The sequence below is a fragment of the Palaemon carinicauda genome, chromosome 16 (assembly GCF_036898095.1).
Source record: "Palaemon carinicauda isolate YSFRI2023 chromosome 16, ASM3689809v2, whole genome shotgun sequence".
In the NCBI taxonomy this organism is placed as follows: domain Eukaryota; kingdom Metazoa; phylum Arthropoda; class Malacostraca; order Decapoda; family Palaemonidae; genus Palaemon; species Palaemon carinicauda.
The window spans coordinates 5198225-5310724 of record NC_090740.1 but is presented as its reverse complement, the minus strand read 5'-3'; the positions used below and the strand labels follow the sequence as shown (position 1 = coordinate 5310724).

Here is a 112500-nt window from a genome sequence, read left to right as displayed (position 1 = left end):
TAAGGATATGGCAGTCTAAGGGGGTTAGTCACAGGTGGCACAGGATACGGCTCCTATGTTAGGTTAGGTAGTGTTCTCGAGTTTGTTTCCCTTCTAAAGTCTGGTTTTTCAGTCATAACTTTTGACATTTTACACCCTGTCTGTTCCAACGGTTCCGTAAAGTTAATCAAATATAAAAATAATCATCTAATCCTATTTATGGATTTCCAGGTGCAGAGAGTTTCATGGTAGAATTTAAACCGCCAGTTGAGGTAGAGATTCCAGACATTGATGACACCCAGCCTCAATTCAATCTTCCTCAATTTTCACAGCAGGTAAGTGGTATTTCACAGGCTCTTATTACTGAAGCTGGGAAATTATTTGAGCTTGATTATCCCAAGGATTGTCCTGTCCTACCGTGGCTAATGGCTAAGCGATACTTCAAAAAATTCTGTCTCCTTCAGTTCTTCTCATTTCTGTCCAAATACTCCTAACATGTTTCAATATCACTGTATTCTCTGTCTTCATCAGTTTGCAGAAAAAGTCCTCAGGGGAATTAATTACTTCTATTGCTACAAATTTGACTACAGTACTGCTTTATTTTACTGGATCATGTGACTTGAAGGAATTCATCATAACTTAGCATGAGACTTCTCAATCTCCATCAGTGAAGGCTTTACCTGCAGAGTATCTTGAATACCAAGACTGTCTCAAGGCACAATGATGTTTCCTCATATTCTGTGAATGATCTTTATTCTATCAAGTATAACCCATTTTTAACATTTTAACATGCTAATTTTTCCCTCTACCTTCAAATGTGGTTGACTAATAACAACACTGTTCTATTTACTTACTGGTCTTCCTCCTCTGCTTGCATTATTGATGTTTGAATATGTTTAATTATAATGAATTATATAGTCTAATTCTTGTTTTTCTATGTTATGACATTTTATGACTAGAGAGATTGCTGCGGTGATGAAAACATATATTCCTTCTTATAAAACTGTCTAAATGTATCATGACTGGCGTTCACTTTATCATTAAATTGTTAAAGACAAAAGTATTCTGCTTTTTTATGATATTTGCAATATCTTACACTGATTTGATTGCAGTTACTGTTACAATATAAAAATTTGAATAACCACAATTGATTTGTTAAGGAGACATATTGACCTGACTCTACATTCGTCTAATTATTTCAAAGAATTTAGGAATAGATAAGTTTTCTCGACTTTATTATACTTGATAATATCACTCTTTTCGACACTATTTTACTTTCATCCACATATTTTAGTATTCAACAGCTGTTATTATTAGATATGAGTTCATATCTTGATAGTTATTTATTTTCCTATGAAAATTTAGCTATACTAGTCGATATACAAAAGGTAGACTAATTTTCTGGTTAGGTTAGGTAGGTTTTTTTTCCATTACGGTCTCAGGGCTCAAAAGCAACTTCCATAAATTGATAATCCCAATTAGCGGTCAGATTTTCCACATTCTAGGGAGTATACATGTGTCAAAGCCCTTGTGGTGAAAGTGGTCTGTTTGTAAGTACTCATTGGGGGGAAATCTGTGATGGATCTTTATGTGATTGTCCTTTGACACCAACTTTTCTGAAATTTGAAGACTGCTCACTCCCATTAAGATTTAATATTTCAGCTGAATAGTTAGAAAGGAACACTTTATTGCTCTAACCTCTGCTGAAGTAAGGCCCTTAACATAACCATTCTTCTCCACTTATGTTTGGTAACAATTCTTCTTCTTCTTTGTCTACATCTTTTCCCACTTCTATGTGGGGTCGATGTTTCTGGTCAGCTTTCTCCATCTTCCTCTGTCCCACACCTCATCACCGGTTAATCCCTTTGGTAACAGTGATATCTTTAATTACTGACATGGCTTCCTCCTACTTAGGTATACTAATCTTCGCTAGTATCTCTTTTACATGTATTTATTCTTTCAATAGAACTTCATAAGGATATATTTATGGTCACTCTTCTCATTCCAATGGCTTTTGATTATGTCTGGAACATTATGCTAACTCATTTGTCTTGTTGCATCATCCTGGGGGGTGATGTGTAACTACTGAAATATGTTTATTTAATTTTGATGGTACTGGATCTCTTTCTACACTCCCTTTCTTTTACGAAATTTTCCTTCTTTAATCTTTTATTCCAGCTGTTCGAAGGTTGCCTATTTTTTCACACCCTTCCGATTTCTTGTTTTATCTTTATATTTATCATTATCATCTGATTGGAGTTATTTTTGAAACCTCTATTCTTCTTATTTCTTTAATTTCCGTTTCGCCAAAACTACTGATCTCTTCAGACATTAAATTTATTTTTCCTCTCTGGGCCCCGTGCGCACGACTGACTTGTTTTGTTTGGTCTTTACAGCTGTTGCAATAAGACGTGACTACAACACTACACCTCAGACCACAGGTGAGTGATCATAAGCGTGGGACAGGTATACGGGTATCCTATCTGGGTTTTTCCGGTGTTTTCCCTTCATTTCCCCGTGCGTTTTCCCCCCTCTCGACTAGGATTGGTTTGGTGATTTCCTTTTCCTTGTGCTCGATTTACGAAAAAAAGTCCATGCTATGTCCTCAAAAGCTGTATGCATGCGTGGCTAGTTGTACAGCTTCTTCTCTGTATCCTCCCGTAATCTACTGATTCGCCTTGTGGGTTTGGGTCAGCTTCGGCTCTTCCTAAAGCCTGTTCTATACTCACAAATGTTTCTAAGTGATGTCCTCGAAATACCTGGCGACTCATTAATAAAAAGCTACATGTCTATTGCTTCCTCACCAAAAGGCTGTTGCACATGTTTATGAGATCTGTCTTCGTTCTTCCAAATGCTGTTGTCATTTCTCGCTTAGGTTCTAACTCCTGTTTACATTTGTTCCTTCCTGAATTAGCACCCTTAGTTTTTTTTAAACAATGTACATTATTTAGAGTTGCTCACTAGGGTTTATATAAGTGTAAATATTTAAAAAAAACGAACTTATAGTATTAGTAGTTACATACAGTTGGCCCTCCATATTTGCGGCGTTAGGTAACAGAGACAGGCGCGAAGATCGAGGATCCGCGAATACTTATAACCTACCAACTCACTGACCATTACCTACCTGTGGTTGACTAACACACTAGGTAACCCACTTTACTGCACTACGTTTTTTTTTTTCATGTGCTTTCTATCATGGTATTTCAGTTCATACAACTTTTCAGATGTAATTGTACATTATCAACACAGCTTCAATATAAGGTGAGACGACTCATAACACGAATTTCATCGCCACACCACACTATGTATAAGTAACAACAAAATACTAGTGTGTATTTAACAACATTCACTGATACTGTACAGTAGAGTAAAAGGTCACTAATAATTGATGGTTGAAATGCACCCAAAATGGAAAGCAAAAGTGAAAAATGCTTTAATGAAGCACAATTATCTTTTTGAAATTTATGATCTATCCTTAATGCGATAATGTCTGCCCAAACTAGTCGCTCTGAGCTGACTAAATGGAATGCCCTGTTTTAAGGTTTCGTATACTGTATAATTCTGTAAATACGCTATTAGTAGTTTTTAATGAATGTGTGAATGTTTATTCTACCACAAGTGAAAAAAAGATTAAAAACGACTGTAAAACATCACCAATGTTTACGAAATTCTAACAGTAAAATCTATGACGTATTACAATACTTTAACTAACACACACTCACACACACACTCGTGTACGTAAATTAACAATACTTTAACTAACACACACACACACACACACTCGTGTACGTAAATTAACAATACTTTAACTAACACACACACACACAAACACACACTCGTATACGTAAATTAACAATAATTTAACTAACACACACACACACACTCGTGTACGTAAATTAACAATACTTTAACTAACACACACACACTCGTGTACGTAAATTAACAATACTTTAACTAACACACACACACACACTCGTGTACGTAAATTAACAATACTTTAACTAACACACACACACTCGTGTACGTAAATTAACAATACTTTAACTAACACACACACTCGTGTACGTAAATTAACAATACTTTAACTAACACACACACTCGTGTACGTAAATTAACAATACTTTAACTAACACACACACACACACACTCGTGTACGTAAATTAACAATACTTTAACTAACACACACACACACACTCGTGTACGTAAATTAACAATACTTTAACTAACACACACACACACTCGTGTACGTAAATTAACAATACTTTAACTAACACACACACACACACACACTCGTGTATGTAAATTAACAATACTTTAACTAACACACACACACACACACTCGTGTACGTAAATTAACAATAATTTAACTAACACACACACTCGTGTACGTAAATTAACAATACTTTAACTAACACACACACACACACTCGTGTACGTAAATTAACAATACTTTAACTATCACACACACACACACACTCGTGTACGTAAATTAACAATACTTTAACTAACACACACACACACACACACTCGTGTACGTAAATTAACAATACTTTAACTAACACACACACTCGTGTACGTAAATTAACAAAACTTTAACTAACACACACACACACACACTCGTGTACGTAAATTAACAATACTTTAACTAACACACACACTCGTGTACGTAAATTAACAATACTTTAACTAACACACACACTCGTGTACGTAAATTAACAATACTTTAACTAACACACACACACACTCGTGTACGTAAATTAACAATACTTTAACTAACACACACACTCGTGTACGTAAATTAACAATACTTTAACTAACACACACACTCGTGTACGTAAATTAACAATACTTTAACTAACACACACACACACTCGTGTACGTAAATTAACAATACTTTAACTAACACACACACTCGTGTACGTAAATTAACAATACTTTAACTAACACACACACACACTCGTGTACGTAAATTAACAATACTTTAACACACACACTCGTGTACGTAAATTAACACTCTCTTTTACATTTAATTGTAATCATATCCCTTTATTTTATTTCCCTTTTCATCGCTTTTATCTAATTATTTTCTCTTTATTTTTCCCTTTTATCAATGTTTGATTCCTTCCTTCATAATAGATTGATACAACCTTTTGGGTTTAAATACTTAAAGAGTGAAAAAAAATTACACATTCCAGATTGTTTAAGTTATAGGTGGAAGTAAAATATTACATGTAATAACATAGTCACCTGGCCTTAAAGCGGATATGGTAAATATAATTTTGCTTGTGTCATTAAAAAATTTTCTTTTAGATCTTATTTTTTAACGGACAAATTTCTTTTTTAAAAGAAATCTTTGTAAACAGCATAAGATAAGAACTGGAAATATAGCTCGCCATAATTTCCAGTCCCCTGCAATTTGTTGATTATATATCGGTGGTCAGAATTTAAAAAAAAAAAAAAAAAAAAAAAAAAAAAAAAACTTAGGTACCGACGGGAGAAAAATTAATTTCCTGTTTAATTTGGCACATCAAAGTAACTTATTAAAACATGAGTTAAATATTATTGAATGAATTTCATATCACGTGATGATAATTTGAAAACGATGTATTTAAAAAACGTGTACATTTTTTTTTATTAACAAATAAGGAAGTTACCATTATTGTAAATTCTATAAAAATTATAATTTCCTTGCGCTATTTTACTTAATTTAAATAACAATTCCTCTAATAGAAAGTTATTTAAACATACGATGATTAAATAAAAATAATTCAATTTCAAAATATTGTATACTTTTTTACACACACACACACACACACACACACACACACACACATATATATATATATATATATATATATATATATATATATATATATATATATATATATATATATATATATATGTATATATATATGTATATATATATATATATATATATATATATATATATGTATATATATATATATGTATATATATATATATATATATATATATATATATATATATATATATATATATATATATATATATATATACAGAGAGAGAGAGAGAGAGAGAGAGAGAGAGAGAGAGAGAGAGAGAGAGAGAGAGAGAGAGAGAGATAGAAAATATCTTTTCTTTTAACTATAATGCATGCTTTATATATCTCATCAGCATTATATATTACATATCAAATATTACTTAAACATAATGTATGAATTTCTTTTAATAGTTTTTATTACTATTCAAATTACAAAAAAAGGGTTTATTACTGAATAGTTTACATGTGTTAGCTATGAGGTTGGGCTGTTCTACCTTATGCAGTCAGTTTTAAAAGGTCGGCCCACAAGAATACTTATCGCGGACCCGCTAATAAGTGAATTTTTTTTATTTAATAGATTATAAGGTTTTCTGTATCGCTAATGACTGAATTCGCAAAGATATTATTTCAAGATGTAAAAATGGTAATTTCGCCATTTTGGATGTGTCGTTTGTGCGTGAGAGAGAGAGAGAGAGAGAGAGAGAGAGAGAGAGAGAGAGAGAGAGAGAGAGAGAGAGAGTTGTAAATATAAACTTCCTATAATATTCTAAATTATTATTAGCAAATCGGATTGTAAATATTCTCATTGTTTTTTTTTTTTTTTTTTTTTTTTTTTTTTTTTTTTTTTTTTTTTTTTTTTTTTTGTAATACAGAACTCGATTCCTTCCCAGCAGCTCAGTGTAGCTTCATTTTTTTTCTATTCCTGTTTTAGAAAGAAAGCTAAGTTCACTACTAAGGACTAAAGGACTTTTCTTTAAGAACCAAAGTCTAAGTTTTCATTTGATTTTTTTTTTCTTCGTCAAGTTAGGTTCACTGAAGTTGAAAGTATAATACTGACTTCTCTTTCGAATATGTTCTCCAGGGCAATGTATCCTCCTCCGACTTTGATAGAGGTTTTTGCTTAATTCAAAAGTAATCTGTCAATTCAAACTTTTACCGCCAAAGGACGTACTGGTACGTTTCACAAAACACATCCATTTACCCCCATGGACGTACCGGTACGTCCCTGAAAAAAAAAAACTGCTATTTATAATTTTTATTTTTTATTTTTTTGAAAATTTTTTGAGAAAATTCAAGCATTTTCCAAGAGAATGAGACCAACCCGACCTCTTTATGACAAAAATTAAGGCTGTTAGAGCCATTTGAAAAATATATACTGCAAAATGTGCTTGAATAAAAAATTACCCCTGGGGGTTAAGGGTTGGAAATTTCCAAATAGCCTGGGGGTAAAAGGGTTAAACTCTCTCTCTATAAAGTACCTAAGTACAAAAGTAAATGCATTATCATGTAAATCATTGACAAAAACAGGCGAGAAAGTGTGCTGCATAATTTCAAAAGATATATTTTCAAACCAGTTGAGACCGTCGGTATTTAAACGGCTTCAGTTAGGCCTACTGTTACTCCCCCTGGTGTGAAAGCAACTTGATTGATATGATGAAAATTCCAAAGCAACTGATTCGCACTATAGAATTTATCTTTCAAACGCTACACTGTTAAATAAAAACATGATTTTAATCGGAAATTCTCCTTAGAAAATATACTCTTCTCATCTGTATTTCAGTAAAATACAGGCGACCGTGATTTGTACTCTACTTGTTATTATCTTTTATGGGTTGGTGACCGTAATATCAATCCTTTACGTCAATACATCTGATTTTTTAAAACGTTAAATATCTGGCAACATTTATTCCAGGATTTTTGACGTTTTTTACCGCAAATTTTCAAGTGTAGTTTGAAGTCTTGCAGGGAAAGATTCTTAACTATATTTCTTGTTCATTGAATTTTACTAAAAATTGTAGCCATAAGCATTAGGATTTTAATGGCTTTAATGAAATTAAAAGCTACCCATTAAAACTTATCACCCAGAACCAGAGGTTATAATTATTATTATTATTATTATTAAATGCTAAGCTACAACCCTAGTTGGAAAAGCAGGATGCTATAAGCCCAGGGGCCCCAACAGGGAAAATAGCTCAGTGAAGAAAGGAAGCAAGGAAAAATAAAATATTTTAAGAATAGTAACATTTAAATAAACATTTCCTATATAAACAATAAAAACTTCAACAAAACAAGAGAAAGAGAAACTAGATACAACAGTGTGCCTGAGTGTACCCTCAAGCAAGAGAACTCTAACCCAAGACATTGGAAGGCCATGGTACAGAGGCTATAGCACTACCCAAGACTAGAGAACAATGGTTTGATTTTGGAGTTTCCTTCTCCTAGAAGAGCTGCTTACCATAGCTAAAGAGTCTCTTCTACCCTTACCAAGAGGAAAGTAGCCACTGAACAATTACATTGCCGTAGTTAACCCCTTGGGCGAAGAAGAATTGTTTAGTAATCTCAGTGTTGTCAGGTGTATGAGGACAGAGGAATATCTGTAAAGAATAGGCCAGACTATTCGGTGTCTGTGTAGGCAAAGGGAAAGAACCGTAACCAGAGAGAAGGATCCAATATGGTACTGTCTGGCCAGTCAAAGGACCCCCTAACTCTCGGGCGGTAGTATCTCAACGGGCGGCTGGTGCCCTGGCCAACCTACTACCTATAATGCCAAAACTATTCAAGATGGAAAGGTACGCAGAACTTAATGATCACTGTAACCAAAGTCTAGAGAGTGTAGGTTCTAGAGTCTATCTAGACCTTAGCTGTAACATTTTCCCTCCTTACAAAAGTAAACCCACTTTTTATTCCTCTCCTTTTTCTGACCAGACATGGGCTACTTAGAGACATTAGAGTTTCTCCCAAACCTCATGACAGCACATTTTTTTCTAACTAAGGTATATGAGTAACAGATGATCCTCCTAATTCCAAATACAATCAGTGAATGTCTAACGACATCGAAAAACTCTCTCAAACTTTCATTTGGGATTCGGGACTTCCATTTGGGATTGATGCTGCCTTAATCTATGCTTGAGAGGGTCTTACATTTCCACACTTCATTCTAAATTTAAGAATTACTAATTGTGATATCATCTTGTTAAACTTGAACTTCAAACAAAACAGACGTTTCACAAAAAAAAAAAAAAAATCAAAAAAAGTCAAGTACATTAACTAAAAATATTATGGGAAAATTAAGATTCAACGAGAGATTAATGAATTGTGACCACCTTTCGAGATTTTATGCCCCGTGCAGAACCTTTATTAATTTGTTGTCTAATCCATCATTATTCCTCCTTTTGCTTTAATCACATAACAAACTGACATCTTTCTGTATATTAAACTTCCTCGCAAATAAAGAGATAACAAAAATTTTCTATTTTGTTTCAGAAACATGACATTTCGACTTCCCATCACAACAGCAGGAATATTCAGAAGTCAGCCAGTGACCAGATACACCAGAGAACCAAGAGAGCAAGTGTACCGGATGCTGCAGAAGACATATCATTGGTACCCCAAAGGAGGGTCAAAAGAATTGATACAGAAGACACTCCAGTACAATTGAGGACATTCCAGGACAGTCAAGCTGCTTTTTCAGATGTTCCCTTTGATATCCAGCCATTTCCAGAGTTCCAATATCCAGTATTCCAGTATGAAAAAATCAAGCCATCTATAATCCCTAGCAGGGAGTATAATGTAGCTCCATATCCAGGTAGGGGAATCAGTAGAAAAGTTGAGGTTCGAACATCAGATGATGATTTCATTGTCCCAGAGAGCCAGAGGTTCTTTCCAAACTTCAATCCTCGGTTTACCCCAAGTCACCAAGGTCCTGCAAGCCAGTCTTTCTTCCCATCTACCCTTCCTACACCAAGAGGGCCTGGCCCCAGAAGTGCTAGGTTTAACGGCCATGGGCCTGGCTTCAGAGAAAGTTCGGGAGTCAGGGATAACGGAGGCTTCAGAGATTTCCATGAAACTTTCTATGGACCGGGAACGAGGGAAGCTGTCAACAGACCAGACTTTGTTTTTCCTAGCAGCAAAATACCAGTCCACCGTGAAAATGAAGCGTTGGATAATACCTTACTTGGTTCAGGGAATTTTGAAGTTCTGAAAGGAGGCACGTTTTTCGATGATGACGATCCACACATATATGATGGTTATGATCACGATCACCTCCTGCATGGGGATTTTTATGGCTCACATTCTCCATCTCACAGGCCCCATTCAAACAACCATGTCGATGACTTCTTTTCCAATTTCAGAGACTTTTCAGAGTTTGCAGCCAGAAGGTCTGATGAAGGAGAAACCATGGACGACCACTCATTTTATGGTTCAGAACAAATAAACCACGTTGTCAATATCACGCACCCTTATACACCTGTTGCTTTTGCTAATGAAACAAAAGAAAGTGAGGAATTTTTGGCTAAGGATAGTGCCGATGCAAAGGGAGAGTCAAATAAGCCAGAACCCTTGCATTTCAAAGCGACGCCTAAGATATCTGACAAGGAAAGCACTAAACACAAACACTTCAAGCCACACAGACAACCAAAGAACATTCAAGAAGTGATGGAGGACTTGGAAGTTTCAGAATCAAATGATAACATGGTATCGTCTTTAACTTCGGATGAAAAAGATCCTATGATAGCTATGTTCTAGTGCATAGGCCTGCTTTATAATTTTATCAACCTAGACCCACCTCATTTATATTTAAATATCACTTTAAGGAAGTTGTCGTCTTTTAAAAATAAGTGTACTAGTCTTATTAGTGTCTGTTATGAAAAAATTATTATTTATGCACTTATGTCATTCATGTATGAATAAACACACAAATACACATATAAATACAAAACACTCAACACATACACACACATAGGCTGTAGGGGCAAAGAAGGAAAGTATCTTGGTGGTTGAAGGTGCTAAGTATCGCCCCATTTCGTTAGATTCAGCCGTTAAAGCTACATTTAAACGTCAGATGTTAGTTTAAGCGTTTAGATTGAAAGCTATACCAGTTTATTTAAATTCGTATGTAGTCAAAAAGTCTACTGAAAGTTCTGCCTCAAGCCTTCATTTTGAGAGGTGCTGCTCGTGGTGTGATGGGATGCCAGACCTCGATTCGTCTTGTTTCACGTGGTCAGTTGCTGTGTTGTTGAAGTACGTGTTTTGAACAAGTATGAAAAGTTGTTACGTTTTAGTCTTAGTGTATTTTCAGAGGTTTACTCCTGAAATTATTGTTGGAACTTGTAATTTAGGTGATTCTTGTATCCCACTGTACTTTTTTGTTGATTTTGTTTGTTAAATTCTACCTTCTCAAGCTGGTCTTGAGAAGCTACCCTTCTCAATGAGAAAGAAGTCACCGAAATGTATCAAATTTTAATACATTTTCCATTTCTTGGACTGACTTTGAACTATTTGTGCCTTAGGACAATTGTGCATGTCAAATTTCTTCCTTCTATGTGGAGTTATTACTTTATTGCCAAAAGATATATTCTCACCTTTTAGCCTTTTGTTACCATAATCGTTCACTGCACTGTATAAATCTTTCTTGCAATAAAATGATTAAAATTCAATTTGTGTTTTATTTTGTATTAGCTTTTCACTTTGATGATGAACAGTATTTTCTGATTTATTAGCAAGTAGAGGCTTCTTTTTATGGTAAAAATTGCTATAAATAGCCAATATCATTGGAGTGTTGAGGCTAAACATTGTTTTTTATCATTATTACTGTTTTATTGTTATTGTTACAATCCTAACGGCAGATCTTTCTCGCTGTTATCCCTACATTAAAGGATCGGTTGTCTGATGCGACCTCTCCAGTGCCTTCTGACAGGGCAGCCTCCTCTACCAAACCTCTTCTCTCCATATCATCCTTCACCTGATCTCGCCATCTGATTCTCCCTCACAACCTTTTCCCCCCTAACAGGTTCCTCCCAAGTCCTCCTCAATTCCTACAGATTCAATAACCTAGATTTTGTGTTTTAATGTTGCTAGTGTTTTTAAAATATTTTATTTTAATTGTTCATCACTTCTTTTATCGTTTACTTATTTTCTTTCCTCACTGGGCTATTTTTCCCTGTTGAAGCCCTTGGGCTTATAGTATCTTGCTTTTCCAACTAGGTTTGTAGCATGGCTAGTAATAATAATAATAATAATATTAATAATAATAATAACATTCATGTGTTGTACCAGTCACCAGCGTCCTTCCTCCTAGCAAATAGGACAGGTGTTGGAGTGGCGGCTTAGTCTGTAGCACTCATTTGCTTTTAAGCAAACCTAACTGTCAATTGCACACATAGTCTTGAGCTATGATAAAAGAATTCAAATATTTCCTCAGGGTAGACAGCAAGCTCGCTATGTATGTAATGGTATCAATACAAAGAGAGTAGCATCATCTGCATTAACGAGAAGCACGTTTTCAAGGCCAAAACCATGATATAAAAATGGCAAAGAACAATGTCCTTAGGAACACATGAAATTATATTGCTATATGGTAACAATTGAGATGACTCATTTTGAAATTTAATGTTTTGTCTTTGTATTTCATAATTATTTTAGTAATTCTTATTCATTCAAAACTCCCACCTTTCACTGAAACTCTTGCCAATGGCCTATTACCTGATACTAAATTAATTTTACTCCGATGGAACACAGTTTTTTCTATTTTTAACCAAAGACCGGGAGAATACAGGTACCCTAATGATCAATGGGATTTAATACAGATATAAAGGAAATTACAAGATGAATTTAGTAGATCCATTATTTGTGTACTGTTATTTGAAGCCAAAGAAATACGGAATCCTGTAGAATGTTTTTAGTTAGAAAACTAGTTGGGTGCGTTAGCAATAGGTGGCGCTGATAAAGCACTGGGTTTGTTCTCTTTTATGTAGAGAGCTTTCCGGTCTTCCCTTCAGCATCCTTGCTACTGATTACAGTGTTGCCAGGTACGGGAATTCATCGCTAGATGTGGGAATTTTTGGTGTCTGATGGAGATATTCTGTACAAATTCCTATGAAGAAGAAACAAAAATGAGTAACCCTATATATTGTTGCTATTAGTTTCCTTGCACTTATAGGAAGTGTAGTGAGTAATTTCTGTTTTAGCAAATCTTACATAATCAGAAGAAAATATATGTTTGGAAATGGGGATTTTTGTGGTTTTGAAGGGGTGTTTTTATCACGTTTTGGGGAATTTTAGACTAACCCATCTGGCAACACTGACTGACAGAAGGAAATGTGACAACTCAGTCGCTTGTAAACATCAACTTGAAAGACACTTAATGGAGAACTGAAGATCCCTATATACATAGAAAAAAATCCTGAAGATCCGACATATTTAAGAAAGTCACTGTCGCTCTATTCAGCAAAATAATAAGGTATTATTGTACAGTATTACAGGGCAATGTAACCTAGGAAAAAAAACTACTTTCCACGAAGACAGCTTCTTGAAGGGACCTACCCTTTTGGGACTCCTAACTGTATGGTAAGTGACGGTGGTTCATTTTACTTTTTCTATTAGTTAAAATAATTGCAATTTTCAGATACGAAGGAACTTTTAATACTGTGTATGGTCCTTTAGCTCAAGTTTGGGTTAAATTTCCGGTATTATTGTAGTTTATTACGCGGTTATGTAACCTAAAAAAAAAAAAAACTTTTTCTATAGAAAAGGGTCCGTTAGGTCATATTCGGTTAAATCCCGTTGTTTGCTACAGGAAAACATACATTTTCTGTTCGAAATGATATCCTGTAGACTTGTAAAACTTTACCAAATTTCCACTACTGGTCGTCACAAGCTCTCGACACTAATCGAAATCGAAGTTACATAACTTGCGTTTTGTAGTTCTTGTTCTGGACCCCGAAGAGCCATTTGATGGATAATACAGTGCTTGAGTAAGCAAAGCCCTTCTGATTTCGTATGTCACAGCGATTGACGTTTGTTCAGTACATTAAGTAAGTTGCTCTCTGTAAGCGGGTCTTGTATAGCCTATACATTAGGCTAATGGGAATTGATTGTGGGCTGAGCTACTGTACATGTCCCCAGTGTTAGCTTATCTCTGGTTATCACCTAATTTTGTGGGTCAGCTTAACTTTCATTTGTTACTGTAAATCAGTATTATATGAACGTATTTAAAAGTGTCCAGGCGAGCGCCGTATATTTTACTATAATCATTGAAATAACCTAACCTTAATTGTCATAACCTAACCTAAAGTAGCTTCAGAGTATTTTGATAAGGTACAATTTTATGTCCATTGTATTTGTGTGTGGAAGGACGAATGTGTCATGTTATGGTTCAATTAAGGTTTTAGGTTTTCTTAACAGTTGGTAACCCTTAACTTACAGAAGTTATTGCTCTTGGCATATTTAATTTTGATGTTTTTTTACGGTATGTTGGCTCATGTTAGGTATAATTATTGTATCCTGGCTTTGGTGTAACCGTTTGCTGTAATGCCTAGTGTGTAGTTTGGTCTTTGCCTTTTTTAAATTTTTCATGTATTATATTCAAGCCAAGACTGTAAATGATTGTTGACAGTCCTTGTTAGAATAAGACAGTATAGTGAGGCATCTTATTAAGTAAATATGATTAGCCTTAAGCAATCATTAGTTGATAATTGTGAATATTTCTTGCATATCTTTTTATCTTGTCAGGCTTTAGTATTTAGAATTTATGGTAGTCAGTAATTGCATCTGTTATTCACTTTTTTGTACATTTCATGGGGTTATGGTTTCATAGTCTTCCCTTGAAGTTACAAGTTGTAATAACATTATTGCAAATGGCATTAAATACTTTACATTGAGCAAGTTGAAGGTTTTACAGGTCAAACTTGTCTTTGTAGATGTCTATTGAAAGAGAATTAGGTATTAGCAAGGCAACGTACGGATTTCAAATCTTGAGTCAGTTAATTAGATAAGCTTAGTGTTTGGAAGGATAACTTGACCATGGAACTATTTAAACATTAGCAGAATACAATTAAAGACTATTTGGACAAGATAGAGGCCATCATTGTTGAAGTACTGGAGGGTTTTTTAAACTCCATGACCTGGAAGTTGAGGACCCCATTAGGGTTAGAGAGACTAGTCAGGTTGAATATGTTGGTAGTGTTAATGACAAGTTAGCTGCATAGCCAAGCTAGTGAATGGTAAAAATAAGCCTTCGGACAATAATCAGTCTGCGGTCAAGTTGCTACAACTTGAGTGTAGTATTTTTAGTGGGCAGAGTGTCGATAAATTTTAATTTAAGAATTTTAGGCCTCAGTTCAATACTTCTATTGACACATGTTGTCAGTTAAGGGATTCTGGCAGGCCTAATTATTTACAGAGCTGTTTATCTACGTCAGTGGTTCTCAACGTGGGTCGCGACCCCAAATGGGGTCGCTACACCATTGCCCTGGGGTCCCCAATCGATTTTGAGCTGAATAGAAACATTATAAAAAACAAGGTGAAAAAAACATGTTAAGACAGTTAAATAAATTCTTGACAAGGGGAGTAACACAACAGCAACAGTTATTGGTATATTAGACCACTAAAATCTTAGAATATGCTGCATGTTTGCACAATAGGTACCATACCAAAGAATCTAATTTTCTGAATGTTGAAACAATTTGAATTCAATACTTTCTGATCTCATATCGTTCCTGCAAGGGCATTACATCAATGGTTAAATTGCTGAATGGGTTGGCTCATGTGTAGGTTAGACTCCAACAATCTTTCGCTCACTCGGTTCTTTGACCTTACGGACACCTAAAACTCATTATAATACTTATCTTGGAGTACCGAGAGTGGTTCTTAGGATCATACTGTCATGATTTGGGAGAAAATGTTCCCTTTATCAATCCATGTTTTCATCGTACTATGAAACAATGTAACAGCTTGATGAAACTACTGATGCAACAAACTTTTCACAACTTCTTGTGTATGTTCGGTATTGTAAAAATGAAAAAAAAAATAAAGATTTCTTGCTTTGTAAGCCTCTGCAAACTTCAACTACTGCTGCTGATATTTTTTTATTTATTTGATGATTTCTTCTAAGAAGGTTCGATCGAATGGGAGAAATTTTGCGGGGCACCTACGATGCTCAGCTGTAAGTCTGGCTTCATTTGTTAGTTAAATAAGTGACTCCAGAAGTAATTGGGACTCGCTGCATGGTTCATCGACAAGTATTAGCTACAAGACGTTACCAGAACCATTCAAAGAAGTGCTTAACCTAGTGATTAAAGCAGTAAATGTCGTTAAATCAAGGTCACTTGCAACACGGCTCTTAAAAGTTTTATGTGGAGATGAGTTCAACCATGAAGCACTACTGTTTCACACAGAGGTAAGGTGGCTTTTGAAAGGCGCTGAAAAGATTTCTTGATTTGAGAAGAGAGCTGAAAGTATTTCTCGCTTCTCAAAATGCAAGTGAATATGAATCGTTGTTTACGGATGAATTTACGTTGTGCAAATTGTCATACCTGGTCAACATTTCTGAGATATTTAATAGTATTACAGGGTAAGGAAAGCACGATTACATCTTTGTCTGAAAAGATATTGTCTTTTAAAATGAAATTGGAACTCTGGATCACCAAAATTAACCTAAAGGAATTATGCATGTGCTGTACCCATCACTTGCCCAATTTGTTGAAAAAGCGGCAAATGAAATCGATGACTTATATAGCTTGATACAAGAGCATTTGAAAAATCTTACTGTTCAAATAAGAAGTTACTTTCATGATGAATATTACAAATCTTCCTCCCTTACAATCAACCCTTTCAATGCCAGTGTATCTGAGGTCCCTGAAGCAGCAGAAGAAGAGTTCGACTTAAAAAAAACTATTTTGAAGCTAAATCCTGGTTTGGTGAACTGCAACTACAAATATTTTGGGCAAAAAGTTTCCAAAAATTCCCAGTAATATAAAAAATCGCAATAAGGAATTTATTACCGTTTCCAAAAACTTAGTTATGCAAAGCAGCCTTCTCCCAACTTTTCATCCTTAAAAACAAATGCCGAAATCAATTAAATGTGGAAGATGACAACGGACGCCAGGATAGAATTGCTAGCTAAAAAGCTGCAATACCAGCCGTCTCATTAACGTCGGTTCAGAAACACCGCTTTACATAACGTGGGAAATTTGTGTTCTAATAATTTTGAATTCTTTTACAATTAATTTTTGTAGCGGCTTTGGAGTTTCTTATGAATAAATTTGAAATTAATCATGAATTTACGGAATGTATAGTTACTTTACGAATAGGTAATGTATTATTCAATAATCGCAATATAGCAGTTTACTGTAAAAAAAAAAAAAAGAAAAAAAGAAAAAAAATGAATGTGTATATAAGATATTTTAAGGATTGGGGTCGCTTCTTGATTGCTTGTTCTTAAATGGGTCACCATGTTTAAAAGGTTGGGAACCACTGATCTACGTAGTTTGCTTAGGCTAATAGGCTACCTCTTCATTCCATTTTTGATGAGAAGTGTGATGTTGCCATAAAGGTGGTAAAGTAAGAGTTTCTTGATTTTGAATGATGTAGGACTTTAAAATTGCTGTTAAGTAATACACCAAAGTACGACCCTTCTTTTGTGAGAGTTAACAAGTTATGTTATTGGCTGTCATTCAGTGGTTCATGAGAGTAACAAGTTAAATTATTAAATGCCATTCACTGAAGTTGGATGATGTGGACCTACTTTAAAAAGGGCTCAGCAGGGTATATGCTTCATAGTCACATTATTTTCGCAGTTACCGCTTTCAATTTAAAGGAAACTTTTTCATAAAGTGGATAGTAATTATCCTTCAGTTGGAGATTAAGCCTTTATTAGTAGGTTGGCCAGGGTACCAGCTGCCCGTTGAGATACTACCACTAGAGAGTTGGGGGTCCTTTGACTGGCCAGACAGTACTATATTGGATCCTTCTCTCTGTTTACGGTTCTTTTCCTTTGCCTACACAGACACCGAATAATCTGGCCTATTCTTTACAGATTCTTCTCTGTCCTTTTACACCTGACAACACTGAGATTACCAAACAATTCTTCTTCACCCAAGGGGGTAACTAATGGCAATGAAATTGTTGAGTGGCTATTTTCCTCTTGGTAATGGTAGAAGAGACTCTTTAGCTATGGTAAGCAGCTCTTCTAGGAGAAGGACACTGCAAAATAAACCGTTGTTCTTTAGTCTTGGGTAGTGCCTCTGTACCTTGGTCTTCCACTGTCTTGGGTTAGATTTCTTTCTCTTGCTTGAGGATACACTCGGGCACAATGTTCTATCTAGTTTCTCTTCCTCTGTTTTTATTGTTTATATAGGAAATTTTTATTTCGATGTTACTATTAAAATATTTAATTTTTTCTGGTTTCCTTTCCTCACTGAGCTATTTTTCCTGTTGGGGCCCCTGGGCTTATAGCATCCTACTCTTTCAACTAGGGTTGTAGCTTAGCATTTAATAATAATAATAATAATAATAATAATGGAGTAGTTTCAATCTTCTGCAAGTTTAAGGGCAATGAAATCTGCTTTAACTTTGGAGAATTTTAGTAATTCTGTAGAATATAAGTGTAGCCTAGTAATCAGTTGTGTAATGTTTTTAGACATATGTCTTAACTGTACTTCATTCAAGACTTGTGGATCATGCAAGAAGGGGTGCAAGGAGTTAAGACTGTGTAGTTTTTACTCCAGTGCCAAACACACTTCAGAGAAATGTCCTGGTAAGCTCGATTAGATGAGTTTCCTTATTTTCACTTGAAGGGTTGACTTGTCCTGTTTATAATAATGTAATTTCTCTCAATATTTGTATCAATGTGCAAAATGCACAATCTTTTCAGCCATTGTTGTTGCCAATTTTGTCACTGACCTTTTATGGTAATAAGGTTTCTCCTACAGTGAGATATTGATTGATAGGAAGTCGTAGGAGTTATTTAGATGAAGAATTTGTACAGGATTTGAGGTGGAGTACTAGTCAATTTCTTTTAGCGATGCAGATTTGCACGGACTCGCAGCGGTGCCCTTTTAGCTCGGAAAAGTTTCCTGATCGTTGATTGGTTGGACGAGATAATTCTAACCAATCAACGATCAAGAAACTTTTCCGAGCTAAAAGGGCACCGCTGCGAGTCGGTGCAAATCTGCCTCGATAAAAGAAATGGACTATAGTTCTACTTTGATCTCCATTCATTTCTTGGTTCATCAGAGAGACCTTTTTAAGCAACTACATTGACTAAGGCAATCCCAGGTGGTAGGAAGTTACCATTTCTGTTATTGCTTCTGCAGACTTTAACTTAAGGTTTTTCATTTCGCAGTTGGATGTTGCTTGGAGTAATTTGCTTTCGTCTGGTAAATTTATAGCTGAACCTTATGTGGCAAAGAATAGCAGGGAAATTGAAATTCCAGGGTTGATAGGAGTGGAGGCAAGACAGGTTTTCCCTGAAATTTGGTTAGTATCGTTTAACCATGGCTTGGCATGGAAGGGCCCCTCTGGTATTGTACCCTTTGAAAAAAGCTATTCATTTCTTGTGTAGTAATTGGTTTGTTCCTGAATTGGATCCTGTATCAGCTAAATTTTAATTTTGCTGAAGCTATAGATTAGTTAGAGAATGATGTCCCTGATATTGATGTTGAACAAAGATTGGAAAAGATATTCAGTCTTGACTCTGTAAGCTGTATGTTAGAACCAGGGTAGCATTCACAAGTGGATCTGATGGTGGAAGATTTTAAGAAGGGAATCTTCAGAAATATTACATGAATTTTTCTTGGAATGAGGATTTGGTAGAGCAAGTGCCTTCCAATTATGAAGTTGCCTTATCTGTATTAATTAAGGTGGTTAGTACTTTGGAGAAGTCAGAAATTTTAGATTTTTAAATATTTAACTTAGCCGGTGAATATATAATAGCTGCTACTCGGCGGCTCGACAGAAAACACACTCAAAAACTCGCGAGCGATCGCTATGAAGGTTGCGGGTGTGACCACCAGCGCCAACTATCGGCCAGATACCACTCTTGCATGTAAACAAACCCTTCAATTCTTCTCTGTCGACCTTGACGACAAGACGTATCATTACTCGCTGTAGAACCTGGAGTTTTCTCAACATATTTGGTGAAGTACTTCATTTTGGTTTGAGCTTTCGCAGTACAGGTGTTTTATCTTCAACTTAAATCTTGAACTCGTTTTTGGATAGATTTAATTTTTGATGACTTTGGATTGTTTTTTGGACTTTCCTTGACTTTTAAATGGCCGACCCTTCCCTTAGTACGGAAGTGTGTTTAGGCTTTTAGCAATTATCTTATCACGTTATAAATTAATTATAGATTTTCCTCTATATATTTTATATCTCACCCGCCTTTATTAGGCCTCTTCGATTAGCTTTCCATTTATAATAAACATCAAGATAAATTTTAATGATTTGTTTATATGCAACCTTTCCTGAGAGTAGGCGGTCCTAACTTGGAAACCGAAGTTAAACAACGTTGAGCCCTTTCAATCGTAAATAACTTTTACAGAGCTAATGATTTAAAACTTATTAAATGAATATTTTTTAGTAGATATTTTATGAAAGATTTTCTTTGATTAGTCTTCGTACTGTTTCAAAGATGAACTAACGTTTAGTTTATTTATGCTACGCAGTTTGCGCTCTATCGTTACGATAGAGAGAGAGTATCACGGTTTCACTTTGCAGAAAGAGTAAATCGATTCTGACGTTTTGTTCATTCTTCTTTCAAAGCTTAAATGTTTTAAATTCTATTTTAAAGGAACTTTTTAATTGAAAAACCTTTCAGTTTTTTCCTTTGGTCAAATAACCTGTTTTTTGACGAAACGTAAGTGGGCTCTTCTCTTCGGTGCGAAATCAAGAGAGAGAGAGAGAGAGAGATAGAGACGGAGGGAGAGAGAGGAGAGAGAACGTTCCGATCTTTATCTCGTCCCAAGCGAGTAACGTTGTTCTCGAGTTACTCTCGTCCCTAGTCTCTGTACGGGGAGAAAAGATAAAACTTTTTTAGTTTTTTATTCTCGTCCCAAGGCACTGTACGGTGAGAGATTGAAAACGTAGTTTTGAATGAACTAGTGTTTAGTCTCTTCCCCAGCCACTGATCTTTTTATCTTAAAATATGTTTACTGTTTTTTTGCTGGTATTAATGTGCTTACATTATACGACTGATTTCGCAATTATAACCTTTTGATGAGGGTTGAATTGCGTGCTTCAGGTAGAAATCAGTTTTATTCATACCTAATGTGAATTGTTAAAAATTTCGATTTCAGTGAAATAAGTGCAAAACAGAAAATCGTAGTGATAAAGTGATATTGCGCAAAGTGTTATCAGTGTTTCGACCGAGGGTTCGTCTGTTCGTGCCTGTCGTTCGCCTAGTCCGGGACCTCTTGCAAGCTCCCAAGCCCAGGGGAGAAGTAATGTCGTACGACTTATGGGTTCGAGAGGCCTTGATCAGCGAACAGACGTTCCCTCTATGGTATCAGGCGTATCTTACCAAGATCACCCCTACCATAAGGCGAGAGAGACGATTTTCTCCTCGTCATCCGAAGGCTTTTCGCATAAGAAACCGTGGAACAAGGTTTCGAGGCCCTTTAAGCGAAAGTCAGTCCTTTCAGGACAGGTCCAGCGTCCTGGTTTTAACTATTAGGACAGCTCTGACCCTATGCAGTCATCGGAAGACTGCTCGCCGCCTAAACAAAAGCGTAACACAGACTCCGAGAGTCTTTTTGTAGGCAAGGTTTTGCAGTCACAGACGTTACCCTCGTCTCTTACCGCAACCATTCCCGTTGATCCTAAATGGGTTGTACGGCAAGACATGCAGAATAAGCTTGCCTCCCTTATGGAAGACTATTCTGCCGATAAGTCCATTGAGCCTAGCCGTTTATCTCATCGAGATCCTGGCCTTCGGCCACCCAAACGTTCCTTTGTGCGTCCTGTTGACGTTGGCGTAGCCAAGTCGCGTCAGTCAGGTTGTTTAGAACCACACTCGATGCGGTCTCGTGTGGATTTTCAGCTGCATTTGGACGTTAGGCCACTTGCTGATGCTCCTGTTGACGTTCAGGACGTTAGCCAACCATCGGAGTTGACTTGTTTTGACGCTGAGCGTCAACCTCCGCATTCTAGAGTTGTTTTGACTGCTCAGACTAGGCGGTCAAAGCAGTCTCGAGTGGACGCTGTGCGTCCTCACGCACCTGTTGTTGTTGACAGTTCACAGACTGTCAAGCAGTTACATGACGTTGCGTCCTGGTCCGCTACTAATGCACCAGTGCGTGTGGACTCTGCTTGTAAAGCATTGCCACCACGGTAGGTCTCTCCCTTGCTTGAGACTCGGCTATTGTCGGACAAGGTTCCTTCAGATGAGGAAGTTGCTGTTCCCCCTCCTACTGATATTCCCTTGAGGACTCTGTCAGACGGAGAGGAGCCTAAAGCTGCTTAGCCCTCTATGGACTTTAAATAAATCATACTGATTTTTAAGGATCTTTGTCCGGATCTTTTTGTAACTGCTGCTTCTCGTTTGCCTAAACGTCAGAGTTTACACTAGGCCTAGCTACTTCGAAGCCGTTGTTTTATAAGCTAGTGCTCTCTCGCTTTTCTAAGAGAGTTTTACGTTTGCTAGGCGACTGGTTTGTCACCAGGAGGAGTTTGGGGGAGAGAGCCTTTGCTTTCCCTACTTTTAAGCTGGCTTATAGAGCGAGAGTCTGATATGACACGAGAGAAGTTCTCGGCTTGGGCGTTCCTGCCTCTGCTCAGATAGACTTCTCAAACCTCATAGACTCTCCCTGGCGCCTGGCCATGAGACGCTCCAAGATTTTATGGTCGACTTCAGAGCTATTTTCGAGCGTTTGAAGTTTTGCTGTACAATTATGTCATGCATAAACAAGGCTTTCAGGGATGGCTCCTATGATCTGACAGCCACGTTCTCTGCAGGAACAAGTCCCTCAGGGATGGCTCCAATGATCTGGCAGCCATGTTCACTGCAGGAGTACGTAAGAGGCAAGTGCGCTCAATGTGTTCATTGTCAAGACAAACTTCACGATGAAGTCTACCAGGCTGTCTTGACAGCATTTATGGAAGGCGACTGGATGGTCTCTCTCGACATTCAGGAGGCATACTTCCACATTCCTATACACCCGGATTCCCAACCGTTTCTGAGGTTTGTTTACAGGAATGTGGGGTACCAGTTTCGAGCCCTGTGCTTTGGCCTCAGTCCTGCTCCTCTCGGGTTTACGAGGCTCATGAGGAATGTGGCAAAATCCCTCCATCTTTCGGGGATCCGAGCCTCCCTGTACTTGGACGACTGGCTTCTCAGAGCATCGTCCAGGTCTTCGCTGTCTGCAGGATCTACATTGGACGTTGAGTCTGGCCAGGGAGTTGGGACTTTTGGTCAACCTAAAAGTCCCAACTGATCCCATCCCAGATTATTCTATATTTGGGGATGGAGATTCGCAGTCCAGTTTTTTTTCGGGCTTTTCCGTCTGCCACCGAATAGAACAAGCCCTGCTCGAAGTCCAACTAATGCTGAAAAGAAAACGTTTGTTCAGTCAGGAGTTGGAACAGTCTCGTAGAGACTCTCTCATCCCTGGAGCAGTTTGTTTCACTAGGGAGACTACACCTTCTGCCTCTCCGGTTCCATCTAGCTTCTCACTGGAACTAGGACAAGACGTTAGAGACGGTATCATTCCCAGTCTCCGAACCAGTAAAGGCATGCCTGAAATGGTGGGACGGCAATATCAGTCTGAGAGAGGGACTATCCCTAGCAGTCAAGAACCCAAACCACGTGGTGTTCTCAGACGCGTCGGATTTGGGTTGGGGTGCGACCCTGGACGGTCGGGAATGCTCGGGTCTGTGGACCTCAAGTCAGAAGAGCATGCACATCAACGGCAAGGAGCTATTAGCAGTCCACTTGGCCTTGATGATATTCGAAAGCTTCTTCGAAACTAAGTGGTAGAGGTCAACTCAGACAACACCACAACTTTGGCGTACATCTCCAAGCAAGGAGGCACACACTCCTTCACGCTGCTCGAGATCGCAAGGGACCTTCTCTTATGGTCAAGAAATCGAGGCATCTCCCTGTTGACGAGATTCATCCAGGGGGACTTGAACGTCTTGGCAGACTGTCTCAGTCGGAGGGGTCAGGTGATACACACGGAATGGACCCTCCACAAGGACGTGGGCAAGAGTCTTTGGGCTACTTGGGGTCAACCCACCATAGACCTCTTTGCCTCCTCGTTGACCAAAAGGTTACCAATCTATTGCTCTCCAGTCCTAGATACAGAAGCAATCCACATAAACGCGTTTCTACTGGATTGGTCTCTTCTGGACTTATATGCATTCTCACCATTCAAGATAGTCAACAAGGTACTGCAGAAGTTCGCCTCTCACGAAAGGACAAGGTTGACGTTGGTTGCTACCCTCTGGCCCGCGAGAGTGGTTCACCGAGGTACTTCAATGGCTGGTAGACTTTCCAAGAAGTCTTCCTCTAAGGGTAGATCTGTTACGTCAGCCCCACGTAAAGAATGTCCATCAAAGCCTCCCCGCTCTTCATCTGACTTCCTTCAGACTATCGAAAGACTCTCAAGAACTCGAGGCTTTTCGAAGGAGGCAGCCAGTGCGATTGCAAGAGCGAGGAGAGCTTCTACCATTAGAGTATACCAGTCGAAGTGGGAAGTCCTTTGAGACTGGTGCAAGTCAGCATCTGTGTCCTCGTCCAGTACCTCTGTAGCTCAAATCGCAGATTTTCTTTTACATCTGAGAAAGGTTCGCTCCCTTTCAGCTCCCACGATTAAGGGCTACAGGAGCATGTTGGCTTCGGTCTTTCGACATAGAGGCTTAGATCTTTCCAACAATAAAGATCTCCAAGATCTCCTTAAGTCTTTCGAGACCTCTAAGGAACGTCGTTTGGCAACTCCTGGATGGAACTTAGACGTGGTCATAAGGTTCCTCATGTCAGACAGGTTTGAGCCATTACATTCAGCCTCCCTGAAGGATCTCACCCTCAAGACACTTTTCCTAGTGTGCTTGGCTTCGGCTAAAAGGGTCAGTGAACTTCATGCCTTCAGTAAGAACATCGGTTTTTTCTACAGAAAAAGCCACTTGTTCACTTCAACTTGGTTTCCTGGCCAAAAAATGAACTGCCTTCTCGTCCTTGGCCTAAATCTTTTGATATTCCTTGCTTATCAGAGATCGTAGGCAACGAACTGGAAAGAGTATTATGTCCTGTTAGAGCTCTTAAGTTCTATTTAGCTCGTACTAAGTCATTACGAGGTAAATCTGAGGCATTATGGTGCTCAGTTGAGAAACCATCATTGCTTATGTCAAAGAATGCTTTGTCATATTTTATCAGATTTTTTAATACGAGAAGCTCATTCTCACTTGAATGAGAAAGACCGATGGTTGCTTAAGGTTAAGACGCACGAAGTTAGAACTATAGCAATCTCCGTGGCCTTCAAGCAAAATAAATCTCTGCAAAGTATTATGGACGCGACTTTTTGGAGAAGCAAGTCAGTGTTCGCGTCATTTTACTTAAAAGATGTCCAGACTCTTTACAAGGACTGCTACACACTGGGTCCATTCGTTGCAGCGAGTGCAGTAGTGGGTGAGGGTTCTACCACTACATTACCCTAATTCCAATATCCTTTTTAATCTGTCTCTTGAAATGTTTTTTGGGATGTACGGAAGGCTAAGAAGCCTTTCGCATCCTTGTTGATTTGGCGGGTGGTCAAAGTCATTTCTTGAGAGCGCCCAGATTAGGGGTTTGATGAGGTCCTGTTAGTATGGGTTGCAACCCTTTATACTTCAGCTCCTGGGAGTCTTTCAGCATCCTAAGAGGATCGCTGGGCTTCGTGAGGAAGACAGACTTACAAGGCAGAGTAATCGTCTAAGTCAACTTCCTTACCAGGTACCTATATATTTTGGTTTTGTTATATTGATAACTGTCAAAAACTCTTAGCTTATACGCTGTAAACTTAATTAACTCTGGTCTCTACCCACCGCCTTGGGTGTGAATCAGCTATTATATATTCACCGGCTAAGTTAAATATTTAAAAATTATATTTTAATTATAAAATAAATTTTTGAATATACTTACCCGGTGAATATATAAATTAAAGGCCCTCCCTTCCTCCCCAATAGAGACGCAGCGGGACGAGAAGAATTGAAGGGTTTGTTTACATGCAAGAGTGGTATCTGGCCGATAGTTGGCGCTGGTGGTCACACCCGCAACCTTCATAGCGATCGCTCGCGAGTTTTTGAGTGTGTTTTCTGTCGAGCCGCTGAGTAGCAGCTATTATATATTCACGGGTAAGTATATTCAAAAATTTATTTTATAATTAAAATATCATATTTATCAAAAATTTTTCAAAACAGTTAGAACATGGGATTATTGAAAGGATAAAAGTCAAGCTTGAAGATTTTGACAAGTATATTGGGATTCCACACAGGCCAGTTATTAAGGTAGAGCCAAATAGGCCTACTACTACTACTAAAGTATGTGCTATGTTCAGTTATTCACTCAAGAGTGATAATTAGCCTTCTTCGAATAAGTTGATTTTGCAGGAATATATTTAATGGGTGACATTGTACAATTGTCCCTTTACCTAAGATTTAACAGTATTGTCATGTTTAGTGTTATCGAAGAGGCTTTTTAATGCTCGCAAAAGAGGAGGATAAGAATTTGTTTTCTTTTATGAAAGAAGGTGACGAGCTAGTTGCCTATAGATACAAGTCGATCCTTCTCAGATGTTATAAAAGTCCTTTCATTTTAAACTATGACAAAGTATCATGCAAGTAATTTTTTTAACATATGTGATCTCAACTGTTTGGGTCTAACTTTTATGTTGAAAATTTAATTGACGAGTAATTCAGTGGAATATCTCGATAATTATACAGAAGGTTGTTGTGTACTTGGAACTCTAATGACGTAGAGTTGCAATTTCTTATGCAGAAGATGGAATATTTGTTACTCATAATAATGACACTGAGAAAGTGTTAGGTTACAAGTACCTTGTTAAAGATGTTCTGAAATACTTATTATAAATTTAATGTCCATGCTTGTGCAAAAAGAAAAGTTTGTACCTACGCGGATACAAATCCTCGTCATTTAATTGAATAAGCTCTGGCGCACTATTGTACGACCAGATAGAATTCTTATAGGTATGGCAATATTGTATGGTTACGCCACGTACCACCATTGCTTTGGTGAGATACTAACGTATACGCTGCCACTTAGCTGTTGGTTGCCACGACAAACCGTCGTCCGTTATTGACCTCTGTGCTTTCTCAGAATGAGTATTAAACCTATGTTTGTGCAAATCTGTAATGGACTTGAAGGTCGTCCTTGTGGCACCTTCATGTGCATATAGAACTTCATTTGTCGAGACAAGGGGAGGAGGCGGTATTCTTGATGATTGACGCTATCTCAAGGAGTTCTCCATGCTAGAAATCTCTTTGTGATCCATGGTGTCCTAGCCTGGTTTTAAAAGGGGACATTAACCTTATGTTGAGAGTTCTGGGGTTCAGGGAAAAACCCTTAATTACTGTAATGCCCTCCCGTGACCTGGCCACAAGGCGGTTTGCCAGGTCTGGCGATATGAGGAATGAGGGTCATTATTTTAAGGAAATGAGATGCCTCTCCTGGTTCCACCGTCTACCTGTAAGGGAGCGACACTTGTTGCTTCTGCTGCTGCTTCGACCACTTGTTCTGGGGATTACTCAATGATAATCAATGCTGAAGGGTTTGGAAAACTGACTATAGATCTAGATCCTGGTGGGTCGATTTCCTGGTTTGGAAGTCTTGGGGTTTTTAACCCTCTTTTGTATGTCATTCCTTTCACTCCTGAAGCATGTGTAGGAAATATGGGGATACAATGGCTGTAATAACTATTACTATGAGCAGGAGAGACTGGTTCATAAGATAGAGATGGGAGAGAAAGCTTAGTCTCCCTCTCTGACCTCGCATACTGTAGTGATGTCTCGATTTTTGGCATGCTCCACAGAGATTCTGTTTTCTTGAGGAGAGTAATATGGTATGGAGTCTGTTCCTCTAGTCTTAATAAGGGATGGCTGCTCTCGAGGAAGTGGCAGATATGTTTGTGTTCCTTTTTCTCTCATACTGGTGTAGCAGTCTTACCTGTAAACCTAAGAAATCTTTAAGGATTTTGTCTAGATGTAGATCTAGCATTCTCATCTATTGCTGAACCTGTAAACGGTATGCATCAACCTAGACAATGGCGAGTTTTTCATACACACCCGACAGTGTTGTCGATATTCGTAAAATAGTGGAAGCATATCCTGCCTGTGGGAGCATATTGTTAGCGGCGTGTTCGGCTTATGCACCGACTATGAGGGGTGTGCTTGTGGAAGATCGTTCAGGTGCTGCGCATTTCTGTTTTGCACCACAGTCAGAAAGCGCCTTATCTGTACCCATTTTCAGAAGCAAACACGGTTTGTTTGTTTATTTGCGGATGCAGGGAGAGTTTCGCACTCACACCAGGTTGGTAGGATTAACCATGTTGTTAATTTTGAGATCTAGGAAAAAATGCTTTCCTTTTTAAGGGAAGATGACACTGGGTCCCTGTGTGGTATCCGGAAGAATCTATACTTTTCTCGGAGAGAAGTTAGCTGCTCCCTTCTTGGGAGAACTTACCTTTAGGGCCTTTTGGAGTTACGGGAAGGCCTGAGTTGCTACGAGACCTTACCAATGAATAGTACAGTTCTTCCAAACTCATGGTAGGTGTCCAAGAAGATGCATACTGCCTGTTTGCTGAATGATGTGATGCCTGTGTTGGCATACCTTGAGGAGACGATTGGTCTAATTTGGATAAACCTTCTGAACTATCAAGGAAAAATATCTTAGCACTCCTATAGCTGGAATAAATAATTGTTCCTCCGAGCTTGGCACACGTTGGTGGTGATTGGGACCTGTTAGGATTCACAAAAACGGGTGAAATTAAGTCCCTACAAAGAATTCTGTTCTAGCTGCTCAAGTGATGAAGGCTAAGGATCATATCGGTGTATTATCCGCTTCACTGAGAGCACAATGGGAGATAATACATTGTCAAATTCAGGCTGGAACAAATGGCCGTCATCATTTGTTATAGGAGCCTCTTGAAATTTGTTAAGTGAAGGATCAGACAGGGAGAATTAATGACTGTGAAGACAAGTTTTCTGCTTTTTTATCTCTTTGGAGGAAGACGCAGAAGGGAATCTACCTCGCCCAACTCATGAAAGTGTAGAAAGGATGACCTTCAGAGGTGGGGCAGGTCCTCTTACATATTTGTGAAGAACTCTATCACAATCGCTGAAAGAGAAGTCACAAAGCACAGCGTGGATAACGGTCGAGTAGCGTACGTCCGAATCTCATAACTAAAAGTAAAGCGAGGATTGAGCAGCAGGCTCCATCGTGCCTACCCAGTGTAAGTAGGAACAGGCAACTATACAATGTTGCCAAACCCACAGGACTTTAATTTTGATTGTAGCAAAACAGCAACAGAGTAAACCCTTATAAATGACGAGGGTTTGCATTTCTGTAGGAACAACCTTTCTTTTGTCCATGCAATAATTGAGAAAAAATTCCTCAAACTGTCATTAACTGCAGTACATGTATACACGTAAATAATTAAGAACTTATCTAAGTTTAATTAAGGCCCATGTATTTCAATCAATCACCTAAAAAATGCATGAAGATTAAAGAGACTTATCTAAATATTTGTAAAGTATTAAAGAGCTAGCACTCATAAGAAAAAAAGTGACAAAAATCGAAAATGAAAGTGGCCTAGGAAAGTAAGAATTTCTACTCAAAAGAAAGAAGAGGTCTAATCTCATGAAGTGATACTCTTACAATTGAATATTGAATTGGATATAAGGATTATGGTAATATAACCCTTCGTAGGGATCTAAGACCATTATGGTGTCATGTGCAACAGATGGAAAACCTGCCAACTAGTTACACTATGAAGTGAAATTAAGAGCAGCAGCAGCAAGGAAAGAAAAAGGAAATGGGAACCGGTGTAAAGTAGAACTTGCATACGTACGGGTAAAAATATACTGCGCCCTTCTCAACATAAATTTTTAATATAACAGTACTGTGTTGTACTACTGTTTAGTAAATAAAATGCATTACGCGAGTTCAGAAAATCAGTAATGTTAATATTTTGAGGAAACAAGAAAATAACAAATGAAATGTTTCCACAATGCATTATCATTCATTTTAGGCTCAAGAAAACATTGAAAATGTCTAAAGAGAAAAAGATGTAAATAAAACAACTTTTTTTCATTTTCAACTATATTTTCAAATATTTAAAATACAAAAGCTTAAAACCCACATTTCCTTGACAGTACATACATAATATTCATATTCACTGTATATATACAAATACACACCAATAAATAACCATAAATACAAAATAAAAATCCAACTTAAAATGGTCTCACTGCAGATCATTACTAACAACAAATCAATGAGGAGTGTGACAGGTGAACCGTATGAGAATGCTCATGATCAAAATAATTCAAAACTATGTACAGGACAAAAGGAAGGGGCTCTCCTTTTGGTAATAAAGCTTTGCATTATCCCCTCTCTACCATTAGGTCTTCTTTACCTTAGAAGTCAGATAGTTTTCTGAAAAGAAAGAAAAAGTTTTGGTTAAGCGTAATGTACAGCATAATTCTTTCAGTACGAAGTTGTTATGGTTAAGCGTCATGTACAGCATAATTCTTTTAATAGGAAGCTGCAACAGTAAAGATAGATGTCACAAGCCCAAATCTTTGTCACAGTCCCATTTCACTCTGGGTATTTAAGAGCCCACTTCAGAGTGGGACTCATGACCTATAGCTTGGAATTTTGATAATACCGATTATTACATTTTTGGCAATGTAAACATCTACACTTCATTTTACTTTTTTTTTTTATGAAAACGGTTTCTTTTATTGGTTAAAAGTAATTTTTGCATATTTGCGCATGTGCCCAGTCCAGTACATAACCCTTTTCTGACCTGGGTACTTATAATGAATTTGAAAAATTCTAGGGAAAGCTAATTATTTTAGTATCCCATGTACAGTAATAACACCTTTTTCTATGATTCTGTGAGGAATCGATTATCAGTTCTCATATGTCATGCCATATTCATAAATAAATGTTTGCTGCATGTATATTCTTAAATTATTTCTTTGTCTGGTCATTTATATATTTACCACTTAAGTTAGATTATGCTGAAAGATGCATAAAGTGCCAGAGACGATAACTAAATAGGTCAAAAGGGTAAATTTGCACATACAAGAATATAGTGTGTTAGCCAATCATGATGTGTGCTTAATTGGTACATGTACAGTATATATTTATTTGGGAAGTATTAATTTTGGATATGATCCCCCGTGGTGAGGAAAATTACTGCTGAAAGCCTTACTTGAAAGTCCATTGTAAAGTCTATTCAATTGATCTCAAAATAGTTTTTTAAGCCTGATTTCTCGAAATATGAAACTTACGGAGTAAAATTGCATCTACTTTTTTGTTATTACTGACCAATTTTTGTCATTCAAATATGGAAAAATTAGAGAATTTAAAAGCTTACAATCTAGAAAATTATTTTTAAAATATGAAAATCCTTCATACGAGTCACAATTCAAAGTATCTTCTACACATTGATAAAATACATATAAAAATTGAAATGCTATGAAAATTTCCTCTCAAAATTTTCTTTCCAAGGCTTTTTAAATAAAAAAAGTCAATAAACCATGAAGTAGATAGTTGGAAGTAACCAATGGAGCAGAGTCCCATTCCTTAATGCCCAAAGTAGGCTTCCAAGAAGGGCCTAACTTTTAATCTTTATATTGATTTATTCATCTTGTTTTGACAATTATTTAAAGTTAAGAAAAGGAATTTCCCAATAAAGGCTAATAAAATAAGTATCTGAACTACTAAAGATATATACAAACACAGTGCCATAACTGCTGTTCATTATTCCTTTACATTATTCATAGTAAAGGTTATGTAATTTATATAACGTACAAAATACCATTTTATACAATTACTTCTCAAACGTCAGTTCTGAAGGATAAAGCAATAACTTGAATTGAGATTGCTAAATTATTGTACCTATAGTTTATGATCATAATCTTAAACCATTCTAATGATGAAATGTCCTCATAGACCTGATAAGACACCTGCAAAATGCTCACTGGGGAAAGGAAAAATTACTGCTATGCTCCGTCAACTTGTTTGACACAAATCCTTGAATAGTGCCATCAAGAATGTGCCAAATGGGTAAGGAATGCCAGCCTGTAAGGTCTCAAGGGAGGTTGTTGCCAACCTTAAAAATAGTAACCACATCTTTTAAATTGGTCGCTGTGGATCTTGTTAATTCTTCCTACAACCATACTGGTTTTATTGGGTCTCTGATGGTAGTCGACCATTATTCTAAGTGGGTGACGGTGGTACCCGTAGGGAATAAGAACGCAGTTTTCCTAGTTATTCAGTTTGTCTCAGTCCGGATATTAACTGATAACGGTCCTGAATTAATTTCCTATAAATTTAGTTGTTGGAGCAGTAAACTATTACACAAGTGAAAAAACTGTATAAATCTTCTAGTAATAGCACAGTAAAACGAGCATATCGTACTATGGGTGAACTACCAAGGGTATTTCATGGACATCATGGAAATGGGACCAACAATTGTCTAAAAGAGTTCACAACCATTCCCACCACATTGAGATGGGTTGGACTCCAGCTGAGAATATACTAAAGGGTGCTCACGACATCGTCAGTATCACATTGCTTTCAGCAGCAACGAGAGACCTATGGGTTGAAGGTCATCCTGTTACAAACCATTCAAGGAGGGTTCTCTGGTTCTGAAGAAGGTGCACCTGTTGGGACACATGACAAGCAAGCTCATCCCTGGATTTGTGGTCACCTTTGAGCTTTGGAGACTAGCTGATGGTGAGCTGGTGAAGGTTCACCATATTCAGCTAAAGCCATGGTTGGAGGGAGCCTTTAGCCTATCTCAAGCGATAATTCATTTGGTACCCGAAGGGTCATGATCCTGTATCCAAGACTAAGGATAGTTTAGGAATTGTTGATACTAGTCCGACTTCATCTGATATCTCAGCTAGCTCTGATTTGGTGTGGTTGCCGCTATAGCATCACATCTTTTGTCTGAGGTCACAACAAATCCCAATGACAAACGATAAGTTCAGTCCTCCAAGAGATTTTACTCACCCTGAGTCCATCCTCAAGTCAGCCAGGACTTGTGAGAAAGAAAGCACTGGATGATTGATTATATCCACCAGAAGAACTTGACCTGATCCCTGTATTAGAGCTTAAAGTAGTTCAGGATCCTATTGTCCTCCAGCTGTGGGACAACAGTTCCACTGAAGTAGATGAAACTCCTATTTGACTCCAGAATTGGAAGTGTACACTTCTCTGATGAAAATTTCAGGATTTCCGCCACCTGACTTTACAGATTGTTGCCCAAGGATTATGGTTTCCTGCAGATTTAATTCCCCCCTGGACCAAGTTCAGAGGGGTAGTTAATGCCCTGCCTCTCATTTAACCTTTACTTATCAAGTGGATACCTCGCCTTCCTTCAAGCCAGAAAAAAAATATGGTTAGTGAATTGCCCATCATTGCTAAGCTTTCTTGGAGTTCTAACCCTTTGCAACATTCTGATGGAAGCCTGAAATACTGGTCAGTGTTTGAGGTTGAAATGGCACAGTTGGGTTTGCCAGATAATGACTTGACAGCGCTGTTTTGGCGTTCTCAAAAGAGCGGCCAACTGATTTATCAGGATTAGTACTGTCTTCAGAATCTTCACGTTCTGTGTCTGGTGGCATCAGAGAGCATCGATAACCAGCAAGTACCAGCTTCTTTGAAAATTTATTAAGATTGAAAGTACTGCATCTGTATCTCGGGGAGTTGCCATCTAGCCTTATTACCAGTACTGGAGGCATTTAGTAATGCTCGCTAGCAAATTGCTGAATTTCGGTGAATCTCAAGACAGAATCTTGAAACTGAAGATCTTTTAACTACCCCAATAGTTTAACCACCAAGGTTTCCCATGTTGGGATAGACAAAAGATTGAGGAGTTTGTGTATAGTTAAGCCCTAATATTAAATGAAGGAAATTGTTACTTGGTATTTTATTTATTTTTTTTTTTTTCTGGTTTTGGACTGTTACCTGTAAGTTTTAGGAGGGCAACGATGATATGTTTTCTATGTACAATTTTTTCTTTTGTAATTTGTCATCTAATGGATCCCTTTATTTTCTGTAATACATTACTGCATACCATAGCAGAATGATAGTTAAATATAAACTACAGGGTAGTTGAAATTAAAGTACTGTATATTTATTTCAGTTTGTGTTGGGATTTGTCAGATATTTGTCAATTTCTAGATATATTGATGAGTTCCTGAGGGAATGTAGTACTAGATTAACCTTAATTGTATTATAGAAATAATAAATTATTTGCATAGTATTTTATTACTTTAAAAGTACTTTGTTCCAACACAGAGACTTACCTCGAAACACTTTCTTAGGAGTTACCTGGAACCTCCTCTCAAACGACCAGAGTTTTGTGTAGTTTACCCTACTCCCATTTTCTGTAATGGTAAGCCTAGAGGTAGGACACATGCCCTGAGGGCAAACCCGAGGTATGCTATGAGCTTGGGTCGTGTTCTCCAGTAAGTTCTCTGGTCGCATCATGATATCATCTTATCTCAGTGCGACCCTTGTGTCCCCGACTCGTGTACCGTGTGGTTACCGCATGGCCCGTTGTGCTCTCCCTCGTGCTTAGTGCTTTTACCTTGTGCTTTGTGCTTTTACAGTATATTCCTTTGTGCTTTCCCTTGTGCTTGTTAGTCTTGTGCTCGTCGTGCAGGGGTAGAGGTGCAGTGGGTACGCTTCGGTACCAAGAATAAGAAGTCTTCCTAGAGGTTGCCCAAGAAGGCTAGCACCTCTTCGCCCTTGACGTCTCCAGGAGGAACGTCAGTTTCCCTACCACCTTCCCCTACCCAGAGTAGGGGACAAGGTAAGTCCGTTGCGGGGAAAAAGCCAGTGGCTCTTCCCCAGGAGTATGTTCTTCATGATAGTGGGGTAGCAGATTCTTTCCTGGCAAGTGGTGGGCCTGAAGGTGAGGTTAGTGGGTGTCTTAGAGACGGTGCCCTGGTGCTTGCGGGTCACGTTTCGTCTGTTTTCCCTTGAGTAAAAAATGTCCCTGTCTCTTCGCATGTTTTTCAGGTACCTCCGCAGCTGAAGGCACCCTAGAAAAGGAAGACTCACTCCGAGCTGAAGGCACCCTAGAAAAGGAAGACTCACCGTCGGCGGTTCCAGGAGAAGGCGCTCTTATTCCAGGTCCTGTTCCAGATCGCGACATGGAAGGAGGCCATCAAGGTCCCCGAGGAAGAAGCTCAGGAGGAGCAGATTTGGCGTACAGAGACAGTCCTCCTAGAAGGGCCTCTGCCAGCCACAGATTGACCCTCGGTCCTCGTCAGATAGGCGTAAGGCCGCGAAATAGACGACTCTTCCCGACCAGCGGAGGGAGTCGCCGTTTCGGCGGCCAGCCTCGTCGAGTCAGCTCATGCGAGCAATCGACAGGGACGGTTTCCTCCGTCGGGCAAGCCCACGGAAGCCACGTCCTCCCTCGAAGAAAGACAACGAAGGACGGAAGCTCTCGCCTCCACGGCAACCCCATCCTCAGTCCACAACCTAGTGCGGAGGCGCCCGTCTGTACAGCTTATCAACCCCGGACGGAGGACGTGGTCTGCGACAATGAGGGCGTGCCAACGGAGGACTCAGCTTATAGGACGGAGGCCCTCGCCGCCACGGCAATGCCTGTCCTAACGGAGGACTCCGCCTATAGGACAGAGGCCCTCGCCACCACGGCAATGCCCGTCCTAACGGAGGACTCCGCCTATAGGACTGAGGCCCTCGCCACCACGGCAATGCCCGTCCTAACGGAGGACTCCGCCTATAGGACGGAGGCCCTCGCCACCACAGCAATTCCCGTCCAGAGTAAGCTCAAAGACCTGACTACAGTCACGGGCTCTGTGGCGAGGCTCTCCAGGGGCAGCCTCGACGAGTCAGCCCGTGGAGGTTATAGTCGTGCACAGATCCCTCCGTGGAACACCTTCACGGAGGAGCCCGTCCCCTTGTTGAAGACTCGAAAAATGACGGAGGCACTCGTTTCTCCTGAAAGGCTTAACCGCGAGGCTCGTCAGAGCGGAGGTGCCCGTGTTGACACTACACGTGCACGGATCCCTTCGTCGAACTCCTCCATGGAGGAGCCCGTTCCATTATCAAAGGCTTGGAAAGTGACAGAGACACCCGTCTCTCCAGAAGGTCTTAGCCGCGGGTCCCGTCAGAGCGGAGGTGCCCGTGATGAATCTACACCCCATCGCCGGATGGAGGACGTAGATGCGGACGAGGATCTTAGAGCGCCGGAGGACCCTGCTTATAGGAGGGTGATCTCCTTATAAGGAGTCACAATAAATTGAGGAGCCACTATCTCAGGAAGAAGATGACTGGCGCTCTGGCCTTATGGAGGATTATGGAGGAGCCCGTCCAGAAGAAGTAATCTTTGGCTCTTCTAGAGGGGAGGGACGTAAAGTTGGGGCGCGCCCATATTGATAAGGTGGTCACCCGCAATAGGGACACCTCCAAAGGACACAGTTCGGCCAAACTGCTACAGGGCCTAAAATCACAAAGCAAGTATTATACTTTAGACTGACGACCACATGGGGCTAGCAAGCTAGAGGACGTCCTAGAAGTGTTAGGATAAGGTGCCCCGGAAGACAGGGCATCTGCTGGGCCAATTTTCTTTTCACAATCCGAGTCCATCATGATAGAGGAGATGTCCAAGGATCTCGTGAATGTCGCCTCACGGTTGGACTGGTGGGCTACTAATTTAGTAGGTACCCAGATCCCGACGAACTCTTTGGATATCTACGCGAGAAGCCCCAAAGGAATTGGTCGGATCGAGCTGCCGTGCCCTTAAGTTTCTCACGTTCCAGGCCTTGGCATTATCTGCGAACTGGGTCTTGAGGAGAAGAGACTTGGTCCTGAAGAACCTTTCCAAGAAGTTGCGGAGAAACTGGCTAAGAAGAAAGATACCATCTTGCCGAAGACTCAATCGGCGAGGAGACCGGTGTTTAGAGGGCCTGTATCCGAGGCGCCTGCTAGTTCTCAGTCTTCCCCAACTCAAGTGAGGAGAGTACCTTCGACATCACAGTGGGCTCAGTCAGCGAATCCCTCCCGAAGGGGAACCAATTCAGCCCCTTCCACCTATAGGAATTCCTTCTCTTCTGCCAGGAGAAGCCGTTCAGGACATTCCTCCCGTAGAAGGTAGTGTGGGAGGCCCCCCTCCCCTGCCCAAGCCTCAGGTAGGGGGATGCCTCAGACTATTTTGGCAAGCATGGAAACTCTACGGGGCAGAACCGTGGACGGTAACTGTTTTGAAAGAGGGCTACAGGCTTCCTTTTCTAGAAGTTCCACCTCCCTTGATTCCAGCAAGCCAGGCAGATTGGTTGGCCCCCAAAGACCCCTGAAGGGAGCAACCTTGGAGGAAGAAGTCTCCACAATGTTGGAGAAGGGAGCAATGGAGACTGTTCATCTTCCGGGTCCGGGGTTCTACAGTCGACTCTTCCTGGTAGAGAAACAACAGGAGGTTGGAGACCAGTGATTGACCTGTCAGACCTCAACAAATTCATTCGGAAAACGCATTTCAAGATGGACACCCCAAGAACAGTCATGGCATCCTTGAGGGAAGGAGATTTCATGATATCCATAGACCTCAAGGATGACTATTTCCAAATCCCAATTCATCCAGCAAGCATGAAGTATCTCCGGGTGAAATGGGGTGCCCATATTTTGCAGTTCAGAGCCCTATGCTTCGGCCTGTCCACAGCCCCCCAGGTATTCACGAGAATTTTTACGACGATCTCTGTTTGGGCTCAGGAACGGGGGATCCGTCTAATTCGGTACCTGGACGACTGGTTACTCCTTTCTTCCTCAAAGGAAGTCTTAAAGCAACAAGGCGCGGAGCTTCTTCATCTTTGCAAAACTCTGGGCATCACCATCAATCTGGACAAGTCTCATCTGTCCCCAACCAACAAGATGACGTACTTGGGGATACTGTAGTCCTGGATTCCTTACTAGTCAAGGCGTTTCCATCAGTAGACAGGCTGACCAATCTAGACCCAGTTCTCCGTCCCTTCCTGGCGGGTCAACCCAGAAGAGCAAAGGATTGGCAGAGGTTGATAGGACACCTAGTGTCCTTAGAGATGATGGTCCCCCCAAGGAAGACAGAAGCTCAGAAGCATCCAGTGGAACTTATAAGATCGGTGGGATCAGAGAAGTTCCCCAGACGTGATTGTTCCAGTTCTACTGGAGACCAAACAGTCCCTGGAATGGTGGCAAGATCGAGCGAACACTCTGAAAGGGATGCGACTGTCCTCCGGACCTCCAGAGCTTCTGCTCTTCACAGATGCATCAAAAGAAGGGTGGGGAACCCATCTTCTAGGAAAAGCAGCGAGAGGCAGTTGGATGGAAAAAAAAAAAGTCTCTCCACATCAATGTTCTGGAGATGAGGGCTGTTCAGGAAGACTCTCTACACTTCAGTCCATTTCTAAAGGGAAACTCAGTGGTGTTAATGTCGGACAATGCCACAGTAGTGGCGTACATAAAGAAGGAAGGAGGATTGAAGTCGAAGGAGTTGTGCGTTCTCGCCTTGCAAGTCCTGAAATGGGCAGAAGAGGAACAAGTCAGACTGTCGGCCAGATTCATTCCGGGAAAGAAAAACGTTCTAGCCGACGGCCCCAGCAGGGTAGGCCAAGTAGTAGGGACAGAATGGTCTCTTCACCCCGGGGTAGCAAGATTCATCATCCGAATGTGGGGTTCACCGGTAATGGATCTCTTCGCGACAAGGCTGAACGCGCAACTTCCTGTATTCTGTTCTCCTGTCCCAGACCCAAAGGCGGCCTTGGAGCACGCCTTTCAGCACAAGTGGGACAATCTGGACGTGTACGTCTTTCCTCCTTTCGCCCTGATCAGACAGGTTCTCAACAGAGTAAGGACAGCCAACAACCTAAAGATGACTTTGGTAGTGCCTTGGTGGCCGGAGAGAGAGTGGTTCGCAGACCTAAAAGGTCTGGCTATTCTCCCTCCGTGGCCTCTTCCAGACAGACCAGACCTTCTGAGGCGGCCACACTTTCTGAGGTTCCACGAGAATCCTCAATCCCTTTGTCTTCACGCCTGGAGGTTATCCAGAGCTTTCTGAAAAGACAAGGGTATTCGACCAAGACAGATGTTAGAATGTCACTTTACCTGAGACTGTCCTCTACAGCAGTCTACCAAGCAAAATGGGCAGCTTTTACTAAATTGTGTGCTTCAAAGAAAATAAAGCCTTTAGAAGCATCGGTACCCGACATCGCAGACTTTCTCGTTCACCTCAGAGATGAGTTGGGCATGTCGATTTCAGCAGTAGAGGGGTATGAGCCGCCCTTGGACAAATTTTCCTCTTGAAAGGAATAGATCTAGGTTCTTCTAGACACATCTCGATGCTCATCAAGAGCTTTGAGCAGTCCTATCCCCCCTCGTCTCCTAGGGTTCCGCAATGGGACCTGGCTAGAGTTCTAGATATGCTTAGTAAGCCTCCCTTCAAACTTTTGAAGGATATAATGGACAGGATTCTTACGATTAAGGCGGTCTTCTTGATAGCTTTGGCGTCAGTGAAGAGAGTAAGAGAAATTCATGGGTTGTCCTACGTGGTAGAACAATCAAGGGATTGGAGAGAGATCTCCTTTAAGTTGTCCCCTCGTTTGTTGCCAAAAACCCAAAACCCATCCGTTTGGGATCCTAGGTTCCAGGGTTTCTCTATTCCAGCAATTCCATAATCAGATAATCAAGGTGACTTTAATTTGCGTCTTGTCAGAGTTATAAGGAAATATCTAGGAGGACGGCGAATCTCCACCCAGGTATAAAGTATCTTTTTGTCTCCTCGGGTATGACGGAAAAAGAAAATTTCCAAAAACACCATTTCCTTTTGGCTCAGGCAGGTCATCATTCAAGCTTATTCTAGTGCAGGACTTTCAGTTCCAGGAAAACCAGGGCACATGTCGTTAGAGGCAGAAGTACCTCTCTAGCTTTTGAAAAGAACATGTCAGTAGCTCAGATTCTTAGAGCAGGCACTTGGTCTAACCAATTGACGTTCACTTCGCACTACCTCAAGGAATGTACGGGGAAGTCCTTAGATGGTTTTTCCATAGGTCTTAGACAGTAGTCCTGCACAGCCCCCGTATATCTATACTTCATCAAGCACATCATCAAGGAATTATGTAGGGTGAGTACTTTTTACACTAGTAATGAGCTCTTTGTGTAGTTTATCCTACTTTCCAGTTGTTTGGGTCTTTAGTCAGGGAGGCACTCCCACCTCCTAAAGTGTAAGTCTCCTAAGAAAGTGTTTCGAGGTAAGTCTCTGTGTTGGAGCAAATCACAAATTGTTAGTAATTTGTATTTTTCCTAACATACTTACCGAGAAACACTTTCGGGTTATGGCCCTCCCTTCCTTCCCCCGGGTGCCTCACTGATCTTTAGTATTGTTACTTTCATAGAACTTACTGGAGATCACGACCCAAGCTCATATGTGGCCTACCTCGGGTTTGCCCTCAGGGCACGTGTCCTACCGCTAGGCCTACCATTACAGAAAATGGGAGTAGGGTAAACTACACAAAACTCTGGTCGTTTGAGAGGAGGTTCCAGGTAACTCCTAAGAAAGTGTTTCTCGATAAGTATGTTAGGAAAAATACAAATTACTAAAATATAATTTGTGATTTTAATGATTTATAATTGCTCCACTCATCGACCATTTGTTTCATATTTGTTTTTTGTTTTTTCAGGTTTTTGTGAGAGCTGAAGTACTAGTCCATGAACTGAATTTTTTGGCAGCAGATCTCCTCGGTGAATATTGCTCAGACTACTAAACAATGCTGTATGGAATGTATTCTTGTTCTCTTTTGGTCTTGTTCCTCTGTCTTCATATTTCTTTGTGATACTGTATCTGCCTCTGTTGTTAACCAACCCGTGAAAAGTATTTGAACAGTTGTTTGCCTCCCCATTGTACATATAGTGTAATTGACTGAAATGACCACTGATCCATGTCATGACATCGGGAAAGACTTCTTGCATACTTTTATGTGACTTATTGTATTTGCATGAAAGTTATTGTACGGCTTTTGATTCCTTATTAGAAAAAAGTAGATCTAAGAAAACTTGTGCTCATTTAAGAAGGATATGCTGCATATAATTTTCTGCATATTGTGATAACATGTGCTTGGGGGTTGCTCTCTTAAAGTCTTAAAACAAATATAGTAGTAATAACTAGAGGATACAGCATCTGTTTGTCCACAAAGGCAGGACAGATGGGTAGAGGGATATTAGTTTTATTTTCTTTAAAAAATAAATGTTGTATATAGTTTCATTGTTTTTATAACCTCACCATGTTCATTTTTATTCTAATGAAAACCTGGAAAAATCTTACCTCGGATACAAGTTGCTTGGAGTCCCTTTGCCCAGAACCAAATAAAAGGGGTGGTGCCAATTTAGCTTATTGCTCCCTGGGGTCAGTTAGTTGAGATTCAAGTCATTAACCCAATATCAAGTCTGCGTGCCAAACTTGGCCGCAGCATGCAAAACACAACAATACATAAAATATTGTCGAGCGAGCTGAAAATTTCCTACCACATATGTATTAAGAGAAAATAGGTGTGAAGGTTCTTGGTCAGAAAAAAGTAAGCGTAGCTTCTGTCTTATAGTTAGCAGATACCATGCCTGTTCGGCCTATGTGGAGCTGCAACACAGCTAACCCTGATAATTCCTTATGGATATTAGAAGCCTTTATAATCAAACTTGGATGGAAAAGATTGAAATAGAACCCGATCTGTTGCGATCCAGGGTTAATGCATCTGTCGCCACTGTCTGATAATCCACAGTCGGAGCTACATATAGTGGATACTTATGCTTTTCTTCCATTGAAAACCAGAGAGATTTGAGATAATCACTCTGATCTCTTGGAAAGAGCTCTGATCCAAGATCCACTCTGTGTGCAGAGATGTCTGTCTGGACAGGAAGTCTGCTCCTACATCGAGAGAGCTCATAAGATGGAAGGGGAGAGAAATGGATCTCTCTCCTGAAAATTTCCATAATGGGAATAATAACTGCATAGAGAATTCTCTTGCAGAATTCTCCACTCCTGAGGCAACAAACTGCCTCATGGTTGGCTATGAAAACCTTAATATGAAAGTTCCTTCTTGAAATAAGTCGTCATAATGTAGAGAAGGCCTCCATCAGTTCAAACACATGAATGTGAAAATCTGTAAATTGGGGGAATTTATTTCTCAAACTCATAGGTCTCCTATGAATGACCTTCCCAGCCCAACTTGGCTGTGTCGCTTATAAAGGATCACCGATATCGGGTGAAGAACCAATGAGACCGACCTAGATAGGGCCTGTGGTGTGGTCCATGGCCTAAGAATTCTTTTGCCTCAACAAGAACACTTTGAAACTACTTAGTTGCTCTTTGCAACATTTGATTGATGTCCTTTAATCTGTTCTTCAAAATGGAACCAACTACTGATGAAGGAAATTGAAGGCCCAAGACTTCGTTATCATCTGGAGAAATAAATTGACCTAGTGTATAATTCTTTGCCGAGATGCTTTTGGCTGGCCTAGTGGCTTTCAACATTTTAGCCATAGGATTATTCCTTTTTAGAACGACAAAATAATAATCTTGATGTGCCAATAAAAAAAAAAAAAATAAAAAAAATCTTAAGTCTGCCCTAACTAGCCAGTTGTGTAAATAGTCAATGACCTGAATTCACACTAGGAAACAAATATTGAGGACAAAAGGCATCACTTTTTAGATGTTGAATGTCTCCTTAGCCAAAACCCTGGTAAAGGAAAGGTTGGAAGTGGGAAGCAATAGGAAATTTCTAGTAAGCGTGCACAGGTCCAAAGCTCTGTATTAATTGGAATATGTGATGGTGGTCATCTTGAATTCACTGTGTAGAGGATCCGTGCTCTTCTCTCTCGTCTTATCTTCAGTACACACACACACAAAATAGGCTTTCTTGGAATTTCTGGAGCTTGCATTTCATTTTTCATAACTCCTTTTATCAGCACTTTGTTTACAAATTACTAGAGTCCCAGCCATTCTCTTGTTATGACCGTAACTAGGGGCTACTGGAGCAGTCAGGACCTGGGCTGTTACACTGGATCGAAAGCCTCCATGTGGTAAGAAGCCAGTCGGGTGATGTCCACCAGCCTCGACTGAGGTGTCACAAGTAGCACTATCCGTACAACTCGGACTGGCCTTCCTGGATCTCAACTTCATAACAGTTTGCGCACTTATTCCTAACTCCAGGCTCAGCAAGCAGAGGGGTCGTGGTCTGAGCGAATGTGATGCCGACGCTCGCCTGGGAGCAGAAACCACATGACAGAAGGCACGCTCACCGGCTGCACGACTATGCCACGAGCGGGTATGGAGGAACCACCATAGACACCAAGGGAGCAGGTAATAGCTGTCCCGCACTCCTACACACAAGGGTCGGAGCGATGACACGGCCATGTGCACTAAGGCCTTGTAGGCCTACTAATGCCCAATATCAGGGTGAACACCTTGCTGACATGAGTCACTTTATGACCCTTCACAGTCCTTTTGAGGAAATCCTAGAGTCCCCAATACTGGGAGTTATTACCATGCCTTTCACCACCGTCGCTGCAATCACTTAAGACATTGGCACTGAGGGAACAAGGGGAAGAAGTGGACTTGGCTACAAGCTCTCTCAATGAAGTCATGAAGTCTACCTGAAAGACCTAAGGAAGCACGACACTTCCACAGGATAAACTTCTTGTCACTAGCCTGCAAGGTCACAGGAGAAGAATCCAGCTTCCGAAGGGGTACGGCTGACACTGCCCCCCCCCCCCCCCACCACCAAAACCTAAATAGCCTGTCGAAGCAGATCCGAGGGCTCCTTTAATCTTGACTCGTACTCATCGTGTAATAACTCTGTAGCGTTGCACGTGGGAAATACTGTAGTGGTAGTCACACGAACTGAGAAAACTGAAGTAACTAAAAAAACTTCACTGTCTGCTAGGTGGTTGCTAAGACAGACCCTGATGAAGGTTTAGCTCGCTTCTTCCCCCTTCTGGGCGTACACCTGCTATTGTACAGGTGACCAAGATTTGCTTTCGGCACATGGGTATAATTGCGAACAAATATGCCCCTTACAAGACGCACAGAGGGAGTGTACATTTACATGCGGTTTGTGAGTAGACTGGTTGCAACATCTATCCTTCCCCTAGTAAAAACGAACTTTCTGCTTCACTTCCATCTTCATAAGTCCACAACTGCATTCATTTTCTTCTGCAAGAGAAAAACTAAATTTTGGTAAAGCATTTGCAGTACAAGCGTACTCAACAGCAGCCGAATCAAATGTGAAGCTCCTGCTGGGAAAGGGGGGCGGGGACTCCTTGCCCTGCACCCTTCACAAACTGGGTAACCACTTGTTGTACAACTTTTAACTATTGTCTGTAGCTCGCGCTAAATCAATCTCGCTAATTAAAGGACAAAGACTTGTAAGTGCGTAGGAACAAATATGTTAATACTGTACTAATGTTTTATTTCATAGCTAATATGACACCATAACAACTACACAATGGATTTTAATGAAACTAGCAAAAACAAAGGTAGGGTGCATAAAAAGCAAAATCATAATTGGATAAACTTGAAAACAAAAGGAAATGAAGTAAAAACACACAATCAGACAGAAAGAGTAAACCATGCAGTAAAGGTCAAGAAGGAATTGACTTCCCAAACAGTAAACTAATAACAACTAAACGTCAAATATACCCTAACTGTAACTTTATTCATAAAATATGTACACAAGATACTTTTAACACCTTGCTATAACAAACTTCATCCGATGTTCTACTCAACATCCGTCCATCTGAGTACATGGACATCCACATTCATCAAAAAAGGGTTAGCCACCTAGTGAGCCCAAGTGCCACAAAGATGATAATACCAAGGGTTATTTACTGCATAATTTTAATTATCTAACTTTGGACTTTCACTGTTCAATGATTCTCTGGTCTTTTCCCACCTACCTGTCCAACTTCTTTATCCTTATTTTGCTCTAATATTTACTTCTATTTTCAGGAAAAAACAACTAATAAAATAACAACACAGATCTGTAAAACATTAACAAGATAACTACTTTTAAAAATACATTTATAAATTTTGCAAATCAAGCCCAAGGCAATAAATAACAAAACATAATCCATACATTATAGGGTAAAGTGTTTACAACAATAGTTATGTGCTTACGACCATTTCAACTTGCAATAAGGCTTTGGTGACCTTATCAAGACGTAGGTTATTATTACAATTACCAAAGCAGAATACTACCAGCCCTAGGCACCAATAGGGAAACCAATCCAGTACAGGCGAAAAAAAAAAACTGGCCATGAATATTTAAAATTTAAACAGAGAATGGCAGTAGTAATGGTTTTGAATATGAGGGTCAAAGATAAATATTAAGGAAAAGGCAATCTCTTGGTCCGTTCTAATAATTCTACTCGGCCATTGGAATAAAATAGCAATTAAAAAGAAACGAGTACTCAAGTACCAAAGTCCTGAAAGAAAAGGGTGATGTACCCCAAGTACCCTTATGCCTTGCCAAGGATGTGGCAGGACCCATTCCACACCAGAGATAGAATCCGGTATGTAACTGGGGTCTGACGAAGGCCGAGGAAGGCCAATGGTAACGGGAGGAGAATTCTTGGCATGGATCCCAGCAGAGACTAACAAAGTACCAAGTACTTTTCCCTCTGTGGATCAGTTACAATGTGAGGATCTTGGGGACCTTAACGAGGTCATTAGTCAGGGGGAAAATATAACCTGGTTGTTGAAGAGGTCTTGATTAAAATTATTTTCGCAATGAGATAATAAAATCACATGCATAAATTTTCACACGTATTAAAATTAACTCTTTAAGTGTGGAGTCTCTGAAAACATTACCCACTTGTAAGTACTGTAATAGTGGAAAGCTTCAGCAGTTGCAAGTCCTAATTCTTCAGAAACATAATAAAAAGTTTGGATTTATGGAATTAACATTACATAAATGTTCCAGTGCTGGGGCAGAAGCCATTCACTGCTGGGGTACAATCAGGGGAAAAGAGGCTGGATAGCAAGATGGAACTGGGTAAAGTAGAGCTAAAATAGTGGTCCGAAGAGATGCTACATCAACCATTTACTAATGCCAACATTGCAGTGTGCACTAACAAAACTAACCTCCTTCGGGATATAAGTGTGGGATATGGAAACCTTATTCTGTTGCAATTCAACTTCCTTTGTAGATCTAATTAGTTGGAAATCAAGGACCATCAGCTTACTGATCTCTTAGTATTATAGGTTTATATGTAAATGCAGTACTAAACACCTAGTACTAATTTCTCTTGTTCTCATGTTAGGAAGTTTTGCAACATCCACATCCATGTCTACAATATTCCAATGGTGTGTGAGCAATTTATGAGGAAGTCTTAATACATGCAATTCATATAACTAATCTTGAGTGTTAATAGCTAGTACACTTAGGTACAATACAAAAACCTTCAGGAAAATTCATCCAGCAAAATGCTAGATGGTTTCCTAACAACATTACATTACTACACAGCTACCTATACTAGGTGTTAATGAATCTTCAATGTCAAGAAATTTCCATTGAATATACAAAGGGCCAAAATTAAATTTTATACCTTTGTACTACAGAATAGTACAGTATATGCTATCTGAAAACTGAATATGGGATTTTGAAGAAGGAAAAATCTATTTCCGGGCGAGGGACCTGTGTCGCCCAGTGAAATGCTCCTTATAGCACCATTTCTAAGGTATTAATACTGTTAAATATAACAGAGAAAAAAGTTGCATGGAATGCCAGGAATATACCCAGCTCGCTCACCCTTATAGATTGTCGGTATAATAACTGGGGCGTGTTAAAACCACTATCAGAGGTCCCTTACCAATTAGTCTCCTCCTTCCTCAACATCCCCCGTTACTACAAGGTGCCGTTCTCTACGGCTACTGCCCCCTCCCCACCCCCCACCACTACCACTACCAAAAGCCATTAGGAGTTTCAATGGGAGGATTTGTTTTTCATAAAAAAATTTGACAATGTTCAACACATTTTTGAAAAAGGATATAATCATTTGTGCATTTGATGATATAAAGAGACTCTTATACATAACTTAAATCACTGCATTTAAACACTTCAACCTTAGTGAATTGACAGCCATATTGAACACAAGACAAACAGGCATATTAGACGACTCAACACAGTTTGTAAATCAACAGGTGTAAACACATACACCATCATCACAATACAAAATAAGCAACATTCATAAAATTTTCACATACTAAAACTCATTACAGAATTCTGAGGACTCTCAAAGGCCACAGCATAAACCAGAAATATCCACTGTAAAGTAAGTCCCCTTGATAAAAACATGAAGAATTCCAAGAGTGTGTTCTCAAGTCAAAGCATAATTAGCCAATGCATCCAGTTCATAATCCTCCCCCATTACTAAAACTCTTTATTGCTCGTAAACTAGCCTACATATGTGCCAATATTTTTTTCAGCTATCAATGTATAATACAAAAAACAATTTTAAAACTGTAAATCAATTTGTATTTAATTTTGCACTTTTTCAAATAACTTATAATCTATTGCTCATATCATGTTTCTGTCTTTCAAAGATCTTTAGGTGAAAGTTCTTATGAAGGGAACTTACTGTACTACATTGGCATCTAAAATTTCTGGCTATAAACTGCATGGTAGGCCAATTATTTGAAATTTCATGTTTATATTTTAAACTATCAGCCATTATTTGATATTTCAATAAATTTTGAAATCTTGAACATTATGATATTAATAGCAAAGTATATTTCCAAAGACTACCTATCATGTCATTTAATGATAAAAAAAAACCAAGCTGCAATTCTCTATCCGCAACTAAGGCACCACCTATCTGTAAAAACCTAACAAATTTCTCAACTACAATGATTTCTTGTGTTCATCATACTTTAAAATTGAAGATCAAATCCAATAAACTCTACACATCTGTACCAAAGTTTGCCAGGACAAAACAGTTATAAGCAGTAGAGTACAAAGTGCATTTCCAGTTTTCAAATCAAGGTGCAAAAAAACTTAATGGTGAAAATAGAACTTTCCAAACTTACAGTTATTTATCAAGTTTCAGATGGGCTGAGAGTTTGTGGAATAATATTCTGGCTCAACAATCTAATAACAAAAAAAAAGAAGAAGAAAAACTGACAGTTTAACACTAAAAACAAACTCAAGCTAAATAAAACTTTGAAACAACATAACACTCTATAATGCAATTTCTTTCTATTGTAGACTTTCAGAAGGGACTGAATTGACTTAAAACTTGACAAACACTGTAGTTAGTATGTAAATTTGGAATGCTTTTTCTTCTCATACCTGGCAAGGTGGAAAAGCATTGTCAACAATTAGTAGACCTTATTTCATTCAACATCAATGCTAAAAAAATTAAAAAATATAAATACTTACAATAGTAATATCAAAGGCAAATATGTATACCATAAAGACAGTAATTGAAAGTTATCTAATGCACCCAATTATGAACAACTGACACAAGCAATTTAGTGGTATCTTTTGCGATCTTTTCGTATCTATTACTGTGTTACATTTGGCAAGACAGATTCTGATGAAACTTAACAAGCCTGACTTGAATGTTTCCCTCAAAATGTTATAATTTTATATCTTTAGAGTGTTTTCTTTCAAAGAGTACAATTTTTTTTACCACAAAAGTGTCAGCTGATTAACAAATTCTGCTGATTAACAAACTCTTTCTTTAAGTGTATTGAATTAAGTTATCCTTTTCAGGTATAATCGCGGTTGTTTCCGTATCTTTTAATATTGAAAATCCTCCTGTCATTAAATCAGCTAATTTGAATTTATATATGGTCTTACAGTATTTAAAAGGTCCAGGTGATAAACCATTGGAAATTATGACATCAGCAAAATGTATTAGTGAATTACAGGCCCTATCCAAGTATTCTGGCTTTGCAACTGATAAGATACTCATAATTATTTGCTACGTTTCAGGGCCAAGAATATTCCCTTGTCAGGTCAGACAGTGAACAGAAATTCAGAAGTTAGGTTTCTACATTCTATTAAGGTCGTAAAGGTTTATCTAGACAAGGCACATTGTACAGTATTATGGTTGTAAGTGTTTATCTAGAATTAGGAAGAAAGTCCTAATTTAATTTGTGGGGTGGATAGGTTTCGTGGCTAAAGAACATGACAAGCCCGCTACTTTTCTTAATTTTAGTAGGAATCTGTCTTTGGAAAAAGTCTTAGCATTAGCTCAGTGGCATACTTATTAGTATTTGTCAAACATCACTTGAAGGTGGCCTGGTTTTCTTATAAACACTGATGGGTGTTAGGTCCGATAATAGTCGCAGGTGATAGTTTAAAATGTTAGCTAGTGTCACTGGTAGAATTATGCATTAAGAACTATTCTAATTAAAAGCTGTTTTGGCAAGAAACTTTTAGTCTTTCTACAGTGAGACATAAAAATTAAAAAAGCAAGCACACTATTAAAAAGTTATGAACTTTCTTCATACAAACTAATTGCTTTTAATTTTTCACAATTTCATGAAGAATTTAAACTCAAAATATTTAAGTCCCTATTCAAAAGAATAGAACGTAAAAACTGACAGACCGTTCATTTACATACAACTCACAAATCCCCAGCAACCAATTGCTTTATCCTTCATGCTGTCTGGCCACTTAGCTAAACGATGTCCGCGGGTAATCAGTGGAGAATTTTGTCTTCAATACCATGGTTTATAAATATATATAATTAATTTACTTCGTTTCTATTAAGCTGAAATTTAGTACTCTATACAAAAGCAATGTTGCAGCTTACCTGTACCGAACTTTAATATCACCCCCACAGTACTCATTGATGACAAGCTTAATGAGGAAGAGATGAAAAATAACAATGAGTGCAATGATGGTCAACCAGAACACCGTTGGCAAGCCACCCCACTTGTGGCCATGTTTGTGCATAGCTATGACATGATGCTCATGTGGAGGAGCTGCAAAGAAATAATTTAATATTAATGTTGGTAAACAAATGCTTGCCAAATGAAGACATAATTATAATTACTCCCATTAACCCTTTCAATGGTAATTTCAAGGAAACTTCTGATATGGCAAATTCTTTCAAGACCACACAAACCCTAGATGATTGATATTTATTGAAAAGCTCACATCAAGACCTTTCTATTGAATGCCAACTTTCTATAGTTTGGGCAATTATAAAAGAGAGTTTCCTTTTTCAAATTTTGACTAGATCACTAATGACAGTGAAAGGGTTAAGTAAAAAAAAATATATGGATTAGAATTTTATATATATTGAATTAAACCACCTAGAATAAACATGACACTAATACAAGTTATTTTAAGGGATTCTTTTGATGCTCAAATAGATAACCTAAATGACAAGAAAACCAATTTTTCCCAAGATAATAAGGCTAACAGTGTCCAAGACGATACATTAAACACGTATGGGGTTCGATCTCCTACTTCCACTAGGGACAGATTGAAAACATTTTTACCAAATTTAATAAAATTATCATACAAAGCTCAGTGTTCAGTACAGAGACAAAGTCAAGGAACTGGGTAATGCATATGCTGTCCAGACCATTCTATATCTTGGATTCAGAATGTATACGACATACCAGTAAGTCTGAATCTGCTATTAAATTACTTTTGACATTATTTATGGGACTATAATTTGTCCAATTTAATTAAACTAAATATTTACATTTAGTTCAGAAAAAGTCATTAACCTTTTTACCCCCAGGCTATTTGGAACTTTCCAACCCTTAACCCCCAGGGGTTATTTTTTTTCAAGCACATTTTGCAGTATATTTTTTTTAAATTGCTCTAACAGCCTTAATTTTCGTCATAGAGAGGTCAGGTTGGTCTCATTCTCTTGGAAAATGTCTGAAGTTTCTCAAAAAATTATCAAAAATATGCAAAAAAAAAAAATGTAAATAGCAGTTTTTTGCAAGGACGTACCATAGGGGTAAAGGGATGAGTTTTGTGAAACGTACCAGTACGTCCTCTGGGGGTAAAAGGGTTAAGGAACTGTCCGGAAAATGTATTTGCTGTTGTGACTCATTTGTCTATCTGGAATTCAGATTGCATCTGACCTGTGCTGGAATCTTTTCTTAGCCCTGACATCTTTTAAGATTCTATAACTTGTAAATTTGATAAAATTAAATATTGTATACATAGAAAAGCCCCTCATGTTTACAGAGTATGTAGACAACATCTTTTTTAATATTCTTTTTTTCACTTCTCCAGCTTCTTCTTATATATGTAATTGAAAACCCTATCCAGGAAATTCATTAAAGCACAACCAATATAATTAAGCATCATTCCCATGCTTATTAGCAAAGAATTCCCTCTGGAGTTGTAAAGGAGCTACTAAAAATAAAACCCGAATCCAAAATCCTTGTACAAAGTATACATTGACTAAAAATTTAACCAGAAATTAATAACAAACCCAAAAGATAATTCATATTAAAAGAGGATAAATATATAACTACAAAAAAATATGAAAAATGAATAGATACAATAAAAACTTACCTAAGGCAATTTCTTTTACATGAATTGTATGTTTAAGTTCTTCCATATGAACTTTATCAGACGTTATATATAATATTGCTGTTACTGGCTCTGTAAGCTTTACTGGAAAGGCTTGCTTTTCCTGTCTGAAAATAAAGAATTGAAGGAAAGAGATCAACCAACTTATCCATACCAATATCAACAAGTCAAATATTACTATTACAAAGTTGAAAGGGATACGGTGTTGAATTTTAGTGTACATTGCACTGTTATATGAAAATATAATAAAAAGCATGAGTCATACACATGTAGTGTTCAAAATCTCTAGATCCTCTTCTTTCCGACCATTATCCCCCAATTAAAAAGGTCGGTTGCCTGATGGGCTGTCTCCTATGCCTTCTATTATTATTATTATTATTATTAAATGCTAAGCTACAACCCTAGTTGGAAAAGCGGGATGCTATAAGCCCAGGGGCCCCAACAGGGAAAATAGCCCAGTGAGGAAAGGAAATAAGGAAATAAGGAAAATAGAACATTTTAGGAATAGTAACAATATTAAAATAAATATTTCCTATTTAAACTATAAAAACTTTAACAGAACAAGAGGAAGAGAAACTAGATAGAAAAGTGTGCCCAAGTGTACCCTCAAGCAAGAGAACTCTAACCCAAGGCAGTGTAAGACCATGGTACAGAGGCTATGGCACTACCCAAGAATAGAGAACAATGGTTTAATTTTGGAGTGTCCTTCTCCTAGAAGAGCTGCTTACCATAGCTAAAGAGTCTCTTCTACCCTTACCAAGAGGAAAGTAGCCACTGAACAATTACAGTGCAGTAGTTAACCCCTTGGGTGAAGAAGAATTGTCTAGCAATCACAGTGTTGTCAGGTGTATGAGGACAGAGGAGAATCTGTAAAGGATAGGCCAGACTATTCGGTGTCTGTGTAGGCAAAGGGAAAGAACCGTAACCAGAGAGAAGGGTCCTATGTAGTACTGTCTGGCCAGTCAAAGGACCCCATAACTCTCTAGCGGTAGTATCTCAAGGCATCGTCTTCCACCAAACTTCTCTCAAGATCATCCTTCACCTTATCTCGCCATTTAATTCTCTGCCTCACTCTCAATCTTCTCCCCCGTAACAGGTTCCTCCCGAGCCCTCTTCACTCCCTCCCCACAATCCATCCTCAACACGTGCCCAAACCATCTCACTGGTAACACACTTATCACCTCTGCAATCTTTTCTATGTCTGCCAATCTTCTTATTTCACTTTCCAATCTTTCAAGCAGTCATATTCCCATACACCACGTTAGTGTTCTCAAGCTAAATACTGTACTGCGTAACTAACTACATTTAATCCTTCTTACTCACTTGAGCTGAACAGGAGGATCAAGACATCCGGCATCGCACGCATAGTAGTTCCTGTCAGACCTATCTAGCGCTGTGTAGATGACTGCTTTGTAATCCTCCTCTTGTACCATTATGGAAATATTCAAGTGGGTTGCATTACCATAACTTATTCGTCTGCAAAATAAACGGAAAACATGATACACAAACTACAAACAGAGAATTTAAATATTATCATAGCACCCATAATAAACATAGGAAGTACAGTAAAAACAGTAAATTCATCTTTACAAAATCTACATTAAATAAAATTAACACAATAGATTGTGGGAAATACTGAGAAAAAGAAATAAGGAATAAGGATAATACCCAATAAGAAATGTTATAATGAGCAATAAAAAATGTGTGAATAACAGTAATGAAAAGCAAACAAAAACAAAGGTAAGAATGGAAGATAAAATATCACAGATAATGAAAGGCCTAGCTGGAAAAAAATTGACCTGTGAAGAAGTAAAACCTTACCAATAAGAACTTCAAAAAACAGGTCTGTAGATTTTGAAACACCCAACACATCCCAAGCTCGGGTAAAAGGGGAGGGTTGGCGGCAGGAAAGGCATCTGGCCATGAAAAATTAGCCAAAACAACTATGGTCACTGAGCAACCTTGATATCTATCATAAAAAAAAGTATACTTACCAAATAGTAATTCCATATTCTAAAACGACTTTTCACCGTGATATATTTTTTGAGTGCTATGACATGTGCATGCATAAACTACCCAAAGTGTCATAATCCTCCAGAGATAGGCAATCGTTCTTAGCTTTCACTATTATTATTACCTAAGCTACAACCTAGTTGGAAAAATAAGTAGGATGCTATAAGGGCAAGGGCTCCAACAGGAAAAATAGAACAGTGAGGAAAGGAAATAAGGAAATAAACTACAAGAGTAAGGAACACAACATAACATTTTAAAATCAGTGACGACATTAAAATAGATCTTTCAAAAATAATCTATTAAGAAAGACTTACGTGAGCCTATTCAACATAAAAACATTCGCTGCAAGTTTAAACTTTTCAAGTTCCACCGATTCAACTACCCGATTAGGAAGATCATTCCAAAACTTGGTCACAGCTGGAATAAAATTTCTAGAATACTATGTAGCATTGAGCCTCATGATGGAGGCTCAAAACCACCAAAAAAAAATCTAAAATTATATTTGGAACAAAAACAAGAAAAAGTACAATGCACAAACCTAAAATTATAATCTCTGTGGAGATCCTTTGGATGAGCATTGAGCTCAAGATGCTGGTTCTTAAAACGTAAACCACCTAAACTTAGAAGCATCGCTTGCATAATACCATCGGCCCCAGCTCTCACTAACTGATGGCAACCCTGATAAAACAGAATGAATATAAGTACAGTACTGTAAAGGAATTGCACCAAGGTTAACACCAAACATAAATTTGCTTAATGCAATATACTATAAATTTTAGTAGACAAATACATACATACATATACCATGGCACTTCCCCCAATTTTGGGGGGTAGCCAACATCAACAAAGAAACAAAAACAAAAAGGGGACCTCTACTCTCTACGTTCCTCCAGCCTAACAAGGGACAAATATATTTGAATAATATAGATAAAAAAAAGTGGTTTTAATGAAGGAAAACCTATTTTTGGGGAGGTGTTGTGTGGTATCCACGGTTTCCAAGGACTTCCCTGTAAAAAAAAAGTTGGAACCCTGGCCTCCCATTGAGCATGAAAGATGGCAAGCTGGGTGCAAGTTAGTGACCAGTAGTCATGATGGTTCACAGTGATGGCATGTCATTTATAAGTCTGAACTCCAGGGCCTCCTTTATATACAATAGGTCTGTGCTTTGCACATTGAATCACCGACCTTATAGAAGGGGAGACAATATTTTATTTGTATTTCATGCCGTACTGGATTCCCGGCTCTAGACTTTTACAGAAAGTCCTTGGAGATCAAACAGCATATTAACTCCTCCGTATATCAAGATACATTATGTACAAAATAGGACTCTCTCTCACTCTAGTTTTCCTGATATACCCATTTGCCATTTCCACTAATTCTGATCTATTTAGCAGTCTTTGGATTTTGAAGTGAATGTTTTTTCAAGGGCCTGTGAAGATTTGTATAACCAATTTCAAGAAGAAGCCCCTCACATCTATTGTGAAATGAGCCCATTAATGTAGTTCATGTGAAAATTATAAATGTTAAATACTATGAGGTGTTTACCCTAAAACATCCATTTATGTATGAAGACTTGTTTACTATTAAAACAAGATTTTATTTTTAAAAAATTAGTAATAAGGCTATAATCAAAATTAATATTAAGGGGATAATAAAGTGCGTCAGTGTCTATCTAGTACAATTCAAGATTCTGGTCCCTAGAGTCCATATTTTGACACAGCGAGTCAAAGCAAATCCCCTACAAACCCGCGGGGGCATATAAAAATCAGAATAGCGCCAACGTTATCCCTGCGTGTCGTAAGAGGCGACTAAAAGGGACGGGACGAGGGGGCTGGGAACCCGCTCTCCTGTATCTACATCCTGTGAGACATCGACAAAGCTGCTGCTGCCTCCGATGCCTTAGATGACCGCGAAGGTAGCAGCAGTGGGGGATTCAGCGTTATGAAGCTTCATCTGTGGTGGATAATATGGGAGGGTGGGCTGTGGCACCCTAGCAGTACCAGCTGAACTCGGTTAAGTCCCTTGTTAGGCTGGAGGAACGTAGAGAGTAGAGGTCCCCTTTTTGTTTTTGTTTCATTTGTTGATGTTGGCTACCCCCCAAAATTGGGGGAAGTGCCTTGGTATATGTATGTATGTATAACTGCAGCATCGGTTGCCATAGAGATATTGACATTGCATTCATTCTAAGAGCAGAACTACTTTTGGTCATGTGCATTCAGCCTTGCATTGAAAGTCTTGCTGAGTTTCTACGATGTCAAAATTTCTTTTCTTATTCTTTTCCTTCATCTTTCTTTGATAAAGATTTATCAAGTTCTAATTCTCACTTTATTAAAATTCTCTAATGACCTTTAATATATAATTCTACTTTTTCCCCAATAATACATACATACATATACCAAGACACTTCCCCCAATTTTGGGGGGTAGCCGACATCAACAAATGAAACAAAAACAAAAAAGGGGACCTCCCCTCTCTACGTTCCTCCCAGCCTAACAAGGGACTCAACCGAGTTCAGCTGGTACTGCTAGGGTGCCACAGCCCACCCTCCCACATTATCCACCACAGATGAAGCTTCATAATGCTGAATCCCCTACTGCTGCTACCTCCGCGGTCATCTAAGGCATCAGAGGAAGCAGCAATAATACTAACAAATGATTCATATCCAGCTTCTACTGCTGCTTTGAAAATATTCTTTAATTCATCAATCTCAGTGTAGGCCTTGAAGGCATTCAAAATACTGTACTACACATAGGATTTCAACTAGGTTTGACCATCTATGTCAATTCACACATTGTAGGCTTGAAGGAAATTGCTTCTGCAATGATGATTGACTCGTTGTTACTCTTCTTAGAATATTTTATTTTCCTTTTTTCCTTTCCTCACTGAGCTATTTTCCCTGTTGGGGCCCCTGGGCTTATAGTATACTGCTTTTCCAACTAGGGTTGTGGCTTAGTAAGTAATAATAAGTAATAATAATAATAATAATAACATTCTATGATATCTAGTGTGTGTCAGCATAATGGCTGTTTGGATCCAATCATATACATAGCAGGGGTAAACAGCTATAACACTAAACCTTACACTCATTTGACAGGTAAAAATAAAGATTCTACATATCCAAATTTCATGGATTTGAGATGGACAGGTACACTCTCCATGAATAAGACTTTGAAAGGATTACTTTTCTCTTTCAAGTAATTCTTAACTTTATGGAAGACAAAAAGGTGGAAACACTAAAAATTAAAATGTTAGTGACCATTAATTCCTTATTACATTGCCAAATAATGGCAGCATAATTTACTTTCTTGAGGATGAGTAGGTTAAACAAACTATTTAACTACCTTATATTTGTGTGACTGTTAGTTTGATTAGGCATCCTCCATTTCAAACGTATTTTGCCATAATTGAAAACTTATTCTGGAAGGTAAACTCTTTAATTTATCAAGAAACTAAGAAGCAGCTTAATTTGATGCAGAGGGTCCCATTGCTTTTATATCTCTAAACCATTCTCTCTTTTTATATGTTTGGCAATTAGTTTTGATGTGGGTAGAGCTCAATCTGATTTAACATGTGGCTGTCTATGGGAATATTCTATCGGTTCATTTCCCCCAGCCAGGATTTTCAATGCGTACTTATCTATTCCAAGAAATATTCCCCTACTGGAATGTTCAGTCATTTTGAACATTCTAGCAACTCCTTTAGCTCATATAAAACTTTAAGAATCTCCATTTCCTCAACTAGATCTGATTCTTAACCTTTTTACCCCCAGGCTATATGGAAATTTCCCACCCTTAACACCCAGGGGTTATTTTTTTTTTCAAGCACATTTTGCAGTATATATTTTTTAAATTGCTCTAACAGCCTTAATTTTTGTCATAGAGAGGTCAGGTTGGTCCCATTCTCTTGGAAAATGCCTGAAGTTTCTCAAAAAATTATCAAAAATATGCAAAAAAAAATTTAAATAGCAGTTTTTTGCAAGGACGTACCGGTACGTCCATGGGGGTAAAGGGATGAGTTTTGTGAAACGTACCAGTACGTCCTTTGGGGGTAAAAGGGTTAATGGTCTTTATTGGGTTTACTAAGTTTCCCAGCATTAGTAATTATAAACTTTGAGACTATTTCAAGCAACACTGTACAGAAATAAAAAAAGGATTACAATTCCAAATCATAGAAAGAGCAAAACACAAACAAGTGAGGGAGATAACCTAATCAGGAAAGCCGCAATAAAGGGAGTCGAGACGTGTGCTCACCATAGCAAGATCCAAACACAAAATTTTAACTCGCTATTAATTGATTGATTATCCTAATTTTTTTTTTGTTTATGTGAAATTTAAATAAAAGAAATTATCAATACAGTACTGTGCTACTGTATCTACTAATTTGTTACCATTAACCTACAAAAATAATTATATCAAAACATTTTCTCTGCTAATTTGTTACCATTAACCTGCAAAAATAATTATATCAAAACATTTTCTCTGCTAATTTGTTACCATTAACCTACAAAAATAATTATATCAAAACATTTTCTCTGCTAATTTGTTACCAATAACCTACAAAAATAATTATATCAAAACATTTTCTCTGCTAATTTGTTACCATTAACCTACAAAAATAATTATATCAAAACATTTTCTCTGCTAATTTGTTACCAATAACCTACAAAAATAATTATATCAAAACATTTTCACTGCTAATTTGTTACCAATAACCTACAAAAATAATTATATCAAAACATTTTCACTGCTAATTTGTTACCAATAACCTACAAAAATAATTATATCAAAACATTTTCACTGCTAATTTGTTACCAATAACCTACAAAAATAATTATATCAAAACATTTTCACTGCTAATCTGTTACCATTAACCTACAAAAATAATTATATCAAAACATTTTCACTGCTAATTTGTTACCATTAACCTACAAAAATAATTATATCAAAACATTTTCGCTGCTAATTTGTTACCATTAACCTACAAAAATAATTATATCAAAACATTTTCGCTGCTAATTTGTTACCATTAACCTACAAAAATAATTATATCAAAACATTTTCGCTGCTAATTTGTTACCATTAACCTACAAAAATAATTATATCAAAACATTTTCGCTGCTAATTTGTTACCATTAACCTACAAAAATAATTATATCAAAACATTTTCACTGCTAATTTGTTACCATTAACCTACAAAAATAATTATATCAAAACATTTTCATCATTTAATCAGCAGTTTTGAAAAAATATGAACATCCAGAAAATATTACTTAGAAGTAACCATTTTAAATAGCTTATGTAATTCATAATTCATTGAGTCCCTTGTTAGGCTGGGAGGAACGTAGAGAGTAGAGGTCCCCTTTTTGTTTTTGTTTCTTTGTTGATGTCGGCTACCCCCCAAAATTGGGGGAAGTGCCTTGGTATATGTATGTATGTAATTCATTAGTCTTCCAGACAAATTTCTTATGACCTTATTCATGTAAATCACTATAAGCAAGATACTAAATTCTGTAAAAACTTATTGTACCCATAATTACCTGTTTCTCTAACGTAACCATCCAGTAACCAACAACAGTATTTACAGCTTCTACAGAATCCAGCGGGGACCAGAGGCGATCGGCTTGACTGAAATATAAGAAAAATGTTATTTTCATTAGTAAAATAAATTTTTGAATATACTTACCCGATAATCATGTAGCTGTCAACTCCGTTGCCCGACAGAATTCTACGGGAGGGATACGCCAGCTATCACTATACTAGAAGGGGGTGTACTCACAAGCGCCACCTGTGGCCAGGTACTACAGTACTTGTTGTTGACGCCACCTCACTTTTTCCTCGGTCCACTGGTTCTCTATGGGGAGGAAGGGTGGGTCAATTAAATCATGATTATCGGGTAAGTATATTCAAAAATTTATTTTACTAATGAAAATAACATTTTTCAATATTAAACTTACCCGATAATCATGTAGCTGATTCACACCCAGGGGGGTGGGTGAAAAACCAGTGTACAAGACTAAAGGATAGCTAAGTATCCCGTATTTCATATAATCAGTTATCCACAATAACAATGAAATAATAAGTACCTGGTAAGGAAGTCGACTTGAACCGTTACTCTGCCTTTAATAAGATCGTCTTCCTTACTGAGCGCAGCGTTCCTCTTGGAAGGCTGAATCAACTCAAAGGTGCTAAAGTATACAGGGCTGCAACCCATACTAAAGGACCTCATCACAACCTTTAACCTCGGCGCTTCTCAAGAAAGAATTGACCACCCGCCAAATCAACAAGGATGTGGAAGGCTTCTTAGCCGACCGTACAACCCATAAAAAGTATTCAAGAGAAAGGTTAAAAGGTTATGGGATTATGGGAATGTAGTGGCTGAGCCCTCGCCTACTACTGCATTCGTTGCTACGAATGGTCCCAGGGTGTAGCAGTACTCGTAAAGAGACTGGACATCTTTGAGATAGAATGATGCGAACACTGACTTGCTTCTCCAATAGGTTGCATCCATAACACTCTGCAGAGAATGGCTCTGTTTGAAGGCCACTGAAGTAGCCACAGCTCCCACTTCATGTGTCCTTAACTTCAGCAAAGCAAGGTCTTCTTCCTTCAGATGAGAATGTGTTTCTCTAATCAGAAGCCTGAATAGTAAGAAACTGAGTTCTTAGAACTTGGAAAAGAAGGTTTCTTGATAGCACACTATAAGGCTTCTGATTGTCCTTGTAAAGGTTAAGACCTTTTTAGATAGTACCTAAGAGCTCTAACTGGGCAAAGTACTCTCTTCAGTTCATTCCCCACCAAGTTGGACAGGCTTGGGATCTCGAACGACTTAGGCCAAGGACGTGAAGGAAGCTCGTTTAGCAAAAACCGAGCTGCAAGGAACATGTAGCCGTTTCAGATGTGAAAACAATGATCCTGCTGAAGGCGTGGATCTCACTTACTCTTTTAGCTGTTGTCAAGCACACGAGGAAAAGAGTTTTTAATGTGAGGTCCTAAAAAGAGGCTGATTGGAGAGGTTCAAATCTTGATGACATAAGGAACCTTAGGACCACGTCTAGATTCCAGCCTGGAGTGGACAACCGACGTTCCTTTGAGGTCTCAAAAGACCTAGGGAGGTCCTGTAGATCTTTGTTGGTGGAAAGATCCAAGCCTCTGTGGCGGAAAACCGCTGCCAACATACTTCTGTAACCCTTGATCGTAGGAGCTGAAAGGGATCTTACTTTCCTTAGATATAACAGGAAGTCAGCAATCTGGGTTACAGTGGTACTGGTTGAGGAAACTGCATTGGTCTTGTACCAGCTACGGAAGACTTCCCCTTGAGACTGATAGATTCTGAGAGTGGATGTTCTCCTTGCTTTGGCAATCGCTCTGGCTGCCTCCTTCGAAAAGCCCCTAGCTCTTGAGAGTCTTTCGAAAGTCTGAAGGCAGTCAGACGAAGAGCGTGGAGGATTGGGTGTACCTTCTTTACGTGAGGTAGACTTAGAAGGTTCACTCCTAGAGGAAGAGTCCTGGGAATGTCGACCAGCCATTGCAGTACCTCTAAGAACCATTCTCTCGCGGGCCAGAGCGGAGCCAACCAACGTCAGCCGTGTCCCTTTGTGAGAGGAGAACTTCTGAAGTACCCTGTTGACAATCTTGAACGGCGGGAATGCATACAGGTCGAGATGGAACCAATCCAGCAGAAAAGCATCCACGTGAACTGCTGCTGGGTCTGGAATCGGAGAACAATACAACAGGAGTCTCTAGGTTATCGAGGTAGCGAACAGATCTATGGTTGGCTGACCCCACAGGGCCCAAAGTCTGCTGCAAACATTCTTGAGAAGGGTCCACTCTGTGGGGATGACCTGACCCTTCCGGCTGAGGTGATCTGCCATGACATTCATACCGCCCTGAATGAACCTCGTTACCAGTTAGCTTTCGATCTTTAGACCAGATGAGTAGGTCCCTTGCGATCTAGAACAACTTCCACGAAAGAGTCCCTCCCTGCTTGAAGATGTAAGCCAGGGCTGTGGTGTTGTCAGAGTCCACCTCCACCACTTTGTTAAGCTGGAGGGACTTGAAGTTTATCAAGGCCAGAATAACCGCCAACAACTCCTTGCAATTGATGTGAAGTGTCCTTTGCTCCTGATTCCATGTTCCCGAGCATTCTTGACCGTCCAAAGTCGCACCCCAGCCCGTGTCTGATGCGTCCGAGAGGAGACGGCGGTCGTGTTTCTGAACAGCCAAAGGTAGACTTCCTTGAGAAGAAAGCTGTTCTTACACCACGCGAGAGAAGACCTCCTCTCTTCGGAAACAGGAACTGAGACCGTCTCTAGCGTCATGTCCTTTATCCAGTGAGCAGCTAGATGATACTGAAGGGGGGGGGAGGTGGAGTCTCCCTAACATGATGAACAGGGCCAGCGATGAAAGTGTCCCTGTTAGACTCATCCACTACCTGACTGAGCATCGGTTCCTTCTCAGCATGCTCTGGATGCATTCTAGGGCTTGGAAGATCCTTGGGGCCGACGGAAAAGCCCGAAAAGCTCGACTCTGAAGATCCATACCCAAGGAGACAATGGTCTGGGATGGGACGAGCTGAGACTCCTCAAAATTGACCAGGAGGCCCAGTTCCTTGGTCAGATCCATAGTCCATTTGAAAATCTCCAGACAGCGACGACTTGTGGGAGCTCTTAAAAGCCAGTCGTCTGACGGAGCCGGACACAAGATCATGGTACTGCTGCACAGTCTGTGAACTGTCAACCATGGGCAAGCGAGGAAGTACAGTGACAACCCGAATCTGTCTAGACTGTCTGGGTCGTACAGACAACTCCTTATCGGGTTGCTGAGGTTGCCGCACTGCGTCACAACAAGTCACTTCTGCTGGTTGTTGAACGTCTTCCCCGTGACACATTGACTCCGTAAACAAAAAATCCTCTAACAAGGACTAAGCTTGGACTGCATGTCTTGCAACACAGCTCAAGGTCTATGGGAGCAGGTGTGGTAACAGACGGGATTAGCGACTGAAGTGGAACCATTACCTTCCCTGGAAGCATGATATGCTTAAATAAAAGTCCATAGGAGGCTACGCAGCTAAAGGCTCCCTCCAAATGACAGAGTCCTCAAGGGAATATCAGAAGGAGGGAGAAAAGAACTTTCTCATCTACAGGGACCATATCCTAGAAAAGCTAAGTTCTCTCAGTGAGGGTTTCACTGGTGCAAAAGCAGCAGACTAGAAGGCAACGTTATGAAACTGCTTGACAGTCTAGTGAGTTGGCAACAACCAAAGATGTGTGAATGAGAAGCATGCGGTAAGGTATGCAGAGCATGTTGTATGCAGAGTATGCTGTATGCAGAGCATGCTGTATGTAGAGCATGTTGTATGCAGAGCATGCTGAATGCAGAGCATGCTGTATGCAGAGCATGTTGTATGCAGAGCATGCTGAATGCAGAGCATGCTGTATGCAGAGCATGTTGTATGCAGAGCATGCTGTATGCAGAGCATGCTGTATGTAGAGCATGTTGTATGCAGAGCATGCTGAATGCAGAGCATGCTGTATGCAGAGCATGTTGTATGCAGAGCATGCTGTAAGCAGAGCATGCTGTATGTAGAGCATGCTGTAAGGTAAGCAGAGCGTGTGCATGGCGTTTAACATTTCTCAGAAATTCCATGACCAGTGCTAGAGTGCTTTATGCATGCTTGCATGGGGTTTTAATATCAACATAATATTTACCTTACATTCATAACTCATGATTCATATTTTTGCCATATTTTGCGATATTGTTAAAAATATATTGCAAGGAATACAAATATATTTTTATAAGTAATACAAATAACCTCCATTATCATAATGTTTGAAAATGGAGGTAAGGTATGCTGAACAGCAGAGTCAGAACGAGCTGGAACAACAATAGTTGTGGTTTCCTCTTCAAGACTCTGTTGAGGGAACACCTGAGGCTCAGTCTGCAAAGGCTGATCAAAGGAAGTAGCAGAAGGTAGGCGCATGGGTGGAGGAGGCTGACTCCTGGCATGAGTGGCTGAACTCAAGGGTTGCGCTTGCTGAGTGGTTGGCGGATGCGCAGTAGCAAGTTCCTGAGGAACGAGTTGAGGTTCCTGCGGTGTGAGCTGAGAGCGAAAAGGTAGTGGCTGCGCAGAACGCAGTAAAAGTCTCGCAAGTTGAGGCTCCTGAGGCGCAAGGCTAAGGTGTTGAGGTGCTTGCCTTGAGGAGGGTTGAGCTCGCTGCAGCGAGAGCTGAGGAGACTGACTCATGGATGGGAGAGGTTGTTGTACCTCAAGCGAGTGTTGCCTCACTGGTGGAACAGCAAGTGGAAGCGGAGGAAGAGAGGTATAAGCCTCCTGTTCCCATTGCTGAGGTTGCCTTAAGGAAGGCGGAGGGAGCTGCACACCACTGGGATCAGTAAACTCATAACGTGGCTCAACATCGTACGCCTGGCAGGCGGTACTGCGGTCAGGCGGAGCGAGCGCAGGCGGAGCGAGCGCAGGCGGAGGGAGCGCAGGCGGAGCGAGTGCAGGCGGAGCGAGCGCAGGCGGAGCGAGCGCAGGCGGAGGCGCAACCTTCTCAGCCCGACACTCACGCATCAAGACCGAAAGTTGTGACTGCATGGACTGCAGTAGAGTCAACTTGGGGTCAGCAGACACTAAGGTCTGCTGAGGTAAAGCCTTAACAGCAGAGATCTGTTGCGGCAGAACCTTACTCCTCTTAGGCGGAGTGCATTCAACTGATGACTGAGGAGAGTCAGAGCTAACCCAATGACTGCATCCGGGTTGTTGAACTCTAACTTCGTACGTCTGGCATAGGTCTGGACTTTACGTTTAAGAGGTCTTGAGACCTGAGACCAGCGTTTTCTCCCCTAAATTTCTTCTGCAGACGAGCAAAATAAGGGCTCAATCGTCTGCGGGTGGGAGTGACGGTCTCGGTAAGACACGCCCGCAACCACCGAGGATACTTCTGTGCGCCGATCAAGGCCTGCTGAACCCTTTTGCCCTTCGACATTGCTTCTCCCCTGGGCTTGGGAGCTTGCAAGAGGTCCCGGACTGGGAGGACGACTGGCGCGCACAGAAGTACCCTCACGCACAACACTGACACACTTTGCGCTAATCACTTATCACTTTGATTTTCTGTTTGCACTTATTTCACTGAACTCGAAACTTTAAGTGGTTTGTACCTGAAACACGCAATTCTATCCTTTCTCAAAAGTTAGTAATTGCGAAAACAGAATTACAATGTAACAGAAAAATCTAATGAAAGATAAATAATTCAGTGGCTGGAAAGAGACTAAACACTAGATCACTCTAGAAACGTTTACCTTCTTCCCCTAAAGAGACTAGGGAGAAGAGCAAAATCGATAACAACGTTACTCGCTTGAATGAAACGTTTATCCTCCTCTTTCTCCCTCCGTCTCTATCTCTCTCTCTCTCTCTCTCTCTCTTGACTTAGAACCTGAGAGAAGAGCCCAATCATATATATCGTTAAAACATATTATTGTTAAAGGAAAAAACTGAAATATTTCCCAAAATGAAAAGTTCCTTTATTAGGATTAAAACCATTAAGTTAAGAAAGAATGAACAAAACGCTAGACACGGTTACTCTTACTGCAACGTGAAACCGTGAAAATTCTTTCTCTATCGTAACGATAGAGCGCAAGTTGAACGTTCTGAACGTCAACAACTGCAGAGACAAAACAAAACGTTAGTTCAACTTTGAAAACAGTACGAGACTATCAAAGAAATTCTTTCAAAGACATTAAAATAGCATAATATGTTAACAGGTAAAACCGAAATGACGGGCTCAATGTTAATTAACTTCGGTACCAAGAAAAGACCGCCTACTATTAGGAAGGTCGAATATAAACAAATATAAAAATTAATTTTAATAAGTTTATAATAAAAGGAAGTTAATCGAAGAGGCCTATAAGAGGCGGAGAGATATAAAATAAATCTATAACTTTTGTTAAGCAAAATTAAGAAAGAGAGTCTATACTCTCTTAGACACCAACACTTCCGTCTAAGGGAAGGGTCGGCCATTTAAAGGTGAAAGAGAGTTCATACTCTCTTCATCACCATAATTAATCAAATTAATTCCAAAAGCTAACTAAGCTAATATAGAAGTTTCCAGTATAGCGAATAGCTGCAAATTTTAGAGAAATACTTCACCAAACCGTGAACAATACTCCAAAATCATAAGCGTATCCAAGAACGTCTTGCCGGAAGCACGACAGAGGAAAAAGTGAGGTGGCGTCAACAACAAGTACTGTAGTACCTGGCCACAGGTGGCGCTTGTGAGTACACCCCCTTCTAGTATAGTGATAGCTGGCGTATCCCTCCCGTAGAATTCTGTCGGGCAACGGAGTTGACAGCTACATGATTATCGGGTAAGTTTAATATTGAAAAATTGTGAGAATAAAAAAAACTAATTTTTAACCCTTTTACCCCCAGGCTATTTGGAAATTTCCAACCCTTAACCCCCAGGAGGTTATTTTTTTCCCAGCACATTTTGCAGTATATTTTTTTGAATTGCTCTAACAGCCTTAATTTTTGTCATAGAAGGGTCAGGTTGGTCTCATTCTCTTGGAAAATGCCTGAATTTTCTCAAAAAAATATAAAAAATATGAAAAAAATAATTTTATAGTAGTTTTTTGCAAGGACGTACCGGTACGTCCATGGGGGTAAAGGGATGGCTTTTGTGAAACGTACCAGTACGTCCTTTGGGGGTAAAAGGGTTAAGAAACAGATTCAATCTCTTCAAAGATCCCTATAGCTTTTAATTAGCCCATTCAATGGTCAAGAAATTGTCAAAAAGTGACAATTACTTTAGATAAAGTAAAATGGTAGTGCTCTCTAATTTAACAAAGGTGGATTCTCTTTATTAGTAACCATAGTTAGTAGTACACTGTCTGATCGATGATAAGACAAGCCTCTTCTCTGAGGATTTGGACACTTGACCTGCGATTTACACGGTCAATACTAAAGGTACTCGGTCACAAAAAGCAAAGGAAGGAGTGGAACCAGTTATGCTGCTGTAAAATCAGTACTTGAAATCATAGTGTGTCCAATGAGCTCCAGTCTCAGTGCAACGCCAGCAGACGTAGGCCCGAGACATTTTTCATCATGCTCTTATTCAACCAATCTTTCTTTCTTTGTGATATCTTTTGCAATGTTTTGATCTAGTTTTTATCATATTATTGTTTTATTTAATTTGGTGAGGTAGAACACTATTATTCTATCATTAAAATTACTAACATAATTATTTTAAAATTTTAATTTCCGGCAAAATTTGAGGATCGCTGCGAAATTCAGGACCATGGCTCACCAGAAAAACTCAGCATAAAGTGAAAAGCCAAACCACAAAAACTGCAGTAAAACTGTACAGTACAGTACTGTACTATGAACATTTCAGAGGAATTTCCTAATGGAAATTTAAAGTTTTTTTTTTTTAAATCAAGAAAAATTTCCATGATACATTGATCATTCATTATGGGTTGCAACCATTTTTACCAAAATTTAAAAACTAAAAAAAAGTTTAAAAAAAGTAATATAAACTTTTAGTAAACATTTTGGTCTATTATTTATATTTACTAAACATTGGTTGTAAAACACCATGTTAAAAATTAAGGCAAATTCTCTCAACCATAAAGTAACAATACAATTATACTAAAGGAACCATATGCCCCTCAAGAGGTTTCTTGGACTATGCCACTTTTACTTTGTACTTTACTCGTGGACTTATCAAAGAGAGAAAAACTTTCAGAAACAACAGTTGAAAAGATACGAAGCTGCAAACTCACAGAGTAGGATGTCCTCCGTAGCATCCTTCTGCATAAGCAATATCCCTCAGAATAGAAGACCTTTGTTCCTCGGTAGTCATTACCTCATGAAGGGGAGCTCTTGCCTAAGTAAACATGAAAACAATGAATTAATAAAGAACTTATTAAAATCTATAAAGTAAAACCTTTTAAAATACCAAAAACTCAAAAGTTGTTAAATCTCCACCATGAACTTATAATACTGGGAGTGGTTAAATCTCTCATATGAATTTCATAATACTAAGAGTTGCAAACAAACAGTTTGGCTAAGTGATGTGAGCAAAGTTCACTAGACTTCTGTATTGAGTCTACAATATATGGTAGGTTAGAATCTTCTGTGAGGAAGTAGCTGACTGGCCAGCCCTAGAATAGAATTAACCATACATATGAGAAACAGCACTAAGACGAGGGTATTCTTATGACGCAACCACTTGGTAGCAAATAAATAAATCATACCAATGGAATGGATGGGAGTTACTGTGAAATTTAATTATTGAATAAGTGGTATAGTCATGCAGTGTTATATTATTTATAAAGACTGAAAAAACTAAAATAATAATGGCCAAGATAATTTCCAAGGCAACAATATTTTGTTTTATATAAAAACATACATACAAATTCACAGAAGTATAATTTCTGTATAAAAAATTTGATTAATTACCAAAGAAACTTAAATAGTGTAAGTACCTGTGACAAGACATGATAAAGGGTAGCATTGATAAGATCTCCATTAACGGCATTCTCAGCCTTGGAAAGACTAATGCAAAACCCTGACGACCACAGCTCGTTCCAGACCAGAGAGTGCTCCGTACGCAGTTTCTTTATGCTACCGGTAACAGCCCTTTTCAAGACCTGAAAAGAGAAAACAACTGTATGTTGAATTACAACTAAATTTGCATCACATGACTACAGTATGTTAGGTTCTCTTAAAGCTGAAATAAATGCAATGTTGGAGTTACTTAAATTAGAAAATTGTCAAATCCAGTCAAGTTGAAGTAAATATAAGGCCCAAGATATTTGGGTGATTTATTCCCTAACAAGCAAAGGAACATGAAAAATATATATTATTATCCCCATATAAATGCTGATAATCGTATTCACTTACAGATATTAAATTTTGGTGCCTTAGCTTACTGTCATTATTAGCCTTATCATTCTGTCACAACTGACAAAATTAGGATCAGATTATTAATTTTGTACAATTGTTCCCAGTTGATACAACGTAGAAAGGGATATGAGGATTTTGGCATTGACTTTTCAGTTTCACTCAGCAGATATTTACAGCTAATGCAATACGACTGTTCTCAATAATTTGATTTGCTGGTGATTCAACAATTCTTGTTTTTATTTTACTAAATAATGTGGATAATGTGGGAGGTTGGGCTGTGGCACACTAGCAGTACCAGCTGAACTCGGTTGAGTCTCTGGTTAGGCTGGAGGAACGTAGAGTGTAGAGGTCCCCTTTTTTGTTTTGTTTCATTTGTTGATGTCGGCTACCCCCCAAAATTGGGGGAAGTGCCTTTGGTATATGTATGTATGTATTTTACTAAGATCTTTAATCAAAACTACCAAATACCCAGGCTACTAATATCTACTTTATTTTCAGTTCTAATATGCCAAAAACCAAGAGGACAGTTGATAAATTACGGCTTAGATGGATAAAGACTTCCTGTTATCAGTCATTCAGTCTGAGGGGTTATGAATGAATAGGAGGAAAGTTTACCAAGTCTGATTAGGTATGGGGGGTAGTTTATAGCCTTAGCTGTGTGAACTGTGCCTGATCATAGTGATTTATTGATGAATCAGTCCTTCAATCCTCTTATTCCAAAAGCTATATCTTTGACAAATTTCTCAAAGTTCTCATCCACCTTGTGTTTAATGATCATATTCTAAATGTAATTAACTTTATATAGGATGTGGAGCAGATGCTATTGACTTGCATAAATTATTATTATTATTATTATTATCATTATTATTATTACTTGCTAAGCTACAACCCTAGTTGGAAAAGCAGGATGCTATAAGCCCAAGGGCTCCAACAGGGAAAATAGCCCGGTGAGGAAAAGGAAAATGTGAAAAATAAAATATTTTAAGAAGAGTAACATCATCAAAATAAATTTCTCCTATATAAACTATATAAACTTTAACAAAACAAGAGGAAGAGAAATTAGATAGAATAGTGTGCCCGAGTGTACCCTCAAGCAAGAGAACTCTAGCCCAAGACAGTGGAAGACCACAGTACAGAGGCTATGGCACCACCCAAGACCAGAGAACAATGGTTTGATTTTGGAGTGTCCTTCTCCTAGAAGAGCTGCTTACCATAGCTAAAGAGTTTCCTCTACCCTTAGCAAGAGGAAAGTGGCCACTGAACATTTACAGTACAGTAACCCCTTGAGAGAAGAAGAATTATTTGGTAATCTCAGTATTGTCAGGTATATGAGGACAAAGAAGAATATGTAAAGAATAGACCAGAATATTTGGTGTATGTGTAAGCAAAGGGAAAATGAACCGTAACCAGAGAGAAGGATCTAATGTAATACTGTCTGGCCAGTCAAAAGATGCCATAACACTCTAGTGGTAGTATCTCAACGGGTGGCTTGTGCCCTGGCCAACCTACTACCTATCAAAATTGGAAGTATCCTTTCTCATCGGTGTGTACCAAGGAGATCAAACATCCAAGCAGTTCAGTGAAGTTGATAGAACCAGATTTTTCCTAAGAATGCTACCTTCTTTTGGATGTATTTCAAGAGGTTTGTAGTCGGTGGGAACAACCAAATGTAAGCTGGGTATGTCAGTACACAGAGCAATTGAAGAGATTTGACAAATTTTTAACAGATTCAATCAAAAAGAAAACATTTTGTCTGAGGGAATCATACAATTAGCCTCACCAAACACAATATCAAAAATTATTTTAAGGACGCTTATTACATCGAGAGGAGGATAAAAATTCCCACCATCTCGGCACATAGGGAATATGGGGATGTTTAGAGGCACTTACTTTAACAAGAGGAGGGGTATTATGTTGAAAACCTAAGAATAACTATAACTTACCATAAGGGCACTTTGTGCAACGGTATCCTTAACACTCTGATACATTTTTCGAGGGATGGGGTCTGTGTAATTAACAGCAGTTACAACATGTAGCGTCAATGAAAGATGCGATTTGACCTGTAAAAAGAAAAAAAGAATTCACAGCATACCCTTTTAAAACATTAAAATTTTCTTTAAAAAACTATTACTTTACAATGGCCTATGTGTTTTCACACAAACTTTCATACACTCCTTAGAACTATAAAATAAAATCTCCCTGTTCCAGCTAGCAATCTATACATCCAAGCGTCATAGGCGCTCTGGGGAGACTGTCACAGTTTGTATTGTCTTGACTAGCTACTACGAACAATAAAAAAGGGCAAGTATAAAGCTAATTCCTATAAATTAATGGGTTTCAAAATAAAAAAAGAAAAAAAATTCCCTTTAAAGAAATATATTAATTACATTTTAACCAATAAATTTACTAAGTCAAGATGACTATTTTGATAAGGTTTACATAACTGTATGGCAGAGTCAAAGAACTTCTGGAGATAATTTGTAAAGAGCCCCAGAGGGAAAAAAAATCAATTTGAAACTTGCTATTGGGGATGTAACTATAAAGCCTAGATTCATCAAATAAGAGCTATAAATGAATAGGAATCTGCTACCCACAACCAACCTCTTTATGCAGGGATTGAAAGCACTTAAGCTACTGTTCCCACTGGCCCATATAAAAAAATATAGGCCTATATAAAAATGTAGACTAGAATATAGAAGTATATAACAAAGAGGATAATAGAGGTAGTTTAAAATGGATTTTCCACAAAACTGGCAGATAAAATTTTCAAAATCAAAAGGATGAAGTACCCATAATTCACAACATGATGGAATAATCCTTATTAGCTGACATAACACCAATAATTGGTAACCTTGGTCTTGTAGGTATCAAAATAATTTGATTACTAATTTTCTGGACCTAAAGATAAATCATGTTATTTTTATAATAAAATAAATTTTTGAATATACTTACCCGGTGATTATAATAGCTGCAACTCTGTTGCCCGACAGACAACTCTACGGTAAAAACTTGCCAGCGATCGCTACACAGGTTGCGGGTGTGCCCAACAGCGCCATCTGTCGTCCAGATACCCAGTACTCAATGTAAACAAAGACTCAATTTTCTCCTCGTCCCACTGCGTCTCTATTGGGGAGGAAGGGAGGGTCCTTTAATTTATAATCACCGGGTAAGTATATTCAAAAATTTATTTTATTATCAAAATAACATTTTTCAATATTTAACTTAGCCGGTGATTATAATAGCCGATTCACACCCAGGGGGGTGGGTAGAGACCAGCAATATATGTTTACACTTTTATGAGCTAAGAGTTTTTATTTCATTTTAGAAGTTATCAAAATAACAAAAACAAAATAAATAGGTACCTGGTAAGGAAGTCGACTTGAACAATTACTCTGCCTTTTAAGTACGTCTTCCTTACGGAGCCTCGCGATCCTCTTAGGATGCTGATCGACCCCTAGGATCTGAAGTATCAAGGGTTGCAACCCATACAACAGGACCTCATCAAAACCCCTAATCTAGGCGCTCTCAAGAAATGACTTTGACCACCCGCCAAATCAACCAGGATGCGAAAGGCTTCTTAGCCTTCCGGACAACCCAAAAACAACAATAAAAACATTTCAAGAGAAAGATTAAAAGGGTATGGAATTAGGGAATTTTAGTGGTTGAGCCCTCACCCACTACTGCACTCGCTGCTACGAATGGTCCCAGTGTGTAGCAGTCCTCGTAAAGAGACTGGACATCCTTTAGATAAAAAGACGCAAACACTGACTTGCTTCTCCAATAGGTTGCGTCCATTATACTTCGCAGAGATCTATTTTGCTTAAAGGCCACGGAAGTTGCGACAGCTCTAACTTCGTGTGTCCTTACCTTCAGCAATGCTTGGTCTTCCTCACTCAGATGGGAATGAGCTTCTCGTATTAACAGTCTGATAAAATAGGATAAAGCATTCTTTGACATAGGCAAAGATGGTTTCTTAACTGAACACCATAAAGCTTCAGATAGGCCTCGTAAAGGTTTAGTTCGTTTTAAATAGAACTTAAGAGCTCTCACAGGGCATAAGACTCTTTCTAGTTCATTGCCTACCATATTCGATAAGCTGGGAATATCGAACGATTTCGGCCAAGGTCGAGAAGGTAGCTCATTTTTGGCTAGAAAACCAAGTTGTAGAGAACATGTAGCTTTTTCTGACGAAAATCCGATGTTCTTGCTGAAGGCATGAATCTCACTGACTCTTTTAGCTGTGGCTAAGCATACCAGGAAAAGTGTCTTTAAGGTGAGATCTTTCAGGGAGGCTGATTGTAGCGGCTCAAACCTGTCTGACATGAGGAATCTTAGTACCACGTCTAAATTCCAACCAGGTGTAACCAAACGACGCTCCTTCGTGGTCTCAAAAGACTTAAGGAGGTCCTGTAGATCTTTATTGTTGGAAAAATCTAAGCCTCTATGCCGGAAGACCGATGCCAACATGCTTCTGTAGCCCTTGATAGTGGGAGCTGAAAGTGATCGTTCTTTTCTCAGGTATAAGAGAAAGTCAGCTATCTGAGCTACAGAGGTACTGGTCGAGGATACAGATACTGACTTGCACCAGTTTCGGAAGACTTCCCACTTCGATTGGTAGACTCTAAGGGTGGATGTTCTCCTTGCTCTAGCAATCGCACTGGCTGCCTCCTTCGAAAAGCCTCTAGCTCTCGAGAGTCTTTCGATAGTCTGAAGGCAGTCAGACGAAGAGCGTGGAGGCTTTGGTGTAAGTACGTCTTGTCGATAGCTCGACAGAGAGAAAATTGAGTCTTTGTTTACATTGAGTACTGGGTATCTGGACGACAGATGGCGCTGTTGGGCACACCCGCAACCTGTGTAGCGATCGCTGGCGAGTTTTTACCGTAGAGTTGTCTGTCGGGCAACAGAGTTGCAGCTATTATAATCACCGGCTAAGTTAAATATTGAAAAATATCTTTTACTGCTTCTAACTTGGATGTGCTAATGAATAAGGAAAGTGAAGAAACTCTAGCCAAAGAAGTTTATTACCCCAGGGCAGATACTTATAGCTCTGAATAGACATAGCAAAGGTTTCTCTCCTTTTTTTCTCTCTTTTTCTTTTGTATCTGAGGATTAACCCTTTTACCCCCAGGCTATTTGGAAATTTCCAACCCTTAACCCCCAGGCCCAGGGGGTTATTTTTTCCCCAGCACATTTTGGTGTATATTTTTTTTAAATTGCTCTAACAGCCTTAATTTTTGTCATAGAGAGGTCAGGTTGGTCTCATTCTCTTGGAAAATGCCTGAATTTTCTCAAAAAATTATCAAAAATATAAAAAAAATAACTTTTATAGCATTTTTTTGCAAGGACGTACCGGTACGTCCATGGGGGTAAAGGGATGGCTTTTGTGAAACGTACCAGTACGTCCTTTGGGGGTAAAAAGGTTAATAAGCCTAGCTAGGCAAATAAATCAAGACCAAGGCAAGCTAGCTGTTTCACAAATTCTACTGCATTCTTGGTACACATTTCCTAGTCCAAGGACAAGTCTGGACCAACGTATTTGTCATTTTTGCCAGCATGAAAAATTTAAAGAGGTACCTTGGGAGTAGTACTGTATAGTTCATTCCTTAACTCTTTTACCCCCAAAGGACGTACTGGTACATTTCACAAAAGCCATCCCTTTACCCCCATGGACGTACCGGTACGTCCTTGCAAAAAAAATGCTATAAAAAATTTTTTTTTCCTATTTTTGATAATTTTTTGAAAAAATTCAGGCATTTTCCAAGAGAATGAGACCAACCTGACCTCTCTATGACAAAAATTAAGGCTGTTAGAGCAATTTAAAAAAATATATACTGCAAAATGTGCTGGGAAAAAAATAACCCCCTGGGGGTTAAGGGTTGGAAATTTCCAAATAGCCTGGGGGTTAAAGGGTTAAAGTCCAGCCACAAAAATTTCAATAAGATTAAAGCTTCTGTTAGTATGTTGTGGATGCACACAAATCTTTGATGGATAGATCAATGGAATATGGGGAAAAACTCTAGCGCTGGGACCATGATGAGTTATAGAGCACATGTTTAAAACAATGAAATGAGTAACAAGATGGAAATATGAAATGCTTGAGGCTATATACAAGAAATTTGAGGATTGTAAGTATATCAAGCGTGCCACATTAACTCTAGTTGCTTTGAAACAATTGCTTCTCATTTTATATTCTGGTTACCTTCAAAATATATAAAAAGACATTATCATTTGATTTATGATTATGGTAAAATAAATAACATATTTCAACATTCTCATTAGTGTAGTGTACTGCAATTTCATGAATAAGTTCAAGTATAGTATGATTACATAGCATGGTTTAACTCTATTCTATATCATACTGTATTTCTTTAAGACATCGAGCCTCATAAAACGACATACGGTTGAAAATACTGTATCTGTATGGCAAGGAAGGTAGGATGAGATTTGTTAAGGGATATTTTTCAAACTTAATATGGTTAAAATTAGATCTCACAAATCTGCACAGTACCTCTAAGCTTGACGGAACTTTCAGCGTCACGATAGCAATAGGTACGATATTGGTTGTTTCAGGTACTTCAACAAACCCCTTTATAATTGTGTATTCGTGATCTCCTTCACCATGCTGCAACCTGAAAAGAAATAAAAAATTATAAAATATTCAAATTGGAAATAAGAGTGAAACATCAGTAAATTTCTTTTACATGAATTATACTTGAAACCATATCTCTATTTGACTCAACAATACAATTAAGATAACCGGTGATGTAACTGTATTGAATTACTGTACAATGGAAATTCTCTACATGCAGGAGGCAAGTAATGGATCAGACTATCAAGACTTATTAGAAGAGGTTTTTTTTACTTATCATGTTACTCATTAAATCTCAGAATGGGGAACTGCTATTTTTTGCATAACACTGCTAAAGATGACTTATTCTTCATGAAAATCCCCTGATGTTCATATTACTTCTACTCCAAGCTGTCGACGTCTAACCCCTAAATGAAAACTTCCCTTTTTCTGCCCCCGCAAAATGCCTCCCACTCTGGAAACCACCACACTATTTGATGGTTGATGGCAGCCAACTTAGTCGATGACACAATCATATGCCTCTTCCTCTTCAGTTCATCTCGTTGAAGGTGTTTAATAAGATAAAAATTGAATTTAAATAGCTCATTTTTTACTAATAAATCACACTGTAATTAAAATTCTTTCAGGCTTTGTGTAACATAAACATCTGACTGCTACAGTACAGTAAAGTATTGTGTTTGTGTATATGGAGGGGTGTTGTTCACTCATATTCCCTCTTCTTTTAAAGTTATGTCAGCTATTAACTGACTGCTCTGAATAGAAATCAGAAACGTAAAGTAATAATGTACAATGTTTTGTAATATCTTTATGCATTGTTTAAATTTAATTCAGGGTAAATCCAGAGAACACTGGAAACACTAGGCTAACTCTTTAAGTTTTGCATAGCAGTTGTTTTCTTCTTATCGCGTTACCTTTGCTAATTGCGCAACCTTTCTGCTTTTCGGACCACTGAGTTCCAAGGTAGTAGTTGTTGTGACCAACCTTTCCTATACCATTATTATAGCACGAACATTTTCTACATAACCTAAGGAAGCTAAAGGTCATATTTTTATTGCTGATGAGCCTGGCTCAATTGTAATCTTAACCTTGTGTATTTTTCTTGACTAAATGAGCTAACATGTCTTCTGAATGAGTTCCTTGCCTAGAGAAGCATAAAATATATGGAAACTATTGTGGCAAGATATTCAAATAAGTTACTGTAATTGAGAAAAGTTCCTACTTCTTGTTTTAAGTCATCTCTAAATGTTACTGAGACGACTTATTTTTGCAGTTTCCACAATCTTGGACAAATTACTAGATTTTGTCTTTAGTGCATAAAAAGTTCTATTTAGTAAAGGTAATGGAGTCTGTAAACTGCTGAAGCACTGACAGCTTCTAGTACCATAGGGGCAGGGACATTTCAGCGCCGCCAGCCCAGCGCCACCGATTCAGCACCGCCAGCTCAGCACCAGCCATTTCAGCGCCATGCCTTTTCAGCGCCAGACGTTTCAGCGCCGTGGAAGTGTGGTTTTGTGTGTGTGTGTTTATAAACAAAAGAAAAGGTTTTGAACAAATATTTATTGATTAAAAGTATTTATACTCCTGTGTTTATAAACAATAGAAAATATTTTGAACAAATATTTATTGATAAAAAGTATTTATCCTACTGAATAGTTAAAATAGTCCTCAGCTTTCTGACGTGCATACGATTTCGCCTTTTCAACTTCTACCGCCACTGCAGAGGGCGGATGGGTGAGATCATTCATTTTCTTTAGAACAGCTTCTTCTAATGTATGAATTCTGGCACGAAATCTACCGTCTTCATGGGATCTCCAGAACTTTACATTTGTTTGTGTCTTCGCTCGTCCTCTCTGACTCTGAACTGTATCCTCCATGGTTTCCCAAAGACTGTATTTAGCAGATTATTATTTTTTTTTCTTTTTAACTAAATCACGGTTTACAAATGTTTACAAATATTTCCTTTAAAGATTTCAATTAAACAACGGAATCACCAAAATCAATAAGTAGCGGTTTGGAGCGGAAATTATACAAACTACTGTGTGAAGAGAGAGAGAGAGAGAGAGAGAGAGAGAGAGAGAGAGAGAGAGAGAGAGAGAGAGAGAGAGAGAGAGATTTTAATTAAACAACGGAATCACCGAGATCAATAAATAGCGGTTTGGTACTGAAACTATACAAACTACTGTGTGGAGAGAGAGAGAGAGAGAGAGAGAGAGAGAGAGAGAGAGAGAGAGAGAGAGAGAGAGAGAGAGAGAGAGAGAGATTAATTAAACAACGGAATCACCGAGATCAATAAATAGCAGTTTGGTACTGAAATTATACAAACTACTGTGTGAAGAGAGAGAGAGAGAGAGAGAGAGAGAGAGAGAGAGAGAGAGAGAGAGAGAGAGAGAGAGAGAGAGAGAGAGAGAGAGAGTTAAAATTTCTTCTAGCGCTGAGATGGCTGTCGCTGATTTTTTTTGGCGCTGAAATGACCAGGCGCTGAAGTGGCGGCGCTGAATCGGCGGCGCTGAGCTGGCGGCGCTGAATAGTACCTAACCCAGTACCATATGAGCAGCTTGAGCAATATACACACCTGTTACCAGGTGACCTGCTACATCCAAGAGGAATAGCTCAACCTACTAGAGTAGCAGGAGCCAGAAGAGCTGATAGGTTGTGTGTCACTGTAACCACACAGCTAAAGTCAGCAGTGCCAAAGACAATGAGAACCACTGGAATAAGCAGCCACCGTTGCCCTAACAGGTTCTACATCCTTATGATTAGCTCTTAGGAGGTTTTTTAAAGTCCCCTTCCTAGCTCCAGTACAGAACCAGTAAGAATGGCATACTGAGGAAGAAGAGAACCTACCAGTTTGATTCTAGGGGTCTTCCTCTCACCAGTGAGCAAGTCTCCCAATTTTATAGGATAAAAGGTTTGTATACAAGTAGAGACAAAATACAAATTTTAAAAGTAATATTTTTTTTATAGCAATTCAAAACTGGGGCCTTCGAATTAGATTTCACATCTCAACCATCCCTCCCAGTCATATGGACAAAGGAGCTATTCTGTGAAAGGTAGGTTGACAGGACTTCACCCTTGCGACACCTATCATTACCAACTACCTTATTCATAATGCAATGGTCATTCCAGAATTCCTGAAGAAATGCCCCTATTCTGAAGGATTCAGGTTTATATAGCTTGGAAAAATAGAAACTTTTAAAATTTCTAATATTTGAAGCCTCGTAGGATTTTTATACAGGAGAGGGGGTTCCCAGCCCCCTCGTCCCATCCCTTTTAGTCGCCTCTTACGACACACAGGGATAACGTTGGCGCTATTCTAATTGTTTTTATGTTTCATTTGTTGATGTCGGCTACCCCCCAAAATTGGGAGAAGTGCCTTTGGTATATGTATGTATGTAATATTTGAAGCACATGCTGATGCAAATCACATCATCTAGAAAGTAATTTCATGAACCAAGTAGATAGATGTAGAGAACAGACATTATAATTAATACAAAATTAGGTTTTACCATTGTCCAAAAAAACTCAACAAAAATTATATTGAAAACAAAATGTTCAAATCACTAGAAGTACTATAAAACAAATTAAAAAATAACTACTTACTTTACAGTATCTGTGGTAGCCCCTAACCAATCTCCTAGACCCATCTGTTCAATATCAACAAGGGTATCTTGACTAGTTGGGTTGATGATCTGAAAAAAAAAAGTTGTACTGTAATTGCCTGTAACGAACTTTGCATAAACTTTTTAATTTTCAGATATTTTTTATCGATTTCCAAAATGTTGTTCGTTTGTTTTTCTTTTGTCTTTTTCTGATTTTTACCCTTTGTCATCAAGAAATATGATAAATTTTATACAATTTATTTTTTTATTACAATAAAATCAATCCAGTACTGTGTGGTGGATTGTATAGTCTGTAAAGATTACATTGCAAATGATGGTCAGAGCAAATTGAACTATGGTGCCAAAGATCAAGACTAAGATGAAGGACAAAGGAATTTAATAAACTAAGTTTTTAAACAACTATTTGAGATAAGTTTGAACTACTGAAGATCAGACAGGAGAAGAACAAAACGAATTAATGCAAGCACTTCTTCAGGATAGACAAGTCTTCAGGAAATCCGAGAGATTTACTCAGCAAAAAAACACACCAAAATTTATAAATGAAGTGCATATACAGTGATTGAAGAAACGGTGTCAATGAAGAGATCCAGGAGCAGAGCATCCAATGTCCTAGATCTACTAACACTCATGCTTTGTTAGATAAAAGTGTGGTAGCAGACTGGTAAAAAGATGAGTAATTTGAAAATCACAAATTTTTACAGTAATTTGTTTTTTCCTAGTCATACAAACCTGACTCCTTTCATTGGGGAGACTGTTTCAGTGCGAGATAGACTTAATCATTAAAGTCGGATAACAAGCCATTAATTCTGACCTTTCAGCCCAGGACAGAGATGCGTGGTTGAGAAGGGAAGCTAGATTAAAGGACTCGGGTTTTTATGGTTTGGAAAAATACAAATTGCTATCAAAATTTGTCATTTGTTCCTACACAGCATACAAAACCTCGTCCTTTAATAAAGTATACTAAGTGCTTGGTAGGTTGGAAACCCCCTGGAACCCAACTGGAAGGTTCATTTCTTCCTTGGAAGTGATCACCACTTAATCTGTGGAGCAGCAAAGCGATGACCCCAGCAACCCCTTCATGACTTCCTTATGAATAAGAGGCTGATAGAACCTGGGCTATATGTACATCATGTGCAGTACTTGATCAACATGGAGATCCCTTTCCTCCAAAGGAGAAGTCAGTTGGAAACAAATACCAAGTATGATGATTGGGTTGGTGTAAGATCCACCATCCCCCTGCTCACTAAAGGGGGATGGGCGAGATACTTCTTTACACTTTTGCCGCTGTGTGGGAAACACACGCTGCTCGGACCAGATTCCGGTAAATTTCACTTCAGAGGTTCATTCTTTGAGATACTTCTTTACACTTAAAGAATGAACCTCCGAAGTGAAATTTACCGGAATCTGGTCCGAGCAGCGTGTAACGTTTTGACCGCTTGGTCCCTGAGAGGAAGACAGAAGAATGAAGGAGAAGGGCCAGTAATACTATTGATCACTCTAGACTTACATCTACATGCTACCATTGACGAGATGCATCCTTGACCCGTGAGGGAGCTGGGCTGGTTACACGAGTAACTGAACAGTCACCACAGGTCCAAGCACAAAGACATCGAGGGAATCGGTATCAGTACTCTTTACAAGTAAAAGGCTGTGAGGGGGGTCTGACTTTTCCTGACACTGGCCTACAAAACTTGGCCGACTAACAAGTTTCTCCTGAAGACATAAGAGGGGTCCATACCCCCTGTCCTCTGGTCCTAGCTGGTTCCTAGACTCTCTCATCAGTAGAAAACAAAACAGAGTTCCTTGACACCTCTCTTTTGGACCTGCCAGTGCTAATGAAAAGTCTTATACATTCAGGTCTGAAGTGTCGGTTCTGTTTTGGATGGTAACGCAGAGCCCTCACTGGACACAACAGAATCTCCTCTCAATTACCACCAGACACATCACGTAAAGAGTCTCAAACCTGGAGTCAAGCACTGATGTGCTCCCTAACAATTGTGGAAAAAACATGCCGTTCCTTGCACTTGCACAGGAGGTCTCAGGAGAGAAGTAGCATAAGCTACCAATTCCCTCAACAAAGTCATGGAGGGCCTACCTAAGAGACCTAATGAATCCAAAGACTTCCTTAAATTGAACCTGTCGTCAACAGCCTGCATGGTCGAGGGCGAAGAGCTTCTAATCTCTGAAAGGGTACGGTGAATGCGCTGTTTCCACACAGCAGCTTGCTAATCTAGATCCGAGGATTCCAATTCCCTTCAGCTTACTCCCCGGGGACTGATTCAGGGGCAGCACCAGCTGTCGCATCCACCTAAGGAGACAGAAGCAGCAAAAAACTCCCCAGGAGTCTTCTTAGACGTTACCCAGTCTGACCACAATGAACACTTTGCTTGCTTCTTCCCCTTCAGGCCATATGCCTGCCATTGTACAGGAGGCCATGACCTATACTCAGTGCGAACAGTCATGCTCCCTACAAATCATATAGAGGAAGTGTGGTTCTACAACCAATTTAGCCATAAACCAGTTGCAGCATCCCCCCAGGCAAAAACAAGCTTTTTGATTCCATTCCATCACAAACAAACAACATTCACTTAGTGAAAAAGAGAAAGAAAATGAATAAGTTCGACAAGAGCTGTCTGTACATCCATACACGACAGCGGCCAAAACAAAAGTGAAAGTTCTCTGGCTGGAGAGGGGTTTGGGCTTCTCGCCCCTCAGCCTCACAAGATGGATAACTGCTTGTTATCCAACTTTAACAATAGACTCTAGCTCACACTAAATCAGTCTACCTAATTGAAGGATTTGGGTTTACATGACACGTAGGAACAAATGAATGTTAGCAAAAGCACAGTTATGAGACTCAATGGGATACAGAAAGACACATTTTATGATGGATGGTAGAATAGGAATAACTGGGAATGAAGTAAATGTAACAAATGATAAGAGAGGTAGGGAATTACCAAATAAGGAGACATGGATGGGGTAGAATAGAATCGAAATAATAAAAAAATCAAGTTAGAATGTATGAAGGGGCGGTAAACTTAATTTACCACATATAATTTTAAAAGAATTTAAAAGTACACTACAGTATGTTTACCTTAATATCTTGCAGAAGCAAAGCTGGCATTGCTCGGTGAGCATAAGTCTGATAAGTTACGTCTATGGATCCTACACCTGGCTGCTCCCATGATTGCAGACGATGCACAACTCCAGTTTTATACTCTGTTACAATGGCTTCCTTGACGGACGCTCCTATAGAGGGACGGGGAAGAAAAAGTGAAAAGGAAACCATATCTACCCTTTATTTTTCAATAGTTTTTTTAAATATGGCAATTCTAACCCCCCCCCCCAAAAAAAAAAATAAAGCATTTTCAAAATCTTTATTTTAAAGAATTTTTAACCATTGTCATTACAGCTACTACTACTATCATTATCATAATTAATTACTGTAGTTCTAAATGACCACCATGTCAACTACTTTAATTCTATACCCGATCAGTAAAATAAACTGACTACATAAAAAATGTTTAAACATGTAATGACTTTATGAATTTAAAATGTTGAAGATTTACTAAAGGAGTTTGTGACCAAGATTAAACATTAAATGTTCATTAAAATTATACACATATGAACATCAGTGTTGCATTAGATTCTCTCCAATCAACTCTTTATTATGTAGACACTGTACTCTACTTGAAATGTAAACTGTAGCTATGAATCTCCCTTGAAAACTTACCATCAACAGACATTAAGGTTACTGGACGATAGTTTACAGGCAGAGAAAGTGTCCTCCCATTTCTAATATATATTGGACTCTCCTGATCTAAAGAAAGGCCTAGAAGACCATTGCCAACGTAAGGGACGAAAGGTCTTTCGTCTTCTCTTGCAGGGATGTGCAAAATGTGAGCATCATCATCTAAAAAAGCTTGCCAGAATCGATCTAATCTTACAGAAAGACTTCTACTTGCAGAATCTGTAACAAAAAAAATATGTTATTTTCCTTAGTAAAATAAATTTTTGAATATACTTACCCGGTGATCATGTAGCTGCAGCTCTGCTGCCCGACAGAAAAAACCTACGGGCGGGATACGCCAGCGATCGCTATACAGGTGGGGGTGTACAACAACAGCGCCATCTGTCGAGTAGGTACTCAGGTACTTCTTGTCAACAAGAACCAATTTTCTCCTCGGTCCACTGGGTCTCTATGGGGAGGAAGGGAGGGTCCTTTAATTCATGATCACCGGGTAAGTATATTCAAAAATTTATTTTACTAAGGAAAATAAAATTTTTCAATATTAATCTTACCCGGTGATCATGTAGCTGATTCACACCCAGGGGGGTGGGTGGAGACCAGCATACATGTTAACAATAGAAGCTAAGTATCCCGTATTTCATTTTAGCAGTTATTCAAAATAACAAACATAAAATTAATAAGTACCTGGTAAGGAAGTCGACTTGAACAATTACTCTGCCTTTTTAAGTACGTCTTCCTTACTGAGCCTCGCGATCCTCTTAGGATGCTGAGCGACTCCTAGGTGCTGAAGTATGAAGGGCTGCAACCCATACTAAAGGACCTCATCACAACCTCTAATCTAGGCGCTTCTCAAGAAAGAATTTGACCACCCGCCAAATCAACCAGGATGCGAAAGGCTTCTTAGCCTTCCGTACAACCCAAAAACAATAATAAAAAGCATTTCAAGAGAAAGATTAAAAAAGGTTATGGGATTATGGGAATGTAGTGGTTGAGCCCTCACCTACTACTGCACTCGCTGCTACGAATGGTCCCAGGGTGTAGCAGTTCTCGTAAAGAGACTGGACATCTTTAAGGTAAAATAATGCGAACACTGACTTGCTTCTCCAATAGGTTGCATCCATTACACTCTGCAGAGATCTGTTTTGTTTGAAGGCCACTGAAGTAGCAACAGCTCTAACTTCATGTGTCCTTACCTTCAGCAAAGCATGGTCTTCCTCATTCAGATGAGAATGGGCTTCTCTAATCAAAAGTCTGATGTAATAAGAGACTGCGTTCTTCGACATCGGTAAAGCAGGTTTCTTAATAGAACACCATAAAGCTTCTGATTGTCCTCGTAATGGCTTCGTACGTCTTAAATAGTACTTAAGAGCTCTTACTGGGCATAGGACTCTCTCTTGTTCGTTTCCAACCAAACTGGACAGACTTGGAATCTCGAACGATTTGGGCCAAGGACGAGAAGGGAGCTCGTTTTTAGCTAAAAAACCAAGCTGTAAGGAACATGTAGCCGTTTCAGATGTAAATCCTATGTTCCTGCTGAAGGCGTGTATCTCACTGACTCTTTTAGCTGTTGCTAAGCAAACGAGGAAAAGAGTCTTCAAAGTGAGATCTTTAAAAGAGGCTGATTGAAGCAGTTCGAACCTTGCTGACATCAGGAACCTTAAAACCACGTCTAAGTTCCAACCTGGTGTGGCTAACCGACGCTCCTTTGAGGTCTCAAAAGACTTAAGGAGGTCCTGTAGATCTTTGTTGGTGGAAAGATCTAAGCCTCTGTGGCGGAAGACTGCTGCCAACATGCTTCTGTAACCTTTGATCGTAGGAGCTGATAGGGATCTTACCTTCCTTAGGTGTAAAAGGAAGTCAGCTATCTGCGTTACAGAGGTACTGGTTGAGGATACTGAATTCGCCTTGCACCAGCTTCGGAAGACTTCCCATTTTGACTGGTAGACCTTGAGAGTGGATGTCCTCCTTGCTCTGGCAATCGCTCTGGCTGCCTCCTTCGAAAAGCCTCTAGCTCTTGAGAGTCTTTCGATAGTCTGAAGGCAGTCAGACGAAGAGCGTGGAGGCTTGGGTGTACCTTCTTTACGTGCGGCTGACGCAGAAGGTCCACTCTTAGAGGAAGAGTCCTGGGAACGTCTACTAGCCATTGCAGTACCTCGGTGAACCATTCTCTCGCGGGCCAGAGGGGAGCAACCAACGTCAACCTTGTCCCTTCGTGAGAGGCGAACTTCTGCAGTACCTTGTTGACAATCTTGAACGGGGGGAACGCATAAAGGTCTAGATGGGACCAATCCAGAAGAAAGGCATCTACGTGAACTGCTGCTGGGTCCGGAATCGGTGAGCAATAATTTGGGAGCCTCTTGGTCATCGAGGTAGCGAACAGATCTATGGTGGGCTGACCCCACAGGGCCCATAGTCTGTTGCAAACATTCTTGTGAAGGGTCCATTCTGTAGGGATGATCTGACCCTTCCGGCTGAGGCGGTCTGCCATGACGTTCATGTCACCTTGAATGAACCTCGTTACAAGCGATATCTTTCGATCTCTTGACCAGGTGAGGAGGTCCCTTGCGATCTCGAACAACGTCCTCGAATGAGTCCCTCCTTGCTTGGAGATGTACGCCAAGGCTGTAGTGTTGTCGGAGTTCACCTCCACCACCTTGCCTAGAAGGAGGGACTTGAAGCTTCTCAAGGCCAGATGAACTGCCAGTAGCTCCTTGCAGTTGATGTGAAGTGCTCTTTGATCCGGATTCCACGTGCCCGAGCATTCCCGACCGTCCAGTGTCGCACCCCAGCCCGTGTCCGATGCGTCCGAGAAGAGAAGGTGGTCGGGGGTCTGAACAGCCAGTGGTAGACCTTCCTTGAGAAGAATGTTGTTCTTCCACCAAGTCAGTGCAGACTTCATCTCTTCAGATATAGGAACTGAGACCGCTTCTAGCGTCATGTCCTTTCTCCAGTGAGCAGCTAGGTGATACTGAAGGGGTCGGAGGTGGAGTCTCCCTAACGCGATGAACTGGTCCAGCGATGAAAGCGTCCCTATTAGACTCATCCACTGTCTGACTGAACATCGGTTCCTTTTCAGCATGCTCTGGATGCATTCTTGGGCTTGACTGATTCTGGGGGCCGACGGAAAAGCCCGAAAAGCTTGACTCTGAATCTCCATACCTAGATAGACTATAGTTTGGGATGGGACGAGTTGGGACTTTTCTATACTGTATTGACCAGGAGACCCAATTCCTTGGTCAGATCCATAGTCCATTTGAGATTCTCCAGACAGCGACGACTTGACGCAGCTCTTAAAAGCCAGTCGTCCAAATAGAGGGAGGCTCTGATGTCTGCTAAATGCAGGAATTTGGCAATATTCCTCATCAGCTTGGTAAACACTAGAGGTGCCGTGCTTAGGCCAAAGCACAGGGCTTGGAACTGGTAAACCACCCTCCCAAAGACGAACCTTAGGAAATGTTGGGAATCTGGGTGGATGGGGACGTGAAAGTACGCGTCCTTTAGGTCTAACGAGACCATCCAGTCTTCCTTCCTGACCGATGCTAGCACCGACTTCGTCGTCTCCATGGTGAACGTCTGCTTGGTGACAAAGACATTTAGAGCACTGACGTCCAGCACCGGTCTCCACCCTCCTGTCTTCTTCGCTACTAAGAAGAGACGGTTGTAGAAGCCCGGGGATTGATGGTCCCGGACTATGACTACCGCTCCCTTTTGTAGCAAGAGAGACACCTCTTGCTGTAAAGCTAGCCTCTTGTCCTCCTCTCTGTACCTGGGAGAGAGGTCGATGGGAGTTGTTGCTAGAGGGGGCTTGCGCAAGAATGGAATCCTGTACCCCTCTCTGAGTAACTTCACAGACTGTGCGTCTGCACCCCTGTTCTCCCAGGCCTGCCAGTAGTTCTTGAGCCTGGCTCCCACTGCTGTCTGGAGAAGATGGCAGTCAGACTCTGCCTTTTGAGGACTTGGAACCCTTCTTCTTTTTGCCACGTTGACTATCGGCACGGGTACCTCCTCTGCTGGAGGTTCTGCCACGAAAGGGCGGAATGAACCTAGACGCTGGTGTGTCCATCCTAGGTCTAGGCACGGAAGGTAAAGCTGTGACTTTACGTGCGGATGACGCCACCAGGTCATGGGTGTCTTTCTGGATCAACGAGGCGGCAATCCCCTTGATCAGCTCTTCAGGAAAGAGACACTTGGAAAGCGGAGCAAACATCAGCTCTGACTTCTGACATGGTGTGATCCCCGCCGACAAGAAGGAGCAAAGGTGATCTCGCTTCTTAAGAACTCCAGACACGAAAGAAGCCGCAAGCTCGCCAGATCCATCCCGAATGGCTTTGTCCATGCATGACATGATGAGCATGGCAGAGTCCTTATCCGAAGGGGAGGTCTTTCTGCTCAACGCTCCCAAACACCAGTCCAGGAAGTTGAAGATCTCAAACGCACGGAAAACTCCCTTCAAAAGATGGTCCATGTCCGAAAAGGTCCAGCAAATCTTGGAGCGTCTCATAGCCAGTCTGCGGGGAGAGTCTACCAGACTTGAGAAGTCGCCCTGGGCAGAGGCAGGAACTCCCAAGCCGAGATCTTCTCCCGTGGCATACCAGACGCTAGATTTGGAAGCAAGCTTGGTGGGGGGGAAGATGAAGGACGTCTTCCCAAGTTGCTTCTTGGCCTGCAACCACTCTCCCACTACCCTTAAAGCTCTCTTGGATGAGCGCACGAGTACGAGCTTCGTAAAGGCAGGAGCTGCTGACTGCATGCCTAAAGCGAACTCAGAGGGAGGTGAGCGTGGGGCTGCAGACACAAACTGGTCCGGATACAACTCCCTAAACAGAGCAAGGACTTTCCTAAAGTCTAAGGAGGGAGGCGTAGTCTTGGGTTCATCTATGTCGGAGTGTTGATCGTCCAAATGAGCAGCTTCGTCGTCATCAGAGATTCCTTCATCCGAATGCTGAGGAGGAAGCGGCAAAGGAGGAGAAGAAAGCTGAACGGCTGAATCCGGCAGCACGGGTGCATGCGTAGCTGCACTGGATCCAACATCATGCCGCTGCTGGTCAGTCTGAGAGCTGGCAACAACAAAAGCGGAGTGGTGGTGCGTGGTGGGGACTGCCGTGGGTTGCGGAGACTGCCGCATTGCGTCAAAACACGGCAGCTTGACAGCACCTTCCCACTGCTGATGCGGTAGCTCACGCATGTCAACGGAGGGTGCCGCACGTCGGCTAACGTCAACATGCGTCTGGCAGGGTCGACTGCGCATCGGTGGTGGAGCTCTCACAGCCGGAGTGTGGGAGCAGGCAGCCGCAGTGTCAGCTGAGCGCACAACCGTGGCAGGTTGTGGGTTAACGGGTGCAGCGTCAACCTTCTCAGCACGATACTCCTGCATGAAGGAAGCTAGCTGAGTCTGCATAGACTGCAGCAAAGACCACTTAGGGTCTACAGCGGTTGGTGCAGCAACAGACGGAGTGATTGCCTGCTGCGGAACAACTCTACCTCTCTTGGGAGGTGTGCAGTCTTCGGAAGACTGCGGCGAGTCCGAACTGACCCAGTGGCTACACCTGGGCCGTTGGACTCGCTCGGAAGGGACCTTGCGCTTGAGAGGTCGTGAGACCTTGGTCCAGCGTTTCTGACGAGAAACTTCTTCCGCAGACGAGGAATGAATGGGCTCACTCGTCTGTTTGTGGGTGGGACGATCTCTGCAAGATACGTCCGCAACCACTGAGGGTACATCTGTACGCTGATCAAGGCCTGTCGAACCCTTTGGTCCTTCGACATTGCTTCTCCCCTGGGCTTGGGAGCTTGCAAGAGGTCCCGGACTGGGAGGACGACTGGCACGAACAGATGCACCCTCATGCGTAACACTGACACTTTTCACAGCACTTGCACTCACTACACTTCCCACTGCACTTTTCTCCTTCAACTCTTTGACGTCGGCTAAGAGTTGATTGCGGTCATTCGCTAATGACTCAACTCTGTCACCAAGAGCCTGAATGGCACGCATCATGTCCGCCATCGAGGGTTGCTGAGAGCTAGTAGAAGGGTCGGGTGTAACCACTACAGGGGAAGGAATAGGTTGAGGGGCATGGGGAGAGGAAAAATCAAAAGAGCGAGACGAACTCCTCCTGATCCTATCCTTCTCTAGCCTACGTGCATTCTTAAGGAATTCTTGAAAATCGAATTCCGAAAGCCCAGCGCATTCCTCACATCGATCTTCCAATTGACAGGTTTTACCCCTACAATTGGAACAAACGGTGTGAGGATCGATAGAGGCCTTCGGAAGACGCCTAGAACAGTCCCTAGCGCTACACTGCCTGTACTTGGGGACTTGAGTAGGGTCAGACATCTTGAATTAGTCAAAGGGGGAAATCCAAAATCTATCCAAGTCGTCAACAAATAATCCAAAATCTAATCAATAAAGCTTGATAAGGTATTGATGATAACTCCTGTACAGCGAAAGCTAATAACTAGAGAGAATACATCACCAAATAGCGTGAAAATCAACTCCAGAAACAACAGCGTATCAAGTAGGTCTTGCCGGTGGCACGACAGAGAGAAAATTGGATCTTGTTGACAAGAAGTACCTGAGTACCTACTCGACAGATGGCGCTGTTGTTGTACACCCCCACCTGTATAGCGATCGCTGGCGTATCCCGCCCGTAGGTTTTTTCTGTCGGGCAGCAGAGCTGCAGCTACATGATCACCGGGTAAGATTAATATTGAAAACTATAAGTTCACAAAACAAAACCTTTGGTGCATCTTTCCTTAGCATCTGTAAGAAAATAGATTGTTTGTTAGTGTACAAATAAAACTTTTGAGTACGTTTCCTTAAAAGTTTATGGAAAAACAGAGAACCTTTTCATAAAGTATATAAGCCATAAGCGTATATCAAAAAAGTAGATAAGATAAAAACTAGGCTAAATAAAATAGTTTTCCTGAAAGTATCATTAATAATGAAATGATTTTTCATGATTATTACCTAAATTTTCTCTTTCAAATAGCAATTTCACTTCTCTAAATAACTAAAAAATTTTGGGGTAGAATCTACATGAGTTAACAAATATTTTTGATATCCTTCACTGAGAGTGGATATCATAACATCTTTTGTTTCACCTGGTATCAAACATTGTCTGTGGTGGGTGTACTATTTTATGTTGACTTATTACAAACAAATTTTCTTAATAAAATTTTGTTATAGTATTTCAATACTTACTTAATATTCCTGTGATCTTTGCTTTGCAGTGCAAGCTTAGAACACAAAAAAGTGAAAAGGAATCAAAATTTTCTAAACTAAGTTGTATTTTTCTGATATATACAAATCTGACTACTTTTAATAGCCCCCTTTCAGGCCTGTAAAAAATTTAACAAGCTATTTATAACTAAGGACAGGAGGTGGGGATGCCCCCATTTAACTATCAGTAAGCTAGACAGTCAATTTTGACCTTAAGTCTGAAACTTCTAGTGTGGTTAACTTATAGACCTCAGCTTTGTATCGTTTGAAAAAATTTTAATTTTTAAGATGTGATATGTACCTGCACAAAAATACAATTAGTGTCCTATAATAAGAGAGGCTCATCCTTAAGGGAAGGAGTACCTTTGAAGTCAAATTTGGGCTGGTTTAACCAGGAAATGTCAGAACATCTGGTCCTGTAAAGGAGTGAAGGTGATAACTCCTACCAAGCTTTTAATAACCTTAGCAAGGAATGACACATGAGTAAATAGTAACAAGTAATATGACAAATTCGAAGATAATTTGTATTTTTCCTAACCATACAAACCTTAGCTATTTACAATGGGTTTACCTTTTAGCGCAGCTGAAATGGCGAGCCATTAGAATTCAACGAGGGTGTATTACCCCCGCGCTAGTTAGCGGGGAGGTAGGGAGTGGTAGCTAGCTACCCCTCCCCCCCTCACACACAGATGAATGCTCACTTTCACTTAGAGGTAGGACTTGTCTTGGGGGACAGGGCTGGCGGGCAAATATGTGTAAATAGCTAAGGTTTGTATGGTTAGGAAAAATACAAATTATCTTCGAATTTGTCATTTGTTCCGTAACCGAAATACAAACCACGCTATTTACAATGGGTGACTTACCCATGAGGTAGGGTGGAAAGTCCCCAGCCATACTGGCTTTGGCTTTACCCGGAGACTCAGAATCCGAGTGAGTCGCACTCGAGAAAAGGAGTCCCTGCACCTCACAAGTTCCTTGCTCTGCAAGGAACCGTGTGGCCTACATAAGCTTGTGTGTGAAGGAAGAAGTGTGACCCGTCCTAGGCAGTTGACCTGGAGTTCCAGAAGGAACTCTGGGTTAGGACGTTCCCAATACCACCTCGTCAGGGTATGGGGGACGCGACAGTATTGACTCAATACTCGGAACACAAGGAAGCATGGTTTACCTGCAGAGGTTCGAGGTCAGCTATGCAGAGACCAGGATGCTGCCTCCCCGTAGAGGGGATGATGAAGAAAGAAATAAGGGCCAGACATACTTCTTTCGTTCATGCAGACTAAAACCTGATAACAATGCCCTCAACCTTCTGCTACCTGTCCAAAATGGAGCCTGAGGTTAGACCAGCTGTTGTGTAGCCACCACAGAGCGATAGAAAACGTATCGAGACTCCTGTGGGTCACGCCCTGCAGGAAGCAGGCTGCGAAGGTCATTAGACGCTTCCAGACTCCAGCTTGTAGCACCTGCGTCACAGAGTAGTATTACTCGAAGGCGAGGGACGTTGCGATGTATCCAACATCGTGCTGTAGGGCGACGTGACGGGGGAGGGTCTGGAGACAGGTCGAGATGAATGTCCTTGAGTCCGGGCTGAAGAGGTATACTGGTGACTCTCCCCCGTGTCCTCCTTGTGCTCCCAAATCGGCTGCAACTGAGGACAAACTGCAGCTGTTCCCAAAGCTAACCTCTCGATTCCTTTACTGGCAAGAAAGAGAAGGTCTTGGGACATCAGATACAGAATGGAGACTCGAAATCTTGAAGGAATTGGACCAAAGGGCCGGGACCCCCAGATTTTGAGTCTAGCCAACAACTCAGGAGCAAACCTGAATGTTGCCTTCCCTCTTTCTTAGAAAGAGGGAGTCGTACGAGACCAAGAAGATTGCTTACACACTGGCCGTGGCCAGAGTGAGCACAGGAGACCCAAGGCGGAATACAATCCGAGGCCTGTCGTAAAGGGTCTTGAGAAGATCTCTTAAAGGACTAAAAGTTCGAGCCATGCTCCAAGTTGGAGGTCTTCCTCCGACTAGGGCAGGGACGATCGTAGCTTCGCATGAGCGAGGAAAGATCCAGCGGGCAGGAAAAAGTTATTCCTTTAAGCCTGAAGGTCAGGGAAAGGCTGAGCGACAGGCTTCATTGCCGAGAGCGGAAAGGAGTTTCCTCCCGCCGAAAGGCAATAAGACAGTTATTGCTGGAGAAGAGCCCTCAAGGGAAGAGGTATATCTCCCACGGCACCAACCACCGAAGACTCTTCACTTTGCCTGGAAGACCCCTGCGGTTGACTATCGCAGATGACGCGACCTCCGTACCGCGACTGTAGCGGGTTGTCTCTTCATGAGGAGGAGGCGTAGTGTCTCCAGGCATGAAGCCGAAGCGACGCCCCGGTTCGGGAGGGATGTCGCAGTGTGGTTGTTTGAGTAGTCTGCGCCGTGGGAGAAGCTCTCCCGGGAGTTCCGTCAGGGGAAGCAAAGGGTCCAGAAACCGTTCTGCGCATAGTCCCAGTGGAGCTCTCCCATTGAAAGGTTGACAAACAACCTGGTCTTGTTGAGACCCATTGTCCACAGACAAAAAGGAGGGAAGACGCAGGCGTCGAAGTTGTCCCACCATCACCGGAATGCATCTTGCCAAAGTCTCGGGGTCCGAGACTGGGGGGAAGAACAGCGGAAGCTTGAGGTTCCAAGCTGTCGCGATCAGGTCCCCCAGACCAGGACTTGCTGGTTACTCAAGGTCAAAGACCCCCAGGTACACTCTCTCTACGAGGCTCTGCTCGGATAGTCGGAGAGAACATTCCCCTGCCTGGAATGAGAGAGCCGATGGTGGTATTGAGAGAATCTCAATCATCCCGGTATCTCTACAGCAAGATGTGAAGGTGTGAAAATGCGTCCCCTGCTGGTTAGAACACGCCAGAATCATGAAGTCGACGCGCACGGGGCGACTCGGCAGGAGCTGTAGGATCTGTAGAGGGGCCAGACTACGGCCCCTAAGCCTGCCTGAATGATGGAGGGGTATCCTTCAGGTCTTGACCATAGGCCTGGACCGGAACATGCCCCCCCCCCCTCTCCTTTGACGAGTCCGAGAACAGCATCAAGAATGTGGGGAAAGGACGAGAATATCCACTACCATCAAGAGGCTCCATAGGTCAACACCCATTGCAGGTCTAATAGTTCCGCTGGTCCCATAGGGGCCAGGAAGTCCGGTTAAACGTTGCCTGAAGCCACCGGAACTTGGACCGCCCCACATGGAACTTATTCAGAGGCGACCGTTCGGACTATAGACAGGTCAATGAGGAAAGGAGAACTAGGAAACGTTCCAAGGTAGGGCTGAAAGCTCTGTTTGACTGAGAACAGGTACTGCGACTCTCCTCAGTCTTGCCACAGTCAACTGAAAGGAAGGCTCGGAGGATGTGGCAACAGAATCTGGCGTCCCCAGGTGGTCACTCATCCAAGTACCGACCAGAACTGACGTTGCTTAACCTCGCTGGACGGACGAGAAGCGGGGTTTCCAACGTGGTAAGGCCGTTGACTCAATATCATGGCCAGATACTCCAGATGTTGAGGCAGAAGAAGAGAAGGCTCCAAGCAAAATACCATGAACCCACACTCATGGTAAGCATCCGGAAGCTTGTCCCGGCGCTGAAGAAGGTCGAACCCGAGCCTACCAGAGTTGACCAGCCCTCCAAAAAGCAGAGGAGGCGGAAGCCTGCACCTGAGCGGCCATGAGGAAAGCAGGGAGAGTTCTCTGGGGAAAAAAACCTGCTATGCCATGGCGGGATAGCCACACTGCATCATAAGCAGGAATACTTGCAGTCTAGGCTGAATTCGACGAGCTCCCTGGAAGATGGATGGAATGGAAACTGAAAGTACCCGTCCTTCCGATCCAGGGTTTAAGGAGTCCTGTCGCCTCGTTACCAGTCTGATCGATTCTGCTGTTCTACGCTGGCCGAAGTTTGTTCGACAAACTTGATCAGGGCTGAGAGGTCGACTACGGAACTCCCCTCTCAGATCCTTCCTTACAAGAAAGGATCGACTGAAGAGGCCGGGGGTGAAGCCGTCGATGATCCTATGGAAGACCTTCGCCTAAGGTATGGATCATTCTGCACAACCGGGCAACTCTTGCTGACACTATGGCATAGAGGTTCAGAGACACTAAATTCGCCGACAGAGACGGCAGGCGCGATATCCTTGGCTGATCACAGAGATTGTGCGGGAATGGGCATCGGGAAGCTGTCATCCGGATGAGTAACCTTAAGCATCCTCCCAACGAAAAGCCTGCAATCCTAGAGTTCGTGAACTTTTATAGCAGGTAGTAGGTTGGCCAGGGCACCAGCCACCCATTGAGATAATACCACTAGAGTGTTAGGGGGTCCTTTGACTGGCCAGACAGTACTACATTGGATCATTCTCTCTGGTTATGGTTCACTTTCCTTTTGCCTAACCATACACCGAATAGTCTGGCCTATTCTTTACATATTCTCCTCTGTCATCATACACCTGACAACACTGAAATTACCGAACAATTCTTCTTCACCCAAGGAGTTAACTACTGCACTGTAATTGTTCAGTGGCTACTTTCCTCTTAGTAACGGTAGAAGAGACTCAAAGTAGAACGGTAGAAGAGACTCAAAGTAGAACGGTAGAAGAGACTCAAAGTGGACTACCCCATCCGCCAGCATCTACAACCATTTAACCACTTTGTTAAGTTTAAACGGCAGTTTCCAGTTTCACAGAAAGAGAAGATGATGGTTTGTATTAGTGTAAGAACAAACTTGATCAGTAACATTTCTTGACATAAGCTTCTGAATACTGGTCAAGATTCATTGAAATATGTTATTTTTATTAGTAAAATAAATTTTTGAATATACTTACCCGATAATCATGTAGCTGTCAACTCCGTTGCCCGACAGAATTCTATGGAGGGATACGCCAGCTATCACAATACTAGAAGGGGGTGTACTTACCAGCGCCACCTGTGGCCAGGTACTATAGTACTTCTTGTTGACACCTCCTCAATTTTTCCTCGGTCCACTGGTTCTCTATGGGGAGGAAGGGAGGGTCAATTAAATCATGATTATCGGGTAAGTATATTCAAAAATTTATTTTACTAATAAAAATAACATTTTTCAATATTAAACTTACCCGATAATCATGTAGCTGATTCACACCCAGGGGGGTGGGTGAAAACCAGTGTACAAGATTAAAGGATAGCTAAGTATCCCATATTTCATATAACAGTTATCTCAAATAACAATGAAATAATAAGTACCTGGTAAGGAAGTCGAATTGAACCGTTACTCTGCCTCTTTTTTAAGTTCGTCTTCCTTACTGAGCGCAGCGTTCCTCTTGGAGGCTGAATCAACTCAAAGGTGCTAAAGTATATAGGGCTGCAACCCCTACTAAAGGACCTCTACACAACCTCTAACCCAGGCGCTTCTCAAGAATGAATTGACCACCCGCCAAATCAAAAGGATGCGGAAGGCTTCTTAGCCTACCGTAACAACCATAAAAACAACAATAAAAGCATTCAAGAGAAAGGTTAAAAAAGGTTATGGGATTAAGGGAATGTAGTGGCTGAGCCCTCACCTACTACTGCACTCGCTGCTACGAATGGTCCCAGGGTGTAGCAGTTCTCGTAAAGAGACTGGACATCTTTAAGATAAAATGATGCAAACACTGACTTGCTCCTCCAATAGGTTGCATCCATTATGCTCTGCAGAGAACGGTTTTTATTAAAGGCCATCGAAGTAGCTACGGCTCTTACTTCGTGGGTCCTTACCTTCAGCAATGCAAGGTCTTCCTCCTTTAAGTGAGAATGGGCTTCTCTAATCAGAAGCCTTATATAATACGAAACCCCGTTCTTGGACATGGGCCTCGAAGGTTTCTTGATGGCACACCATAAGGCTTCTGACTGTCCTCGAATAGGTTTAGACCTATTAAGATAATACTTGAGAGCTCTGACAGGGCAAAGAACTCTCTCTAGTTCGTTACCTACCATGTTGGAGAGGCTAGGTATTTCAAACGATCTAGGCCAAGGACGTGAAGGAAGTTCGTTCTTTGCTAGGAATCCGAGCTGAAAAGAACATGTTGCAGATTCGGTCGTGAAACCAATGTTCTTGCTGAAGGCATGAACCTCACTGACTCTCTTAGCTGTTGCAAGGCAGACGAGAAAAAGAGTCTTGAGGGTAAGGTCCTTGAAGGAAGCTGACTGGAGAGGTTCGAACCTAGGTGACATAAGGAACCTTAAGACTACATCTAGGTTCCAGCCTGGAGTGGATAGACGACGCTCTTTAGAAGTCTCAAAAGACTTAAGGATGTCTTGAAGGTCCTTGTTGGAAGAAAGGTCCAAACCTCTGTGGCGGAGAACTGAAGCCAACATACTCCTGTACCCTTTAATCGTAGGGGCTGAAAGGGATCTCTCATTCCTAAGATGTAATAGGAAGTCAGCTATTTTGGTCACAGAGGTATTGGTAGAGGATACTGAATTGGCTCTACACCAGCTCCGGAAGACTTCCCACTTAGATTGGTAGACTCTACGAGTGGAAACCCTTCTTGCTCTGGCAATCGCACTGGCTGCCTCCTTCGAAAAGCCTCTAGCTCTAGCGAATCTTTCGACAGTCTGAAGGCAGTCAGCCGAAGAGCGTGGAGGTTTGGGTGCAACCTGTCTACGTGAGGTTGACGTAGAAGGTCCACTCTTAGAGGTAGAGTCCTGGGGATGTCGACTAGCCATTGAAGTACCTCTGTGAACCATTCTCTTGCAGGCCAAAGGGGAGCAACCAGCGTCAGCCGTGTCCCTTCGTACGAGATGAATTTCTGCAGGACTTTGTTGATTATCTTGAACGGTGGGAATGCGTAAAGGTCGAGATGGGACCAGTTCAGCAGAAAAGCATCCACATGAACTGCTGCAGGGTCTGGAACTGGGGAACAGTACAGCGGAAGTCTCTTGGTCATGGAGGTGGCAAACAGATCTATGGTAGGTTGACCCCACAAGGTCCAAAGTCTGTTGCACACCCTCTTGTGGAGGGTCCATTCCGTGGGAATGACCTGATTCCTTCTGCTTAGGCGATCTGCTGAGACGTTCATGTTGCCCTGAATGAACCTCGTGACCAAAGTGAGGTTTTGACTTCTTGACCAAATGAGGAGGTCCCTTGCGATCTCGTATAGGCTCCTCGAATGGGTCCCTCCTTGCTTGGAGATGTACGCCAAGGCTGTGGTGTTGTCTGAGTTCACCTCCACCACCTTGCCCAGCAGGAGGGACTTGAAGTTCAGCAGGGCTAAATGAACTGCTAGTAGCTCCTTGCAGTTGATGTGGAGCGTTCCCTGTTCCTCGTTCCATGTTCCCGAGCATTCCCGTCCGTTCAAGGTCGCACCCCAGCCCGAGTCCGATGCATCTGAGAAGAGATGAAGATTGGGGGTCTGAATAGCCAACGATAGGCCCTCCCTGAGCAGGAGATTGGTCTTCCACCACAAGAGAGTGGTCTTCATCTCTTTGGTGACTGGGATAGAGACTGCTTCGAGAGTCAAACCCTTGTCCCAATGAGCTGCAAGATGGAATTGAAGAGGGCGGAGGTGGAGTCTCCCTAGCTCGACGAACAGGGCCAGTGATGAAAGGGTCCCTGTGAGACTCATCCACTGTCTCACTGAGCAACTGCTCCTCTTCAGCATGCTCATGATGCAATCTAGGGCTTGGCTTATCCTTGGGGCCGATGGAAAAGCCCGAAAATCCTGACTCCGAATCTCCATTCCCAGGTACACAATGGATTGGGAGGGAATGAGCTGAGACTTTTCTATGTTGACTAACAGACCCAGTTCTCTGATTAAGTCCAAAGTCCAGTTGAGACTCTCCAGACAGCGACGACTCGTGGAGGCTCTCAACAGCCAGTCGTCTAAGTAGAGGGAGGCTCTGATGTCCGATAAGTGGAGGAATTTTGCTATATTCCTCATCAGATGCGTGAACACCATAGGAGCTGTGCTTAGGCCAAAACACAGGGCTTGGAATTGGTAGACAACCTTTCCAAAAACGAATCTCAGGAAAGGTTGGGAGTCTGGATGAATAGGAACGTGAAAGTAGGCATCTTTCAAGTCCAACGAGACCATCCAGTCCTCCTGCCTGACCGCTGCTAGGACCGACTTCGTCGTCTCCATCGTGAACGTCTGCTTGGTGACATACGCATTGAGCGCGCTGACGTCCAGCACCGGTCTCCAACCTCCTGTCTTCTTGGCCACCAGAAAGAGACGGTTGTAGAAGCCCGGGGATTGATGGTCCCGGACTATAACCACTGCCTTCTTCTGCACAAGTAGCGACACCTCCTGGTGCAACGCTAGCCTCTTGTCCTCTTCTTTGTAGTTGGGAGAGAGGTTGATGGGAGATGTGGTCAGAGGGGGTTTGAGGCAGAATGGAATCCTGTAACCCTCCCTCAGCCAACTGACAGACTGGGCGTCTGCACCTCTCTTTTCCCAGGCTTGCCAGAAGCTCTTGAGTCTGGCTCCTACTGCTGTCTGGAGATGCGGAGAGTCAGTTTTTTCCTTTAGAAGCCTTGGAACCTTTCCTAGACTTGCTCCTGGAAGAGTCTGGACGGGAGCTTCCTCGGCTGGGGGCTCTACCACGAAAGGGCGGTATGAACCTCGTAGCAGGAGTATCAGCCACTGGGGTGCGATAAGTCCTGGGGACTGAGGTAGCAACCTTAGTCTTACGAGCCGATGAGGCTACAAGATCATGTGTGTCCTTTTGTATCAGGGCAGCACACAAGTCCTTAACCAGCTCTTCGGGGAAGAGGAACTTCGAGAGCGGAGCGAAAAGGAGTTGAGACCTTTGACAAGGTGTAATGCTGGAGGAAAGGAAGGTACATAGCTGTTCCCTTTTCTTAAGAACCCCTGACACAAACATCGACGCAAGCTCGCCAGATCCATCTCTAATGGCCTTATCCATGCAGGACATTAATAGCATGGCAGAATCTTTGTCCGCAGGGGAGGTCTTCTTGCTGAGGGCCCTCAGGCACCAGTCTAAGAAGTTGAACATCTCAAATGCTCTAAAAACACCCTTCAGGAAGTGATCAAGGTCTGAGAAGGTCCAGCAAACCTTAGAGCGCCTCATTGCTATTCTACGAGGCGAGTCTACCAGACTTGAGAAGTCAGCCTGGGCAGAGGCCGGTACTCCCAAGCCTGGTTCCTCTCCTGTGGCATACCAAACGCCCGCTTTAGAGGTGAGCTTAGTCGGAGGAAACATGAATGAAGTCTTTCCAAGGTGTTGCTTAGTCTGCAACCACTCCCCTAAGATCCTTAACGCTCTCTTAGAGGACCTTGCTAGGACTAGCTTAGTATAGGTAGACTTAGCTGGCTGCATGCCCAGCGAAAACTCAGATGGCGGAGAGCGTGGAATGGCAGAGACAAAGTGGTCTGGGTATACCTCCCTAAACAGAGCCAAGACCTTACGAAAGTCAATAGAAGGCGGAGAAGACTTGGATTCATCCACGTCTGATGAGGGATCCAGGTGTGCCGCCTCATCATCAGACGCCTCATCACCAGAGTGTAGCGAAGAGATCGGAAAGGTATGCTGAACGGCAGAGTCAGCACGAGCTGGAACAACAATATTAGTGGTTTCCTCTTCAAGACTCTGTTGAGGGAACACCTGAGGCTCAGACTGCAAGGGCTGATCACAAGAAGTAGCAGAAGGTAGGCGCATGGGTGGAGGAGGCTGACTCCTAGCATGAGTGACTGAACTCAAGGGTTGCGCTTGCTGAGTGGTTGGCGGAAGCGGAGTAGCAAGTTCCTGAGGAACGAGTAGAGGTTCCTGCGGTGTGAGCGGAGAGCGATGAGGTAGAGGCTGCGCAGAACGTAGTAAATGTCTCGCGAGTTGAGGCTCCTGAGGCGCAAGGCTAAGGTGTTGTGGTGCTTGCCTTGAGGAGGGTTGAGCTCGCTGCAGCGAGAGCTGAGGAGACTGACTCATGGATGGGAGAGGTTGTTGTACCTCAACCGAGTGTTGCATCAATGGTGGAGCAGCAAGTGGAAGCGGAGGAAGAGAGGTATAAGCCTCCTGATCCCATTGCTGAGGTTGCCTTAAGGAAGGCGGAGGGAGCTGTACACCACTGGGAACAGTAAACTCAGAACGTGGCTCAACATCGTACGCCTGGCAGGCGGTACTGCGGTCAGGTGGAGCGAGCGCAGGCGGAGCGAGTGCAGGCGGAGGCGGAGGAGCAACCTTCTCAGCCCGACACTCACGCATCAAGACTGAAAGTTGTGACTGCATGGACTGCAGTAGAGCCAACTTGGGGTCGGCAGACACTAAGGTCTGCTGAGGCAAAGCCTTAACAGCAGAGATCTGTTGCGGCAGAACCTTACTCCTCTTGGGCGGAGTGCAGTCGACAGATGACTGCGGCGAGTCAGAGCTGAGCCAATGACTGCAGCCCGGTTGAGCACTCGCGGACTGGACTCTGCGTTTGAGTGGTCTAGAGACCTGAGTCCAGCGTTTCTTCCCTGACAATTGATCAGCGGACGAGTAAAAGACGGGCTCAATCGTCTGCAGGTGGGAGTGACGGTCTCTGGAAGACACGCCCGCAACCACCGAGGATACTTCTGTGCGCCGATCAAGGCCTGCCGAACCCTTTTGCCCTTCGACATTGCTTCTCCCCTGGGCTTGGGAGCTTGCAAGAGGTCCCGGACTGGGAGGACGACTGGCACGCACAGAAGTATCCTCACGCACCACACTGACACTGACACTAGCACTTGGCACTGCACTGACACTAGCACTCGTCACAGCACTGGCACTAATACCACCCACTGCACTCTTGACCTTAAGTTCCTTGACTTCGGCCATAAGAGACTTATGATCGCTAACCACTGACTCTACTTTATCGCCTAAGGCCTGAATAGCACGCAAAACAACATATCAGGCTGAGGGCAAATAGTAGGTTCGGGGGTATCCACTACAGGGGTAGGAAAAGGTAGGGGATCATGGGGTGAGGAAAAAAGTGAAGAGTGAGAAGAACTCCTCCTAACTCTGCCTCTCTCTAACTTGGTTGAATACTTCAGAAGACGGACAAAATCAAGTTCCGAAAGTCCGGCGCATTCCTCACATCGATTTTCTAACTGACAGGGTCTATCCCTACAGTCAGAACAAGCGGTGTGAGGATCTACCGAGGCCTTCGGAATACGCCTATTACAAGACCTACATCGCCTATGGGTGGGGGCTTGTGAAATGTCAGACATCTTGAATCCAAAGAGTTAGCCAAGTGGGGTTTCAAAATCAAGCAAAAGATCGTTAACCGTTAATCAGGATTAAATAAAAGCTATCTAAGCTAATATAAGAAGGTTTCCAGTAAAGCGACAGCCGAAATCAAAGAGAAATACTTCACCAAAAGCCGTGAAAATACTCCAAGATCAAAAGCGTATCCCAGAACGTCTTGCCGGAAGCACGACAGAGGAAAAATTGAGGAGGTGTCAACAAGAAGTACTATAGTACCTGGCCACAGGTGGCGCTGGTAAGTACACCCCCTTCTAGTATTGTGATAGCTGGCGTATCCCTCCATAGAATTCTGTCGGGCAACGGAGTTGACAGCTACATGATTATCGGGTAAGTTTAATATTGAAAATTTATAAATTCATTAATCACTACCATGATTAGTGAAGTAACTATCCCAGTGCATTGTTCAATTTTGAAAAGAACTACAGTATATACATAAGGTAAATAAATGGTCCCAAAATTATCTTTTATCATTAATTGTTATTGTTTTAAACATTGCCTAACTTTAGTTTCAACTCAACACATTCACATACAATATAAATCTCCTACTCTCTGTGTATCATCCTAACTACAATAGCCTATTCTATGGAACCACTTAACACAGACTGGGTGCTCTGTTGTCACTAGGGGAAGTTAAAGGGGAATGAAGCAAAGTTGAAATTGAATAAGTGATGTATAATTTTGAATTGAATGCCAGCCCAATAAGAATAGGAATCTTCTTTGAAACCTAATACTGTATTGTACTTTCTTCATACTCAGATTCACAAAAACTGACAATTTACAGAGAGAAAACTTGTGAATTTATCATAAGGAGGAAAACAATACAAAAGGGGACAGTATTTCTCTTATCTGAAGTCTCTTATCTCAACTCTCAATGAATTCATTTCATGAATCGCCATATCAAATCATTACGTAATTTCACCTCTAGTTGTTTTATAATTATCAAATTTTTGTCATAGAGCAGATATAATTCATTCTCTATTGTAGGATGAAAGATCGAATATTAACTAGTTGAAGCTGGATAATTGAAAGGAAACAAATGTCGATTTTAGTGAATGAAGAAATAAACTCAGACCATGTCTTTTTTTTTTTTTTTTTTTTCAATCAATAAAAATGTCATCTTTTGGTGCTCCTTAAGTTTCAAAGTCTCATTTTAACAATAAGTTAAGAAAGTGTCACACAGACAGACTTAACCACATAAAAATATACTTGAATAAGCTTCACTTACCAGTGAGTGATGGCTTTGTGTTCAGGACTAAACGAAAAATTGATGGTCCACAATAAAGAAGAACGACAAGAATAACTAACACTACCAAAACAGCTTTGCGGTACCTGGAAATACAGAATGAATATCATTACTTTGTGAATACTGGACAGTATTGTATTCAATACACACTATTAGCAAAGAAATACTGAGCAACTTTGTATATTTTTGATACTATAAATTGAAAGCAAAAACCTTAAAAATCTTGCATTAATTCTAACAATGGTATACTACTGTACACAAAATCACATGGGTAAATCATCATATAAGATTTGCTATTTTCAGCCCAATACTGGCCCTTGTGACCAGGATAGTGGGGATATTAAATAATTCTCTGTCAAACCCTGTAAGGCTATCTTGCTAAAGAGCTTGTCATAACGATATGAACTTTGAAAAACTGGAAATACATCAACTTGAATTAGTGAATACTGGAAAATTAATAAGTTGAAAAGGGAAAATAGGATATAACCGAGTGGTGGCGGCCTATTTGACTTTGTATCTCGACATATTTAAGGAATTTTGAAAACTATATTTATGATATATGAAAATTATTCCATCCCAAAACTAAGAGAGGAATAAGACTAACCACAGTAGAAACTATCAACTCCATTCCTTTGAGAACAAGGTGCCCAAAACAAGACTTGTGTAGGAAAGGGTTCAACTGGAACTCCAAAAGTGAACACGTTTCATATGCTCTATCAATATCTTATTAACCCTTTTACCCCCAAAAGAACGTACTGGCACGTTTCACAAAACTCATCCCTTTACCGCCATGGACGTACCGGTACGTCCTTGCAAAAAAATGCTATAAAAAATTTTTTTTCATATTTTTGATAATTTTTTGAGAAAATTCAGGCATTTTCCAAGAGAATGAGACCAACCTGACCTTTCTATGACAAAAATTAAGGCTGTTAGAGCAATTTAAAAAAAATATACTGCAAAATGTGCTGGGGAAAAAATAACCCCTTGGGGATTAAGGGTTGGAAATTTCCAAAGAGCCTGGGGGTAAAAGGGTTAACAAAGAAACAATAATAATATTACAAATTCTGACGAGTAAGAATGTAAAGCATGAAAAGTATGCATACGGTACTTACGATATATATCCATCTAATGCTCTCTTTGCCCTTTTGACAAGTTCACTGACGTCCATGCTGTTGACTTAACTCCTGCAGAAGAAAATTCAATTAATCAAATTATTTTATCATTGACTATACTGTACTGCAACACTCCTCTTTATCTTATAATGAGTCTTGTTTGAATAAAAGTACAGTATTATGGTAACATAATTCTTTTATAAATAAACTAATAAGGATTGCCCTAAAGCAAAGTTAGTCATAACTAGTTTTTGGGTCATATTTACTATGAATCCTCAAGCCCACACTAAATAAATCTGGCTGAACTGGCATTCTTAGATACAATGTGTTTTATCAAATAGAATCACAACAAAAGTTCACTTGTTTCAAAATCCCAATTAAATAGAGACCATGATAATTTGAGCGTGTCTTGCTTCAGAGCAGAACTAAGAGTATGATTGACAGATGAGATCAATTTCAAGAACGGCACTCTGGTAACTTTCAAAAATCATTATGCTCACAAATGAACTCAATGATGTCCTGAAAATTACCCTATAACTCACTCTGTAGGAGAAGGACACTCAAGACCTAACAGATCAGACTGAGATGGTTCTTCTCTCACACAAGACACAGAAATGCCAACCCACCCAGATGACGATATGAACTTTGAAAAACTGGAAATACATCAACCTGACTCTGCAAGTAGAGATGGTTCTTCTCTCACACAAGACACAGAAATGCCAACCCACCCAGATGACAGTGAATAAGTCAACATAAATAGTTAACACCGATCCAGGCATAAAAATTTCCATCTGGAGAGCCATGGGCAGCAGTCCTACTTCCCCAATAAGGATAAGGAGATGTAAGACCTTTCGCATTCATCTGTGCAATGCCTCGCGAAAAGGCTTTCACTCAGGAATGCTGGACAAGGAATAGCGTGCATACTTCTTCCTCATCCTAACCCTTGCTCCTGACTCTGCAAGTAGAGATTGGAGCAATCATTGACAACACTCCCCCACAGGAAGAAACTACAGTGGTGGATCTGGCAGGAACTACAACACTGGGACACACTGACAGCAGAGAAGGGGAAGGTACACTCACTGACACTGAGGATACAAGAGATCCTGGATCCCCTGTCACAAGAATCAGGGCAATGAACACAGGGGAAGGGACATGGAGCACTGACACTTGGTCAGGGATTAGGGTCACACCTTTTGACTTAAGACTTATCTTTACCTCTTCTTTCATCTTTCTTTACCTCCTCCAATCCCACAACCTTTCCCACTGGGCCGGAGGTAACCAAACCCGACTTACGAAACCCCAGGTTCCCTGACACCGAGGGCACCACCACACCTCCACACCTGGCAACATGGGAACAAAACCCTGCACAATGGTACTGGGGGAGACGCAGCCTTGGCAACCAACTCCCTCAAAGCAGTCATTGAGGGTCTACCTGTCAGGCCTAAGGACGTCTAAACATTCCTTAGGTAAAACTCGTAGTCAACAGTCACCAAGCTCACAAAAGCAGTCTTATCACCTTCCACAGGGGACTGACAAATACTTGGGGTACCAGCACACCAACAAAACCTAAAAAAACAGCTGATGTCAATCTGCACTCTCCAAAACCCAAGGGTGTATGCACATGGGTGGCAGTAGCACGACACATTTCTCTAGAAGTATGCAAATGCAGCAACCTTTGACGTTGTCTTCTTGGATGTTGCCCAGTTAGACCCCGATGAAGGGCTAGTGCTTCTTCCCCTTCAGAGCATATGTCTGTCATTGCACCAGAGGCAATGATCGACATCTGGCAAGAGGAGATGCTTGCGCACAGACATACCCCCTACACGTATCACAGAGGGAGTGGTCTACATGTCTTCACCATGAAGCGGTTGCAGGCCCGCCCTTCCCTGGGAAGACAAATTTCCTCTTTCCATTCCATCATCAACAACAAAGCACAAGAAAAAGAATCAACAGCTTGAAGAACGCTAATCACACATGCGCGATTGATTGATTGATTTAAAGTTTTCAGGCATCCTGACACACATGCGCGAACATAGCACCTGAAGTATAATTGAATAGAGAGCTGACTGTGATAGGGGGCATTTGTCATGCTCCCTCACCAGTTGGATAATTGATTGTTATCCATTTTCAACAACTGATAACAGCTCACGCCAAAATAATTTCCCTAATTAAAGGATAAGCGTTTGTTGGTTTTCTTAGGAACAAATGCGATTCAAAAGAAGCAAAGGATAATACATTTTCCTATTGCCCATAAGATAATCTGTTTACACTTTTCAAAGCAGGAGGAGTGCCAAGTTAGGTTAGGTTAGGTAGCGTCCAGCTAACCCAATATAAAATTGATAGTAGCCAGGGTCTGATTAATTCCGAAATGGCAACACTCACATCAAATAGTACTGTATTCGGAGCCTTTGCATATCAGCGGCCAGTTCCTCCAGCGAGCATAAAATATGGCCACCAACTGACCTAAACTCCCCCCCCCAACCTAACCTACAAGCCGTGTCTTTGCTTACTTACCTAACGGGGAGCTAACACCCCCTACGACCCCCTTTACACTGCCATAATCTTAGTCAGCCATCATCGTACATACAGGTGGCCGCTATAATATATACATCTCCTGTATTTGACATCCTGAATGAAGTCATATTAGCATAAAATTAATCAACGTAACATATTTCCCTCACCCAAAACTCTGGTTCCCAACTTCATCTCTCACCCAACCACGTCAAAACTTTATTTACAATTTCATCAAACAGTCTTGATCCTTTCTAATTATTTACAGTCGTGAGTTTTCTTCATTTTCAACTTTACCAATTGCTGTACATTTACCAGATGTAATAATCATCAGGTCCTATGTCAGGTCGTTTGGATTAAATATTCACAATTATTAGTTAATATGAGTAGTAAGCTTACATAAACAAGGGGATGGATGCCTGACACCTTGCAGAATATACAATTCAAGATAAAAGGAAACACTAACTTTACTTGATGTAGTTTAGTTATTTCGGGGTGTATGTATAATAGCGGCCACCTGCATGTATGATGATGGCTGTCTATGAATACGCCAGTGTAAATGGAGTCCCTGAAGCTCGTAGGTTAGGTTTGGTGAGAAAGTTTAGGTTAGTTGGTGTCCATTATCTATACACATGGGAGGAACTGGCCGCTAATATACAAAGGCTCCGTTATTTCTACACCACAGCATGATAGCCCAGTGATCTGCTGACATATAGACAATATTACAAAATTATACTTAATCCTAGATAGGCAATAACTATATGGTTCACAACAGACATAACGCCATTGCTTATGTTATAAATTTACCCGAACGGAATTCAGAGACAACAGGATGTTTAATAAGTAAGGGTTGTGGTAAACTATTGGAAACATCCTAGCTAGCAATCTACAGGACAAGTGTTCGATACATGCTAAAGCTTCGACAGTATCTATTAACGTCCACAACCTCATCATCTTCGTGATCTAAGGAGAGGTCAAGGGGAGTCTATAGGTATCCCTGCCAAGTCATTGGTAGTCATTGCCTGATCCTCCCTGGGTAAAATTATATTTACGGAAGGGGAAATAATGTATACAGAAGAAAAGTTTCGTTTAACCATTACATATTGTTTTCCCAGTATGTTTTCCCCACAAAAAAAAAACCCAGGTTCCCACTGGGTGTCCCCCATTATCAACAGATATAAGTATATATATATATTTCACCAAGTCTTTATTAGCGTTGAAAATAAGTGTCATTTTCGTAGAAAACGGGCGTTTTTCTGTAAGAAATAGCTGCTTTTGAGTATGATAGCTTTCACCGTCCGTAACTATAATACAACCCCTCCCTGGCCGTACCTTGATGGAGATGGGCCCGGGCCTTGATATGTATATACGGTTAATCTCTAGGACATTGTCACTGTCCCTTGCCTATACCATTCATGACCGACCTTTAAACAAAGCATCCTACCGTAGGTCCGTTCAAGTCTAGGGGACGGTTAAAGAAAAAGGACACAGACGGCATCCTAGGATATGTTCGAAGGAAGATAAGGGATTTAAATATATTAAGAACTGTGAGGTTTCGATATTTATGAGTAAATATATATAATTTTCTGGATATTTAGTTATTGGTAAATTATTATAATTCTCCACTTGCCAAAGGCTAATATAAACTAGGAATAAACACAGCTGGCTAGTCTTAACAATTTTTATAGGATAATTTCAAATTCAACATCTAATTTAACATGGCAAATGCTTTTTTTGTAAATTTTTGTGTTATAAATCTCGCATTGACAATGCAATACAGTAAGGTAATCCACTGCCTATTATCAATGAGCTATTTACACGGCAAATTACCTCATTATAATCATAATTACATTAAAAACATGCAACATTGATAACTATTATTATAATATGAATTGACTAATGTAATACTAAAAAAAATAAATAACCTTAAAATCCAAAATAAAACATCAAAATCACGATCAAAGGGGCGGTGAACATCGTAAATTTCACACGTTAAAATACGATATAATCAAACTACTTTATAATAAATAACAAAATAACAATGACAAGCCTTTCAATCACACAAATCAAGCCACTATAAATTAATATCTGCTTCGATACATACCCAATCATTTCAATGGATGTAAAACTTTATCATCTGACGTGACCATAGACCGTTAACACATCAGATAACTTCAGCGGACATTTAGCTGTACGTCATCAATAGGGACAAAACAACAGATTTATTAAAAATAGCAATTAATTAATTATTATTATTATTATTATTATTATTATTATTATTATTATTATTATTATTATTATTATTATTATTATTATTATTATTAGCTAAGCTTCAATCCTAGTTAGAAAAGCAGGATGCTATAAGTCCAAGGACTCCAACAGGAAAAATACCCCTGAGAGTAAGGAAAGGAAAGGATTATTATTATTATTATTATTATTATTATTATTATTATTATTATTATTATTATTATCATTATTATTATTATTATTATTATTATTATTATTATTATTATTATTATTATTAGTTAAGCTACAACCCTAGTTAGAAAAGCAGGATGCTGTAAGTCCAAGGACTCCAACAGGAAAAATACCCCTGAGAGTAAGGAAAGGAAAGGATTATTATTATTATTATTATTATTATTATTATTATTATTATTATTATTATTATTATTATTAGCTCAGCTACAATCCTAGTTGGAAACGCAGGATGCTATAAGTCCAAGGACTCCAACAGGAAAAATAGCCCTGAGAGTAAGGAAAGGAAAGGATTATTATTATTATTATTATTATTATTATTATTATTATTATTATTATTATTATTATTATTATTATTATTAAGCTACAACCCTAGTTGGAAAAGCAAGATGCTATAAGCCCAGGGGCTCCAACAGGGAAAAATAGCCCAGTGAGGAAAGGAAATAAGGAAATAAATAAATGAAGAGAACAAATTAACAATAAATCATTCTAAAAACAGTAACAACGTCAAAACAGACATGTCATATATAAACTATTAACAGCATCAAAAACAAATGTCATAAATAAACTATAAAAAGACTCATGTCCGCCTGGTCAACTATAAGAGAAGTAATGAACAATTAAATTAAAATATTTTCAGAACAGTAACAACATTGAAATAATTTTTTACATATATATAATACTGCATATGAAAACTTAAAAAAAAGGGGAAGAGAAACAAGATATAATAATGTGTCGGAGTGTACCCTCAAGCAAGAGAACTCTACCCCAAGGCAGTGGAAGATGATGGTACAGAATAAGGCCTATAGCTCCAACAGGAAAAGTAATTCAGTGAAGAAGGGAAATAAGGAAACAAATTATCCATATAGGGAAAAAATTAATGAAAGTAATAAACTATTATAAGTTCAGTAACAACGTTGAAATAGATGTCATATGGTTTCATAATTCATATATGATTGATTGACATAACGTACCATATTCTATATTTCTATATCTCTATTTTATCACATATACATATTTCATTCTTTATTTCTATTTACTTTCAATACAGGGCAGCTTTTCCTGTCAAAGCCCTTGAGCTTCAAGCATATTGTGTTTTCCAACTAGGACTGTAAGATATATATATATATATATATATATATATATATATATATATATATATATATATATATATATATATATATATATATATATATATATATATAGAGAGAGAGAGAGAGAGAGAGAGAGAGAGAGAGAGAGAGAGAGAGAGAGAGAGAGAGAGAGAGAGAGAGAGAGAGAGAGAGTTTTCCACAAGTTTCATATACAACCCCACATGAGGGCACCAAGTAACGTAGGCCTATAGACACCACTTCTGCTCAAGCGTAAGGCTCACCAATTTATCAGTAGAAGTCGATTATTTTCTATGTTGAAATGAAGATTGATCAAGGAGTCTTTCCTACACACACACACACACACACACACACACACACACAAATATCACCAATGACCTTGAAAATCCAGGTAACATTTGACGTCAGGGGATAATATTGCTAAAGGAAATAATAATAATAATAATAATAATAATAATAATAATAATAATAATAATAATAATAATAATAATAATAATAATAATAATAAACGAACTTGGTTATGCCAAAATTTTAGATATTTTCAATTCTGTCTTAAAGTACTTTGCAAATGACATAGAAGAATTAATAACATATTCTATATTAACTCATGCAATGAACTATGTCAAAATGCAAAGTGAAAAGGTGAATATTAATAAAAACAAAAGTAATCACGTGCAATATTTAATGTAAACAAGAAGAGCCAAGAAATATAGGAATCTATGTAGTTTAGGATACCTGCAGCGGCTGAGAGCTAAACCTTATGTGCTAGCTTCACATCTGGCATTAATGACAACAAAGTAGAGTTGTCAGTTTGTGTTGTTTTATATTCGTGTTTATCGTTGTTTGATGGAATTTTAAAAGTAATTTCCCGAATATTAAAAAGATATAAATTAAGTTTAATTGAATTATGAAAATAAAATGTTCCTTATTAACAGGGGAGAGGATAAATAAAGGAATTATAGCGCAAAGAAATGACTAACTCGCTACCGGTGTGCATCATAATCATATTAATTAATGATAACCAAGACATTCATCTGCTTTTATCCGAATTACAGCAGATAAGATTACGTAGACATTGACAGTCTTTTGTTTAAACTAATAAAAAAAGATGGCAGATAAGACCTTAGTTCTTTGTTTTCAGACAAATAAAATTGAATACAAAACTTAATATACTTGGCTCGAGAAAGATAATTCTTTACTTACCTGGTCATGAATACATTCCTTAAGTATTTAGGGACTCATTAAGCGCGACGTAGTTAATAATAGTCTACATGATATCGTGGCATTTCTTGTTTAAATTCAAGTAGGCTGCAGTACATAGGACCTTGGTATGTAAACACAATTTTAGCAACTTGCACTACTGTACGCGACCCGTCAAAAAATGACGACTTAATACACACACGCACATTCCTAACTACATCTTAGTTTGGGAAATTCGTGGGAGATTGTTGTTTTCCGAGTGTGTGTGTGTGTGTGTGTGTGTGTGTGTGTGTGAACGTGCGGATATATATATATATATATATATATATATATATATATATATATATATATATATATATATATATATATATATATATATATATATATATATATATATATATAGTATATAATGGATGTTAAAAATAACAGAATGGGTCCCTAGAGATTACAAAAGAAGTAGGGGACGGAAGAGAAGACGATGGATTGATGAACTAAGAAAGTTTGCGAGTGTGAACTGGCATAGAGGCATAGAAAGACAATAAACAGACGCAAGTGGAAGGACATGTCCTAAGTCCATTGTTCTGCAGTGGACTGTAGTAACGGCTGATGATATATATATATATATATATATATATATATATATATATATATATATATATATATATATATATATATATATATGCAGCCTATATATATATATATATATATATATATATATATATATATATATATGCAGCATATATATAGTATATATATATATATATATATATATATATATATATATATATATATATATATATATATATATATATATATATATATATATATGCAGCATATATATAGTATATATATATATATATATATATATATATATATATATATATATATATGCAGCATATATATAGTATATATATATATATATATATATATATATATATATATATATATATATATATATATATATATATATATATATATATATATATATTATAGCCAGAATGGCCAAGAATGTAGTGGGATCTTTATATATTATTTCTATTTTTATTTACTATGGAGAAACACATTCGATCAGTTTCTTCTTCACTTCCATAGAAAAATGGTCTTTTCAGATTTTCGGTGACCAATCCATTCTGAAGAAGTGTTTTAATTCTTTCACTCTACCTTGTTTCGAGTATTGTTCTGCCTGGTCTTCAGCTGCTGATTCTCCTCTTTACTTGTTGGACAGGAATTTACTGTTTATTAAAGTTCTTATACCATTTCTATAGATTCAGTTAATTCTTTATATCAAAATTCTTCATTACTCTGTATTCTCCATCATAAGGCTGAATACTACACAGTCTTCTAGAAGTTTTCTTCCAGCTGTGACCAGAATATGGAATGGTTTTCCTATTCAGGTAGTTGAATTGGTGGAACTTCAAAAGTTCATACCTGTAACGAATGATTTTTTTTTTTTTTTTTATGTTGAACATGGTGACATAAGTCTCTCTTCACAGTTTATATATGACATATCTATTTTAACGTTGTTACTGATCTTAAGATATTTATCATTAATTATTCAATACCTCTCACAAAGTTTATTTATTTCCTTTCCTCAATGGACTATTTTTCCCCTGTTGAAACCCTTCAGCTTATAGCATCCTGATTTTCCAACCAGGGTTGTAGCTTAGATAATAATAATAATTCTAATAATACTAATAATACTAATAATAATAATGATGATAATGAAAATACTACTACTACTACTACTACTACTACTACTACTACTACTACTACTACTACTACTACTACTACTACTACTACTAATAATAATAATAATAATAATAATGGCCTATTACCAGCACAGACTCTTGCTCCAAAAGCAACCCTGTAATTATTACACAGGAAGTATGCATACACACATACACACACACACACACACACACACATATATATATATATATATATATATATATATATATATATATAT

The 112500-nt window shown here is 40.0% G+C and overlaps 2 protein-coding genes across 4 annotated transcripts in view; one reads left to right on the top strand and one right to left on the bottom strand.

Annotated features, from left to right (window-relative positions):
- The window catches only part of LOC137655642 (uncharacterized), an 84310-nt gene extending 72874 nt beyond the window's left edge, over nucleotides 1-11436 (top strand). Inside the window, exons 6-7 of the mRNA XM_068389569.1 lie at nucleotides 211-314; nucleotides 9263-11436. Coding sequence (XP_068245670.1) covers nucleotides 211-314; nucleotides 9263-10525 — 1367 coding nt within the window. The 3' untranslated portion in view covers nucleotides 10526-11436. The remainder of the gene's footprint in view (nucleotides 1-210; nucleotides 315-9262) is intronic.
- Nucleotides 11437-30091: 18655 nt separating this feature from the next.
- Nucleotides 30092-107943, bottom strand: LOC137655641 (uncharacterized protein KIAA2013 homolog). 3 transcript variants are annotated; one of them, XM_068389566.1, is made up of 17 exons: nucleotides 107852-107943; nucleotides 103237-103308; nucleotides 102107-102210; nucleotides 82425-82661; nucleotides 81786-81940; nucleotides 78672-78760; nucleotides 74991-75111; nucleotides 70426-70542; nucleotides 68062-68226; nucleotides 67357-67460; nucleotides 59115-59202; nucleotides 54117-54256; nucleotides 52889-53041; nucleotides 51548-51672; nucleotides 49815-49986; nucleotides 48079-48139; nucleotides 30092-30419 (listed from the first exon to the last, which is right to left on the bottom strand). In XM_068389566.1, the coding sequence occupies exons 2-16, from the start codon at nucleotides 103290-103292 to the stop codon at nucleotides 48088-48090; spliced, it is 1878 nt and encodes a 625-aa protein (XP_068245667.1). In that variant the 5' UTR covers nucleotides 103293-103308; nucleotides 107852-107943; the 3' UTR covers nucleotides 30092-30419; nucleotides 48079-48087. The 3 variants fall into 3 exon arrangements, with proteins under 3 accessions (XP_068245667.1, XP_068245669.1, XP_068245668.1); XM_068389568.1 differs by lacking the exon at nucleotides 48079-48139 and having other exon boundaries at nucleotides 30093-30419; XM_068389567.1 differs by lacking the exons at nucleotides 30092-30419; nucleotides 48079-48139 and adding an exon at nucleotides 48189-48340.
- Nucleotides 107944-112500: the final 4557 nt, after the last annotated feature.

Coding starts and splice junctions, on each gene's coding strand:
- LOC137655641 (XM_068389566.1), bottom strand. CDS start 103,292: ATGGACGTCAGTGAACTTGTCAAAAGGGCAAAGAGAGCATTAGATGGA. Junction 82,662..102,106: donor CACAAAGCCATCACTCACTG/GTAAGTGAAGCT, acceptor TTTTTGTTACAG/ATTCTGCAAGTAGAAGTCTT. Junction 53,042..54,116: donor CACAGAGATTATAATTTTAG/GTTTGTGCATTG, acceptor TTTATTTTGCAG/ACGAATAAGTTATGGTAATG.